The following is a 144,179-nucleotide window of genomic DNA, read 5'->3' on the forward strand; positions in this document are numbered from 1 at the left end:
CATGGTAATTAAGAACATGTAAACCAGAAACTAACATAATATAGTAAGTCACCTATACTTCAGTTGAAAAAAAAAAAAAACATAGACACTGAACCCATACTTCCTTGAGCTCACAACCCAACTCTACTGATTGTTAACTAGGTAAACTTGGACAAATTATCTTATACTGCTGCTCTGTGGTTTCTCCTTCTATAATATGGGGATAATAATGGCATCTGCTTCATAGTGTTGCTGTGAGGATTGAATGATTTAATCTGTAAAGCACTTAGAACAATGTCTGACATGTCATGCACACACTATAAATATTGATTTTTATTATTTTTTTAATTGAAGCATAGTTGATTTACAATGTTGTGTTTGTTTCTGGTGTATAGTAAAGTGATTCAGTTATATATATATATATATATATATATATATATATATATATATATATATATATATATATATACTTTTTCAGATTATTTTCCATTGTAGGTTATTATTATTATTATTATTATTTTGAAAGTGACTAAGGTCCTATGTGACACTGTGGTTCTAGTGTGGATGTAAGTGTCTGCATCTCTGTTTTTAGATAAGACTGCATGTGTCTATGTATATGCAAGTGTATGTATATGTGTGTTTATGTTATGTAGCCTGTGTTTCTGGGATTGACTGTAGCTGTGTATAGTATGACTGAGTACTTCATATCAGCCCCAAAAAGTCTAACTGCCTGGCTGATGTATCAGAATGAAAGGTTAGAAGCTTAGTTCTAACTCTGACTCAAGAGTGAACACATTAAATGGATTTGTGCATGGCAGAGAACCAGCAGAGTACATTTCTTCCGATAAATGTGCTAAGTTCACAGCTTAGTGTATTTTTACAAACTGAACGTACCCATGTAACCAGTAAGTAAATCAAGAAACAGAACATTTCCTAGAAACCTTCCTCCTCTGCCTTACTAGTCACTGATCCCTACCTTAAGAGAAAACATTATCCTGGCTTCTAACAGCATAGATTAGTTTTGCCTGATTTTGTACTTTATATAAATGAAATCATATGATGTGTACCCTTTGTGTCTGGTTTCTTTCTGCACCATTGTATTTGTGAGAGGCATCCATATTTTCATGTACAGTGTTACTTTGCTCATTACCATTGCTATATAGAATTCCATTATATGAATAAAATATCCTCTACTCATCCATTACAGTGTTCATGGACATATTGACTGTTTCCAGTTTGGGTCTATGAACATTCTAATAAATGCATTTTGGTGAATTCTCATTTGTTTTTAAACACAGTTCATAGAGGATGGAAAGTGGCAATGGTGAAAACAGAGACACAGGGAGAATTAGTGACCTGATTTGGGTACCGAGTGAGTCAGTGGCTCAATCGGGCTACTGATGCCTGTTTCCTAATTTTTGGGCCAGAGTATATTCTTCTTTCTACATTGCTGAAGAAAATGGATCCAGATTTCTCTTCTGAGGAAAGTGATACACAATTGTCAGTACAAATGATTTTTAACTTTGCCCTCCAAAGTCCAATGTGTAGAGATCCTTGAACATTTGTTGAAAGGAAACAGATAAGGCAGAGATTCTAGGCTAATCGGTTTTTGTTTTCTCAGTCACTCAGTCTGCCTCTTGCCTCTTTACTTTTCCAGACACATGCAAAGCCCCTTTGTTCTCTTTCTTCTATACCGGCAGCTATTCATTTGCCAGTTTCCCAGAATAATGTGGGCCATGGAGCCAGGCCATCTTCTATGGGCTCTGCTGTTCGTGCAACCCTTGTGGCCCCGACTGACTGATGGGGCCACTAGAGTCTACTATCTGGGCATCCAGGACGTGCAGTGGAACTATGCTCCTAAGGGAAGGAATGTCATCACGAACCAGCCTCTGGACAGTGACAGGTAGGTTTAATCTCTTGTGGAACTAGAGATGGAGTTAGGGAGGGGCACTCTTGAGGTCAATAGGTAGCTCTTGAAGACCTTTCCCCAGGGTGTGGTTGCAGCCAGCTCCTGATCTCTCTGGGCCATAAGCCCAGTGATACATTTCCTGAGAAGACAACTAGTTGACTCAGGAGCCAGTATCGCATATGGAGTTCAGTTTTCCACAGTGAGGTGCCTAAGTATTTTTAGGGTCCTAAAGGTCATTCCATATTGCCTTGATTCTAAGGTGATATCCACAATGCTGTTTTAATAATAGGTATTTAGCTTTTAAACAAGAAAAAAACATGATATATATACAGTGTTTGTAAGATGTGTGTAGTATATGTATGCTGCCATAGTTCAATGGAACTATACTGATTTAAGATATGTAAAAATGTGAAAAAAAATAAGATCAGCCTTAGAATCAAGGAAAGAACAGCAATAGCTATCACTTATGTAACACTTTGTGACAGGTACCATACTAGAAATTTATATACTTTGTCCCACCTAATTCTGACAGAAACTTTAGGAGGTGAGTATGAATATTCTCATCTTACAGATGAGAAAACTGAGGCTCAGGGAGATCAAGTGACTTGCCCAAGTCCAACAGCTAATAAACAGAGAGCTAGGATTTGAACCTGGGTAATGTGGATGCAAAGCTGGTACTCTTCTCACCATTCTGCCTCTCACAGATCCCACAGGATTAACCTTTCTTGATCTTAGAGCTTTGCAGGTGTTCCACAAATGCCCATTGAAAAAATCGAATTAATGTATTAAAAAATCTTTTGTGATCATGAATTGCTTTGTCTCTCCAAAGCCTCAGAGTTTTCCAAAGTTGACTGTAACATCTCAGAGCTCTCTAGGAAGAATTAGAATAAGAAAAACAGCTCTCTTTTTTAAAAAAACATTTTTCTACTCATCTAGTTTTGGAGTCACAGAGTCTGTATTAAAAGTATCTTTGAGGGATAACTTTGTTATCCCCTTCTCCAATACTTCGAAGTAATAGTTAACATTTATTAAATTTTTACTATTTTCCAGGCACTTTTCTAAACTCTTTATGTATTTTAATTATTTTAGTCACCAGTAATAAGTGGTACCATGGCTATCTCCATTTTACAGATGGGGAAATTATGCACAGAGAAGTTAAGTAACCTGCTCAAAGTCCTACAGATTTGGAAATGGCAATATTGGCATTTAATTGAAACTTCCTGGCTCCAGAGTTTGTGAACTTAACCACTATGCTATAAGACTTCCCATATACAGCAGGGCAACACTAAGTTAGGCCACCTGGATAGGGAGTTGATCATTTAAAAAGAGTCTGTCCATAGTTGGTTGCCTCCCCATTATTATATATTAGGCTTTACTGAGAGAAATTGTCTATTTTGTAGGAAAAAAATTGCTCAAATATCAGCAAATTCATATGGTTTAACTTAATACTTCTCATTGTCTAACAATTAAATTCTAACATAAAGCTTTCATGTTTTGATCAGTACAATCCCATTTCCTCTTGTTTTGCCCTAAAAAAAAGATGGACACTTTTTGGTCAGCCACCTCTGGAAAAAAAGGCAAAACTGTGGCTTTCTCTTTCCTTCCTTCCCAGAGTAGCTTCCAACTTCCTGAAGTCTGACAAGAACCGAATAGGGAGCAGATACAAGAAGACCATCTACAAGGAATACAGAGATGGTTCATACATGGATGAAATTGTTCAGCCAGCCTGGCTGGGCTTTCTGGGGCCAGTGTTGAAGGCTGAGGTGGGAGATATCATTCTTATCCACCTGAAGAATTTTGCCACTCGTCCCTACACAATCCATCCCCATGGCGTTTTCTATGAGAAAGACTCAGAAGGTAAATCAGCCCATCCTTTTTCTCCTACCTGCAACAAATATCTCTTTTTCTTTACTGCCATCTGAGAGAGAGGAGCTGGGAATGAAGATAGTGTTCCTTTTTGATCTGAGGTGGCAAGGACTCTCCTCAGAGAAAATATGGCTGGGTACTGTTATCAGTTCTGCTATTCACAGACTGTGTCACTTTGGGCAAGTCACTGTCCCTCTCTGAACCTCAAATTCTTCATTAAGAATGTAGAGATTCAATTTACCTTTTATCACAAAGAATTACTTGAATGGCTTTTCGATAAAATATTTGACTGTGTTTTGAAAAGAGAGGAGTGTTCTGTGAATGTAAGGGAGCGATATTCTTGTGCCACAGTCTTCCAAAAGGCCTATTGTTTTTCTTAAGAGGGAGATCGGTTTACTCATCTGTATCTCCTACTATCCCAGGCCCAATGGCCTATAGTACTGACACAACGGTGAGTGAGGGGAACAGAGAGCAAACTCAGAAGGTCTTGACTTGACCATTAACTCCCTGTGGGCAAGTTATTTTCCCTCTGTTTTCTCTTTCATAAAATGGGAATAGAGCAATTGATCATTAAGTTGCCTTTAGATGGAAATTCTGTGATTGTCTTCTTTCTGTTTATCAAAGTGAGTGCTTGAAGGAAGATAATTTTTTTCTTTTCTCTTGCCTCCAGGTTATTGGCTTTGCACTAGAGCCTTACTAGGTTAGGCTGTATAGCACTTTCTATGGTCATAGCTCCTTCCCCAAGGGCTGCTACCATTCTACCCACTGTTGATTTGAGGTTTAGCATTCTTGGCTAGATATTACCTGAATCTGTGCCTTCCTTAGGTTGTGAGGAACACTGTGCTGAACTTTAGAACTCTACCTTCCACAAGACTGGAACTAGGTATTCCATACGTCCCTCTCCCGGCTTCTACGTCTGCCAGGCTCCTTCTCACTCACCCTGGGACTAAACATATGCAATTTCATTTTCTAGGATCCTTATATCCAGATGGTTCCTCTGGTTGGCTGAAAGCTGATGACTCTGTTCCCCCGGGAGGCAGCCACATCTACAACTGGACCATTCCAGAAGGCCATGCACCCACTGATGCTGACCCAGCGTGCCTCACCTGGATCTACCATTCTCATGTAGATGCTCCACGAGACATTGCTACTGGCCTCATTGGACCTCTTATAACCTGTAAAAGAGGTATAAGCCCCAAATGTGAGCTGTGAGATACAGTTTGGGATATCTAGGGGAAGCAGTGATATTGCTGAGTCACCTACATATTAAGCAGCAGCCTGGGGAGTGTTAATTTAGCACCCTAGTTTATTAATAGGAATAAATCCTGCCAAACTCCCCTTTTCACTGTTTTTTTTCTATTTCACTACTTGTTTTTTCTAAAAACAAACAAAAAACAGAAACAAAATACTTAAAAAACACTTTGCTACTTTCTTTTTTTCTTATTTTACTTAAAAAAACTCAAATTAGTAATGATGGAAGTCAAGTTACATAAGAGTAAGTTTAACAGCCTGTTGGATAGGATTGGAAGTGTAGTCATCAGAATTTGGGGAGGATTGTGGGTTTGGTTTGAAATATGATATGTTTAAGGTGTAGTCAGGCCTGAAGACCTGTGTGTTACAGGAGTGTGGTAAGATCAAAGCCCTGAGTTGAAGACATAGGCAGCGATGGTGGGAAGGAATTATTCTAGATCCTATGTACCTCACCATCAAGTCATAGGCTCAACTGAATTGGTGGTTTCATGTGGGGAATTTAGAAATAGAAATTAGCAGCAGAAGTCTCTACCTACTTTTCTGTTGCTGATAGACTCTTAGGGCCCCTCTTTTTCTATTCATTAATTATGAGTACCCCTTACAGCTTACTATTGCTAAAGAAAGAAGGTTCTTTTTTTTTTAACATCTTTATTGGAGTATAATTGCTTTACAATAGTGTGTTAGCTTCTGCTTTATAACAAAGTGAATCAGTTATACATATACATATGTCCCCATATCTCTTCCCTCTTGCATCTCCCTCCTTTCCACCCTCCATATCCTACCCCTCTAGGTGGTCACAAACCCCCGAGCTAATCTCCTTGAGCTATGAGGCTGCTTCCCACTATCTATTTTATGTACAGTAGTGTACATATGTCCATGCCATTCTCTTACTTTGTCACAGCTTATGCTTCCCCCTCCCTATATCCTCAAGTCCATTCTTTAGTAGGCCTGTGTCTTTATTCCCAACTTACCCCTAAGTCCTTCATGACTTTCTTTTTTTTTTCTTAGATTCCTTATATGTGTGTTAGTATATGGTATTTGTTTTTCTCTTTCTGACTTACTTCACTCTGTATGACACACTCTAGGTCCATCCACCTCACTACAAAAAAACTCAATTTCGTTTATTTTTATGGCTGAGTAATATTCCATTGTATATATGTTCCACATCTTCTTTATCCATTCAACTGTTGATAGACACTTAGGTTGCTTCCATGTCCTGGCTATTGTAAATAGAGCTGCAATGAACATTATGGTACATGACTCTTACCGAACTATGGTTTTCGCTGAGTATATGCCCAGTAGTGGTATTGCTGTGTCATATGGTAGTTCTATTTTTAGTTTTTTAAGGAACCTCCATACTGTTCTCCATAGTGGCTGTATCAATTTACATTCTCACCAACAGTGCAAGAGTGTTCCCTTTTCTCCACACCCTCTCCAGCAATTATTGTTTCTAGATTTTTTGATGATGGCCATTCTGACCAGTGTGAGATGATATCTCATTGTAGTTTTGATTTGCATTTCTCTAATGATTAATGATGTTGAGCATTCCTTCATGTGTTTGTTGGCAATATATATATCCTCTTTGGAGAAATGTCTATTTAGGTCTTCTGCTCATTTTTGGATTGGGTTTTTTGTGATTTTTTTTTGTTATTGAGCTGCATGAGCTGCTTGTAAATTTTGGAGATTAATCCTTTGTCAGTTGCTTCATTTGCAAATATTTTCTCCAATTCTGAGGGTTGTATTTTGTTCTTGTTTATGGTTTCCTTTGCTGTGCAAAAGCTTTGAAGTTTCATTAGGTCCCATTTGTTTATTTTTTGTTTTTATTTCCATTTCCCTAGGAGGTGGGTCAAAAAGGATCTTGCTGTGATTTATGTCATAGAGTGTTCTGCCTATATTTTCCTCTAAGAGTTTGATAGGGTCTGCACTTACATTTAGGTCTTTAATCCACTTTGAGTTTATTTTTATGTATGGTGTTAGGTAGTGTTCTAATTTCATACTTTTACTTGTACCTGTCCAGTTTTCCCAGCACCACTTATTGAAGAGGCTGTCTTTTCTCCACTGTATATTCTTGCCTCCTTTATCAAAGATAAGGTGACCATATGGGCATGGGTTTATCTCTGGGTTTTCTATCCTGTTCCATTTATCTATATTTCTGTTTATGTGCTAGTACCATGTTGTCTTGATTACTATAGCTTTGTAGTATAGTCTGAAGTGAGGGAGCCTGATTCCTCCAGCTCCATTTCCCGTTGTCAAGACTGCTTTGGCTATTCAGGGTCTTTTGTGTTTCCATACAAATTGTGAAATTTTTTGTTCTAGTTCTGTGAAAAATGCCAGTGGTAGTTTGATAGGGATTGCATTGAATCTGTAGATTGCTTTGGGTAGTAGAGTCATTTTCACAATGTTGATTCTTCCAATCAAGAACATGGTATATCTCTCCATCTGTTTCTATCATCTTTAATTTCTTTAATCAGTGTGTTATAATTTTTTGCATACAAGTCTTTTGTCTCTTTAGGTAGGTTTATTCCTCGATATTTTATTCTTTTTGTTGCCGTGGTAAATAGGAGTATTTTCTTAAATTCAATTTCAGGTATTTCATCATTAGTGTATACGAATGCAAGAGTTTTCTGTGTATTAATTTTTTAGCCTGCTACTTTACAAAGTTAATTGATTAGCTCTAGTAGCTTTTTTTTTACTTTAATTTTTCCTCTTTTTATTAAAATCCTTCCCCTCACCCCCATCTGTCTTAATGTTAGAATTTCTTTTTTTATTAGTTTCTGCTTTATAGCAAAGTGAATCAGTTATACATATACATCTGTTCCCATATCCCTTCCCTCTTGCATCTCCCTCCCTCCCACCCTCCCTATCCCACCCTTCCAGGCGGTCACAAAGCACCGAGCTGATCTCCCTGTGCTATGCGGCTGCTTCCCACTATCTACCTACCTTACGTTTGGTAGTGTATATATGCCCATGCCTCTCTCTCACTTTGTCACAGCTTACCCTTCCCCCTCCCCATATCCTCATGTCCATTCTCAAGTAGGTCTGTGTCTTTATTCCTGTTTTACCCCTAGGTTCTTCATGACTTGTTTTCTGGTAGCATCTTTAGGATTCTCTATGTACAGCATCATGTCACCTGCAAACAGTGACAGCTTTACTTCTTTATTCCGATTTGGATTCCTCTTATTTCTTTTTATTCTTTGATTGCTGTGGCTAAAACTTCCAAATCTATGTTAAATAAGTGTGGTGAGAGTGGGCAGCCTTGTCTTGTTCTTGATTTTAGTGGATACATTTTCAGTTTTTCACCCTGAGGACAATGTTGGCTCTGGGTTTGTCATATATGGCCTTTATTATGTTGAGGAAAGTTCTCTCTATGCCTACTTTCTGCAGGGCTTTTATCATAAATGGGTGTTGAATTTTGTCGAAAGCTTTCTCTGCATCTACTGAGATGATCATATGTTTTTTCTCCTTCACTTTGTTAATACGTTGTATCACATTGATTGATTTGCGTATATTGAAGAATCCTTGCATTCCTGGAATAAACCCCACTTGATCATGGTGTATGATCCTTTTAATGTGCTGTTGGATTCTGTTTGCTAGTATTTTGTTGAGGATTTTTGCATCTAAGTTCATCAGTGATATTGGCCTGTAGTTTCTTTCTTTGTGACATCTTTGTCTGGTTTTGGTATCAGGGTGATGGTGGCTCGTAGAATGAGTTTGGGAGTATTCCTCCATCTGCTATATTTTGGAAGAGTTTGAGAATGTGTTAGCTCTTCTCTAAATGTTTGATATAATTCGCCTGTGAAACAATCTGGTCCTTGGCTTTTGTTTGTTTGAAAATTTTTAATCACAGTTTCAATTTCAGTGCTTGTGATTGGTCTGTTCATATTTTCTATTTCTTCCTGGTTCAGTCTCAGCAGCTTGTGGATTTCTAAGAATTTGTCCATTTCTTCCAGGTTGTCCATTTTATTGGCAGACAGTTGCTTGTAGTAATCTCTCATGATCCTTTGTATTTCTGCAGTATAATTTGTTACTTCTCCTTTTTCATTTCTGATTCTATTGATCTGAGTCTCCTCCTTTTTTTTCTTGATGAGTCTGGCTAATGGTTTATCAATTTTACTTATCTTCTCAAAGAACCAGGTTTTAGTTTCATTGACCTTTGGTATCATTTCCTTAATTTCTGTTTAATTTATTTCTGATATGATCTTTATGATTTCTTTCCTTCTGCTAACTTTGGGGTATTTTTGGTCTTCTTTTTCTAATTGCTTTAGGTGTAAGGTTAGGTTGTTTATTTGAGATGTTTGCTGTTTCTTAAGGTAGGATTGTATTGCTATAAACTTCCCTCTTAGAACTCCTTTTGCTGCATCACATAGGTTTTGGGTCTTTGTGTCTCCATTGTCATTATTTTTTATTCCCTCTTTGATTTCTTCATTGATCACTTGGTTATTAAGTAGTGTTCCATTTAACCTCCATGTGCTTGTATTTTTTACAAATGTTTTCCAGTAATTTATATCTAGTGTCATAGCGTTGGGGTTGGAAAAAATTCTTAATATTATTTCAATTTTCTTAAATTTACCAAGGCTTGATTCGTGACCCAAGATATGATCTATCCTGGAGAATGTTCCATGAGCACTTGAGAAAAATGTGTATTCTGTTGGTTTTTGATGGAATGTCCTATAAATATCGATTAAGTCCATCTTTTTAATGTATCATTTAAAGCTTGTGTTTCCCTATTTATTTTCATTTTGCATGATCTGTCTATTGGTGAAAGTGGGGTGTTGAAGTCCCCTACTATGATTGTGTAACTAACGATTTCCTCTTTTATGGCTGTTAGTATTTGCCTTATGTATTGAGGTGCTCCTATTTTGGGTGCATAAGTATTTACAATTGTTATATCTTCTTCTTGGATCGATCCCTTGATCCTTATGTAGTGTCTTTCTTTGTCTCTTGTAATAGCCTTAATTTTAAAGTCTATATTGTCTGATATGAGAATTGCTACTCCAGCTTTCCTTTGATTTCCATTTGCATGGAATATCTTTTTCCATCCCCTCACTTTCAGTCTGTATGTGTCCCTAGGTCTGAAGTGGGTCTCTTGTAGACAGCATATATATGGGTCTTGTTTTGTTTCCAGCCAGTCTGTGTCTTTTGGTGGGAGCATTTAATCCACTAACATTTAAGGTAATTATTGATATGTATGTTACTTTTCCCATTTTCTTAATTGTTTGGGGTTTGTTATTTTAGCTCTTTTCCTTCTCTTGTGTTTCTTGCCTTGAGAAGTTCCTTTAGCATTTGTTGTAAAGCTGATTTGGTGGTGCTGAACTCTCTCAGCTTTTGTTTGCCTATAAATATTTTAATTTCTCCATCAAATCTGAATGAGATCCTTGCTGGGTAGAGTAATTTTGGTTGTAGGTTTTTCTCCTTCATCACTTTATATATGTCCTGCCATTCCCTTGTGGCTTTCAGAGTTCCTGCTGAAAGATCAGCTCTTAACCTTATGGGGATTCCCTTGTGTATTATTTGCTGTTCTTTCCTTTCTGCTTTTAATATGTTTTCTCTGCATTTAATTTTTGATCGTTTTATTAATACGTGTCTTGGTGTGTTTCTCCTTGGATTTATCCTTTATGGGACTCTATGTGCTTCCTGGACTTGATTAACTATTTGCTTTCCCATATTAGGGAAATTTTCAACTATAAGCTCTTGAAATATTTTCTCAGTCCCTTTCTTTTTCTCTTCTTCTTCTTGGACCCCTATAATTCGTATGTTGGTGCATTTAATGTTGTCCCAGATGTCTCTGAGAGTGTCCTAACTTCTTTTCATTCTTTTTTTCTTTATTCTGCTCTGCAGTAGTTATTTCCACTATTTTATCATCCAGGTCACTTATCCGTTTTTCTGCCTCAGTTATTCTGCTATTGATCCCTTCTAGAGTATTTTAATTTCATTTATCTTGTTGTTCATCATTGCATGTCTCCTCTTTAGTTCTTCTAGGTCCTTGTTAAATGTTTCTTGCATTTTCTCTATTCTATTTCTAAGATTTTGGATCAACTTTACTATCATTATTCTGAATTCCTTTTCAGGTAGACCACTTATTTCATCTTCATTTGTTAGGTCTGGTGAGTTTTTACCTTGCTCCTTCATCTGCTGTGTGTTTTTCTGTCTTCTCATTTTGCTTATCTTACTGTGTTTGGGGTCTCCTTTTCACAGGCTGCAGGTTCGTAGTTCCTGTTGTTTTTGGTGTCTGTGCCCCATGGCTAAGTTTGGTTCAGTGGGTTGTGTAGGCTTCCTGGTGGAGGGGATTAGTGCTTGTGTTCTGGTGGATGAGGCTGGATCTTGTCTTTCTGTTGGGCAGGTCCATGTCTGGTGGTGTGGTTTGGGATGTCTGTGGCCTTATTATGATTTTCGATAGCCTCTCCACTAATGGATAGGGCAGTGTTCCTGTCTTGCTAGTTGTTTGGCATAGGGTGTCCAGCACTGTAGTTTGCTGGTCCTTGAGTGAAACTTTGTCTTGATGTTGAGATGGAGATCTCTGGGAGATTTTCGCCTTTTGATATTACATGGAGATGGGAGGTCTCTTGTGGACCAGTGTCCTGAAGTTGGCTCTCCCACCTCAGAGGCACAGCATTGCCTCCTGGCTGGAGCACCAAGAACCTTTCATACACACGGCTCAGAATAAAAGGAGAAAAAATAGAAAGAAAGTAGGAGGATAAAGTAAAATAAAGTAAGATAAAATAAAGTAAATTTATTAAATTAAAAAAATATTATTAAGGGAAAAAAACGTTTTTAAAGTAAAAAAAAATTATATGGACGGACAGAATCCTAGGACAAAGGGTGAAAGCAAAACTATAAAGACAAAGTCTCACACTGAAGCATACACATACACACTCACAAAAAGAGGAAAAGGGGAAAAAATGACATATCTTGCTCTGAAAGTTCACCTACTGAATTTGGGATGATTCATTGTCTATTCACGTATTCCTCAGATGCAGGGTACATCAAGTTGATTGTGGAGATTTAATCAACTGCTCCTGAGGCTGCTGGGAGGGATTTCCCTTTCTCTTCTTTTTTCGCACAGCTCCTGAGGTTCAGATTTGGATTTGGCCATGCATCTGCGTGTAAGTCGCCTGAGGTCGTCTGTTCTGCACTCAGACAGGACGGGGTTAAAGGAGTAGCTGACATGGGGACTCTGGCTCACGCAGGCCGGAGGGAGGGAGGGGTACGGATGTGGGACGAGCCTGAGGCGGCAGAGGCCAGCATGACATTGCAGCAGCCTGAGGCACACCGTGCATTCTCCCGGGGAACTTGTCCCTGGATCACCAGACCCTGGCAGTGGCGGGCTTCACAGGCTTCTGGGAGGGGAGGTGCAGGTAGTGACCTGTGCTTGCACACAGCCTTCTTGGTGGCGGCAGCAGCAGCCTTAGCATCTCATGCCCATCTGTGGGGATCCGTGGTGACAGCCGCAGCTTGTGCCCGTCTCTGGAGCTCCTTTAAGCAGTGCTCTTAATCCCCTCTCCTGGCGTACCAGGAAACAAAGAGGGAAGAGAAAGTCTCTTGCCTCTTGGGCAGGTCCAGACTTTTTCCCGGACTCCCTCCTGGCTAGCCATTGTGCACTAACTCCTTCAGGCTGTGTTCATGCCGCCAACCACTGTCCTGTCCCTGTGATCCGATGGAAGTCCGAGCCTCAGCTCCCAGCCTCTGCCCACCCCAGCGTGTGAGCAGACAAGCCTCTGGGGCTGGTGAGTGCTGGTGGGCACTGCTCCTCTGTGCGGGAATCTCTCTGCTTTGCCCTCTGCACCCCTGTTGCTGTGCTCTCCTCCGCAGTTCCGAAACTTCACTCTTCAGCCACCCGCAGTCTCTGCCCATGAAGGGGCTTCCTAGTATGTGGAAACCTTTCCTCCTTCACAGCTCCCTCCCACTGGTGCAGGTTCCATCCCTATTATTTTGTCTCTGTTTTTTCTCTTTTTTTTACCCACCTAGGTACATGGGGAGTCTCTTGTATTTTGGTAGGTCTGAGGTCTTCTGCCAGTGTTCAGTGGGTGTTCTATAGGAGCAGTTCCACGTGTAGATGTATTTCTGATGTATCTGTGGGGAGGAAGGTGATCTCCGTGTCTTACTCTTCTGCCATCTTCCTCTGCTTCCAAGAAAGAAGGTTCTTTAAGGCTCTTTTCTTACTTTCCCTAGGAACCCTGGATGGGAACTTCCCTCCTCAGAGGCAGGACGTGGACAATGATTTCTTCCTGCTCTTTAGTGTGATAGATGAGAACCTTAGCTGGCATATCAATGAGAACATTGCCACTTACTGCTCAGACCCTGCCTCAGTGGACTTAGAAGATGAGACCTTTCAGGAGAGCAATAGGATGCATGGTAAGCTGGGAGTATGTGGCCACACTATGACAGTGAACATTGATAGACGGTCTCCACTGGGCCTAGCATTTGGTCGATGTTTTCACATACCTTGTTCCTTTTAATTCTCACAAGGACCGTGAGTAGTAGGTGATTTTCCCCTGTTTTACTCATGAGGAAACCGAGGCTCTAAGATTACACAGAAAGTAAATGGCACAGCTAAAATTCCAACCCTGATATATCTGACTGCGTAGTCTATGCTCTTGCCATTAGGTACCCTGCTTTCTAAAGTGGAATAGCCCAGGCTGTGGACTCCAAAGTCATATACTATATGCTCAAGTCAATTTGGTGAGGATTGCCTACTGATATAATTAGTTAACATTTCTTCTAAAAAGGATGCAAACTGTGAAAATTACACATTTTGTAGAGAAAATAAATGACTTCCCATAAGGGAGTTAACATCTTAATTAAATTTAAAACAAACTAAAGGCATGAAAGCCTGAGGCATGGACAGAGAACTGATTTTAGAAATGAAAGTAAGTGATTTTGCTTTTGTTTATTTATGGGAGTGATTTACTTGGTGACAGAGGTGGGCTCAAAATGAGAGAGTCCCAAGGAGAGGTGAAAACTCAGAGGGAAGATGCAAAGAATGGCTTGGACAGCTCAAATTTCTCTTAGTTTTATACCAATTGCTTGTAATAACTATGATAATTAGTTAGCTAACTTGACAACTGTCCTGTGGAAATTTCAAAAGGAAATTGGCTTAGATGGAAAGAAAGTTTGTAAAATAAACTGCATTTCTTAGAAAGCTTCCTCAGATTTCTGGGTTGGAATACTGACTCTACCACATAATAAATTTGTGGTCTTGGGAGAGAAGTAACTTTAGCTCTCTGAGCCTTGATTTTCATATTTTTTTCCATAATAACAGTGAATTCTGCCTATTTCCCAGGGATGTTTGTGAGATTTATATAAGATAATACATATGGTCAGCACAGTGTGCTCTTTGAATCCTCATCTAACTGTTATCTATTATTATTGTCAGATGGTAAGGCCTCTCTCATTGGGCTGTCCTTTCCTAACTCTGATACTTTCTTTTACAGCAATCAATGGATTCGTCTTTGGAAACTTACCAGATCTGAGCATGTGTGCACAGAAGCGCGTGGCCTGGCACTTGTTTGGCATGGGCAATGAGGTAGATGTCCACACAGCTTTCTTCCATGGACAGATGCTGACCATCCGAGGCCACCGAACTGATGTGGCTCATATCTTTCCAGCCACTTTTGTGACTGCTGAGATGGTACCCCAGGAACCTGGCACCTGGTTAATTAGCTGTCAGGTGAATAGTCACTTGCAAGGTGAGATCCAACATCTCTGATCTTTCAGATACAGGACGTAGGTGGCAGTGATGTTTAACAGGAGACTGGTTTTCTGACCTGGAGACATAAGATTAGTCTTTCAGGTGAGATAGTTGGATATAAATGATGAAACATTAGATTAGAATTCTCGGATTCCAGGTTCTTTCCTGGCTCAGCCATTAAATTGCAAGGTGACCTGGGGCATTGCTCTCTGAGTTTCATCTTCCCCATCTCTAACATAAGGTGGTATAGGAATGGATGAGTGAAATTTTAAGCTGCTTTTTTTTTTTTTGCTCAGAATTCTAAGGAATTAAGACCTGATAATATTTGCTGCTGATTGAACAGCGAGTGAAGGAGTAATTAGTTAAAGAAGAGTAAGCCTTCTTCAGGAGATCATGTAGTATTGTGGACAAGTAGTGACACTCTAGTTAGAATTCAACAGCAATAGGTTTAGAAGGTTTGGTTTTTAGAAGGAGAATGGTTGAGGTAATGGCCCTGTGCAGTGAGTAAAATCAGAGGAGCAGAGGAACCTATGAGACAATGGAAAGAGCATTAGGTAGGTGATTAAAAGGTTCAACTTCTCTCAGCTCTGTGGAAAACTGAAGAAATCACTGTGTGACTTTGGAAAAACCCATTCCCACTTCTATGCTTCATTTGCCATATATATATATATATATATATATATATATATATATATATATATATATATATATATATATATATATATATTATATATATATATAATGGGGGATTGGGTTTAAATAGTTTCTAAGATCTTCAGCTCTCACTTTCTAGAATTATTTGAAGTATGGTAAATCAAGTGAGTGTCATGAAAGTGATATATGAGTATGTGAAAGTGGATTTGAGTAGGTGAGGAATTATAGACTGGTGGGATATTGATTCTGGAATGGTAAGTTTGACCCAATAGGAGCCAGGTATTCATGTTCCATTGTCCAGGGTCTGCCCTCAGTACCAAATGTACCTGGGTAAGAGAGTATGAATGTGGATGGAGGTTAGGGATGCAGTGCAATAGTGAAACAAACATAAGCCTTAGAGCCAGACAAGCCTGGATTCAAAACCTGGTTCCACCAGTTAGTTACCTTTGATAAGACGTATCACTTTTTTGAGTCTATGTTTCCTCATGAGGATTGCAATAATTATTCCTACCATATCAAGTTGTAATGAGGTTTCAGAGAGATAATGGGATTTTGAACCTTAGAGATGAGGGAATGATGAGACCAAGATCCTGGATACAAGAGAAGAAAACGAGTACTCAAATTTGCAGTTAAAATCTAGGTGCGGGCTTCCCTGGTGGCGCAGTGGTTGAGAGTCTGCCTGCCGATTCAGGGAACACGGGTTCGTGTCCCGGTCTGGGAGGATTCCACATGCCACGGAGTGGCTGGGCCCGTGAGCCATGGCCGCTGGGTCTGCGCGTCCAGAGCCTGTGCTCTGCAGTGGGAGAGGCCACAATAGTGAGAGGCCCACGTACCACAAAAATATATATATATATATATATATATATATATATATATATATATATATATATATATATATGGTTAAATCTCAACTCTACCTCTGACTAGTTATGTAATCTTGGGCAATTTACTTAACCTCTCTGATCCTTAATTTTCTTAATCTTCAAAAGGGGACATTAAAAGTCTGCTTCATAGGCTAGTTATGAGGACTGAAGGAGATAACATATGTAAATTACCTGACACAGGGTCTGGCATATAGTACACATTCAAAAATAAATAAATATCCTTATCTCCTCCTTCTTCATGCCTCTGATTTATGATTTCAAATTTCAAATATCCTTGGGATGTTGTGAGACTCAAATGAGATAATGTGCCTGAATGTCCTCTATAATTAGCCAAGCAAATATAACACAGTATCATCCATTACCATTATGCCTCAATGTAACATCTTCCGCATTTGGAAACGCTACTTAGAATCTAAATTTTCCTGACAGTCCCAAGTGTGAAGCTTCATCTTCATGTGTAGATGATGTTCCATTACTTTGGGAGCTTCCCACTTTACAAATAACTTACTCCTCTTTTTAAAATTTGATGCTCCCATGGACCTAGTGTGGTAGATTTCCCTATTCTTCCCATTTACAAATCAGGGGTTAATCTCAGGTCTAGGCAGTGACTTGCCTAAGGTCCTATAGATAAGGATAAGTTTAGGACATGAACTCAGGTATTTTTACTTCAAGCTCTGTGATGTTGCTAAAATGTAAGCATTTTGCAGAGGCAAGAGCAAGGGTCTGGTAAATGAGTCAGTGATGGTGAGCAGGTGGAGATATTTGAATTCCCACATAGGCTCCCTCTCTCCCAGCTAGGCTCTTTAGGAGTGAGAGAAAGTAGCCCATTTGGAGGCAGGGGTAAAGAGCCTAGTGGAAGGGGGAAGGGGGAAACATTAGGAGAAGGAGAAAGCTGAGTCACCTGGGTAGAAGATTTTTTGGGCAGAATGGAGCTAGCCATGATGTTCTTCCTGCAGATGGCATGCAAGCACTCTACAAGATCAAGTCTTGCTCCATGGCACCTCCCATGAACCTACTCACAGGCAAAGTCCGGCAGTACTTCATTGAGGCCCATGAGATTCAATGGGACTACGGCCCAATGGGGCATGATGGGAGTACGGGGAAGAATTTGAGGGAGCCAGGCAGGTAAGAGGTAGTGTATTCCCTCTCCCTACTCCTGGGCCCAACCACAAACACCTATTACTCCCTCTCAGAAGTCTCTCACTTCACTTGGAGATCACAAACATTGTTTGCCTGAAGTTACATGGCACACAACTGATAGCCAAATTCTTGTGGCCCCCAGAAGTGCTTGCTCTTAGGGAGCTATAAAGCTTTTTGTATGGTTATGTCATATTCCCAGCAAAGAGTCCAAGCAGAAAAGAAGGTCCAGGTGGGACCAGATCATTTAAAATGGCATTTCTCCAACTCTAATTTACTAATTATTTACCTCTTTGCTCCTTCCTTTCTTTACCATAGTCTGAAGGAGACATTTAAGCTGAAGTGTAAAATGCACTCTGAGAAGTGTAGGAAGAGGGGAAGCAACCTGCCTGTGGCCATTCCGTGCTCATCCTTTTGGAGGAATTTCTCCAAATTCTCATGCCTCATCCATGACTCAGATGTGGGCAAGATAGAGTAGAAGGTTAGTGCCCTAATCAGTTGCTAGGCCTTAAGTTATACTGACTCACTGGTCTATCAGTGATTCAAGGTTTTTCAAAAGAGGCACTTGATAGATGACTAAGAGAGTTTATGGAGAAATATCCTAGGACACCCAATCATGTTTATTCTTCCAGTAGGACATAATGGAATGAATCTACAGAAAATAAAGGAAAGTAGGCAGTTGGGTGTCAGCATGGCTTCTAAGAATCTGCAGCTGGTCTTGCTGAGTTAGTGGGTTTTCATTTTTGAAAAAAGATATTATTGATTAAGGGAAGAAAGGATCTTGAGTATCTGAGGATGATTAAGGACAGATGTAAGACTACTTAACTCTGGAGAACAAAACTGATCTCAGTGTTTAGAACTTACAAGCAAGAAGATTTCAGCCTATTTCTATACGACAGTAAAAGGAATTGCTTTCTCTGAAAATAAGTTCCCTGATCTTGGAAAGGCTCAAGCAGAAGCTGTGTATTGCTAATTTGTGTTGTCACCAGAGGAGATATCTTCAGTGGGTGGAATTTAACCTGGATGATCTCTGAGGTCCTTCCTAATCACAAAGATCCATAACTTGATGAGAAAAAGGGTGAGATGGAAACCTATTTGACACATGGCTAAATCATTTGAAATTTGCCTCCTTATATGCCAGTGGCTCAGATAAATTCTTCCAGAAAAGCTCCAGCCGAATCGGGGGTACTTACTGGAAAGTTCGATATGAAGCCTTCCAAGATGAGACATTCCAGGAAAAGGTGCAGCTGGAGGAAGATAAGCATCTTGGAATCCTGGGTGAGGAATCCTTAACTTGTGAATTTAATTGACTAGAGCCAGATAATTGGGAAGGGCTTAGAAACTGGAGGCTGATGACAGCTTAGAAACACACTTTAGACCAACATTTCCCAGAGCGAGTCCCAAGAGATGAGTGTTTTGTGAGAAAGTGTTATAGGTCTGAATTTGTCTGCAAAACACTAAGTTAAACAGTCAAATAGTGTTCTTTGATGCAGGGCTTCCCAGAGCCTTGGATTTATTTTTGTTCATCATGAATCTCCAAAATGGGAGTAGAGTCTATAGCATTTCTTATATTTACTTTACTACTGAAAGCTTTTTTTCATTGAACATCTTCTGATAGCAGTGTTGTACATATCACACTTTTAAACGTTATTCTCTAGGTGTATTTCTGAAGGGCTATATAAGGCAGTAAGACTGTTCATGTTCTTGGCAATACGGGACCAGGAGCAGATTGGCATGACATGCAGACATGCTTGCTATGGTTAGGGATGTGGAACAAAGCTTAGGCCCTGACCTTAGAGAAGGTATCTAGAAGGCCTAAAGCACAGTATAGCACTGAAATACTATAGGAAGGTTGGGTGTGGCTTAGTCACTTGGTAGAGCAGGAAATAAGATAGATCAGATGGGAGAAATCTTTGAAAATGAAATAATGTAATGAACCATATTCTGGGGATAGGTTTGTGCCAGTTGATTTTAGGAGACCTGAACATGGACAGCTGCTGTTTCATTAGCTGGATAGGGAGATATAAGGAGCAGAAACCCACCTGGGTTTGGGAAAGAGGGTGGGTGGCGAGTAGTAAGGAGCTATCATTAGCTGGTATTCAGTATTGGTCCCCAGTCCTTGTTTTTCTTCAATATTTTATTGTGGTAAAATATGCATAACATAAAATTTACCATCTTAACCATTTTAAAGTACACTGTTCAATGGTATTAAATGCATTCATAGCATTGCACAGCCATCACCACCACCCATCTCCATAACTCTTTTCATCTTGTAAAACTGAAGCACTATACTATTAAAAAATAACTACCCATTCTTCCCTCCCCTCAGTGCTTGGCAACCACCATTCTACTTTCTGTCTCTATGATTTTGACTAACTTAAGTACCTCATATAACTGGAATTTTACAATATTTGTCTTTTTGTGACTAACATTTCACTTAGAATAATGTCCTCAAGGTCCATCCATGTTGTAGTATATTGCAGAATTTCCATTGTAGTTTTGCTTATCCACTCATCTATCAATGGACACTTGGTTCTCTTCCACATTTTAGCTGTTTAGAATAATGTTGCTATGAATATGGGTGTACAAATGTCTCTTTGAGACATGCTTTCAATTACTTTGGGTATATACACAGAAGTGGAATTGCTGGGTCTTATGGTAATTGTAGTTTTAATTTTTTGAGTAACCACCATGCTGTTTTCCACAGTGACTGCACCATTTTACAATCCCACCAACAGTGCGTAAGTGTTCCAATTTCTACACATCCTTGGCAACATTTATTTTCTGATTTTTTTCATAGTATCCATCCTCATGGGTGGGAGGAGTTGGCTTATTGTACTTTTGATTTGCATTTCCCTGATGATTAGTGACATTGAGCATCTTTCCATGTGCCCATTGGCCGTTTGTATATCTTCTTCAGAAAAAAATGTATATTCAAGTCCGTTGTGCATCTTTAGTTGGATTATTTTGTTGCTGTTGAGTTTTAGGAGCTCGCTATATATTCTGGATATTAATCCCCTGTCAGATGTATGATTTGTAAATATTTTCTTCCATTCTGTGGGCTGCCTTTTCACTCTGCTGGTAGTGTCTTATGATGCACACAAATTTTTTTTCATGAAATACAATATGTTTATTTTTTTTTTTTAGTTACCTGTGTCTTTGGTGTCACATCCAAGAAATCATTGCCAAATCCAGTGTCCTGAATATTTTGCCCTATGTTTACTGACAAGAGTTTTATGGTTTTACGTACATTTAGATCTTTGATCTACTTTTATTTAATTTTTGCATATGGTGTTATGTAAGGGTTCAACTTCATTCTTTTGCATATCAAAATCCAGTTTTCCCAGCACCATGTGTTTAAAAGACTATCCTCATATCTGCAAGGGTTTATTTATTTCTGGGCTCTCTATACTATTCCATTGGTCTATATGTCTGTCTTTATGTCAATATCACACTGTTTTGATTACCATAGCTCTGTAGTAAGTTTTAAAATCAGGAAATGTGATGTCTTCTAGTTTGTTCTTTTTTCCCCAAGATTATTTTGCTATTTGGAGTCCCTTGAGATTACATATGAATTTTAGAAAGGGTTTTCCCACTTCTTCAAAATCATCATTGAGATTTTGATAGAGATTTCACTGAATCTATAGGTAGTATTGACACTTTAACAATATTAAGTCTTTCGACCTATGAACATGCAGTGTGTTTCCATTTTTTAATGTCTATTTTATTTCAGCAATGTTTTGTAGTTTTCATTCTACAAGTTTTTCACAACCTTGGTTAAATAAATTCTAAGTATTTTATTCTTTTTCATGGTATTATAAATGGAATTGCTTTTATAATGTCTTTTTCAGATTTTTCAATGTTAGTGCAACTGACTTTTGTGTGTTTATTTTGTATCCTACTACTTTGCCTAATTCATTGATTCTAACAGTTTTTTGTGGGCACTTTAGGATTTTCTAAATAAGTATGATAAAGATCTTATCATCTGCAAACAGAGATAATTTTACTTCTTCATTTCCAATTTGGATATCTTTTATTTCTTTTTCTTGACTAATTGATCTGGCTAGAAGTCCCAGTAATATGTTGAATATAAGTGGTAAAAGCAGGAATCCTTGCTCTTTCCTGATCTCAGAGGAAAACTTTTCAGTCTTTCAACATCGAGTATGATGTTTGCTGTGAGTTTTTCATATATGGCTTTTATTATATAGAAGTAGATTCCTATTCCTAGTTTCTGGATTTTTTAAATTATTAAAAGGTGTTGAAATTTGTCCAGTATTTTTTCTGCATCAATCAACATGATCATTATTTCCCTTCATTTTGTTAACATATTACACTGATTAATTTTTGTATGTTGAAACATTCCTGCATTCCAGGAATAAAACTGACTTAGTCATGGTGTGTAATGTTTTTGTTTTTGTTTTTTTGCTTTTTTAAGAATTGAATGTATTTTTAATTATTTTTTTAACATCTTTATTGGAGTATCATTGCTTTACAGTGTAATCTTTTTAATATGCAACTGAGTTTGTTTTGCTAGTATTTCATTGAGGATTTTAGCATCAGTGTTCATAAGTAATATTGATGTGTGGTTTTCTTGTAATATCTTTGCCTGGGTTTGATATCAGTGTAATGCCGACCTCATAGAATAATTTAGGAAGTATTCCCTCTTCTACAATTTTTTGGGGGAAATTTGAGAATTGGTATTACTTCTTTAAATGTTTAGTAGAATTCACAAATAAAGCCATCAGGTCCAGGGCTTTTCTTAGTTCCCAAATTTTTGATGACAGATTCAATCTCTTAATAGGTCTTTCAGATTTTCTATTACATTATGATTAAGGCTTGGTTGGTTTTCTGTTTTAGGAATTGTCTGTTTTATCTAGGTTTTCCAATTTGTTGGTTTACAACAAATTATAATCTTTTTAATAATATTTCTTATAATCTTTTTATATAATATCTTATAAACGTTTCTTCTTTACTTCTGTAGAATCAGTAGTAATGTCCCCAATTTCATTTCTGATTTTAGTAATTTGAATCTCCTATACTTTTTTCTTACTCCATCTAACTAAAGATTTTAAAATTTTGTTTACCATTTTGAAGAACCACTTTTGGTTTCATTGATTTTTTTAATATGTTTATTGGAGTATAATTGCTTTACAATGTTGTGTTAGTTGCTGCTGTATAACAAATTGAATCAGCTATATGTATACATATATCCTTATATCCACTCCCCCTCGCATCTCCCTCCCATCCTCCCGATCCAACCGCTCTAGGGTGACACAAAGCACCGAACTGATCTTCCTGTGTTATGCAGCTGCTTCCCACTAGCTATATATATTACATTTGGTAGTGTATATATGTCCATGCTACTCTCTCACTTCACACAGCTTACCCATCCACCTCCCCATGTCCTCAAGCCCATTATCTAGGTCTGTGTCTTTATTCCTCTCCTGCCTCTAAGTTGTTCAGAACCATTTTTGTTAATTACATATATATTTGTTAGCATACGGTATTTGTTTTTCTCTTTCTGACTTATTTCACACTGTATAACAGTCTTTATGTCCATCCACCTCACTGAAAATATCTCAATTTTGATTATTTGTATGGCTGAGTATTATTCTATTGTGTATATGTGCCACAACATCTTTATCTATTCATCTATCAATGGATATTTAGGTTGATACCATGTTCTGGCTTTTGTAAATAGTGCTGCAATGAACATTGTGGTATATGATAATTTTTGAATTATGTTTTTCTCAGGGTATATGCTTAGTAGTGAGATGGCTGGGTCATATGATAGTTCTAGTTTAAGTTTCCTTAAGGAACCTCCATACTGTTCTCCATAGTGGCTGTATCAATTTACATTCCCACCAACAGTGCAAGAGGGTTCACTTTTCTCCACACCATATCCAGCATTTATTGTTTGTAGATTTTTGATGATGGCCTTTCTGACTGTTGTGAGGTGATGCCTCACTGTAGTTTTGATTTGCATTTCTCTAATGATTAGTGATATTGAGCATCCTTTCATGTGTTTCTTGGCAATCTGTATATCTTCTTTGGAGAAATGTCTATTTAGGTCTTCTACACATTTTTAGATTGGGTTGTTTGTTTTTTGCTGTTGAGCTGCATGAGTTGCTTGTATATTTTGGAGATTCATCCTTTGTCAGTTGCTTCATTTGCAAATATTTTCTCCCATTCTGAAGGTTGTCTTTTCATCTTATTTATAGTTTTCTTTGCTTGCAAAAACTTTTAAGTTTCATTAGGTCTCATTTGTTTCTTTTTATTTTTATTTCCATTTCTCTAGGAAGTGGATCAAAAAGGATCTGCTGTGATGTATGTCACAGAGTATTATGCCTATGTTTTCCTCTGAGGCTTTTATAGTGTCTGGCCTTACATTTAGGTCTTTAATCCATTTTGACTTTATTTTTGTGTATGGTGATAAGGAGTTTTCTAATTTGATTCTTTTACATGTAGCTGTCCAGTTTTCCCAGCACCACTTATTGAAGAGGCTGTCTTTTCTCCATTGTGTATTCTTGCCTCCTTTGTCAAAGATAAGGTGACCATAGTCCGTGGGTTTATCTCTGGGCTTTCTATCCTCTTCCATTGATCTATATTTTTGCTTTTGTGCCCGTACCATACTGTCTTGATTACTGTAGCTTTGTAATATAGTCTGAAGTCAGGGAGCCTGATTCCTCCAGCTTCGTTTTTCTTTCTCACTATTGCTTTGGCTATTCAGGGTCTTGTGTGTTTCCATACAAATTGTGAAAAATTTTTTTTCTAGTTCTGTGAAAAATGCCATTGGTAGTTTGAAAGGTATTGTATTGAACCTGTAGATTGCTTTGGGTAGTAGAGTCATTTTCACAGTGTTGATTCTTCTAATCCAAGAATATGGTATATTTCTCCATTTTACATCCTGCTACTTTACCAAATCATTGATCAGCTCTAGTAGTTTTCTGGTGGCATTTTTAGGATGCTCTATGTACAGTATCATGTCATCTGCAAACAGTGACAGGTTTACCTCTTCTTTTCCGATTTGGATTCTTTTTATTTCTTTTTCCTCTCTGAATGCTGTGCCTAAAACTTCAAAAACTATGTTGAATAATAGTGGTGAGAGTGGGCAACATTGTCTCGTTCCTGATTTTAGTCATAATGGTTTCAGTTTTTCACCATTGCGAATGATGTTGGCTGTGCGTTTGTCATATATGGCCTTTATTTTGGTGAGGCAAGTTCCCTGTATGCCTACTTTCCAGAGGGTTTTTATCATAAATGGACGTTGATTTTAGTCAAAGATTTTTCTGCATCTATGGAGATGATCATATGATTTTTATCCTGGAGTTTGTTAATATGGTGTATCACATTGATTGATTTGCATATATTGAAGAATCCTGCATTCCCAGGATAAAATCCACTTGATCATGGTGTATGATCCCTTTAATGTGCTGTTTGATTCTGTTTGCTAGTATATTGTTGAGGATTCTTGCATCTATGTTCATCAGCGATATTGGCTTGTAGTTTGTGTGTGTGTGTGTGTGGCAGCTTTGTCAGGTTTTGTATCAGGGTGATGGTGGTCTCATAGTATCAGTTTGGGAGTGTTCCTCCCTCTGCTATATTTTGGAAGAATTTGAGAAGGATAGGTGTTAGTTCTTTTCTAAATATTTGATATAATTCGCCTTTGAAGCTATCTGGTCTTGGACTTTGTTGGAAGATTTTTAACCATGGTTTCAATTTCAGTGCTTGTGATTAGTTTGTTTATATTTTCTATTTCTTTCTGGTTCAGTCTTGGAAGGTTGTGCTTTTCTCAGAATTTCTCCATTTCTTCCAGTTTGTCCATTTTATTGGCATATAGTTGCTTGTCATAATCTCTCATGATCCTTTGTATTTCTGCAGTGTCATTTGTTTCTTGCCCTTTTTCATTTCGACTTCTATTGATTTGAGTCCTCTCCCTTTTTTTCTTGATGATTCTGGCTAATGGTTTATCAATTTTTTTATCTTCTCAAAGAACCAGCTTTTAGCTTTATTGATCTTTGCTATCATTTCCTTCACTACTTTTTCATTTATCTCTGATCTGATCTTTATGATTTCTTTCCTTCTGCTAATTTTGGCAGGTTTTTATTTGTTTGTTTTTTGTTGTTGTTGTTTCTTCTTCTTCTTTCTCTAATTGCTTTAGGTGTAAGTTTAGGTTGTTTATTTTTCTTGTTTCTTAAGTTAGGATTGTATTGCTATATACTTTCCTCTTAGAACTGCTTGTGCTGCATACCATAGGTTTTGGGTCAGTTTGCTTTCATTGTCATTTGCTTCTAGGTATTTTTTTATTTCCTCTTTGATTTTTTCAGTGATCTTTTTGTTATTAAGTAGTGTATTGTTTAACCTCCATGTGTTTGTAATTTTTACCCATTTTTTCCTGTAATTTATATCTAGCCTCATAGAGTTGTGGTCATAAAATATACTTAATATGAGTTCAGTTTTCTGAAATTTAACAAAGCTTGATTTGTGACCCAAGATATGATCCATCCTGGAGAACATTCAATGAACAGTTTAGAAGAAATTTTATTCTGTTGTTTTTGGATGGAATGTCCTATAAATACCAATGAAGTCCATCTTGTTAAATGTATCATTTAAAGCTTGTGATTCCTTATTTATTTTCATTTTGGTTGATCTGTCCATGGGTGAAAGTGGGGTCTTAAAGTCCCCTACTCTTATTGGGTTACTGTCGATTTCCCCTTTTATGGTTGTTAGCATTTGCCTTATGTATTGAGCTGCTCCTATGATGGGTGTATAAATATTTCCAATTGTTATATCTTCTTCTTGGACTGATCCCTTGATCATTATATAGCATCCTTCCTTGTCTCTTGTAGTAGTCTGTATTTTAGAGTGTATTTTGTCTGATATGACTATCGCTACTCCAACTTTCTTTTGATTTCAATTTTCATGTAATAACTTTTTCCATCCCCTCGCTTTTAGTCTGTATGTGTCCCTAGGTCTGAAGTGGGTTTCTTGTAGACAGCATGTATATGGGTCTTGTTTTTGTATTCATGTAGCCAGTCTATGTCTTTTGGTGGGAGCATTTAATCCATCTATATATAAGGTAATTATTGATACGTATGTCCGTATTACCATTTTCTAAATTGTTTTGGGTTTGTTTTTGTAAGTTTTTTTTCCTTTTCCTGTGTTTCCAGCATAGAGAAGTTTCTTTAGCATTTGTTGTAAAGCTGGTTGGTTGTGCTGAATTCTCTTAACTTTTGATTGCCTGTAAAGCTTTTAATTTCTCCATCGAACCTGAATGAGATCCTTGCTGGGTAGAGGAATCTTGGTTGTAGTTTTTTCCCTTTCATCACTTTAAATATATCCTGTCACTCCCTTCAGGCCTGCAGAGGTGCTGCTGAAAAATCAGTTGTTAACCTTATGGGAATTTTATTGTATGTTATTTGTTGCTTTTCCCTTGCTGCTCTTAATATTTTTTCTGTGTATTTAATTTTCGATAGTTTGATTAATATGTGTCTTGGCGTGTTTCTTCTTGGATTTATCCTGTATGGGCTCTCTGTACTTCCTGGACTTTATTGACTCTTTCCTTTCCCATATTAGTGGAGTTTTCAACTATAATTCTTCAAATATTTTCTCAGTACCTTTCTTTTTCTCTTGTTCTTCTGGGACCCCTATAATTTGAATGTTGATGCATTTAATGTTGTCCCAGAGGTCTCTGAGACTGTCCTTAATTATTTTTGTTGTTTTTTCTTTATTCTTCTCTGTGTAGTTATTTCCACTATTTTATCTTGCAAGCCACTTATCTATTCTTCTGTCTCAGTTATTCTGCTATTTATTACTTCTACAGAATTTTTAATTTCATTTATTGTGCTGTTCATCATTGTTTGTTTGCTCTTTAGTATTCTAGGTCCTTTTTAAACGTTTGTTGTATTTTATCCATTGTATTTCCAAGATTTTGGATCATCTACTATCATTACTGTGAGTTGTTTTTCAGGCAGAGTGCCTATTTCCTCTTCATTTGTTTGGTCTGGTGGGCTTTTACCTTGCTCTTTCATGTGCTGTGTATTTCTCTGTCTTCTCATTTTGCTTAACTTACTGTGTTTGGAGTCTCCATTTCACTGGCTGCAGGTTTGTAGTTCCCATTGTTTTAGTTGTCTGCCTTCAGTGGGTAAGGTTGTTTCAGTGGGTTGTGTAGGAATTCTGGTGGAGGACACTGGTGCCTATGTTCTGGTGAATGAGACAGGATCTTGTCTTTTTGCTGGGCAGGAACACGTCCAGCGGTGTGTTTTGGGGTGTCTGTGAACTTATTATGATTTTAGGTGACCTCTCTGCTAATGGGTGGGGTTGTGTTTCTGTCCTGTTAATTATTTGGTCTAGGGTGTCCAGCACTACAGCTTGCTATTTGTTGAGTGGAGCTGGGTCTTAACATTGAGATGGAGATCTATGTGAGAGCTTTCACCTTTTGATATTAGGTGGGGCCAGGAAGTCTCTGGTAGACTCATATCCTGAACTCAGCTCTTCCACCTCAGAGGCTCATACTGGAGCTCCAAGACCCTCTCAGTCATTCAGCACAAAAAAAGGGGGGGGGGAATAAAAGAAAGAAAAATAAAATAAAATATTTAAAAGAAAAAAATATTAAAAATAAAAAGTAAAAAATAATTTTAAAAAGAGGGAAAGAAGAGAGCAACCAAACCCAAAAACTAATCCACCAATGATAACAACTGCTAAAAACTATACAAAAAGAAAAACAAAAACAAAAAAAAACGGACAGAGAGAAGAACCCTAGGACAAATGGTAAAAACAAAGCTATACAGAAACGCACACAAAAAAGCGTACACATACACACTCACAAAAAGAGAAAAAGGAAAAAATATATATGTTATAAAAAAGGAAGAGAGCAACCAAATCAATAAACAAATCTACCAATGATAATAAGCTCTAAATACTAAACTAAAATAAACATAAAACCAGAAACAAATTAGATGCAGAAAGCAAACCCCACGTCTACAGTTGCTCCCAAAGTCCACCACCTCAGTTTTAGCATGACTCATTGTCTATTCAGGTATTCCGCTGATGCAGGGTACATTAAGGTGATTATGGAGATTTAATACGCTGCTCATGAGGCTGCTGGGAGAGATTATCCTTTCTCTTATTTGTTCACACAGCTCCTGGTGTTCAGCTTTCGTTTTGGCCTCGCCTCTGTATGTAGGTCTCCTGTGGCTGTCTGTTCCCCACCCAGACAGAATGGGGTTAAAGGAGTGGTTGATTAGGGGGCTCTGGCTCACTCAGGCCAGGGGGAGGGAGGGGTCCAGAATGCAGGGTGAGCCTGAGGTGGCAGAGGTTGGCGTGATGTTGCAACAGCCTGAGCCACACCGTTTGTTCTCCCAGGGAAGTTGTCCCTGGATCTCAGGACCCTGGTAGTGGCGGGCTGCACAGGCTCCTGGGGGGGCGGAGGTGTGTGTGTGTGTGGATAGTGACCTGTGCTTGCTCACAGGCTTCTTGATGGCTGCAGCAGCAACCTTAGCGTTTCATGCCTGCTTCTGCTGTCCACGCTGATAGCCGCAGCTCACGCCCATCTATGGAGTTCATCTAGGCAGTGCTCTGAATCTCCTCTCCTCTCATACCCCGCTCGCGCCCATCTATAGAGCTCATCTAGGCAGTGCTCTGAATCTCCTCTCCTCTCACACCCCGAATCAATTGTCTGTTGCCTCTTAGGCAGTTCCAGAGATTTTCCCAACTCCTTTCTGGCTAGCTGTGGTTCACTAGCCTCCTTCAGGCTGTGTTCATGCAGCCAACCCCAGTCCTCTCCCTGGGATCTGATCTCCGAAGCCAGAGCCTCAGATCCCAGCCCCCTCCTGCTCCAGTGGGTGAGCAGACAAGCCTCTCTGGCTGGTGAGTGCTGGTCAGCACTTATCCTTGTGTGGGAATTTCTCTGCTTTGCCCTCTGTGTCCCTGTTGCTGTGCTCTCCTCCATGGCTCGAAATCTTCCCCACTGTCCACCCGCCGTCTCTGTCAGTGAAGGGGCTCCCTAATGTGTGGAAACTTTTCCTCCTTCACGGCTCCCTCCCAGAGGTGCAGGTCCCATCCCTATTCTTTTGTCTTTTTTTTTTTCACTTTTCTCTTTTGCCCTACCCAGGCACATGGGGAGTTTCTTGCCTTTTGGGAAGTCTGAGGTCTTCTGCCAGCATTCAGTAAGTGTTCTGCAGGAGTTGTTCCACATGTAGATGTATTTTTGATGTTTTGTGGGAAGGAATGTGATCTTCACGTTTTACTCCTCCGCCATCTTGAAAGTTCTTGATATTCATTTTCATTGATTTTTAAAATTGTTTTTCTATTCTATATTTTATTTATTTCTGCTCTAATCTTTATAATTTCCTTTCTTCTGCTAGCTTTGGCTTTTGTTACCTTTTATTTTCCTAATTCCTTAAGTTGTAAAGTTGGGCTGTTGGTTTGTGAACTTTCTTGTTTTTTAAATGTGTTTATAGGTATAAGTTTCCCCCTTAGCACTGCTTTTACTACCTCTCATCTTTTGGTATGTTGTGTGGTCATTTTCATTTTCATTTTCCTCTACATATTTTGTAATTTCACTTATGATCTCTTTTCTGATATACTGGTTGTTTAAAAGTGTGTTGCTTAATTGCCACAATTTTGTGAATTTTCCAGTTTTCCTTCTGTTATTATTTTCTTACTTTATCCCATTGTGGATGGAGACAGTACTTTGTATGATATATTTTTAAGTCTATTGAGATTAATCTGTGGCGTTACTTATGGTTTATCTTGGAATGTGTTCTCTGTGCACTTGAGAAGAACGTGTATTCTGTTCTTGTTGGGTAGATTGTTCTGTATATATTATATCTAGTTGGTCTATTGTGTGGTTTGTCTTCATTTCTTTGTTTATCTTTTGTATAGTTGTTTTTTTTTTCCATTATTGTAAGTGGGGTATTGGTTCCTATTCTTTGAACAGAGGTGCAGCACTAGGAGTAGCAATTGAGTAAAAACTACACCAGAAACCCTGAACTAGGGTTAGAGCCACCAAAGTACTCAAGGTATTGTCTTGGTATTTCTTCTTGATCTCAAAGGTGTTCCAGGCTAGGTTAGATGTGGTAGGTAGTGGAAGAAAGGTAAGTGTAGAAGTCATGGCTAGATTACCTAGTCCAGGAACTGACTAGAAGTTATAATAATTTCATCTGTTTCAATTCAGTTTAGGATTGAGGCAAGCTCAGATTTTTAGTTGAGTTCTAGCAGGAAATGCAGTTGTGGGAACTGGGGAAATGGGATTGGACCTGACAGTGGAGTAGGAGAAAACCCTGGCTTCAGGACGTGGTTCTCTTCCTAATCAGTCATTTGAATTTGGGCAGATCAATTCCAACTCTCTGAGCTGCATCTGAAAAATGAAGATATCGTCTGCTTTTTATACCTTAGAATGGTGATTGAAGATCAAAATGAGATGGTGGACTTTAAAGTGCTTTTTATAACTGTAAATTGCAATATACTTGAAAAAGATTATTCTTATTATTGCAGAGGAAAAAGTTCTCTATATTTTTCACTTATTTTTTTTCTTTTCTTCCCTCTCCTACTTCCATCCTACCTGATCATCCTGTTTTCATTACCATTGTCTCTCCTTCCCATTTTCCAGGGCCAGTGATCCGGGCTGAGGTGGGTGACACCATCCAGGTGATCTTCTACAACCGTGCCTCCCAGCCATTCAGCATACAGCCTCATGGGGTCTTTTATGAGAAAGACTCCGAGGGAACTGTGTACAATGATGGTGAGCAGCCAGGGTTTCAAGTAATGTGGGCTGCAGATAATAACACGTACCTCTAGAGGACAAATAAATAAAGGAGTGAAAGAGAGAAAAGAAGGCAGAATTAACTGCCATGGATGGATGTTGTTGAATGAATGTATGATACTTTAGTGAGACAGAGCTGGGATCAATAAGAGACAACTACTTTTAAATATATTTAAATATATTCTGATTATAAAAATAACACATGTATTATGGAATTTTGATAAACATGGAAAATTATAAACTAAATAAACTTCATTCATAAGTAAATTGCCAATATATTTTATATACATTTTAACATTTTTCTGTGTTTATACAAATTTATATATTTATAGATTTGTGATGATATATTTTGTATAGTTTGGTATCATACTATTTTCACTTACCATTATATTGTGTCCATTTTCTATGTCATTATAATCTTACAAACATTTTAATGACTATATAATACTCTAACACATAGATTTTACCTTATTCTCTATTATTTGGACATGTAGGTTGCTTTCATTATTTTTTTAATATTTGTAAATCATGTTGCAATGAATGAATATATATATTTGGTTTGGACTACTACCTTAGGAAAAAATCCTATAAGTGGGATTATTGGGTAGTTAATTTCTTGTTTTCCCCGAGAATAATATTAACACCTGCTAACCTCAAGCCAAAAATACCAAAAAATACTGAAAGCATAAAGGGCAAACTTACAGACAAATCTGGAATAAAAGAACATTCTACAATGCAACTGGTCTAGTCTCTTCAAGAAATCAATACCATAGGGAAAAGAATTAGAGACAACACCAAGGGCAACGTGCAAAACTTGTCTGGATGTTAGATGATATTAGGGTATTTTCTTAGGTGTGGTAATGTTATTATGGTATTATAGCAGATGCTTACTGATGTATTTAGAAGTAAAATGTCATTATGCTTGCATTTCACTTCCAAATGATTTAGAAAAAGTAAGCATACACATAGATTTAGATAAATTAAAGATGGCCAAGTCTGTGATAAAATAGATAACCAACAAGGACCTACTGTAAAAATAAATAAATAAATAAATAAATAAAATTTAAAAGGTACAAAAAGAGAAAAAAGGTGGCCAAATGTTAACAATCAACTCCAAGTAGTAGGGTAATTATTGAACTATCCTTTAACGTTTTTTGTATGTTTGAAAATTTAAAGAGTTAGGAACAATGAATGAATAAGAAAAAATAAGTTAAAACCATTCTAAATTATACCACCATATGATTAGTTATACTACAAATATCCTTATGTATGCTTCTTTGCCTACTTTTATGATTATTTCATCAGAATATATATTTAAGATGTAGAATTATATCGGAGGATACACACATGAAAATTTCTGGTACCTATGTCCAAATTGCTCTCTGGAAAAGTTTGCAGTCACATCAATTTGGAGTTCCAACAACAGTTACCAAGAGGGAGGACACATTTTCTTACAACCTCACCAGCAGAGGGCAGCCATTTTAATCATTGTCAAAATGTCAGTCTTGTAAGCAAACAACATCAAAACTCACTGTTACTTCTATTTGCATTAGGTTGAACATTCTTTTCAGTATTTATTTTGTATCTTACTTTTTTTCTGTGGACATAAACTTTTTAAGGCTTTTGATACATTCGGTCAACATTTTTTCTAAAATGGTTATTTTCATTTACACTTACCCTTTTTATAGGTGAGTGAGAGGAGTAAGTGCCATTTGAACCACTTATCACCAGAACTGATTATTATAATTTGTAAAATTTTGTTAATTTGACAGGCAAAAAAATTTATGTTTTCACTTGTACTAATTTGATTACTAATAGGTTTGAACATATAAAATAAAATTTCTGTGCATTGCCTGACCATGACTTGTGTCTATTTAAGGAATTACATCTTTAGTATCATATATACACACACATGCACACACATACATACATAACATATACACATCCACACATACATGAATACACAAAGAGAGGAAAATATGTTCAACAATTAGAGCCATTCAAAGATGAAACAGGCTATGATGGTAGGTAGTGAATCTTCCATCTCTGGATATTTTTAAGCAGAGGTAGGACTACAAGAGGAGATGAATGTATGTTTTTAAGTGAGGGATATTCCAAATAAGTTTTAAAAGTTCTTTCAATCCTTGGGTCCTATGAGTATTGAAAACTGAAACCTAGGGAAATTTAAATTTCCCCAATTCATATCACAAGTAGTGGCAGAACCAGAACCCAAACTCTAGTCTCTTGACTCCTACTCACAATCTTTTTTTAATATTCTATATTCTATGTTGCTGCTTCTCCTACTGCTACTCCAAAATGCTTTGTAGATTATGATCTTTACTTCACTGTTTGGAGATGATGATACTCACTCTAGCCAATGTGAGTAATGAATTCTATGTCATTTCCTATAGGCTCATCCCACCCTGGCTTGGTGGCTAAGCCCTTTGAGAAAGTAACATACCGCTGGATAGTCCCTCCCAATGCTGGCCCCACTGCTCAGGATCCTGCCTGTCTCACCTGGATGTACTTCTCTGCTGCTGATCCTATAAGAGATACAAATTCTGGTCTGGTGGGTCCCCTGCTTGTGTGCAAGGCCGGTGCCTTGGGTGCAGATGGCAAGCAGGTATTGCCATGGTTTCTGGCTGGAAAGCTTGCTGGGAAGAGGATGAGGTTGGGTTGCTGAATAGGAGTTAAGCATGGAACTGGGTTCTAGAAGTGAAGGAATAAAAAAACAAGTTATTGAATCAGAAATTAATAGTTGGTGACTTCATGCTATCTTGCATGCTATTCTTTTGTTCACAAACACATATCTTCCTTAGTCTCTATTCCTTTCTATTTTATATTCTCCCAACATCTCCTCATTGTTTTAACCTCAGTGGCCCTTAAAACTTGCTCCTAATTCCTAACTCTGCCTTACTATTTTCTTGCCTTCTTTCATAACCAGCCCATAAATCTTAGCTGTTTAACCTTGAGCAAATTACTTAAACTCTCTTTGCCTCAGTTTCCTCATCTACAGTAAAGGGTTAACAATGGAAGAATGTATCTTGGGTTTCTGTGAACACTAATTAAAACAATCCATATAAAGTGCTTGACACAGTGTCTGATACCTAGTAAACACTCAGTAAATGTTAGCAGTAATAATAATAATATTACTAAAATTAATAATAAAATAATAGTAAGTTAGTAATTAGTATAATTATTTTTTCTTTTATTTTCTAGCTTCTCCCTCCCCATAGAATCCTCCACCACCCCCTCCCTGATCTCCCAGCTGTCTTTCCCCACTCTTCCCCTTAATTGATCCCAGGCTCTCTTCTATCACACTCTGTACCGCTTCATCAATCTTGTGCACAATCTTGTGCCTCTTCCCTGCCCTCTTTCATACATCCCTCCCCTCCAGTCTTATCACTTTATTCTAACCCCCTTCACCCACTTGCAATTTGAAGTTACCTGAGGAAAAACTTTACAGCAACAACTGCAGCTCTAGGTAGGAGATACGGGCTTGGATCTGTGTTTGGAAAAGGAAATGGAAAATAATCAGGGATCATTGGGTTCTGAAGCTGCACAGTCCACAACTGCTGAAACTGTGGTTATTCCCCACTCTGTTTTCTTCCACTGGGGCTACAGAAAGGAGTGGATAAAGAATTCTTTCTCCTTTTCACTGTGTTGGATGAGAACAAGAGCTGGTACAGCAATGCCAATCAAGCAGCTGCTATGTTGGATTCCCGACTGATCTCAGAGGATGTCAAGGGTTTTCAAGACTCTAATCGGATGCATGGTATGGGGAGTGCTTTTACCCTAAGCTACAACTGAGAGATTATAAGTAAAATCTAGCCTAGATTTAATCATGATCCATTCCTGAAAACATTGATCCTATCGGTCAGCTCTTCCCAAGAGACAAGCTACATCAAGGTATTAAACCTAAAACAACATATCTTATACTCAGCACCTTCTTGTGCTTTGTTCTGTGTTACACAGTATGGGAGACACTGGAAAAAGATACTGTAAAATGAGGATTGCACACAAAGAATCCGCTAGACAATGAGGAGAGTAAGCTGGGATGATACCTTTCCAGTCTTATCTCCTTCTTTCTTATCACCCACTATCCTTGCTTCCCAACCCCATACTCCAGCCAAAGAGGGATATTTTCTCTGTATAGACATGCCCTGTACTCTTCTGAGTCCATGCTTTTGTAATGCTTTGTCCTCCGCTTGAAATACCCCTCCTTACATTTTTGCTCTTAGCCAGTGGAAATTCTTCTCATTTTCTAAGGCCCTACTCAAAAGCTACCTCCTCCTCATTTCTTATTACCAAGTCCCAGGATGATGACACCCTCTTACTAACTACTATTGTATTTTTATCAGACTCTTTCAATAGCAAGTTCCATACACTCCAAAATATTGTAGTTATTTGTTACGTGCCTTTTGACTTCTGCTAGAGTGTAGTCTCCTTAAAGGTGAGTATTGTTTGCTGTTTATCTGTGTATCCTTTACATGGTCTAATATAGAGTAAGTAGTTATTGAACTAGTGAACTACTAAATTAATGAATAGGTGGGTGGGTGAGTGAATTAATGGGGAGTCATGGTCCAAGTTTGTAAGGAACTCTCAGCATTTTGCAATGAATTGAAACTAATGCCCATGAAACAATTATAGAATATCCAAGACAGATTATAATTAAGTGCTAAATTGTGTGGAACAGCTTTTAAGTGGCATAGCGTTCAGAAAAAGAGAACATTAATGAGGAACAATCCAGTTAAAGGATTCCTGGAAGAAGGAAGTGCTTGACTGAGCCTTGAAGTCTGAATAACTTTGCAATCAAACATTATAGGTAGGGGAAGCAGAATCAAGCAGTTAGCGATGTTTCCATCAGCATCCCAGGGGATGACCAAATAAAGTTACTCATTAAAGCTGGTCCCAGTGGATGTAGGAACATTGAAAAGGGATCAGCTTCAAGCAGGCGTCCCTGTATTTTTGAGCGGAGTATGTAGGGTGGGAGAGAGTCAAGAACGAGTGTGTTGTCTTTTGGCTCTATCTCCTGGTTCTCATTACCAGTCAGTTACATCAGTTGGAAAAAGTAATACAGTCTACAAACCAAGTTTATTCCAGTCTGAATTTATTTGACAACTGATAAGTACTAGGTAACATGCGAGGTGCTTGCAAAAAATGATGTGCTTCATGCTAGGTCAATCTAGTGTGGGAGATAAATTTGTAAGTAAACCACTGGAAGCTGTGGTAAGTGACATTTCAGAATTTTGTAGGGAGAAAAGATTCAAGGAAGCCAGAAAGAGTGTAAAAACTGCTTTACAGGGTAGATGATATTTGAGCTAGTGCATTATGGATATGTAGTAATTTGCTGTAGAGAGAAACCAGAGGGAAAGTTTATTCCAGGCAAAGACAACAGCATGTGAAAAATCAACAAGTATTTTCTACATGCCTACCATGTTTAAGGCCTTGTGGATACAGAGGCAAATAGAGCTCACAGGATAATGGTGTGTATGTGTGTGTGAAAGAGAGTGGGAGGATAGGTTATAGGTAGGAGTACCAGGGAGGAGGCTTTTGTGTAGGAGTTCAGGCCAGAGATGATGAGAGCCAGAAATAAGGCAGTGGGAGTGAAGATGAAAAGGAGGAAACAGATTGAAAGCTGAGGAAGGAACCTTGGGGAACTCCAAGGTTCTCTCCAACACTTTACAGAGGCATGGAGAATGAGTACAAGATGGAGGAGGAACATTCAGAAAAGTTATAAGAGAATCAAGGACACATGGTGCTACAGAAGCCAAGGGAGAAGAGTTTCAAGAAAGTGGAAATAGGAAAGATTAATACTCGTGTGTGTGTGTGTGTGTGTGTGTGTGAGTGTGTGAAAGAGTTGTGGGAGTGGAGAGTAGTTCAGTTTTGCCAGGATGTGAAGTATGGTGGAGGAGGGGCAGCAGGTAAGGCCAGAAAGGACAATAAGGCCCTCGTCCCAAAGAGGCAGCTCTTCATAAGTAGAACTAAAGTGGCTTAGGGAAGAAGGCAGAGGAGTGGAGAATGACTCCGAAGTTTCAAGTTGTGGGAAAACTTAGTACAGAGCTGATGCCATTCTGCTGGCTGGTGCCCAAGTAGTCTGGTCTCACCTCCCCATCTTGTCTTGTGTTTTTGTTTTCCAGCCATTAACGGGTTTCTGTTCTCTAACTTGCCCAGGCTGGACATGTGCAAGGGTGACACAGTGGCCTGGCATCTGGTTGGCCTGGGCACAGAGACTGATGTGCATGGGGTCACGTTCCAGGGCAACACTGTGCAGCTTCAGGGCATGAGAAAGAGTGCAGCCATGCTCTTTCCTCACACCTTTGTTATGGCCATCATGCAGCCTGACAACCCTGGTAAGTGCTTTAGCAGCTGGCCCTAGGCTGAGAAACTTTATTGGGCATTGGGCTGGGTGAGGTGGGGGGCTGGTGAAGAGAAAAGAAAAGTCATGTTGAGGGTACTTGTGAACTTTTCAAAACAGTTATGTCTTCTCCTTCCTCAATGTGTACTCCATGTTTTGGTTATTTGGATTCTCTTCTCAGTTGCAGGCAGAATAAAGAGCTGAGGAAGCTCTTTTCTGAAACAACAAGAGAGAAATAGAGATGCTGCCCAGTATCAGGGCAATTCTTGTATAGATAGAGGGTAGACTTGGTTGCATAGCCCCTTGGCCATGTAGATATTCTATAGATTTAACCCTTGCATTGGAAAAGAGGTCCATGAGATGTACCTATAAGTGCTTCCAACTCTGATATTATGTGAGGAGTTTTGTAAACTTCTGGTGGGAGTGGGGGGCGAAGTGTGCTGTAACAGTTGCAGCCTAGGAATCAGAACACAGGAACTTCTAGTCCAAGCTCTTTCATTAACTTGCTGTCCAATTTTTGTCTAATTACTTCCCCTCTCTGTGGCTAGATTTCTTCCTTCTTTTTTGTTCGTTCTTCCCCCTCTCTCCCTCTCTTCCTTTCTTCTCTTTCTTCCTCTGTCCCACCTTCCTTCCCTCTCCTCTTCCCATTCCCTCTCCCTATCCTTCTTTCATGATGAAATTTGACTAGAATGTTTCTTCAGATTCCATCTGTGACTGATATTTCATAATGCGGCAGTAATTTCTCTTTTTTGTGTAGTTTGATTATGTTTTTAGCATCTTTATTGGAGTATAATTGCGTTACAATATTCTGTTAGTTTCTTCTGTATAACAAAGTGAGTCAGCTATATGGATACATGTATCCCCCAAACCCCTCCCTCTTGATCCTCTCTCCCACGGCTCTACGTGGTCACAAAACACCGAGCTGATCTCCCTGTACTATGCAGCTGCTTCCCACTAGCTATCTGTTTTACATTCGGTAGTGTAGATATGTCAATGCTACTCTCTCACTTCGTCCCAGCTTAAACTTCCCCCTCCCCATGTCCTCAAGTCGATTCTCTATCTCTACGTCTTTATTTCTGTCCTGTCCCTAGGATAATCAGAACCTTTTTTTTTCTTTTTAGATTCCATATATATGCGTTAGCATGTGGTATTTTTCTTTCTCTTTATGACTTATTTCATTCTGTATGACAAAATCTAGGTCCATCCACCTCACTACAAATAACCCAAATTCGTTTCATTTTATGGCTGAGTAATATTCCATTGTATATATGTGCCACATATTCTTTATCCATTCACCTGTCGATGGACACTTAGGTTGCTTCCATGTCCTGGCTATTGTAAGTAGTGCTGCAGTGAACATTGTGGTACACGATTATTTTTGAATTACGGTTTTCACACGGTATATACCCAGTAGTGGGATTGCTGGGTCGTATGGTAATTCTATTTTTAGTTTTTTAAGGAACCTCCATACTGTTCTCCATAGTGGTAGTATCAATTTACATTCCCACCAACAGTGCAGGAGTGTTCCCTTTACTGCATACCCTCTCCAGCATTTATAGTTTGTAGATTTTTTTTTTTTTTTTTTTTTTTTTTTTTGCATTACGCGGGCCTCTCACTGCTGTGGCCTCTCCCGTTGAGGGGCACAGGCTCTGGACGTGCAGGCTCAGCGGCCATGGCTCACGGGCCCAGTCGCTCCGCAGCATGTGGGATCCTCCTGGACTGGGGCACGAACCCATGTCCCCTGCATCGGCAGGTGGACTCTCAACCACTGCGCCACCAGGGAAGCCCTGTTTGTAGATTTTTTGGTGATGGCCATTCTGACCAGTGTGAGGTGATACCTCATTGTAGTTTTGATTTGCATTTCTCTAATAATTAGTGATGTTGAGCATCTTTTCTTGTGTTTCTTGGCAATCTGTATATCTTTGGAGAAATGTCTATTTAGGTCTTCTGCTCATTTTTGGATTGGGTTGTTGTTCTTTTGCTATTGAGCTGCTTGTATATTTTGGAGATTAATCCTTGTCAGTTGCTTCATTTCCAAATATTTTCTCCCATTCTGAGGGTTGTCTTTTCATCTTGTTTATGGTTTCCTTTGCTGTGCAAAAGCTTTTAAGTTTCATTAGGTCCCATTTTTTTGTTTTGTTTTGTTTTTATTTCCATTTCTCTAGGAGGTGGGTCAAAAAGGATCTTGCTGTGATTTATGTCATAGAGTGTTCTGCCTGTTTTCTTCTAAGAGTTTTATAGTGTCTGGCCTTACATTTAGGTCTTTAACCCATTTTGAGTTTATTTTTGTGTATGGTGTTAGGAAGTGTTCTAATTTCATTATTTTACATGTAGCTGTCCAGTTTTCCCAGCACCACTTATTGAAGAGGTCCTCTTTTCTCCATTGTATATTCTTGCCTCCATTATCAAAGATAAGGTGACCATATGTGTGTGGGTTTACCTCTGGGCTTTCTATCCTGTTCCACTGATCTATACTAAAACAGAAATATCTTAATTTCTCTTTGCAGTGCCTAGGGTGTATTCTTTTCTCCAGGCAGTAGGTGACAATAGTGTTTTTAAGAAAAATTTGTCAGTTAAATGCAGTTCCCACTAAAGTTTTATTTTAGTTCTGTAAATTGCATTCATATTTGAGAAAAAAAAATCCTTAAACAAAGCAAGTTTCCTTGACAAGTTAATAATTTCAGCCTGGCACTGAATTTGACAAAAACTTGACATAAACAGGTCATTTGGGTCCTCATTTCTCTCCATCTACATAGGATATTTTCTTGGTCAAGAAGAGTTGTTGTTAGCAAATTAGAAATAACGATTAATGGGGCTGAAGGGGACAATAGAATTAAGTTCTTGTAGTGAGTGCTAGGGTGGGGAACTTCTGAAAAAAAAGACCCATCTCTCTAGCCTTGGTCCCAAAGTCAAACCCTAGGTTTAATATCCTTCCTATGAAATTAGCCAGGCTCCCCAGCCAGGTCTGTGGGACTCATTCTTACTCCGCATGAGTGAAATTATTTTTGTGCCACACTAAGGCCCAAGGAGAGTGACTGTAGAAGGCTTAAAGACATGGGAGGAGAGGCAGTGAATGGGTTTATAACAGTAAAGGCTTAAAAGGTTAATCTTGGTCAAGACTCCTGAGTTTTCTTATTAGAAATAGCCCAAACTCTTTTTACCTTTGCAGTTTCCAGTCCTTTCAAACTCTCCTCTTTGTGAACAATCCTCGAGTCATAGAATGTTGGAACTGGTACAGCCCCTTCGAGATCATCTTTCACTTATTTTGCTAATGGGTGGAAGAGACAGAGATCTGGGGGGGGGGGGAAATGATTTTCTCATGTTAGGAATGTCAGCTCTATTTTTTTTTCCCTCTTGCCCCTTCTCCATCAACCCCTGTTGATTCTTACTCCTAGGTAATCTCTTTAATCTGAAGTCTCCTTCATTCTACCTTTAGAGTTTAGTCTCTGATTAAGACTGAGAGAGACCATTGTGAGTAGCTCTCCAAAGACAGGACAAAATTACCAAGTTAATGGAAAAGCCAGAACCAGAATCTGGCTTTGGAATACTAGAAAAAGGGGTAGCAATGAAGATCGGCAAATATAAATATGCAATTAAGCAGCTTTGCAGATGACTTAAAGCATCACCATGGAGATTCAACATGTTGTTTGCTGGATGTTTACAATATGTTTAACAAAACAGAAGAATAAATTCCCAGAAAAAATGCAGCAAAATGTTAAGAGTGCGAGTGTTGTGGGTTTATTGGTGACTGTTTTTAATCCTGTTTTTGCTTTGCTTTAAATTCTAATAATATTTTAATTTCAAATATTAATTATATTTAATAGAAATGATGATTTTGCACTTAAAAATGTCCTGAATAATACACCTCAGCTTTTCCAAAAGAACCACTGACACTAGAGCTTTGATAGCCAGGGAAAGTGGCAGAAAAAGAAGCTAGAGCTTGTAATGTGCTATATTCCACCAACTTCATGTTAGATTTCTCAGCAGCAAAGAGAACATTTATTACTGCTCTGGTCCTTCAGAGTTTCTTTTCTCTCTTTCACCATTAAAACTCATTCTTTATTCATTTATTTTTCCCCCTTTCCCCACTCTTTTCTTTCCCCATTACTTTTTCTCCCTTCTCCCATTTTTTCCTCTTCCTCTTTCATCCTTTCTTTTTGTTTTGCTTCTCTCCTTTTTATATCTCTCTTCTCTTTTCCCTCTTCTTTCCTTCATTCTTCCCTTTTTTCATCTATTTTTCTCCTATCTTACCTTTTATCTTCCCTTCTTTTCATTTTCTCCTTGTATTCTTTTTATCTCTATTTCTTCCTTTCCTTCTTTTCCTTCCCTTCTCTCTCTTTTTTTTCACTTCTTTTATTTTTCTTCCTTTGATTTTTCCTACCTTTTTTGTTTCTTTTTTTGTATTTTTGTTTTTAATCTTCTTTTCTCCTTTTTCTTTTATCTTTATTTCTTTTCCTTTTCCCTTCTTCTTGTTTATTTTCTTCTTTTTCCTTTTCCTTTAATCTGTATCTTTTCCCTCTTCTTGTCTTCATGTTTCTCCTTTTTTCTACCTCACTTTTTATTTTACCTTTCTTTTACAATTAGATTTTCCCCAGACATAGTAAATATCTCTTTTCTTCCACTTTTTGGTCTAGATGCTAGGGATGTGAGGATGAATGAGGCAGTTCACAGTTAGTGTGAAAAGGAGAAATGCATGTAAACAATATTCACAATGTTATGATAATGTTATCAGCCAAGGGCTATAGTAACACATGGGAAGCTATAACAAATTCTGTCTGACTTGTGGAGTGAATCTTTCCTAGAAAAGCAGACATTCAAACTGAGCATTTAAAGAAGAGTAAACTGTCACCAGGCAAATAAAGTGGATAGGTGGTGAAGATGGTCTTATAGACAGTAGGAACCACATAGGCAGTGACTGGAAAGCAGCATATGCTTAGAGAAAGTTGCATAGATTGATTTTATTCAATGGTTCTCAACTAAGGCAATATGCTAAAAGGTGTTTGGAAATGTGTGGAGATAATTTTAGTTGTCACAATGACTGGATATATGGGAGTGTGATACTGTCATTTAGAGAGTGGGAGTCAGAGATTCTCAAGCTTTCTGCAATATGTAAGACAGTCTTAAACAATGAAAAATAATCCCACACAAACTGCTAATACCAGCCTTGTTGAGGAACACCAAGAAAAAAGGTTTAAGAGGAGGTAGAGCAGGAGGCCCTTGAAAGAGGTGATGAGAGCCTGACAGTGAGTGGGAGCAATAGGGATGGAGAGAAGGGGCAGAGTTAAGGGATATTTGAGAGAGAAATGACAGGACTTTGCTGAGGGGCTGAGCAAGAAGAAAGGATGTCTGAGGTTTTCCTTTGGCTTGTGCACTAGATGGATGGTGGTGTCATTAACCAAATGAGCAAACACAGAAGCAAGGAAAGGATAGTAAGGTTTGGGTAGAAGCACTCATTTGGGGGCATGTTGAATTTTAAATTTCTTGTGAAGTCCAAGTTGTGTGGACTTTACAGTAGATAGCTGTGGGTGGAAATATAAACATTGGAGGAAAAGTCCAGCCTAGAGAGAGAAATTTGGGTATTTTCATAGTTGAAGTCCTTTAGCATGTAAAGTTATAGGAAATAAAACTTAAAGCAAAAATCAACATTTAAGTGGTAGAAGGGAGAAGATAAACTAGGTTAAGGAGAAAGGAAAAAGATTGGTCACAGAGGTAGGAGGAGACTCAGATGCCAAAGGCAGAAAAGCCTTGAAAAAGAAGAAACTTGGGGACTTCCCTGGTGGTCCAGTGACTAAGACTCCACACTCTCAATACAAGGGGCCCGGGTTCAATCCGTGGTCAGGGAACTAGAACCCACATGGTACAACTAAAGATCCCGTGTGCTACAACTAAGACCTGGTGAAGCCAAATTAATAAATAAATATATTATTTTTTAAAAAGAATCACCTTGGACAACAATGTCCATAAAAGATGATGTGATAATCCCAGGTCACATGGTTCTCTCAAAAAGGCTTCTATTTTTTCCCATTCCCTCCAGTGATCATCAGACTTTCTTCTCCATACCAACCCCTAAGCTATGACGTTTGGCCAGTGTATACAGTCATTCATTTGCACAGAATTCATTCACTCAACACATATTTATTGCACACCTTCCATGTGCTAGGACTGGGATAAAGAGGTGAAAAGATAGACATGATACTTACTCCCAGGGGAGATCTACAACAAACACACAAACACACACACATAAAATAATAAGATAATTTCAGATCATGATATATGTCATGAAGGAAATAAAATACAATGGTGTGATAAACTGATTGGAGCTTTAGAGAAGGTATTTAGGGAAGACCACTCTGAGATTGTGACATTTAAGATCTAAGTAATGGGGAGGAAGGAGCTATATGAAGATCTCTGAGCAGAATATTCTGAGCAGAGGGACAAGCAAGTGTAAATGTCTCAAGGTGGGAATAAACGTGGTTTGTTCAAGGGTCAGAAAGAAGGCCAATATGATTGGAGTGTAGTGAGCAAGGAGAAGCCTGACATCATATGAAATCATAGAGGTTGGCAAGAGTCATATTATATAGGGCCTTATAGACCACAGTCAGGAACTTGAATTGTATTCTGAGTATGAATGGAGCATTTAAACAAGGGAGCAATGTGCTCTGGATCATATTTGTTAAAGAGGACCCTGTATCTTGTTTGGAGAATGTTTGAGGTGGGAGGGAGAAACAGAGGAGACAGTTGTGAGACCATTGAAGTTTTCCAGGTGAGAGATGATAGTGGCTTTGACTAAGGAAGTGAGAGTGGAAACAGAAGGATGACTGTGAGGGAAGAGATGATAAGATTTACTGATGGAATAGATTTGGGGTATAAGGGAAATAGAAAAGTCAGAAAGTAGATATGGAAAGAAAATACTAGATATTTTTCAAGAAGTCTATAAACTAGTGGAAAGGACTGGTTTTTAAAGAGAGGAGAACTTAGTCCTTAACCATGTGATTTAGATGTAAAGTGTTTTAAGAGTAGAGAGGCCAAGAACATAGAGTCCAATGTGGGCCAGAGTAGTCAGCGAGGACTTTCTGGAAGAGATGAAGCATGAATTGGGTCTTGGAGAATGAGTGAACTCTTATAGATATTTATGGGGAAGGGGATGGGCAGGTCTATTCCAGAAAAGTAAAAATAACATGAGTGAAAATTCCAAGATAAGAATGAGATATGTGAGAGGGGCAATCAGGGACAGATTTAGTTAAAGCACTGGTTGAGTTTGGGACAGAGTGCTAAGTGGGATTGCATCAATAGTTTGGAGCTAGCTCATAGAGGCCTTTAAAAGCTAGGAGGGGGCGTCCCTGTTGGCGCAGTGGTTGAGAGTCCGCCTGCTGATGCAGGGAACGCGGGTTCGTGTCCAGGTCCGGGAAGATCCCACATGCCACGGAGCGGCTAGGCCCGTGAGCCATGGCCGCTAAGCCTGCGCGTCCGGAGCCTGTGCTCTGCAACGGGAGAGGCCACAACAGTGAGAGGCCCGCGTAGCACAAAAAAAAAAAAAAAAAAAAGAAAGAAAGAAAGAAAGAAAGAAAAAAAAAAAAGAAAGAAAGAAAGAAAGAAAAAAAAAACAGAAAATCTAGGAGGAATTTGTAGTGGTATAGGCAGTCAGCAGTAAAGGAAGGAACACTGGGGAAAATGTAAAAAAGGTAGTTTCTCCTGATCAGTAGTCTATGAGCCTATGTGTCCTTGGCATAGAAACCTGAATCTTGAGATTAGATCCAGGCAGCTCTACAACTCAGATATTTAAGACTGATATCCAAACATTTCATTGTAAAAAACCTAGGGAAAGCCATTCCAAAGCTCTCTGATGTAAGAATTCTTGTGATCAAGAAATTCATATATATATATATATATATATTTATATTTCAGCCCACATTTATTTCTTTGAGACTTGGTAGGAAAGGAGAAAATTGGTCAATTCCTTCCTTCAAATAATAATTACAGCTTTATTTACTTACTTATAGTTTCACTTGAACATTTACTCTATAATGTGCCAAGCAATATCTACATATTATTGTGTTTAATTCTAAAAAATCCTATTAAGTAAAATGCCCCCCACTTTACCATGAGGAAACTGAAACATACAGAGGCTTAAAATTTTCCTGAAGGTTATATAGATAATAAGTGTCAGATCGGGTGACTGACCATCACGGTTTGCTCAGAACTGAGGAGTTTCCAGGGATGTGGGACTTTCAGTGCTAAAACTAGAGAAGCCCTTGGTAAACAGGGAGGAGCTGGTCATCCTAGTGGCAGGTTTAGTTTTAAACCCAGACTATGTAGCTTTGGCACCAGAGCTCTTAAACTCTGTTGCTCATTGCTCTCAATAAACTTGTAATAATCTTTTATCTAATGCATAGAAAAACCTTATCTAAAACTACCCACTCTCTGCAATATGCCTAGAGAGAAGTAGGAACTCCCTCAGGCACAATACAGGGGTATTTTGATTCAGGTTTTCTCTCTGTTCTTACCTCAGGGACATTTGAAATTTACTGCCAGGCAGGCAGCCATAGAGAAGCAGGGATGAAAGCAATCTATAATGTCTCCCAGTGTCCTGGCCGCCAAGCTAACCCTCGTCAACGTTACCAAGCTGCAAGGATCTACTACATCATGGCAGAAGAGATGGAGTGGGACTATTGCCCTGACAGGAGCTGGGAACTAGAATGGCACAACCAGTCTGAGAAGGATAGGTAAGGCTTCAGAAAATAAGCAATCACATTTTCAAAGGCTCTGGACCATTTTACTGAAATGGAGGAGGATACTGAAATTCTGAGCTGAGGAGGCACTTATCTAAAGTCAACTAATAAGATATCAGCAAATCTAGAGGAAGGACTAGAACACAGGTAAGCTGGCACTCAGTGCTTTGTCTATGTTGTTATACTGTAGAGTTGAAGTAAAACCTTGCCCACATCCTCATGCTCTCAGTCTTGGCATCCTTTCCTCTTGTTAGCCAGAAGCACTGATATTGGGACTTAAAATTTATAGGGAATTTACTCAAGGGACTGAATGTCCCCAAGCTCAGATGTCCCTTGACAAAATATCATTAAGATAGAGGCTAAGCTGTATAGAAGAAAAAGCCCAAAATAGAGTGGCTTAAATATGTTAGAATTTTATTTCTTGCTTAAGTACAAATATGAGCAGTTCAGGGCCAATAGGTTAACCAGTCACCCATAACACTTGCCTTCATCTCTGGAACTAAGACATCTCTTCCAGTTGTAGTCATTCCAGCTATCAAGAAATGGGAACTAAATCCATGGCAAGCAGCATTGTCTGTGAGGCAAGGACATGAAGTTGTATTACCTTACTTTATCTGAAACCCCGTTATCCTGAACTTATTCATATGGCTATACCTAGCTGCAAGAAAGTCCAGGAAGCGTAATCTCTGGTTAGGCAGCCATGTGCTCAGCTAAAACCTAGGTGATTCTGTTACTAAGAAGGAAGGAGGGGAGACTGGAAATTATGGTACAGTTTAGCAATTTCCACTATAGTTTATTTTTGGTGTTCTCATTACCCTTTGCCAATCTTTATGTTGGTTTTTGAAGGTTGAAGCCTTTTTGCTAACTTGTTCTGCAAGCTAGAAAAAATTAATTCCCTTTTCTGGACTCTGGTTTACTCATCTTTAAAGTGATGTGGTATAGTTGAAAGAACTTGACCAGCCTTTAATCCAAGCCCTGGCTCCCTTTCTGGCTGATAGTATCAATGAAGCTAAGCCCTGTCACCTCTAGATCACTGGATTCCACCTCTAGGACATACATACCTCATCAGCCTATTGGGACGATCAAATGATAAAATGAATAATAAAGCTCTCTGCAAACAGGAAAACATCCCATAATGAGAAATCTGTAAGATTTCATTTTCTTCCTACCTCTCCCTACCCCTTATCCACCAGCAACAGAAGCAGTTAGTATTCTCTTACCACCTGTACCTTGTTCTTTGTCAGACTAATTCCATCTAAGACATCATTAAGGCTGGAGCTAGAGTTCACGGCTTCTGATTCTTACCAGATTAATTTTACTATAAATTCCTAACTGGATGATAGAAAACAAGGAAATATGAATAAATATTTAAATATGCCATCTTTAACTGCAGATATGCAGCCAAAGTGTGTAATCTGATATTAGAAGGAATAGGCCTCACCTTCTTATACCTGTGACATGAGGTTGGGTCTGACATAGCTTTCCCATACTTGAAAATGAGGGGTTAAGGGCAAGGTGCTGATGCCACTCTTTGGATTCCTCTAGTTATGGTCACATTTTCCTGAGCAACAAAGATGGACTCCTGGGTTCCAGATACAAGAAAGCTGTATTCAGGGAATACACTGATGGTACATTCAGGGTCCGACGGCCAAGGACTGGATCAGAGGAACACTTGGGAATCTTAGGTAAGGGAATTCCACTTCCCTCCTAGTGTCTAGAAACCTGTGATGCTCCTAGGAAGGTCATGTCATATCAGAAAGGCCTCTCCATTCCCCATTATCAGTTTTCCTTATAGTGGAGCTATGGTCATATTTTATAAATCATCCATGAAAATAAGCCATCATATGGGGGTAATTCATGAATTCTGCTGCAACCTAAACCAGTTATTTCCAGGCCTCTATATCTAGGGATCTGTAAAGGTGATGATTTTCTTTTCAATGCTAAAAGCAAGGGAACTTAGGAACATCGAAGAGTAGGAAAAATGGTACAGAGAAGCATATTACCCTTACACCCTTGCAATTATTGCTGTAGTTTCTTCACTTTCATAGGAGCCAATGAGTTTCATCATTCTTATCTTCACACGGAAAGGACCCACTGGTCCTTGAAGGGAACACAGCAATTCTGTACTCTGTGTCAAACTCTCACTCCTTACCAACAATGATTCCACAGAGCCCTGAATATCTAGAAACTTGGGCTATTATACAAAGAGAGTTGGGGTGGGAAAAGTAGGGATAATTGGAGGCATAATCTTGTTGAAGTACCTTTATCCTGTGGGTAGCAGTATCAGCTCAAGGACTTCTGAATTTTAAAATGGAGTCAGTCATGACTTTCAGCTTTGGGACCCTTTCTCCAGGCAAACCCCTAATTCTAGGGAACTCCTATGTATATCCCTTTTTAAATGTCTTTAATGTCCCTGTTCCACTATTCTACTAATGAGACTTTTTCTTCTTTTGTGTATACTAGGCCCACTTATCAGAGGAGAGGTTGGTGATATTCTAACTGTGGTGTTCAAGAACAATGCCAGCCGGCCCTACTCTATGCATGCCCATGGAGTGCTAGAATCTAACACCGGCTGGCCACTGGCTGCTGAGCCTGGTGAGTGGGAACACTTAGTGAAGGAACATGTGAAGCATCTCTGTTTCACCCTTATGGCTTGTTCCTTTAAAAAAATATATATATACTCCCTTAGCAAACAGAAACAGGAATATTAACCAGAATGAAGCCTCAGTCTGAATTTGTCCCTATGAAATACTCATTTTTTTCAATCTCAGAACAGACTGCTCACCTTAGGTCTTTTTGTGTGTGTGTATGTGTGGTTTAAAACAATACAAATTTATTATCTTCTGGTTCTGTAGGTCAGAGGTCTGACATGGGTCTTTCTGGACTAGAATAAAGGTTTTGGCAGGGCCTGTGTTCTTTTCTAGAGGATCTAGGGGAGAATCAATTTCCTTGTCCTTTCCAGCTTCTAGAGGCCACCTACATTCCTTGGCTCACACCCGATGCCCCCAGCTTCAAAGCCAGCAACAGTGGGTTGAATCTTTTTCACATTGTGTCACTATAACACTGATTTTATGCCTGCTTTTTCCATTTAAAAAATTTGTGGCAAAACACACATAAAATTTGCCATCATAACCATTTTAAGTGTACAGTTCAGTGGCATTAAGTACATTCACATTGTTGTACAGCCATCACTGTCATCCAGCCATAGAACTGTTTTCATCTTGCAAAGCTAAAACTCTATACCCCTTAAATAGTAACTTGCCATTCACCCTTCTCCAGCCCCTGGTAACCACCATTCTACTTTCTTGTCTCTATGGATTTGACCTAGGTATCTCATGTAAGTAAAATCATACAGTACTTGACATTTTGTGACTAGATTATTTCACTTGGCATCATGTCCTCATGGTTCATCCATGTTGTAATGTGTGACAGGGTTTCCTTCCTTTTTAAGACTGAATAATATTACATTATATATATATATATATATATATATATATATATATATATATATATATATATCCCCAATTTTTTTTAAGGTACGTAAATTTTATTTTATTTTTTATTCTTTTTTTTTTTTTTTTTTTTTTTTGCGGTACACGGGCCTCTCACTGTTGTGGCCTCTCCCGTTGCGGAGCACAGGCTCCGGACGTGCAGGCTCAGCAGCCATGGCTCACGGGCCTAGCCGCTCCGTGGCATGTGGGATCTTCCTGGACCGGGGCACGAACCCGCGTCCCCTGCATTGGCAGGCGGACTCTCAACCACTGCGCCACCACGGAAGCCCTTTATTCTTTTTCTTTTAACATCTTTATTGGAGTATAATTACTTTACAATGGTGTGTTAGTTTCTGCTTTATAACAAAGTGAATCAGTTATACATATACATATGTTCCTATATCTCTACCTTCCTGCATGTCGCTCCCTCCCACCCTCCCTATCCCACAACTCTAGGTGGTCACAAACCACTGAGCTGATCTCCCTGTGCTATGCAGCTGCTTCCCACTGGCTAACTATTTTACGTTTGGTAGTGTATATAAGTCCATGCCACTCTCTCACTTTGTCACAGCTTACCCTCCACCTTCCCATATCCTCAAGTCCGTGCTGTAGTAGGTCTGTATTTTTATTCCTGTCTTACCCTTAGGTACTTCATGGCCTTTTTATTTATTTATTTTTCCTTACATTGCATATATATGTGTTAGCATATGGTATTTGTTTTTCTCTTTCTGAGTTACTTCACTCTGTATGACAGACTCTAGGTCCATCCACCTCATTACAAAAAACTCAATTTCACTTCTTTTTATGGTTGAGTAATATTCCATTGTATATATGTGCCAAAACTTCTTTATCCATTCATCTGTTGATGGACACTTAGGTTGATTCCATGTCCTGGCTATTGTAAATAGAGCTGCAATTAATATTTTGGTACATGACTCTATTTGAATTATGGTCTTCTCAGGGTATATGCCCAGCAGTGGGATTGCTGGGTCGTATGGTAATTCTATTTTTAGTTTTTTAAGGAACCTACCTACTGTTCACTATAGTGGCTGTATCAATTTACATTCCCAATAACAGTGCAAAAGTATTCCCTTTTCTCCACACCCTCTCCAGAATTCATTGTTTCTAGATTTTTTGATGATGGCCAATCTGACTGGTGTGAGATGATATCTCATTGTAGTTTTGCTTTGCATTTCTCTAATGATTAATGATGTTGAGCATTCTTTCATGTGTTTGTTGGCAGTCTGTATATCTTCTTTGGAGTAATGTCTATTTAGGTCTTCTGCCCTTTTTGGATTGGGTTGTTGTTTTTTTGTTATTGAGCTGTATGAGCTGCTTGTAAATTTTGGAGATCAATCCCTTGTTAGTTGCTTCATTTGCAAATATGTTCTCCCATTCTGAAGGTTGTATTTTGGTCTTGCTTATCGTTTCCTTTGCTGTGCAAAAGCTTTTAACTTTCATTAGGTCCCATTTGTTTAATTTGTTTTTCTTTCCATTTCTCTAGGAGGTGGGTCAAAAAGGATCTTCCTGTGATTTATGTCATAGAGCATTCTGCCTATGTTTTCCTCTAAGAGTTTGATAGTGTCTGCCTTACATTTAGGTCTTTAATCCATTTTGAGTTTATTTTTGTGTATGGTGTTAGGGAGTGTTCTAACTTCAGACCTTTACATGTACCTGTCCAGTTTTCCCAGCACCATTTATTGAAGGGGCTGTCTTTTCTCCACTGTATATTCTTGCCTCCTTTATCAAAGATAAGGTGACCAAATGTGTGTGGGCTTATCTCAGGGCTTTCTATCCTATTCCATTGATGTATATTTCTGTTTTGGTGTCAGTACCATACTGTCTTTATTACTGTAGCTTTGTAGTATAGTCTGAAGTCAGGGATCCTGATTCCTCCAGCTTATATTTCTTTCTCAAGATTGCTTTGGCTATTCAGGTTCTTTTGTGTTTCCATACAAATGAAATTATTGTTCTAGTTTTGTGAAAAATGCCAGTGGTATTTTGATAGGGATTTCATTGAATCTGTAGAATGCTTTGGGTAGTAGAGTCATTTTCAAAATGTTGATTCTTCCAATCTGAGCACATGGTATATCTCTCCATCTGTTTCTATCATCTTTAATTTCTTTCATCAGTGTGTTATCATTTTCTGCATACAGGTGTTTTGTCTCCATAGGTAGGTATATTCCTAGGTATTTTATTCTTGTTGCAATGGTAAATGGGATTGCTTTTTAAATTTCACTTTCAGATTTTTCATCATTAGGAATGCAAGAGATTTCTGTTCATAAATTTTGTATCCTGCTACTTTACCAAATTCATTCATTAGCTCTAGTAGTTTTCTCATAGCATCTTTAGGATTCTCTATGTATAGAATCATGTTATCTGCAAACAGTGACAGCTTTACTTCTTCTTTTCTGAATTGGATCCTTTTTATTTCTTTTTGTTCTCTGATTGCTGTGGCTAAAACTTCCAAATCTATGTTGAATTATAGTGGTGAGAGTGGGCAAACGTCTCCTCTTCCTGAACTTAGTGGAAATGGTTTCAATTTTTCACCAATGAGGATGAAGTTGGCTGTGGGTTTGTCATATATGGCCTTTATTATGTTGAGGAAAGTTCTGTCTATGCCTACTTTCGGCAGGGTTTTTATCATAAATGGGTGTTGAATTTTGTCAAAAGTTTTCTCTGCATCTATTGAGATGATCATATGGTTTTTCTACTTCTTTTAGTTAATATGGTGTATCACATTGATTGATTTGCCTATATAGAAGAATCCTTGCATTCCTGGAATGAACCCTACTTGATCATGGTGTATGATACTTGGAAAGTTCTGTTGGATTCTGTTGGCTAGTATTTTGTTGAGGAATTTTGCATCCATGTTCATCAGTGATATTGGCCTGTAGTTTTCTTTCTTTGTGACATCTTTGTCTGGTTTTGGTATCAGGGTGATTGTGGCTTCGTTGAATGAGTTTGAGAGTGTTTGCTCCCTCTGCTATAGTTTGGAAGATTTTGAGAAGGATAGGTGTTAGCTCTTGCCTAAATGTTTGATGGAATTCGCCTGTAAAGCCATCTGGTCCTGAGCTTCTGTTTGGTGGAAGATTTTTAATCACAGTTTCAATTTCAGTGCTTGTGATTGTTCTGCTGTATTTTCTATTTCTTCCTGGTTCAGTCACGGCAGGTTGTGCATTTCTAAGAATTTGTCCATTTCTTCCAGGTTGCCCATTTTATTGGCATAGAGTTGCTTGAAGTAATCTCTCATGATCCTTTGTATTTCTACAGTGTCAGTTCTTACTTCTCCTTTTTCATTTCCAATTCTATTGATTTGAGTCTTCTCCCTGTTTTTCTTGATGAGTCTGACCATTGGTTTATCACTTTTGTTAATCTTCTCAAAGAACCAGCTTTTAGTTTTACTGATCATTGCTATTGTTCCCTCCATTTCTTTTTCATTTATTTCTGATCTGATCTTTATGATTTCTTTCCTTCTGCTAACTTTGGGGTTTTTTTTTTTTTGTTGTTGTTGTTCTTCTTTCTCTAATTGCTGTAGGTGCAAGGTTAGGTTGTTTATTTGAGATGTTTGCTGTTTATTAAGGTAGGATTGTATTGCTAAAATCTTCACTCTTAGAACTGCTTTTGCTGCATCCCACAGATTTTGGGTCATCATGTTTCCATTGTTATTTATTTATATATTTTTACATCTTTATTGGAGTATAATTGCTTTACAATTGTGTGTTAGTTTCTACTTTATAACAAAGTGAATCAGTTTTACTTATACATATGTTCCCATATTTGTTCCCTCCTGTGTCTCCCTCCCTCGTACTCTCCCTATCCCACCCCTCCATGTGGTCACAAAGCACCAAACTGATCTCCATGTGCTATGTGGCTGCTTCCCACTAGCTATCTATTTTACGTTTGGTAGTGTATATATGTCTATGCCATTCTCTCGCGTTGCCACAGCTTACACTTCCCCCTTCCCATATCCTCAAGTCCATTCTCTAGTAAGTCTGAATCTTTATTCCTGTCTTACCACTAGGTTCTTCATGACATATTTTTTCCTAAATTCCATATAGATGTGTTAGCATATGGTATTTTTCTTTCTCTTTCTGACTGACTACACTCTGTATGACAGACTCTAGATCCATCCACCTCATTACAAATAGCTCAATTTCATTTCTTTTTATGGCTGAGTAATATTCCATTGTATATATGTGCCACATCTTCTTTATCGATTGATCCGATGATGGACACTTAGGTTGTTTCCATCTCCAGGCTATTTTAAATAGAGCTGCAATGAACATTTTGGTACATGACTCTATTTAAATTATGGTTTTCTCAGGGTATATGCCCAGTAGTGGGTTTGCTGGGTCATAAGGTAGTTCTATTTGTAGTTTTTTAAGGAACCTACATACTGTTCTACAGAGTGGCTGTACCAATTCACATTCCCAACAGCAGTGCAAGAGTGTTCCCTTTTCTCCACACCCTCTCCAGTATTTATTGTTTCTAGATTTTTTGATGATGGCCATTCTGCAGTCAGATGAGATGATATCTCAGTTTATTCTGATTTGCTTTTCTCTAATGATTAATGATGTTGAGCCTTCTTTCATGTGTTTGTTGGCAGCCTGTATATCTTCTTTGGAGAAATGTCTATTTACGTCTTCTGTCCATTTTTGGATTGGGTTGGTTTTTTTTTTTGTTTTTTTCTTTTTGAGCTGTATAAGCTGCTTATAAATTTTGGAGATTAATCCTTTGTCAGTTGCTTCATTTGCAAATACTTTCTCCCATTCTGAGGGGTGTCTTTTGGTCTTGTTTATGGTTTTCATTGCTGTGCAAAAGCTTTTAACTTTATTAGGTCTCATTTGTTTATTTATCTTTTTATTTCCATTTCGCTAGGAGGTGTGTCAAAAAGGATATTGCTGTGATTTATATCATGGAGCGTTCTGCCTATGGTTTCCTCTAAGCATTTGATAGTTTCTGGCCTTACACTTAGTTATTTAATCCATTTTAAGCTTATTTTTGTGTATGGTGTGAGGGAGTTATCTAACCTCATAGTTTAATGTGTACCTGTCCAGTTTTCCCAGCACCACTTATTTAAGAAGCTGTCCTTTCTCCACTGTACATTCCTGCCTCCTTTATCAAAGATAAGTTGACAACATACGCATGGGTCTATCTCTGTCCTTTCTATCCTGTTCCATTGATCTATCTTTCTGTTTTTGTGCCAGTACTATACTGTCTTGATTACTCTAGCTTTGTAGTATAGTCTGAAGTGAGGGAGCCTGATTCCTCCAGCTCCATTTTTCGTTCTCAAGATTGCTTTGGCTATTTGGGGTCTTTTGCATTTCCATACAAATTGTGAAATTTTTTCTTCTACTTCTGTGAAAAATGCCAGTGGTAGTTTGATAGAGATTTCATTGAAACTGTAGATTGCTTTGGGTAGTAGAGTCATTTTCACAATGTTGATTCTTCCAATCTAGGAACATGGTATTTCTCTCCATCTATTTATATCATCTTTAATTTATTTCATCAGTGTCATATAATTTTCTGAATACAGGTCGTTTGATTCCTTAGGTAGGTTTATTCCTAGATATTTTATTCTTTTTGTTGCAATGGTAAATGGGAGTGTTTTCTTGATTTCACTTTCAGATTATTCATCATTAGTGTATAGGAATGCCAGAGATTTCTGTGCATTAATTTTGTATCCTGCTACATTAGTAAATGCATTGATTAGTTCTAGTAATTTTCTGGTAGCATCTTTAGGATTCTCTATGTATACTATCATGTCATCTGCAAACAGTGACAACTTTATTCTTCTTTTCCGATTTGGATTCCTTTTATTTCCTTTTCTTCTCTGATTGCTGAGGTTAAACTTCCAAATCTATGTTGAATAAGAGTGGTGACAGTGGGCAGCCTTGTCTTGTTCCTGATAGTAGTGGAAATGCTTTCAGTTTTTCACCATTGAGGACGATGTTGGCTGTGGGTTTGTCATATATGGCTTCTCATGTTGAGGAAAGTTCCCTCTATGCCTACTTTCTGCAGGGTTTTTATCATACATGTGTGTTTAATTTTGTCAAAATCTTTCTCTGCATCAATTGGGATGATCATATTGTTTTTCTCCTTCAATTTGTTAATATGGTGTATCACGTTGATTGATTTGCATATATTGAAGAATCCTTGCATTCCTGGCATAAACCCTACTTGATCATGGTGTATGATCCTTTTAATGTGCTTTTAGATTCTGTTTGCTAGAATTTTGTTGAGGATTTTTGCATCTATATTCATCAGTGATATTGGCCTCTAATCTTCTTATTTGTGACTTCCTTGTCTGGTTTTGGTATCAAGGTCGTGGTGGCCTCGTAGATTGAGTTTGGGAGGGTTCCTTCCTCTGCTATATTTTGGAAGAGTTTGGGAAGGATTGGTGTTAGCTCTTGTTTAAATGTTTGATAGGATTCGCCTCTGAAGTCATCTTGTCTTGTGCTTTTGTTTGTTGGAAGATGTTTAATCACGGTTTCAATTTCAGTGATTGTGATTGGTCTGTTCCATTTTCTATTTTTTCCTGATACAATCTTGACAGGTTGTGCATTTCTAAGAATGTGTCCACTTCTTCCATGTTGTCCTTTGTATTGGCATAGAGTTGCTTGTGGTAATCTCTCATGAACTTTTGTATTTCTGTAGTGTCAGTTGTTACTTCTCCTTTTTCATTTCTAATTTTATTGACTTAAGTCTTCTCCCTTTTTTTCTTGATGAGTCAGGCTAATGGTCTATCAATTTTGTTTATCTTCTCAAAGAACTAGCTTTTAGCTTTTTTGATCTTTGCTATCGTTTCCTACATTTCTTTTTCATTTATTTCTGATTTGATTTTTATGACTTCTTTCCTTCTGCTAACTTTGGGGTTTTTGTTCTTCTTTCTCTAATTGCTTTAGGTGCAAGGTTAGTTTGTTTATTTGAGATGCTTCCTATTTCTTAAGGTACGATTGTATTGCCATAAACTTCCCTCTTAGAACTGCTTTTGCTGTATCCCATAGGTTTTGGGTCATCATGTTTCCATTGTCACTTGTTTCCGGGTATTTTTTTATTTCCTCTTTGATTTCTTCATTGATCACTTCGTTATTATGTAGTGTATTGTTTAGCCTCCATGTGTTTGTATTTTTTAAAGATCTTTTACTTTAATTGATATCTAGTCTCATGGCGTTGTTGTTGCAAATGATACTTGATACAATTTCAATTTTCTTAAATTTACCAAGGCTTGATTTGTTACCCAAGATATGATCTATCCTGGAGAATGTTCCATGAGCACTTGAGAAAAAGGTGTATTCTGTTGCTTTTGAATGGAATGTCCTATAAATACGAATTAATTCCATCTTTTTTATGTATCATTTAAAGCTTGTATTTCCTTATTTATTTTTATTTTGGATGATCTGTCCTTTGGGTAAAGTGGTGTGTTAAAGTCCCCTACTATGAATGTGTTACTGCATTTTCCCTTTTTATGGTTGTTAGTATTTGCCTTATGCATTGTGGGACTGCTATGTTGGGTTCCTAAATATTTACAATTGTTATATCTTCTTCTTGGATCAATCCCTTGTTCATTATGTAGTGTCCTTCTTTGTCTCTTTTAATAGTCTTTATTTTAAAGTCTATTTTGTCTGATATGAGAATTGCTACTCCAGCTTTCTTTTGGTTTCCATTTGCATGGAATATCTTTTTCCATCCCCCACTTTCTGACTGTATATGTCTCTAGGTCTGAAGTTCGTCTCTTGTAGACAGCATGTATATGGGTCTTGTTTTTGTATCCATTCAGCCAATCTGTGTCTTATGGTTGGAGCATTTAACCCATTTACAATTAAGGTAGTTTTTGATATGTATGCTCGTATTCTCATTTTCTTAACTGTTTTGTGTTTGTTATTGTAGGTCTTTTCCTTCTCTTGTGTTTCTTGCCTAGAGAAGTTCCTTTAGCATTTGTTGTAAAAGCTGGTTTGGTGGTGTTGAACTCTCTCAGCTTTTGCTTGTGTTTAAAGTTTTTAATTTCTCCATCAAATCTGAATGAGATCATTGCTGGCTAGAGTAATCTTGGCTGCAGGTTTTTCTCCTTCATCACTTTAAATATGTCCTGCCAGTCCCTTCTGGCTTGCAGAGTTTCTGCTTAAAAATCAGCGGGTAACTTTATGGGGATTCCCTTGTGTGTTGTTTGTTGTTTTTCCCTTGCTGCTTTTAATATGTTTTCTTGGTGTTTAATTTTTGACAGTCTGATTAATATGTGCCTTGGTGTATTTCTCCTTGGTTTTATCCTCTATGGGACTCTCTGTGCTTCCTGGACTTGGTTAACTATTTCCTTTCCCATATTAGGGAAGTTTTCAACTATAATCTCTTCAAATATTTTCTCAATCCCTTTCTTTTTCTCTTCTTCTTCTGGAACCCGTATAATTCAAATGTTGGTGTGTTTAATGTTGTCTCAGACGTCTCTGAGCCTGTCCTCAGTTCTTTTCTTTCTTTTTTCTTTATTCTGCTCTGCAGTAGTTATTTCCACTATTTTATCTTCCAGGTCACTTATCCGTTCTTCTGCCTCAGTTATTCTGTTACTGATCCTATCTAGAGTATTTTTAATTTCATTTATTGTGTTGTTCATTGTTGCTTGTTTCATCTTTAGTTCTTCTAGATCTTTGTTAAAAGTTTCTTACATTTTTTCTAATCTATTTCCAAAATTTTGAATCATCTTTACTATCATTTTTCTGAATTCTTTTTCTGGTAGACTGCTTATTTCCTCTTCATTTGTTAGGTCTGGTGGGTTTTTATCTTGCTTTTTCATCTGCTATGTGTTTTTCTGTCTTCTCATTTTGCTTATCTTACTGTGTTTGGGGTCTCCTTTTTGCAGGCTACGAGTTCGTAGTTCCCATTGTTTTTGGTGTCTGTCTCCAGTGGCTAAAGCTGGTTCAGTGCTTGTGCAGGCTTCCTGGTGGAGAGGACTAGTGCCTGTGTTCTGGTGGATGAGGCTGGATCTTGTCTTTCTGCTGGGCAGGTCCTCTTCTTGTGGTGTGTTTTGGGGTGTCTGTGGACTTATTATGATTTTAGGCAGCCTCTCTGTTAATGGGTGGGGTTGTGCTCCTGTCTTGCTAGTTGTTTGGCATAGGGTGTCCAACACTGTAGCTTGCTGCTCGTTGTGTGAAGCTGGGTGCTGTTTTTGAGATGGTGATCTTGGGAGATATTCACCATTTGATATTATGTGGAGCTGGGAGGTCTCTTGTGCACCAGTGTCCTGAAGTTGGCTCTCCTACCTCAGGGGCACAGCAGTGACTCCTGGCTGGAACACCAAGAGCCTTTCATCCACACGGCTCAGGATTAAAGTGAGAACATGTAGAAAGAAAGTAAGAAAGAAAGAAAGAAAGAAAGAAAGAAAGAAAGAAAGAAAGAAAGAAGAAAGAAAGAAAGGAGGGAAGGGGTAGCGAGGGAGGGAGGAAGGAAGGAAGGAGGGAAGGAAGCAATGAAAGAAATAAGATAAAATAAAATAAAATAAGATAGAATAAAGTTATTAAAATAAAAAATATTTATTAAGAAAAAATATTTTTTAATGAAAAAAAAAAAAAAAACCAAACCAAAAAAAAAAAAAAAGGTACAGATAGAACCCTAGGACAAATGGTGGAATCAAGGCTATACAGACAAAATATCACACAGAAACATACACATAGACAATCACAAAAATAGGAAAAGGGGAAAAATAACAAATCTTGCTCTCAAAGACCACCTCCTCAATTTGGCATGATTCTTGTCCATTCATGTATTCCACAGGGGCAGGGTGCATCAAGTTGATTGTGGAGCTTAAATCTGCTGCTTCTGAGGCTGCCGGGAGAGATATCCCTTTCTCTTCTTTGTTCTCACAGCTCCCGGGGCTCAGCTTTGGATTTGGCCCCGCCTCTGTGTGTACGTCGCCGGAGGGCTTCTACTCTTCTCTCAGACAGGACGGGGTTAAAGGAGCAGCCTCTTCCGGGACTCTGGCTCACTCAGGCCGGGGGGAGGGAGGTGTACGGAGTGTGGGGCGAGCCTGTGGTGGCAGAGGCCGGGGTGACGTTGCACCAGCCTGAGTTGTGCCGTGTGTTCTCCCGAGGAACTTGTTCCTGGATCCCGGGACTCTGGCAGTTGTGGCCTGCACAGGCTCCCATGAAGGGGGTTGTGGATAGTGACCTGTGTTCACACACAGGCTTCTTGGTGGCGGCAGCAGCATCCTTAGCGTCTCATGCCCGTCTCTGTGGTCCGCTCTTTTAGCCGCAGCTGGTGCCTGTTTCTGGAGCTCCTTTAAGCAGCACTCTTAATCCCCTCTCCTTGCGCACCAGGAAACAAAGAGGGAAGAAAATGTCTCTTGCCTCTTTGGCAGCTCCAGACTTTTCCCCGGACTCCCTCCCAGATATCCATGGTGCACTAACCCCCTGCTGGCTGTGATCACGCTGCCTACACAAGTCCTCTCCCTGCACTCCAACCAAAGGCCAAGCCTCAGCTCCCAGCCCCGCCCACCCCGTCGGGTGGACAGACAAACCTCTCGGGCTGGTGAGTGCCAGTTGGCACTGAACTTCTGTGGGGGAATCTCTCCACTTTGCCCTCTGCACCCCTGTTGCTCTGCTCTCCTCCACGGCCCTGAAGCTTTCCCCCTCCGCCACTGGCTCTCACCGCCTGCAAAGGGGCTTCCAAGTTTGTGGAAACATTTCCTCCTTCACCAGTCCCTCCTACTGGTGCAGGTCCCGTCCCTATCCTTTTGTCTCTGTTTATTCTTTTTTCTTTTGCCCTACCCAAGCACGTGGGTCCTTTCTTGCCTTTTGCGAGGTCTGAAGTCTTCTGCCACCATTCAGTAGGTGTTCTGTACGAGTTGTTCCACATGTAGATGCATTTCTGGTGCATCTGTTGGGAGGAAGGTGATCTCCGTGTCTTACTCTTCCTCCATCTTCCCATCGTCTCTCCATTGTAATTTGCTTCTAGGTATTTTTTGATTGTCTCTTTGATTTCTTCAGTGATCACTTGGTTATTAAGTAGTGTATTGTTTAGCCTCCATGTGTTTGTATTTTTTACAGATCTTTTCCTGTAATTGATATCTAGTCTTGTAGTGTTGTGGTCAGAAAAGATACTTGATACAATTTCAATTTTCTTAAATTTACCAAGGCTTGATTTGTGACCCAAGATATGATCTATCCTGGAGAATGTTTCATGAGCACTTGAGAGAAATGTGTATTCTGTTGTTTTTGGATGGAATGTCCTTTAAATATCAATTGTGTCCATATTTCTTAATGTATCATTTAAAGCTTCTGTTTCCTTATTTATTTTCATTTTGGATGATCTGTCCATTGGTGAAAGTGGGGTGTTAAAATCCCCTACTATGATTGTGTTACTCTCAATTTCCCCTTTTATGGCTGTCAGTATTTGCCTTATGTATTGAGGTGCTCCTATGTTGGGGGCATAAATATTTACAATTGTTATATCTTCTTCTTGGATTGATCCGTTAATCATTATGTAGTGTCCTTCTTTATCTCTTGCAATAGACTTTATTTTAAAGTCTATTTTGTCTGATATGAGAATTGCTACTCCCGCTTTCCTTTGATTTCCATTTGCATGGAATATCTTTTTTTCTATCCCCTCACTTTCTGTCTGAATGTGTCCCTAGGTCTGAAGTGGGTGTTTTGTAGACAGAATATATGTGGGTCTTGTTTTTGTATCCATTCAGCCAGTCTTTGGTTTTTGGTGGGAGCATTTAATCCATTTACATCTAAGGTAATTATTGATATGTATGTTGCCATTCCCATTTTATTAATTGTGTTGTGTTTGTTATTGTAGGTCTTTTCCTTCTCTTGTGTGTCTTGCCTAGAGAAGTTCCTTTAGCATTTGTTGTAAAGCTGATTTGGTGGTGCTGAACTCGCTCAGCTTTTGCTTGTCTGTAAAGGTTTAGTTTCTCCATCAAATCAGAATGAGATCCTTGCTGGGTAGAGTAATGTTGGTTGCACGTTTTTCTCCTTCATCACTTTAAATATGTCCTGCCACTCCCTTCTGGCTTGCAGAGTTTCTGCTGTAACATCAGCTTTTACACTTACGGGATTCCCTTGTGTGTTATTTGTTGTTTCCCCTTGCTGCTTTTAATATGTTTTATTTGTATTTAATTTTTGATAGTTTGATTAATATGTGTCTTGGTGTGTTTCTTCTTAGATTTATCCTTTATGGGACTGTCTGTGCTTCCTGGACTTGATTAAATATTTCCTTTCCCATATTAGGGAAGTTTCAACTATAATCTCTTCAAATATTTTCTCAATCCTTTTTTTTTTCTCTTTTTCTTCTGGGACCCCTATTCGAATGTTGGTGCATTTAATGTTTTCCCAGGTGTCTCTGAGACTGTCCTCAGTTCTTTTCATTCATTTTTCTTTATTCTCCTCTGCAGTATTTATTTCTACTATTTTGTCTTCCAGGTCACTTACCGTTCTTCTGCCTCAGTTATTCTGATATTGATCCCATCAAGAGTATTTTTAATTTCATTTACTCTGTTGTTCATCACTGCCTGTTTCCTCTTTAGTTCTTCTAGGGCCTTGTTAAATATTTCTTACATTTTCTCTATTCTGTTTCCAAGATTTTGGATCATCTTTACTATCATTATTCTGAATTCTTTTTCAGGTAGACTGCCTACTTCCTGTTCATTTGTTAGGTCTGGTGGGGTTTTAACTTAATCCTTCATCTGCTGTGTATTTTTCTGTCTTCTCATTTTGCTTATCTTACTGTGTTTGGGGTCTCCTCTTTTCAGGCTGCAGATTCGTAGTTCCCGTTGTTTTTGGTGTCTGTCCCCAGTAGCTAAGGTTGGTTCAATGGGTTTTGTAGGCTTCCTGGTGGAGGGGACTAGTGCCTGTGTTCTGGTGTATGAGGTTGGATCTTGTCTTTCTGGTGGGCAGTTCCACATCTGGTGGTATATTTTGGGGTATCTGTGGCCTTATTATGATTTTAGGCAGCCTCTCTACTAATGGCTGGTGTTGTGTTCCTGTCTTGCTAGTTGTTTGGCATAGGGTGTCCAGCACTGTAGCTTGCTGGTCGTTGAGTGAAGCTGCATCTTGGTGTTGAGACTGAGATCTCTGGGAGATTTTCACCTTTTGATATTACGTGGAGCTTGGAGGTCTCTTGTGGACCAGTGTCCTGAAGTTGGCTGTCCCACCTCAAAGATACAGCACTGATTCCTGGCTGGAGCACCAAGAGCCTTTCATCCACACGGCTCAGAAGAAAAGGGAGAAAATAAGAAAGAAAGAAAGAAAGAAAGAAAGAAAGAAAGAAAGAAAGAAAGAAAGAAAGAAAGAAAGGAAGGGTTTAAAATAGAATAAAATAAAGTTATTAAAATAAAAAATAATTAGTTAGATTTTTTTTAATGCAAAGAAAATGATAAAAATAAAACGGACAGAGAGAACCCTAGGACAAATGGTGAAAGCAAAGTTTTACAGGCAAAATCTCACAGAGAAGCATACACATACACCCTTACAAAAAGAGGAAAAGGGCAAAAATTAACATATCTTGTTCTCAAAGTCCACCTCCTCAATTTGGGATGATTCGTTGTCTATTCAGGTTTCCCACAGATGCAGGGTACATCAAGTTGATTGTGGAGATTTAAGCCACATCCTGAGCTGCTGGGAGAAATTTTCCTTCCTCTTCTTTGTTCGCACAGCTCTCGGGATTCAGCTTTGGATTTGGCCCTGCCTCTGCATGTTGGTCACCTGAGGGTGTCTGTTCTTTGCTCAGACAGTACAGTGTTAAACGAGCAGCTGATTCGGGGGCTCTGGCTCACTCAGGCTGGTGGGAGGGAGGGGTACTGATGCGGGGCGAGACTGTGATGGCAGAGGCTGGCATGACATTGCAACAGCCTGAGGCATGCCGTGTTTTCTCTCGTGGAAGTTGTCCCTGGATGACAGGACCCTGGCAGTAGCGGGCTGCCCTGGCTCCCGGGAGGGGCAGTGTGGATAGTGACCTATGCTCGCTCACAGGTTTCTTGGTGATGACAGCAGCAGCCTTAGCGTCTCATGCCCGTCTCTGAGGTCCACGCTGTTAGCCGTGGCTCGCAACCATCTCTGGAGCTCCTTTAAGCAGTGCACTTAATCCCCTCTCCTCGCGTACTGGGAAACAAAGAGGGAAGAAAATGTCTCTTGCCTCTTTGGCAGGTCCAGAATTTTTCCTGGACTCCCTCTCAGCTAGCTGTGGCACACTAACTTCTTTAGGCTGTGTTCACGCCACCAACCCCCATCCTCTCCCTATGATGCTACCAAAGCCCGAGCCTCAGCTCCCAGCCCCCACTCACCCCAGCGGGTGAGCAGACAAGCCTCTCTGGCTGGTGAGTGCTGGTTGGCACCGATACTCTGTGCGGGAATCTCTCCACTTTGCCCTCTGCAACCCTGTTGCTGCATTCTCCTCCATGTATCCGAAGCTTTCACCCTCTGCCACCCAAAGTCTCTGGCCATGAAGGGGATTCCTAGTGTGTGGAAACCTTTCCTCCTTCACAGTTCCCTCCCTCTGGTTCAGGTCCCATCCCTATTCTTTTGTCTCTGTTTTTTTTCTTTTTCCCTACCCAGGTACGTGGGGAGTTTCTTGCCTTTAGGGAGGTCTGACATCTTTTGCCAGTGTTCAGTGGGTGTTCTATAGGAGCAGTTCCATGTGTAGATGTATTTCTGATATATCTGTGGGGAGGAAGGTGATCTCCGCATCTTCCTCTTCCACCATATTCCACCACCTTAGGTCTTTTGTTTAATCAAAGACATACTCAACACTTGCCACACATGGAGCCTTATATTGTCTTTAGCACTGAATACAGATTGAGCTTCTAACCCTCTCTAGATCTGAAGTTGAACTTTGTTATTGACTGAGCTCCTAATCATGACCAGAGAGTGGCCTGTCCCAGACCACAAACTGTTTCGTAAAGTCAGCCATAGATAAAGTTCTTGTCCTCTTAGTACAGACTAAGTTCTAACTCCAGTCATATACTAAACTTCTAATACTAAATGTACGGTTACCATAATCTTGACCACATTGTCTTCCCTGCATTCATTCATTGAATAAACACTTACTGGAGGCTTACTGGGTGCAGGAGAAATATTAGAAATTATGGAAAGAGTGGGGAATAATACTTTTTCATACCCTAAAAAAACTTGGGCTATTATGATAGATAAGTAAACCAGTAATTATAATCCCATGTTTTAACTGTTAAATAGGGGCTTTAAAAATGTGCCATGGAAGTGTAGAATAGGGTACCTAATCTAAAGTTTGAATGGTCAAGGATTGTTTCCCAGAGTAGGTGATAGCTGAGATCTAAATCAGTAGTTCTCAAACTTTAGCATGCTTCAGAGTCACCTGGAAAGTTTGTTAAATCATAGATTTCTGGGAATAACCCCAGAGCCTCTGATTCAGTAGGTCTGGGATAGGGTTCAAGAATTTTCTTATTCAAACAAGTTCCTAGGTGATTCTGATGTTGCTGGATATGGAACTACAGCTTATGAACCACTAATCTAAAGAATGAGAAGTACGGATACAGGTAAATGATAGTGTGGAAGAAAAGTAGGGAAAATAGAGTTCCATATGTGGGGAATGCAATATGTAAAGATTCAGTAGTAAGAGAGATGAAATTTAACATTGAGGAAAGGGTTCTAAAAAGATCAAGTATGTAGAATCAACAAGATTTGATTAATTGGATATGGAAGATGAGAAGGAGAAGGATTCTTGAATGACAGCCAGATATTTGGAGAAAAATCCTGGAATGATTCCCACATTTTTGGCCTGGACAACTAGATATATGGTAATGTGATTCACCAATATAGGGAACATGGGCAGAAACTGATTTGGATGGGGAAGAATGGATGATGGTGAGTTCACATTTGAATTTCTTGAATTTGTGATGTGTGTAAGACAACCCAATAGAGATATCTAATAGACATAAAGGTCCAAAGCTCAAAAGAAAGGTAGGATCTGAGGGAATAAATGTGAAAGACATCAACATTTAAGTAGTAATTGAAGGCAAAGAAATAAACACAGTCACCCTGGAAGAGTATATTTAATGGGACAGTAGGAATCCCAGAATGATACCCTGAGGAAAACCAACTTTTAAGGGAGATACTAATTGAAAGGTAAGCGTGAGAAAAAGTGAGCAAGATGTTAGATGAAAAACCAGGATAAGATTGTATCAAAAATGTTTAAAAGATCATTTCAAAGATGAAGAGGTCAACAGTTTCAGCTTCCACAGAGAGATTAAATAAGATAACATAAAATTTCCCATTGGATATAGCAACAGAGGAATGGCTGGTGCTTTTCATAAATTGGTGGGAAAAGAAGCCAGATTATAATGGAATAAAGAGTAATTGTGAGATTTGGGAGTGGAAACAGTGAGTGTGGCTTAATTTTAAGACTTAAGAAGAGCAATTCCAGGTGACGAGATGGTCTGAGGTTTGACCAGGGGCTAAAGCAAAGTAGAAGTGAAAGTTACTGGAATTGAGATCAAGGGACTGAAAGGCTAGAGTGTTGGATGAGTCATCCATATAGACTTTAAAATTACTTAGAAGAGTGGTAGAGATTGGGTTAGAAAGGAAGATGGTGATCCAGGTACTAAAATCATCAATAAATGAGTAAAAGGAGAAAGGGGATACATTGGAAGCAGGGAAAACATTTAGAAGTTTGTTGTAGTAGTACATACAAGTGATGATAGTGACTTTAACAAAAGTGGTAGGAAACGAGGATTGAGAGAATTAGTTGGGTTTGAGGGATGTTAATGGATAATCAATAGGACATGATGATTGTACAGGTGTTAGAGGGTAAGAGAGAGTTAAGGATTACAAACTGATTTTTTGGATTAAACACCTAGATGGTGGTACCACTCACAAAAGAAGATAAAAAAGCATGAAATATGGGGTGTTTTTGTTTGTTTGTTTATTTAGAGGGGGAAGGTATTAAGTTTATTTTTGATTGTCTTGAATATAAGGTACCTGTAAGACATCAAGGTGGAAAAGAGAACACTGATAAGAATAGGAGGTTGGGCTTCCCTGGTGGTGCAGTGGTTGAGAGACCACCTGCCGATGCAGGGAACATGGGTTTGTGCCCCAGTCTGGGAAGATCCCACATGCCGCAGAGTGGCTGGGCCCGTGAGCCATGACCGCTGAGCCTGCGCGTCTGGAGCCTGTGCTCCTCAACGGAAGAGGCCACAACAGTGAGAGGACCACGTACTGAAAAAAAAAAAAAAAAAGAATAGGAGGCTGTACTCAATTTGAGTATGGGTTTGTAATTTGGAAGAAATATCTGTAAAAATGTTGAGCTTTAACAGTCACCAGTAACTACAATAAATGATAGTTGAAATCATGATCATATGTGAGATCACCTAGTGAGATAGTGTGTAAAGTGACAATAACATTGAGCTGAGAATGGAACTTTGAAAAATACCATTATTTAATAGGAGGTGATTTACCTTAAATAATTTATAGATTTGAAGCAGTTCTAATCAAAATCACAATTGGACATTTTTATACTTAAATGAAATGATTGTATGTAAAGTTCATTTGGAAGAATAAGGAATGCCTGGACAAGAAGATCCAAGAAGTATTTTAAAAGATGAATGAGATGAATGGACCTAGAGAATATAATACATAGTGAAGTCAGTCAGACAGAGAAAGACAAATACTATATGATAACACTTATATGTGGAAACTAAAAAATAATACAATAATATAAAATGAGTCTATATACAAAGCAGAATCAGACTCACAGACATAGAAAACAAACTTATGGTTACCAAAGAGGAGAGGAAAGGAGGAAGGGACAAATTAGGAGTATGGAATTAACAGATACAAACTACTATATATAAAATAGATAAACAACAAAGATGTACTGCATAACACAGGGATTTATATTCAATATCTTGTGATAACCTATAATGGAATATAATCAGAAAAAACCTGAATCATTATGCTGTACGCCTGAAACTAACATAATATTGTAAATCAACTACTCTTTAATAAAAAAGATTAATGAGAGTAGACTAACACAACCCAATATTACAGTGTATTATAAAGGTACAATAATTAAAGCAGCATGGTACTGTTAAAAATTAATTAATAGGACAAAAAAAAATCCCTGAAACCGACTCAAAGTTCTATTTTTGTCAACAGCTGTGGGAATACAATTATTCCACTACTAGCCCACATTTCTTCTTTCTACCTCCCTCCTTAGGTCTCCTCACTAAGGAAATGTTATTAAACTGATTAGTCAGAACCCAGGATATTTGTTGGACAATGCCTTACTAGTGGGCAGTGTTACTGTTTCTCTCATCTCAGCACTCTCTATTTCACTGCCTATTTCCATGTGGTAAGTTGATCTGTGCCTGCAAATGGGTAAACTGGTTATATGAGTTAAGACTCATATAACTGGTTTTCTGTGTTATGCCTGAACTGCAGATCGAGCTATCTTAGTTTCAAGGGGCTAGAATGAGGAAGCTTTGTTTAGGACTTTAAGTCAAAGTTTTTCAAAAGCCTCAAGGAGAGGAGTAACTAATAAAAGTCAGACATTCTTGTGGTCCTGTATTAATATCATCACAATAGCATAGAAATCTTTCCTCTTGCCTCTAATGCTGAGTGTATATACAAGTTTAATATTAGAAAAATCTAGCATTTCAATGGCAGGAAAGAAAAATTGATCAATACAGTCAGCCCTCCATATTCACTGGTTCAACCAACTACATCCATGGATTCAACCAACTACAGACTGAAAATATAGTTGATCCTTGAACAACATGGATTTGAAATGCACAGGTCCTCTTATATGCAGATTTTTTCCAATAAATATGTACTAAAGTACTACCCAATCCGTGATTGGTTGAATCCACAGATGAGGAAACACAAATATGGAGAGCCAACCATAAAGTTATATGTGGATTTTCATTTTTTATATCATTTTTAAAACATATTTATTTATTTATTTGGTTGCACCAGGTCTTAGCTGCAGCAGGCGGGATCCTTAGTTGTTGATTGCAGGCTCCTTAGGTGTGGCATGCATACTATTAGTTGCAGCATGCATGTGGGATCTAGTTCCTTGACAAGGTATCAAACCTGGGTCCCCTGCATTGGGAGCACGGAGCCTTAACCACTGCACCACCAGGGAAGTCCTTATATGTGGATTTTCAGTTGTGTGGAAGGTTGGCATCCTTAACCCTGTGTTGTTCATGGGTCAACTGTATTCAGAAAAAAATTACAGAAAGCTTCAAATACCAAAACTTTAATTTGCCATGGGCCAGGAACTATTTACATAGCATTTACATTTTATTTACAACTATTTACATAGTATTTACATTATATTAGATATTATAAGTAATCTAGAGATGATTTAAAGTATATGAGAGGATGTGTGTAGGTTATATGCAAATACTGTACCATTTATATGAGACTTAAGCATGGATTTTTGTATCTATGGTGGTTCCTGGAACCAAGCCCCCATGGATACCGAGAGAGGACTATATATGGCTTTAGGACAAGTTGTCTCTTGCCAAAAACAAAATTAGATCTCTGTTTATTACCATATGCTAAAATAAATTACAAACATATTAAAGGCAAAATAGCTTAAAAATAAAAGAAAATATAGGTGAAAATTTATCTGAATTCTGGGTGGAGATAGATTTTTCTAAGTTTGAGACCCTAAAAAGATGTTTAACACATAAGATATTGTTACTACATATAGGATACTTATTTTTTTTAAAGAGTAGCAAAAGAAAAATGAGTATATAGACAGGAAATTTATGAAGGAAGAAATACAAATGTCTAATGAAAAAAAATTGGGTGTTCACTAATAAATATTGTAGTGCAAATTGTTTAGTAAAACCAATGTGACCTCTGCCCTCATAAATTTTACAGTCTAGGCGAGAAAGCAGGTAATAAGCGAGAAACTAATAGATACATACATATTTACAAAATTAGGTAAGCTCTATGAAGGAAGCAGAAGAAGATAGTGTGACAGGGTGGAGGGAGAGGTGTATAAATCTTCCTGAGGCAGTGACATTTAATTTGAGACCTGATGGATATAAGGAGCTAGGGAGACAACTATGAGAAGTGTATTCGAGGAAGGGGAGAAAATTCCAAGAAAAATGAACAGCAAGGGTAAGGACCCTGAAGCAAGAGTGTATTCGTTCTGATCAAGAAGAGCAAGACTGCTAGTATTCTGGAATTGAGTAGGCCACAGGGAGAAGTGTAGGCGAAAAGGTCAGAAAGTTAAAAGTGGAAGAAGAGCAGGAAGCAGATTATGTTGGGTTTTACAGGCCATAATAGGAACTTTGAGTGGATTGGGAGGCCATTGGAAGATTTTAAGCAGAGGAGTGACATGATCTGACTTACATTTTAACACGATCAATCCGATTGCTGTGTTGAGGAGAGATTATAAGTAGGCAAGGAAGGAATTAGGGAGATGATCTAGGAAGCAATGCAGTAATTCTGTTTAGAGATGATGAGATGACGGTAGCTTGGAAGTGATGAGCAGTGGTCATATTTAGGATGGGTTTTTAAGGTAGATCCAATGAGATATTTTGATGGTCTAGATGTGAGATGGGAGGGGGAAAGAGCAGAAAAAGATAATTTCAAGGTTTTTGGTCTGGACCAACGGAAATAGTTGTCATTTAATGAAATGGAGAAGTTTGAAATAAAGTTTAAGATGTGGAAATATCAAGTAAGTATTTGGCTACACGTGTAGCCAAATTAGAGAAGAGGTGTGAACTCGAGATAGAAATTTAAGAGTCATCATCATGTAGATGATATTTAAAGATATAATATGCATGAGATCACTTAGGGAGTGAGTTAGACAATAAAGAGTGACCAAGATAATTAGATTAATCCAGGTATGAAATAATGGCAGCTCAGGCCAGACAAATACAGTGAAAGGAGTGAGAAGTGTTCTGATTCTGGGGTTTCTAGACAGACTGGGTTTTCTAGATAGATTTTTCTTTTTGATTTTCAAGAGTTCCTATATTTTAGTTATTAGTCCCTTATCTGTTTTATACATTGCAGGTATTCTTTCACAATTTGTCATTCATCTCTTCATTTTGTTCATGGTGTTGTTTGTTGAACAGAACATCATTTGTAATCAAATTTTGGCCTCATCATTTGTGCTTTATAAGTTTTGTTTATAAAGTCCTTTCCACCTCTGGTCACAAAGATATTGGGCTATATTATCTTCTATTTATACGTTTGTCACAGTCAGATCTTTAATAATGCCAGAATCTACCTTTCTATGTGCCATTAGCTGGTATCCATTTAATTTTTTTCTCCATATAGTGAGCCAGTTTTCTCAATACCATGTCTTAAACAATTCAGCTCTTCCCCATTTTACTTGTTTTTGCCACCTTTATAGTTTACTTTCTTTTTTTATGAATTTTTATTGGAGTATGGTTGCTTTACAACATTGTGTTAGCCTCCACTGCACAACAAAATGAATCAGCCATACACATAGAGATATCCCCTCCCTTTTAGCCTTCCCTCCCATTTAGGTTACTACAGTGCATTAGATAGAGTCCCCTGTGCTATATTGTATGTTTCCATCAGTTGTCTTTTTTATACATAATATCAATAATGTATATGTGTCAGTCCCAGTCTCCCAATTCCTCCCAACCCACCCCTTTCCCCATTGGTATCCATACGTTTGTTCTCTATGTCTGCGTCTCTATTTCTTCTTTGCAAATAAGATCATCTATACCATTTTTCTAGATTCCACATATATTCAAGCATATATCACATATTATTACATGATACTTGCTTTCCACATATATGCAAGCATATATCACATATTATTATATGATATTTGTTTTCCTCTTTATGACTTACTTCACTCTGTATGGCACTCCCTAGGTCCATCCACATCTTTACAAATGACCCAATTTCATTCCTTTCTATGGCTGAGTAATATTCCATTGTATATAGGTACCACATCTTTATCCATTCCTCTGTTGGTGGACATTCAGTGTTTACTTTCTTTAAATAAATAGATCTGACTCCAAGTTTTTACTCTGTTGTATTTGTATGTTATTATGTTATTGCAACAATATTATACTATTTTTATTAATATAAGTTTGAAATTTGTCTTAATATTTGGAGGATAGGTCTCCTTTGTTCAGGATTGACTGAAGTATGTGTTATTTTTTCATATAAATTTTAGAGTAAGTTTATCAAGTTCAACAACAAAATCCAACTACGATTTTGATTTGCATTGTGTTGAATTTATAGATTATTTTAGAGAAAATTGACACTTTTATATTATTCACTTGTTGGAATAACTTTCCATTTTTCAGATAGTCTTCTTTGTGAAGACACATAACACTTTTTTCATAGTGTTATGAAAATTTCCCCATTAAGGTTTTACATATGCCTAATTAAGTTAATATGTGGATGTTTTATTGCTTTTGTTGATAATTTTACATTATATTTCTAATTGATTATTGCTAATATAGTTAAATGCTATTGATTTTTATAATTTAATCTTTTATCTGGTAGGATTCCTGAATTTCCTTATTAATTCTGTAGTTTGTTGATTCTGCAAAAAACGAGTGTTTTATCCTTCTACTTATTATTTCCTTTTTGACATATGTGTTTGCCAGGATCTCTAATATTGATCGTGGTGGCAACCCTTAGCTTTTTCCTAATCTCAAGGGGGATACAGCTAACTTTTCTCACTCTTTGCTATGGATCTTTTATGAAGGAAGATGATAACTTTATTTAAATTTTAGTCAATGTAAATGACTAAAACCTTTAATAGAAGGATCATTTTAAAACTACTTTGAAGCCTACCTCTGTAGAGTGATTTTTCCAAGATGGTTATACCAGACATGCCCTAATCTCCAAACCATCTTAAATGGTATAGGTTCTGGTAAGCTTGGAATTTGTATACCTCCCCCTCTTCCCCAAAGAAATTTAAAGGTTTTATAATACATACTCCCACACGGCATACAAATTTTCCTGTATTCAATAAATTTCTTCTTAGTAAAGAGGAAAAACCCAACCCAATTATGAGGCCAATCACACCACTGTTGAAAAACTGTACTTACTACTTCAGAATATTGGCATGAGCAACTTGTATTTTAACCTAAAATCTTTATTAAATCCTAGTTTAGTGTCTGTATTATCAGTTAGAGTGTTGGTTAACTTGTGGTGAAATGAGGATTATGCAAGTAATAATGCAGCATAATATTTTACTACTATAAAAACAAGTATCGGGCTTCCCTGGTGGCGCAGTTGTTGAGAGTCCACCTGTCAATGCACGCGACACGGGTTCGTGCCCCAGTCCGGGAAGATCCCACATGCCACAGAGAGGCTGGGCCCGTGAGCCATGGCCGCTGAGCCTGTGCGTCTGGAGGCTGTGCTCCACAACGGGAGAGGCCACAACAGTGAGAGGCCCACATACCGCAAAAAACCAAAAAACAAAAAAACAAAAAAAACAAAAAAAAAGTATCATGTAGTTAGAGTCGTAACTGTACACCCACCTTAAAAATGTTTTCCCACATATCTATGTAAAACATGTAATTTAAAAATACTGACACCATAATATATAAATAGCTGTTATAAATGCACATAGCACATTCTATAGACACCATATTTATTTTTCTAAAGAGACTGTAAATTATACATGGAAAAATTACACCCTTGGAAAAGTTTATATTTTAATAGTGTTGTTAAACATCTAGATTAAATAATAAATTGTATTTCCGAAGCATGCTATATTACGTGTATATCAATTCTAGTACCTTAAGTGCTAACCAACAAATCATTAACATATAGAGACATTCATCACAAGAATCAAGAACTATCATCTATCTCTTCTGCATATTAACAGGTGGTCAACTCCAAATCAACAGTGCTCACATAATTATGTCTGTAAACAATTACCCTAAGTGAAAGATGGGCTAAGTTAAGTACAGCTACAACATATTATAAACAATTCATTACAAAAATATCACAAGTTAAAACTGGAACACTTTACACAGTTGATCACAAGACATCATAAAAACTGTCTTCAGTAAAACTATGTAACAGATTGGTCAACTGGATATATCTGGATATGATAAAGACTTCTTATTGAAGATGCACACAAGTTAGGATTTTGAGAAAAAAACAACCATCAGGTCTGCTTCACCAGACTCCTGAAAGGTACCCATCACTGCATTAAAGAACCTCAAGTCTGTTTTGAAGCCCCAGACAACAGATTTCCCAGAGACACTGTTCATCTATGGTAATGACAACAGCAATCTTGGATTTGTATGAGGAGGCTTCTTTTTTATTGAAGTATAATTGCCATTTGACATTATATTAGTTTCAGATGTACAATATAATAATTCAATAATTGTATACATTATGAAACGATCACCGTAATAAGTGTAGTTAACATCTGTCACCACGCATAGTTACAATTTTTTTTCATGTGATGAGAACTTTGAACATCTACTCTCATAACAACTTTCAAATATGCAATACAGTATTATAAACTATAGTCACCATGTTTTACATTGCATCCCCATGACATTTATTTTACAACTGGAAGTTTGTACCTTTTGACTGCCTTTACCCATTTTGCCCAACTCCTAACCCATGCCTCTGGCAACTACCAATCTGCTTTCTGTATCTATGCCCTTGGGTTTTTTGTTGTTTATTTTTGTTTGTTTATTTTTTTTAATTTAAGATATAAGTGAGAACATATGGTATTGGACTTTTTCTGACTTATTTCACTTAGCATAATAATGCCCTAAAGGTCCATTCATTTGTCACAAATGGAAGGATTTTATTTTTTTATGGTTGAATAGAATTCCACTGTGTGTGTGTGTATGTGTGTGTGTGTGTACACACACACACATATATATCACATCAACTTTATTCACTGAAGGACACTCAGGTTGTTCCCATGTCTTGGATATTGTAAATAATGCTGAAATAAACGTGGGAGTGCATATATCTTTTTAAATTAGGGGTTTTGTTTTCTTTGGATAAATACCCAGAAGTGGAATTACTTGATCATATGGTAGTTCTATTTTTAATTTTTTGAGGAACTGCCATACTATTTTCCATAGTGGCTGCACCAATTTACATTCCCATCAACAATGCACAAGGGTTCCCTTTTTCCCACATCCTTGCCAACACTTATTTCTTGCCTTTTTGATAATAGCCATTCTAATGGATATGAGTTGCTATCATGGTTTTGATTTGCGTTTCCCTAATAATTAATGATGTTGAGCATCTTTTTATGTACCTGTTGGCCACTCTGATGTCTTCTTTGGAAAAATGTCTATTCAGATCCTCTGCCCATTTTTTAATCAGGTTGTTTATTTTTCTGAATGTTGAATTGTATGAGTTCTTTGTATATGTTGTATATTAACCCCTTATTGGATATACTGTTTGCAAATATATTCTCCTACTCAGTAGGTGGCCTTTTCGTTTCTTTGAAAAAAAATTTTTTTTATTCAAAAGCTTTTTAGTTTTATGTAGTCCCATTTGCTTATTTTTTTGTTGTTGCTTTTGCCTGACGAAACGGATCCAAAGAAATGTTGTTAAGACCAACATCAAAGAGTGTAGTGCCTATGTTTTATTCTAGGATTTTTACGGTTTCAGGTCTTATATTTAAATCTATATCAATTTTGAGTTTATTTTTGTATATGGTGTGAAAAGTAGTTTAGTTAGATTATTTTACATGTAGCTGTCCAGTTCTCCCAACACCATTTATTGAAGAGGTTGTCTTTTCACCATTGTATATTCTTGTCTCCTTTGTTGTAGATCAGTTGCCCATATAAGTGTGGGTTAATTCCTGGGCTGTCTATGCTATTTCATTGATCTATGTATCTGTTTTTATGCCAGTGCCATAATGCTTTGATTACTGTAGCTGTGTAATATAATTTGAAACCAGGGAGCATGATGCCTCCAGCTTTGTTTTTCGTTCTTAAAATTGCTTTGGCCATTCAGATTCTTTTGTGATTCTGAACAAATTTTAGAATTGTTCTATTTCTGTGAAAAATGCCATTGAAATTTTGATAGCAATTGCATTAAATCTGCATATTACTTTGGGTAGTATGAACATTATAACAATATTAATTCTTCCCAATCCATGAATAGCTTTCCATTTATTTGTGTATTCTTCAATTTCTTTCCTCACTGTCTTATAGTTTTTATTTTTCAGGTAGTTCACCTCCTTGGTTAATTTTATTCCTAAGTATTTTATTCTTATTGATGGAATTATAACTGGGAATTATTTTATTAATTTTTATTTCTGACAGTTTTTTATTAGTGTATGGAAACACAATGTGTCTCTGTATGTTGATTTTGTATCCTGCAACTTTACTGAGTTTGTTTATTAGTTCTAAAAGTTTTTTGGTGGAGTCTTTCGAGTATTCTATATATAAGATCATGTCATCCTCAAATAGTGACCGTTTTACTTTTTCCTTTCTAATTTGAGTACCTTTTATTTTTTCTTCTTGCCTAATTGCCCTGGGTAAGACTTCCAATGCTATGTTGAATAAAAATTGTGAGAGTGGGCATCCTTGTTTTGTTCCTGATCATAAAGGAAAACTTTCAGCTTTTCATCATTGAATATGATGTTATATGTGGGCTTGTCATATATGGCCTTTATTATGTTGATGTACATTCCATCTCTTCTCAGTTTGTTGAGTGTTTTTTTCAGGAATGGATGTTGAATTTTGCAAACGCTTTTTCTGCATTTATTGAGATGATTATATGTCTTTTATCTTTCATTGTGTTAATGTGGTGTATAATTATGTTGATTGATTTGTGGATACTGAACCATTCTTGCATCCCTGGAATAAATCTCACTTTATCATGGTGTATGATCCTTTTAATGTATTGTTGATGTTGGTTTGCTAATATTTTGTTGAGGATTTTTGCATCTATGTTCATGATAATCCTATGTTTATCATGTACTTATTACCATTTTGTTAATTATTTTCTAGCTGTTTTGTAGTTCCTCTGTTTCTTCTTCTCATGCTCACTTTTGTGGTTTGGTGACTTTCTTTAGTGATATGCTTGGACTCCTTTCTCATTATCTTTTGTGTATTTACTATAGGTCTTCCTTTGTAGTTACTACAACACATATAACAACCTCTATTTATAACCATCTATTTTAAGTTGATAACAACTTATGTTTGAATGTATTCTCAAACTCTATATTTTTACCCTTCCCCCCCAAATTGTATGCTTTTGATGTCACATTTTATATCTTTTTATTTTGTATATCCCTTAACTAATTATTGTATTTATAGTTATTTTAACTACTTTTGTCTTTTATCCACCATGCTAGTTTTCTTGTTTAGTACTGATGAACTTCTTAAGATTTTTGCTTGTCTGGAAAACTCTTTATCTTACCTGAAGACAGCCCTCGTCCCCCACACACAAAGTCAAAACTCCAGGACAAACAAATGGGCCTCTTTCAAGGAAAGACAGGGGGTTTGTTTCAGTCTGCTGTGTGTGCAGTACCCCAGGGATGGTAGCCTTCTGGGACCTGTCTCTCTGATTGTGATGATCCCATGTTACCCAGGAACACAGGCCCCCCTGGCCACCAGAGCCAGGCATTTAAGGGGAATCTCCTGGGCTGCAGCCACATAAACCAGGGCACCAGATATAAAAACTGGGGCACCAGACATGTATAAAAGCTTCCTTCTGGGAGATACTGGCATTCTGGACAGTAGCAGAGGGCAACAGTGAAGGTGGCACTTACTGAGGGAAAAAAAAGACTTAGTGCCTGCCAGCTTTATCAAGGCAGAGAGAGAGAGAGAGAGAGAGACAGAGCACAGAGATGGTGCCCACCAATTGGTGGGTAAAGATGGCACCCATTGAGAAAAAATAGCTCTTGTCAGCTTTAGCATTTTAGAGGGAGAGTGTGAAAATGGTGTCCACCAGCATCTTCATCCATGGAGATTATCCAAACATGTCCCTGCTCCTTAGGTCAGTGCTTTAAGATTAGCAATGAATTTCTTTGACATAAAGTCTGAGTGCTTTTCAAATGGTTACCCCTATGCTGGGCCCTGGGGCAAGTGAGTCTGCATGTGAGCCATTTAGAAGGTATTTCTTAGTTCACTACGTTGCTTTGGATCTCATGAACATGAGCCCCATTGGTTTAAAATGCCAGGTATTTTACAGCTTCATATTTCAGGTTCAGGTATTAAAGGGGGAGGGCGCTGATATGAGGTATGAACACTTTGCTCCTCAGGGAGAAGCTTCGGTTTTGTGAGTTCCCTCCTAATTCTGGATTGTTGAACTGGGGCGGGATTTATGGTAAGACCATGTCTCAGCCTCTCCTACTGCCTCGATATGATCCTTTTCTCATTTGCCAATGTGAAGGAACCACTCAGCTAGTTTTCAGGACGTTTTCAGAGGAAATTCTCCCATAAGTAGCTTTAGATTTGGTGTTTTCCTGAAAGGAAGTGTGTTCACAATATTCCTACATTGTGTCTTAGACTGCCTCCTGAGAACCCTGTGATGATGAGGCTTCTTTACCCTCTGGTAAAGAGGGTTGCTTTTTGTGTCTGCTTTAATAGCCAGATGCTTGCAAGCAGCTTTCCAACAGCAGATATAAGTGATCTGGTTGTTGAGAATTCTTTTTGGGCAATCCATTTTCTTTTGGCTAATGTTCAACTCTTAGGCTACTTCTGTATCCTTCACTGTCACTCCCATCAGCATTAAAAAAGCTTCAGTAGCTCAGGGAAATAATTGGTTCTTCAACAGTGACTGAAGTGATCTGTGTTAGTGCTATAAGAATTTTTTTAGCCTTTTTCAAGGAAGTATATATTATACATTAATGAATATATTTTACAGTAAAATTAAATTGAAATCAGACTCTTTTAAAAAGCCTAAAATGGAAATCAAGGCATTTTTCAAATTTCCATTATGCACCAAAATCCTGACTTTCAGAATTCAGCAATCATGATTGTGGATGAGGGTCATTGATCCATGTTTTTAAATAACTAAGGATCTTGTCCATACTTGGATCAGAATTCTGTGTATAAGTGACAATCATTTCAAATATAAATATTTTAGGGGCCCCAGATATTTTAATTGTTCAGCCATACATGTGTTGTACTTCATCATCTGATGACTTGCATGGCTCCCAGCCAAAGAAAAATATGTTACCCAGCAGAGTTTAAGACCTGACCACACAGATCATGGCCTAGTCAAGACCCATGGTTCTAACAGAGGGAAGGACTAATACTTCTGTTTTAGAATTTTTTAAATTAAAAATAACTTTATATTTAGTAAAATTCACTCATACTGTAGAATTTCATGGATTTTGAATATGCATGTAATTGTGTATTCACCACCATAACCGAGATACAGAACAGTTACATTACCCCCAAAAAACTTCTTCAGGCTGCCTCTTTGTAGTCAAACCTTTCCCCCAATCCTGCCACTTTTGTCAACCACTTTCCTTATGTTCTACATCCCTATGGTTTTCCAATGTACAATGTCATAAAAATTGAATCATACAGTTTAGCCTTTGACTTCTAGATTCTTTTCACTTAAAAAAAAGAATTTGGAAGATAGCAAAATTTGCATATTAGGGAACACCAGATTCCTATTCCTCAACAGCCCATACTTCTAAGAAACAAACAAACAAAAACAACAAACCAAATTCAGGTATAACATAGATGTTGGAACTGCCTGACAGGAATTTTAAAATAACTACAATTAATATGTTAAAGGCCTTAATGGAAAAGGTGACAAACATGCAAAATGGGATGGTAATTTCAGTGGAGAAATTAAAAACTATAAGAGAGAATCAAATGAAAATGCTAGAAATGAAAAATAGAGAGAGAGAGAGAGAGAGAGAGAGAGAGAGAGAGAGAGAGAGGCTTTTCAATGGTCTCTTCAGTAGACTTCACACAACTGAGAAAATGACTACTGACCTTGAAGATAGGTCAGTAAAAAATACCAAAACTGAAACACTAGGAGACAAAAAAGAGGAAAAAGAAACAGAATGAAGCATGTAAGTTCTGCATGATAATATCAGACACTCTAACATAAATGAAATTGAAATCATAAGAGAAGAAAGAGAGATAGGAAAAGCAAAAGATTTAAAGAAATAATAGCTGAAACTTTTCCAAAATCAACAGTAGACACAGAACTACAGAATCACGAAGCTCTGAGAAGACCAATGGGGATAATTACCAAAAGCAAACAAATAAATACACACACATGCACACACACACTTACAAACACCCTTAGTCATGCCATGTAAAGTCTACTAAAACCAAAGACAAACAGAAAATCTTGAAAACAGCCAGGAAAATAACACCAAAGCACATTACATACAAAGGAACAAAGATAAAACTTATGGCAAATTTCTCATCAGAAACTATAAAAGCAAGAAAGCAGTAATGAAACATTTTTAAAGTGCTGAAATAAAAATACTGTCAGTGAAGAATTATATATGCTGTGAAAATAAGGAAAAATAAAAACATTCTCAGAAAAAAAAGGCTATAAGAATTCATTGCTAGTATATCTATATTACAATAAATTTTAAAGAAAGCACTTCAGGAAGAACTGACATGTCACCAGAAAGCAAGTGATAACTATACAATGAAATAAAGAGTGCTGGAAATAGAATAAATAAAGATAAAATTTTTTTTCATTTTAGTGCTCAAAAGACTGTCTAAAAGAAAACTTTATTAATGTAGTGTATTTTTCTATATGCAAATATAAAATATATGACAAAAAATACCACAATGATTGGAAGTGGTGTATTGGGAATATACAGTTGGAAAGATCTCTTGCTACATAGTAACCAATATAATATTATTTGAAGATAGATTCCCATATATGTTGTAAATTCTAGAGCAATAAGTAAAATCATTTTTAAAGGGGTAGAGTGAATTAATAATAGAGAAAAAATGGAATCACATAAAATGCTCAATTAATGCAAAAGAAAGCAAGAAAGAAGGAAAAATACAAAAGATAGAAAAATAGAAAAAAGCTACCAATATGATAGAGTTTATTTCAATGATAACAATAATAATTTTAAATTTAAACAAATATAAACACACCAATAAAAACAGATGTATATTGTGATACTGGATTTTAGAAGATTACCCAACTATATGTTATATAAAATAAATTCACTGTAAACATAAAGGCAAAAATAGGATAAAAGTGAAAGAATGGACAAAGACATACCATGTAAACACTAACATTGCTAATAGTACTGTCAGGGAAAGTACACTTTAGACTAAGGAACCTACCAGGAATAAGAAATATAATACAGTATAGTAAAGAGATCAATTCTCAAAAATAAAACAAAAACTGTCCTAAATATGCACACATTGAACAACAGAACTCCAACATACATGAAATCAAAAACTGATAGTATTGATAGGTAATTTGTATATTTCTAGGGATTTGTGTATTTCATCTAGGTTATATAATTTGTGGATATATAATTGTTTTGGTGTTTTCTTATAATCCTTTTTATTTCTGTGAGGTTGGTAAAATATCCCTACACTCACTTGTGATTTTAGTTTTTTTTGTTTCCGATTTTTTTATTGAAGTATAATTGATTTACAATATTGTACAGCAAAGTGATTCAGTTATATATATATAGATAGATATAGATATATTTCCCTGTGCTATACAGTAAACCCTTGTTCCTAATCTATTTTATGTACAGTAGCTTGCATCTGTTAATACCATACTCCAAATTTATCACTTCCCCTCTCCCTTTCCCCTTTGGTAACCATAAGTTTGCTTTCTATATCTGTGAGTCTATTTCTATTTTGTATATAGATTCATTTGTATTATATTTTAGATTCCACGTATAAATAACATCATATAGTATTTGTCTTCTTCTGTTTGACTTACTTCACTGAGTGTAATATTCTCTAGTCCATCCATGTTTTTCCAAATGACAATATTTCATTATTTTTTTATGGCTGAGTAATATTCCATTGTATATCTATACCACATCTTTTTTTTTTTTTTTTTTGCGGTATGCGGGCCTCTCACTCTTGTGGCCTCTCCTGTTGCAGAGCACAGGCTCCGGATGCGCAGGCCCAGCAGCCATGGCTCACGGGCCCAGCCGCTCCATGGCATGTGGGATCTTCCCGGACTGGGGCACGAACCCGTGTCCCCTTCTTCGGCAGGCGGACTCTCAACAACTGTGCCACCAGGGAAGCCCAATATACCACATCTTCTTAAACCAATCATCTGTGATGGGCAATTTGGTGTTTTCCATATCTTGGCTACTATAAATAGTGCTACTATGAACATTGGGGTGAACATATCTTTAGAATTAGAATTTTCATCTTTTCTGAATATATGTCCAGCATCACGTTGTAGTTTCATTTTTAATTTTCTAAGGAAACTCTTTACTGTTTTCCATAGAGGCAGAACCAATTTACATTGCCACCAACAGTGTACAAAGGTTCCTTTCACTCTGCACCCTCTCCGGCATTGGTTGTTTGTAGATTTTTTGATGGTAGCCATTCTGACCAGTGTGTGGTGATACCTCATTGTGATTTTGATTTGCAATTCAGTAATGATTAGCGATGTTGAGCATCTTTTCATGTGACTGTTGGCCATCTGTATGTCTACTTTGGAGAAATGTCTATTTGGGTCTTCTGCCCATTTTTTGATTGTGTTCTTTATTTTTTTAATATTGCATTGTATGAACTGTTTATATATTTTGGATATTAATCTCTTGTTTGTTCCATTGTTTGCAAATATTTCCTCCCATTCCACAGGTTGTCTTATTGTTTTATTGATGATTTCCTTTGCTGTGCAAAAGCTTTTAGATTTTATTAGGTCCCATTTGTTTACTTTTGCTTTTATTACTTTTACCTTGGGAGAGCAAACTAAGAAAATATTGCTATGATTTATGTCAGAGAATGTTTTGCCTCTGTTTTCTTCTAGGAGTTTTATGCTTTCATGTCTTAGATCTAAGTCTTTAAACCAGTTTGAATAATTTTTGAATATGGTATGAGGGAGTGTTCGAGTGTTCTATTTTCATTGATTTACATGTGGCCATCTGGCTTTCTTAACACCACTAGTTGAAGAGACTGCTTTCTTTCCATTGTACAGTTTTGATTCATTTGTTAAAGATTAATTGACTGTAGGTGTGTGGGTTTATTTCTTGACTCTCTATTCTGTTCCATCGATCCAAATGTCTGTTTTTGTGCCAATACCATGCTGTTTTGATCACTGTAGCTTTATAGTGTTGTCTGAAGTCTGGAAGTATAGCTTTGTTCTTTTTTATTAGGATTGCTTTGGCAATTTTGGGTCTTTTTTCATTCCATATAAATTTTAAGATTATTTGTTCTAGTTCTGTGAAAAATATCATGGGTATTTTGAAGGCATTGTATTAAATCTGTAGATTGATTTGGGTAGTATGGCCATTTTAACAATATTAATTCTTCCAATCTAAAAGCATGGGATATTTTTCAATTTCCTTGAATTATCTCCAATTACTGTTTTCAATGTTTTATAGCTTTTAGTTTATAGGTCTTTCATTTCCTTGGTTAAGTTTATTCCTAGGTATTTTTTGACACCATTTTAAACAGGATTACTTTTTACTTTCACTTTCTGATATTTCATTGTTAGTGTAAAGAAATGCAACAGATTTCTGTATATTAACCTTGTACCATGCAACCTTGCTGAATTTCTTTATTAGTTCTAATAGTTTTTGTGTGGAGACTATAGAGTTCTCTATATAGAGTATTATGCCAACTAGAAATAGTGAGAATTTTACCTCTTCTCTTCTAACTTGGATACATTTTGTTTCTTTTTCTTACCTGATTTCTGTGGCTAGGACTTCCAATACTGTGCTGAACAGAAATGGTGAGAGTGGGTATCCTTGTCTTGTTCTGTGCCTCCATTCTATTTCTGAGATTTTGGATCATCTTTACTATCATTACTCTGAATTCTTTTTCAGGTAGGTTGCCTATTTCCTCTTCATTTATTTAGTCTTGTAGGTTTTTACCTTGCTCCTTCATCTGTAACATATTTCTCTGTCATATCATTTTTGTTGATGTGTGGAGCTGTTTTCCTCTCTTGCTGGTTGTTTGGCCTAAGGAGTCCAGCACTGGAGCTTGCAGGCAGTTGGGTGGAGCCAGATCTTGGTGCTGAGAGGAGGACTTCTTCGAGACCTCACAGTGATTAATATTTCGTGAGACCCGTAGTTCTCTGATAGTCCAGCTGTTTGAATTTGGTGCTCCCACCACAGGGGCTCAGGCCTAACCCCTGGCCTGGGAACCAAGACCCTGCAAGCTGTGTGATGTGACAAAAGCAAGCAAACAAACAAAAAACAGACAAATTCCAAGGCAAATAATAAAAACAAAACCGAACCAACAAAAATAAGAAGTAACAATCACACAAACAAAAGAAAACAAACAGACAAATAAAACCAAAGACAATAAAACAAATCCAAATAAACAAAAAACAAAACAACAAACAAACAACTACAACAAAAACCCGAAGGAAAGCAAAAAACAAGAAGACACCAAAATGAACAAGAGAGCCCCAAAACCAAAACCAATAATATAAACAAAACTAACCCAAGCAGAAAACTGAAAACAAAATCAAAAAACAAACTAAAAGAAAAGCTAAGTGAAGAAAAGGCAAACACACAAAAATGACACACACAAAAAATCAAAACTAGAAAAAAAGGATAAAAACAAAAGAAAATAATAAACAAAGCAAAACAAAACTAAACAAAAATATCAAAATAGCAATCCAATAGGAAGAAAAGGACAACAAATAACAAAGAGCAGGACAATAACAAAGAATAAAAAAGAAAAATAAAATTAGAAAGATAAAAAATATATTAGAAAAAATAAAAATGAAATAACAAAGCAAAATAGAACAACAGCAAAAAGGTAAAATAAAATAATTTTAAAAGTTTAAAAAATAAAGTTAAAGATAAAAATATAAAAAAATTAAAAAAATGGAAAATTCTGTGATGCCTCCACTATCAATGTCCCTGCACCCATGGTGAGCTACAGCCAACCCCCACCTACCCAGGAGTTCCTCCAAGACCTCTTGGTAGGTCTCTGGACCAGCTGTGTCATCCCCACCTCTGTCTGTGTTCCTCTCACCAGCATCTGCTCCTGAAGCTGGCCTGGAGCACACATGCTTGCATAGGCCAGCTGGAGTGCAGACTTCCATGGGCATGGCTTCAGGGGCTGGCACAGATGGAGGAGGCTTTGGAGAAGGGTGGTGCTCAGCCTGCCAGGACCTGCGTGGACAAAAGAAGATTTGTCAGGGGTGGTAGCAGACTGCCAAGACCCACACAGCCCATGGATGCTTTGGGGGAGTTTTGCTCAGGTCCACCTGGACCCATGTGGCCGGAGGAGGCTTTGGCAGGGATGTGGCTCAGGCCTGGGGCCCTAGCAGGTTTGCCAAGGCCTGAGCAGGTGAGGGGAACCCTGGTTTTCAGGGTGGGCGAGCCTGCTCAGGCATGCACAACTGACGTTACCAAAGGAGGCCAGCCCAACGAGTGGGAAAGGGCATTCCAATGGCAGCCCTGCCCTTTGCACACCACTCAACAATTGCATCTCACCTCCATGGTGGCCTGGGCTTCCTCTGCAAACCTTTCTGGCTGTGGAGCCCTTCCCTCCTGCTGCCGCAGGCTGTCTCCTCACAACCAACAGCTACCCCTTCCCTGGGTTCACTCTCCAAACCTCACTCTCCAGCACCCAGCCCTCCTATACACAACTCAGGCTGGGGTGTGCAGGGCTGTGGCACAGACTATGTGAATAGGTATTACTCTGTCCTGCCTTCCACAGACTGGTTGCTGCACTCCCCTCCAATCTCCCAATCCCCTGAAAGTCCCTCTCTGTCACCACTCTTCCCCTTGTTGTAAGTGAGCTTTTCTGAGTGTGGGAACCTCTGCTCTCCTTTAGCTCCTCCTCAGGGGCACTGGTCCCATCCTGTTTCCACTTTTCTTCCCCCTTTCCTTCTTTCCTTTATCCTACCTGCTTGCTCGGGGATTTTTTTGTCCCCTTAGGTGTCCGAGGTCCTCCACTAGTGTTCGGTAGGTGCTCTCTGAGAATTGTTCCAATGTATTCTTGATGTATTTGTGAGGAGATGCAAACTCCACATCCTCCTATTCTGCCATCTTGACTCTGTCCCCAATGTTCAGTCTTTGATTTACAATATTATGTTAACTTTAGTTATACAACATCATGATTCAATATTTTTGCAGATTATACTCCATTATAAGATATTTTAAGATAATTGCTATAATTCCCTGTACTATACAGTGTATCCTCTTTGCATATCTATTTTATATATAGTAGTTTGTTTCTGTTAATCCCATCAAACAAACAAACAAACAAAGAAACAAATAAATAAATAAATAGTCTGAAGACAGGGAGTCTGATTCCTCCAGCTCCATATTTTTCCCTCAAGACTGCTTTGGCTATTCGAGGTCTTTTGTGTCTCAATACAAATTTTAAGATTGTTTGTTCTAGTTCTGTAAAAAATGCCATTGGTAATTTGATAGGGATTGCATTGAATTTTTAGATTGCTTTGGGTAGTAGAGTCATTTTCACAATATTGATTCTTCCAAAAAACCAACATGGTATATCTCTCCATCTGTTGTTATCATCTTAAATTTCTTTCATCAGTGTCTTATAGTTTTCTGAATACAGGTCTTTTGTGTCCCTAGGTAGGTTTATTCCTAGGTATTTTATTATTTTTGTTGCAATGGTAAATGGGAGTGTTTCCTTGATTTCTCTTTCAGATTTTTCATCACTAGTGTATAGGAATACAAGAGATTTCTGTGCATTAAGTTTGTATCCTGCAACTTTACCAAATTCATTGATTAGCTCTAATAGTTTTCTGGTGGCATTTTTAGGATTCTCTATGTACAGTATCATGTCATCGGCAAACAGTGACAGTTTTACTTCTTTTCCAATTTGTATTCCTTTTATTTATTTTTCTTCTCTGATTGCCGTGACTAGGACTTCCAAAACTATGATGAATAATAGTGGTGAGAGTGGACATCTTTGTCTTGTTCCTGATCTTAGAGGAAATGCTTTAGTTTTTCACCATTGAGTATGATGCCTGCTGTGGATTTGTCATATATAGCCTTTATTATGTTGAGGTACGTTCTCTCTATGCCCATTTTTGATTGGAGCTTAATGACAAGGAAAGTCTGTCTAAGTATTTGAGACATCAATACACGCAGATCATAATTGACGTCAGAAAGATGGCTGAAAGCTTCCATGGAGACAGTATGGAAAAAGAGGAGAAGAGGATTAGAGCCAGAGCCTTGAAGAAACATCTGCATTTAGGAGGCAGCAGCAGGATAAGGAGACCAAAACAGAGCCAAAGAAGGAAGGTCATTATAAGCAGGGAGAATAGTAGCAGAACTACCTTACTAGAGTATTGGACCTGAATATTTAAAGATAGGGACAGTAGAAGAGCTGTTGAGGGTGTTCCAGGAGGGAGAAGAATAAAGTCACAAAAATAAAATGAAGACTGATATGGAAATGATGGAGAAATATCTTAAAGGTCCTGGGACTCACCTGCCACAACCTCTTAGGGATACCCCGGAACTGGGAGAAATTTCTAATCTGGTCCAACTGGAGACTCCTGTTACCACTTCTAGGTGAGGTTCTCACTTACCAATGGAACATTCCAGAGAGATCTGGCCCTGGGCCCAATGATTCTACTTGTGTTTCCTGGATCTATTATTCTGCAGTGGATCCCATCAAGGTAAAGACAATATTGGCTTCCTGGAGTTGTCTCAGAAGTGGGCAGGCTGCCTAGCAAAAATAAGTTATTAAACAGATGTAATAAGAAGCCTAGCACTAAAGTCCAGGGTTCAGGTGAAATTCCTCAAATGCTGGGCTTATTCTAGTAGGTAGGAGGAGGGATGAGGGGAATAGGTAACACCACATGTTAGTTCTGAGGATTTTCTTCCTTGTTTCTTCTTCTTGGATAATATAAGGCAGTATGTTATCATTTAAGAAACCTAGGATTGGTTGTCAAGAGATTGGGTTTCTAACCCAAATTTTGTTCTGTCTTGCTTTTGAAGTGACTTTAGGCAAGTCATTTTGCCTCTGTTTCCTGGAAAATGGGCTTATTTATGTAGCCACCCATCCACAGGCAGATGTCAGCTATCATTTATTGAGAGCCTACTACATTTTACCTGGTGCTTTGGATGATACAAATGTAAGATACAGTTCCCATTTTCAAAGAGTGTGATCTAGTTGTGGGAGACAGATGAATATAAACATAATGTTAACATTAAATATATATATTATATATATACATATACATATATATATATATATATATATAAAATAAATTTTAAATATAGCATAGTATAAGCAGCTCTTTAAAACCATTTAATAGAAACTGCTGTGGGGGTCCATGAGAGAGTGATTACTTTTGCTTGGAGGAGAGGATGAATGAGGGGGAAACTGGAGAAGGCAACATAATGGTAGGTAGATAAACATTGAGCCTTGAAAGCTGAATAGCATTATGATAAAAGATAGGGATATGGTGGGGGGTGGGCATTACAGGAAGAAGAAACAGCCTGAGAAAAGGCATTGTGTTGTGAAAATGATTGGTGAGTTTGGAGATCAACGAATGGTCCAGCAGAGATAAATCATTAGTGAGATAGCATATCTTACCTGTGTCCCAAGATGGTAGTGAAGATGAATTCAGATAATATAGTTGAGGTGTTTATAAATACAAGACATTATGATGAATTGCTGAGGGCACAATGGGCTTGGATGTTAGCTTGTCTCTCTGCAGAGCACTACCACCCAGAAACAACTCCATATAGTTCACTCTCTCCCTCTTCCTCCTATCCTTAGGACATGTACAGTGGCCTGGTGGGACCCTTGGCCATCTGCCGAAAGGGCATCCTAGAGCCCAATGGAGGACGACGTGACATGGACCGAGAATTTGCCTTGTTATTCTTGATTTTTGATGAGAACCAGTCTTGGTATCTGGAAGAGAATGTGGAAACTTATGGGCCCCAGGATCCAGGCCATATTAACCTACAGGATGAGACTTTCTTGGAGAGCAATAAAATGCATGGTCTGTAGAAAAGAACCTAACCCTCTTCCAAAGAAGTCCCTACTGGCTGCATGGGGGTATCTGATAGGCCCATCACAACCCAAGGGAGCATAATTTCTGAAAGGATAGGAAAGTGGAATGGGCACAAATTAGAAAAAAAGTCTCCTACTACAGTATTATATATTTCATACATAAAATAGGTAATGTGGTCTACATTAGTTCAAGTGCCCAGAAAGCAGGAAGTTGACTCTGTAAAGTTGCTCTGGTGACACTAGCACATTTTAACATATTAGAGAAGGCAAGATGGACATTTATGACCCTCAATGTAACTGGTGCACTGGCTGATTAGGGCCTCTCTACTTAAAAATTCTGAGTTTAGTTTCTCAATATTATCTTATTTCCTTACCACTCTGGATCTGAGATCTGTTTTCTCAATATATTCTAATATAGACAAATGAAGGACAGCTTATCTTTTAATCTATTTTTAAAACAAAGGTTCAATTTACAGATGGAAGGATTGGAGAGAGAGCCTCAGAGAGCAGCATACTGGGTTATATTACATACAAATAAGAGCTTCTTGATGCTCAAATGGATTTTGGAGGTAAATTGTGCACTCAAGCCTGCCTTCATTCTAGAGATTTGTGTATCTTTAAAAAAAGAGAAAATCTCAAAGAAGAGGGAGAATTTAAGTATGAAGTGATTTCTCACTATCTCTTCTAGTATAGTATTTCTTTGATTTGAGGATAAGTTGCAGTTTTGATGGTGACTCTACTGGAACTCAGAAGTAGTATCTCATTGTCACACAGATTCTAGCTATTTCCCCTTGATGGAAATATGAGTGATTCACATGGAATCCAGTGATTCATAAACTTTACAAAATGAATTTTTTAGCTCCTTTCAAATCAGAGAAATAAATTGCCCAAAACAAAAATGGAAAGAGGACACAGATCTTGCTAGTACAGGGGTTTAGCTAATGCTCATTTCCATTTGTTTGTTTATGTTTATTCATCCAAACTCTTCAGCTATCAATCTATCTACCTATCAAGCATTTGTTGAAAACTCTCTGAGTGCTGGCACTAGAGAAAAAAAAATAATGTTGGTGTCTGAGGGCTAACCAATAATACCCTTTCCCTCACTTCCAGATTCCTGAACCAATTGAGAAAGAGGCAGAGACGCTTAAGATCCAATGTGAACTTACTGAGAAAGCTAATTGGCAAACTGAATTTAGTTCTGCAACAAAATAGGCTTACTAATACTCCCCCAACAGTGGATAGATTTTTCATTCTGTCATTGACGTAGAGGGACAACAATACCCTCCTCCTTCACAGGGACAAAATCTTCTCCATGATGGAATAACAAATCCATCTGCACCACTTTCTATGGTCAGACTGAGTTGAGCATATTTAGTCCCTTCTCTCAAATACAAAATTTGGCCAGAGTAAATAGGCTATAAATGTTCCTTCCATTATTTCCTCTCTTGGGATGTAGGGTATAAATCATCTTCCCTCTGTGATAACATGAAAAGTGGGGGAGTGTATCCTGGGCATAATCTTGACAGTGTGAATTAACATGGTGATGAGTGGTTTGTTGTTTTTAAAGCATAGGATGTGGCCTGGGAAGAGGCAGATGATGAGTCCCATGTGTTAATGTCATTATAAATTCCAAGAATATGACAGGTTTTTTTTTTTACATTTATTGTAGGCTCAGGTGTCTGCTAGGTGTTCTGAAGAATACAAGGAATATAGTATATACATTTATTCCCTGCCTAATAGAAACCTACAACCTAGTTGGGGATATAAAATTCCACAAATTAAAAGATAGGTAAATGTAGAAGGCAGTTTCTAGTGAGTTCCAAAGGGTAGTATAGACAGTACTAGAGGAGTTCAGATGTGGAAAGTAATGCAGGCAATGAGAGGTGCTGAGAGGTGCTAGATCAGGGAAGTATTATTAGAAGATGTGAAGGTATGACTGGACTTTGAAAAGATGGATAAAAGAAGGGAAAATTTCTGGGAGGGAAGATCAGAAACATGAGCAAGAACACAGAGAACATGAATATGGGGCCATATGGGGGGATGGTGAAAAAATCACCTTAACTGAAATAAATATGTTAGACAGTGGTAGATGAGTTTTGGAAGGTAGTTTGGGGCTCTATTTTGAAGGACCTTGTTGGCTGAGCTAAGGAGGCATGGACTTGATATTTTTGGCAGGAGGGAGCTATTAAAGTATTTTAAGCAGCAGAATAGCATGATCATATTAGTTATTTAGAAAGACCAGTCTTATAACACCAATGTGGAAGATAGACTGGAGAGGGACAAATGGAATAAAAATGAGAGAATTTAGGAGGGTGTTGCTATCATCAGAGATGATAGGGATTAGCTCTAGGGTAGTGGCAGTGGTAAGTCAAAATGAGAGATATAAAATAGTTTTTCTTCTCTTACAGCCATTAATGGAAAGCTCTATGCCAATCTCAGGGGCCTTACCATGTACAAAGGAGAACGAGTGGCTTGGTACATGTTGGCCATGGGACAAGATATCGACCTACACACTGTCCATTTCCATGCAGAAAGCTTTCTCTATCGGGTGAGCTGGAAAGAAGGCTGAGTCCCTCAGAGTGCTTTGATATCCATTAAGAAAGAAGAGAATAAAAAGAAACATGATAATAATCAGTTAAAAGAAGAAAAGTCTTGTACGTGGAGTATTGATCAGGGAATTCTAGTTTGGCTTTGTATCCCAAGGTCAGTCATTGCCCTCCAGGCCTTAGTTTTCTCCTATGATATAGAGGAAATGAATGGCTCATTTATGGGATACAGAGATTGAAGGAATAAATGTAATTGGGTCTCAGTCAGGGACTTGAGGTCCAGTAAGCAGTCAGACTGAGTAAGAAATTTCAGAGTAGTGTCTCACAATCTCTGAAAGTCCTTAATCCATTCCAGAACTTCAATTTAGGACGTATATGGGACTACATGTGGGTTTTGAAGAAGAAGATTTTGCCTTAGGAAAAGGGGTCAGAGTTGTAGGCATTAATGTGGACTTAAAGACTTAGAAGTCCTGATAAAGGTGGTGGCATAGAGGAGAAACTAAATTGAGTTTCATTTCTAAAGTAAATATGTGGATCCTTCCTAGGGGTCAAGGCTTAAGCCTGCTAAAAATTATGGATATACTAGTTTTTAGCCCCCTAATGAAAGACTAAATGAACTTTACTTTGGGAGACTTTAAGAAAAATTAGGAGGAGAGAGTCTCCTCTGTTGAGTCAGTTTGTATGGGTGGGTTCACAGAGGAGATGGATAAGATGGAATCTTTAAGCTGTTCTCTGGTCTGTGAATCTTAAGGTTCTATGTCCCTGGTGTGGATACCCAAGCCTTTTAAGTCCTATAAGTTCTGAGACTATCTCTACCCTTCACTTTCTCTCTCTCACCCACAATCTCTCTTGCAGAGTGGAGAGAGCTACCGGGCAGACGTGGTGGATCTGTTCCCAGGGACCTTTGAAGTTGTGGAGATGGTGACCAGCAACCCTGGGACATGGCTGCTTCACTGTCATGTTACAGACCATGTCCATGCTGGCATGGAGACTATCTTTATGGTTTTGTCCCAAAGAGGTAAAGCCTAATTAAGCTATCTTCTAGCACTGTATCTAGCCTGTAAGAACCAGATAATCCAAGAAGTGACTTACATCCATCTTCTGATCCCAAGAAGACAGAACAGACCCCTTCTCATGTTCTCCCAACCAACATTTCTCATTCCCTGTTGCTCCCCTGCCCATGCCCCCTCCTAATTTCTTTGATACTTGTTGAGCTCACATGAATTGACTCAGCCTGGCTGGGCTGTATGCATTGATGTTTAGTGTAGATTTGCTTCCTTTGAATACATTTAATTTGTATGTAAATTTATTATTTTAGAGTTTATTAGAGGTATTAATTATTTCAAAGGAATCTTATTAATGTTATTTTTTATATAAAGGAAAAATATAATTCTAACAGTCACCCCTTAATTGGTTTGTTTTGTGGGGATTGTCTAAGGCTGGAAAGAGATATTAGCCTTCAATTACAACTAATCCCAGACAGATGCTAACAAGGATGGAAAAAACTTTTTCCTTGTATTTGTTATATGGAGAAGTAATAGCCAGGGTATTTTCTTTACCAATAAATCTTTGTTCACCACCAATAACATAGAAGAATAGGCTGTGTTGAATTTTGTGTCTTTGGGCCATTAAAGGGTTGAGTCTCACTTCTTAAGCCTCTTAACCTGAATCCAGTACTCATCATTATCCCCCTTGCAAGAGGCTCAATAGAAACTCCTGGGACCCACATGAATCAAGAGAGGTTATTTTTTCTCCTGTTCTTTTTTTTTTTTTTTTTTTAAGTCATGCTGTTTTGAAAACTGGTTATATTGAGGTAGGTATTCTGGGATTCCCAGCCATTGACATTCTGTCAGCAGGAATAGAAAGTGGGAATATGTCTTTAGACATTTAAACAGGGCTAGCAAACCAGGGTAGAAAATACAACTCTGCTATTTACCCCCAGGGAGGGAGACGAATAATTTATACATTATGATTTCTTATATCTTTGGAAAACTTTGTTCTCTGGTAACACATACTGCTAGAATGTGTCTTCCAGTTACTACTGTAGTACTATTCCCTACCACCCAGACAGGCACACATAATTCTTTGTTGTATCCTGTCAGTCCTTAGAATCAAAGTCAAGTGGTGAATTGATGTATCATCAAGATGTTATAGATCCAAAGCAATAGATTGTCTCCATGTGTAGTAACGGGTCATGTCAAATATGGACCATCTAATGGATAAGAGACTGCATCAATACATATCATCAAGGAAATTCCATGAATAATAATAGCTTACCTCTCTCTATAATAATGACCCAGTCCATAAATTTTACCTATTTACCTTTTGTTTGTTTGACAGACTATGGTCTAATTTGATATTGTTCCAATCACATATAAGCTAACAGGCCAACCAGAGGGAAGAGTTGAAGACAGATAGGGAATAAAAGACTAATTGTTGGAAAGGGCTTCCTGGTGAAGAAGCAGGGGTTGAAAGCCAGAGCTACAAAAAATATTAGAGTGGGGTAAGGTCATCTTTTTCTACTAAAAGAAGAGGGAAAACAGAAAAAGACCAATGTGTAGGTTTGGGTGAGCAGCTTGACAAAAAGGTAGATATTTCTGTCTGATGGTCTGTGTTTCATCTGTGATGGAGAGACAGAGTCATCTACTGAGAATGAAAGATAGATGATAGTGTAAGGGGCTTGAGAAGAGTGGGTAAAGTGGTTATGAAATAACCACTCTGGGTAGTAGGGAAAAAGTTACTCTGAGTGATGGAAAATAAATTAAGTATTGCCAAGCAGCACTGAGGACTTAGTTGAAGTTGGACCCAAAGAATACTGATCTTTATAATTGTGTGACGTTTCTCCACCAGCATTCATCATACCAGAAAAAAAATGCAATGAAAGTATAGTTACTGGGGCTTCAGCAAATGATTATAACTTTCCTGGTAAGTTAGTAGTTGAAGTGATAGAAAATGGAGTCCAGCCTGGCCAGGAATGGAAGAAAAAAACAGGATGAAGCTGGTGAGGTTAGAAAAATGGAGGTGTCCAGGAGCTAGAGGTCTTCATGAGAGGAGAAAATAACAGGTGAAATAGAATAAATAGCATTAGAACATGGAGAGAATAGGAGGATGTTGTTAGATTTTAGACTTATGAGATGGAGCAATTCTGCATAATTAGTCCAATGTGACCATAAGAGTGGTTGATAGAATTGGAGTATATTTGAAATTTGTTAGAGTTAAGAGGTTTAAAAACTGTGCAGCTTAAGTGTTGGATAGGTCAACACTCATGATGGGAATTGAAGACAAGAAAGACTGAGCCACGTACCAAAGACTTCCATGAATGAAGAGAACTGTTAGGTAACAGTGACAAGAAGTGGTTGTGAATTTTTAGCCAAATAATATAAGCCTCAAAAGAGAGGGATCTTTGCAAAAAGGGGAGGAATAATAAATAATCTCAAAGCAGTATTGAGAAGATAAAAAGGAAGTATAGTTCTCAGAAAAGAGCTCAGCCTCATTAAAGCAAGAAGAGGAAGAAGTATTCTAAAAAGGTTGAATATGTAGGGATGCAGCTTTGACAAAGAGCAGGGGCTTCCTGAAAGAAGGATGGGGAAAGGTGGCAAAAATAGCAATAATGAGGATAAAGTGCCAATAAATATGTAAATTTTGGCAGAGGGGTGACTTACCTTTTGGACTCCTAAGCCTATGCTCTTGCTTATATTTTGTGTCACTGCTCAAAATCAAATCCATATACCAATACTGACTTTGATCACAAGACAGTTAATTCCAGTCACCTCCGTTTTGCTTACTATATCACAGAGAGTTTCCTCCAACCAATGCTAACCTCCTACAACAAGCCTGTGGATAGGTAGGAAACAAGAATAGGACTAACCTCTTTTCTCTTTTTCCTCCAGAACACTTAAGCACTACCACCATCATCTCTGAAGAGACTGGAAAAGGTAGGGAGAATGATACACAGATTGGGTAGTTATATATGTTGTGCATTTGGGGAAAAGTTCAGTGCCTCTAGAAGATGGGTTTCACATGGCTGAAAGGTGACCTCAATACTAACAGAAAACATCCTGAGATTTATTTAAGACTTCAGAAGTCAGGAATCTAAGGTTAAGCTTCCAGTTAAGCTTCCCTCAGCAGGTTTATTCTCTCTGACCCCCCAGGCCCAACATCCTGAGTTGAGGAAAATTACCTCATGCTCAGTTGAAGGCTGCTATCTTATCCTCTTACTAATGTGTGAGGGGAAATAAAATTCAAGGTCATGCCGAGTTGTGAATGAAGGTGCTATAGAACAGACATGAATTCCCCACAAGGACAGTGTGAAACTAGGACAAATGCCATTCAGTCCGCACCAGGTATAGAATACTATAGAATACTAAAGAGTTGATGCTTTAGAACCATCCATTTCTGTCCTTCCAGAAAATAGAGATTCTTGTTCTATCCAGGCTGGGTTCAAATAATGCTTTCACTCTCTACCTCATTTGTACCTGAACTGAGAAAGATTCAGAAAGTTGTGAGAGGCTAGAATGGATGTTAGAGATCTTCAGTTTAGTCTGGAGGTTTTTCAGCTCTGTTTGGAAAGGTCCTAATGATCTAAGTATCTTATAAACAGTCAACCAGGGGACTAGGTTATGTCATGGAGGGTTAGGGAGAGGTAAGGTGAAGCAGAGAGAGCAGTGACATACATATATGTATATGTATTTGTATATATATACACACATATATTTTTATATATACATATTTTGTGCATACATTTGTATATGAATTTGTACATATCAGTGTGTACATACATACATACATCCTCATAAGCTCTTGTTTGTTAAAAAGGTTCAACAGTGGGGAAAACCCCTCAAAACTGGTGGTCTACTAAAGCCCAATATTTTCTGCATGAGAAACTGAGAGATGGAAAGTGATTTTTCCAAGGTCACAAGAGAAGTAAGTGGTAGAATGTAAACTCAAAACCAGAATGTTTCCCAGCTCCCATTTGAACTCATTATATTTCATCTTCTCTCAGTTCTGTAAGAATATTGATTCATCCAGTTATACATTCATCAAACACATACTAACTGCCAGAGACACCACAAAAGTAAGACATCGTCACTATTTTCCAAGAGATTCATGTCTAAAAGTGGAATGAGACACAGAGACAATAATTGCAGTGCTGGATACTATATGTTATTTTTTTTAAGTGGGGAAAAAATAATAATAACTGATCAATTATTGTGCATTTGCTGTCTTCCAGGAGCTATGTTAAATATTTTATGAATATCAACTCACTCAAGTCTCACAATAAACCACTGAATTAAGTATGGTTATTCTCCACATTTTATAAAAGAGGAGACTGAAATCCAGAGGTGAGGGTGAATTAGGTCACTTGGCCCAAGCAAGTAAATTGTGGGAGTACAAACAGTACAGGTACTTTGGGCACACAAAAGAAAGACCATTGTTAGTTATACAGCTGAATTGAAGAAAGCTTTGCTTAGACCTATAATGTTTAAGCTAGGGATAGAATGATGAGGAAGAAGAAGGGTGTTCAGGCAACGGGAGCAGCATGAGAAAGTCTTGGAGACCTGAAAGAGGCTCACCCATTCTGCAGAACAAAGAATGAGTTGCTATCCCTGAAGACAGTAAATAAGTGTAGGCTAAGTTAGAAACTGATAGTGAGAGTTGAAATGTCTGACTTGAGTCTGAGCTTTATTCCATAGGCTAATTGGAGATCATCAAAAGTTTGTATGCCAGGAACTAAGAAAATTAGATATTTCACCTAGAAAGATCAATGTGACGTCAATGTTATAATGACCCAAAGATGTGAGAGACCAGACAGCACAGAGGCAGGCTCTTGTCATGGTCCAATGGTCAAAGTGAGTATTGATAAGCTAGATAATTGAGTCAAACTGCTTCTCAGGAGTTTCTACTTACTGTTCCCAGTTCTACCCTCTGGAACCACACAAACCAAATTCAATTCTTTTTTTTTTTCTACATCACAGGCTTTTATATATTTAAAGAAATATGTCAAGGCCCTTCTCACTCTTAGTGTTAGCTCTTTCCATGGGGTTATTGGTGCCTCAATGTTCCTAATAATTTTCTAAGCTATGGCATTTTGTTACGCTGGTTCTCTGTAACCTCCGAATCTGTCATCACTGGCTGATCTTTTGAGGGATTAGGATAGTTCCTCTGTCCTATTTGGATGATCTTATTTCTCCTCTCCCAGAGTTGACTATAAAAGAAGATATTTTAGAGTATTCTCCATCCCAGGATTCCCACTTGCCTCTTGTTCCATTTCAGTAGAAATCCCAAGAGACACTGGAGAAAGCAATGTGAGGATGCTGGGCATGCAAATCCCTGTAAAGGATATCAAGATACTGACTTCTGTCTTGATGGCCATGGGTGTCACCCTCCTGCTCATTGCTCTGGCTCTTGGTGGTGTGGTGTGGTACCAGCATCGACAGAGAAAGCTACGGCGCAACAGGAGATCCATCCTGGATGACAGCTTCAAGCTTCTGTCTCTCAAGCAATAACAGCTGGATCCTGGAACTGAACATCTGGGACACACTCCCAGCAGGCCATGGGCTAGCAGCTGACCTCACTGTCACTCTCAAAGGGGCATGGGTTTTAGAGAGACAGAGGAGGGAATCAAAATCAAGAGAGTATTTCTTCACTAATTTATTTACATGGAAATGATATGCTTTCTTTTTCTTTAGTTTCTTTACTCCACTTGGGCACCTGGGGTTAAGTGAGTCCCCTAGTATCTAATATCACAAATTTCAACAGCTATATTATATCACCCACTGACACTTGGAAGGTCTGGAAATTTCTAAAAACAGACTCTTCTCACAAAGTAGATACCAAGAGTAAGGGTCACTGATTAGGTTTCTACTGCTTTCCAGGACCTACGCAAGTTCAGTTTGAACTGAGGCTAAGTGAGCTGTGATGATAATCCAAATCTAAACTAAGGACTAAGAACATAGGCATGATGGGGAATGGGTGGGTTGGGATTTTAAGATCCAAATTGTATTTTGATTCTTCTTGGCAGTGGACTATTTTGGTTAAGTGGGTAGATGGAATATTGTTGTCATGAGCAACTACAGCCTTTGGAGGCAAAAGCTCCTCAGGAAGCCAGTACTCCAAGTTCTTGGCACAGTTGCACTGAAGGGAATGTTGAGTGTCCTCTTCATGTTTTAGTCAGAAAATCCTACACATTAAAATGCTTGTTAGAACACCGTAAGAGTGAACTTGGTGAATTTGATTGTCTCTGTGGTCTCTGGGAGGTTGTGACTGTTATTGAAAAAGAGAGCACTGAGCGAGACTGGTGGGGGTGACTAGTTTTGGGCATAGAATGGGTCTGCCTACCCTTTGTGGACCCTGCAGGTTTGTGTTTTGGAAGTGAAGAAGCTGCCCAAGAGGAAGCCTCAGAATCAGAGTGATAGGTGCCATCTTTTGACCCATAAGTGCCAAAAGTATTCTGAATGCAAAGAAAAGTTGCCAGAGGGAAATAGAGGGCTGAAACTAGGCTCAAACCTTTACACTGGGCAAGGAGAGGTGGGCACAGATCTAATGGGCTCTTTTGGTAGTTGGGGGTATGAGAGGTCTACTTGCAATTTTGGGGGCCTCTTTATAGGGTAGAATCCTTCCTCTGGTAATTTAAAGCAATATTCCTTTGTCACTTACAAGTTCAATCCTCTCTAAAACCTTGGTCAGAGAGCACAGACAAGACACAGAGTAGGGATGGGATAAGATGGCCCATTCTTACTATAGTATCCATAATACCATTTTACATGGCAAGTGGAGAATGGAAGAGGCATCAGGGACAGTTAAAATAATAGCTGAAATGCATAGTGCTTTACACTTTACAAAGCATCTAATACCTGATTGCATTTTACTTCCCTTAGTTCTATCAGGGTGATACTTTGTGTTCCCTTTTAGTAAACAAATGATTATAGAGAGTAAGTGATTTTACCCCAGGCCATTCAGCTAAAAATTGAGTGGGAATTCAAGCCTTCATCTGTTCGACTCCAAATACCTGCTTCATCCTTCTATATCAGGGAAACTCCACTAATCTCCATCATTTGTTACCCATATTGAATCCAACTTCCCTTTTCCTGTCTTTCCAAACTGTCTGCCTAGTTAGCAACACTTTGCAGATTAACTGTAGAAACCCACAAAGCTGATGTTCAGGTGTTAAATAATGTTGAAAGTTAGAGGGTAAAACACAGGCCAGAGCCCATCATTCATCTTGGTTTACTGTGGTCAATGGCTCTGTGGAGAGCTTTACTGGAAGTCTCAGAAACATATCAGGGCATGGAGTAGGGAGAAGATTTGGATTGTTAGTGATAAAATCAAATGAGAGTATTTAAACCATTGCATAATCAATGCACTTAACAGCAGAACTCTGTTGGTGTATTGTTAACATGAAGGTTATTGAAAACTCAGTGCACTCTGGGGACTCTACTCAATTATTGTAATTTGTATGTAAATGGAAGGTGGTCTCAGTCACGAATCTGAGACAAGGAGAAGTAGGTGGGATGGGGATAAGTTTCTTCTGAATGTGTAACCCTGCTCCTGATTGGGGAATGTAAGCTCAAGCCCATGTATTACAGAAAAGTATGCATTTTTGTAGTGGGTGTTCTCCCTGTGGGGATGTAGGAGGTATTTTTGACAATTAATTGGTACTTCCATCCATTCAATTGCTCAAGTCAGAAATCCCCAAAGTAAGCCTTGTTTGTTTTTTCTCCAAAATATCTTTAATTTATTCAGCTGTTTCTATCTTCATTGCTACCACCCCAGACAAAAACATAACCATCTGTTACCAGGATTTGTGTGGAAGCCTCCTGCTTATATCCTTACATTCACTCCAGCCTCCTACAATTGATTCTCCATGCAGAAAAGTGATGCTTGAAAAACACAAATTGGACTTACATTTTAGATGAGCTGCCATATGTTCACCTGTCTCTGGAGATAAATAAACCTTGGAAATAATTTTTAAAAAAAGACAACAATAGAAGGGCTCAAAAAGATAGAGAAGAGGAAGGCAGCCTGAAGAAGAAAGAGAAACATAGCAACAAAGCATCTTGCTAACACCTAACCTAGAAGAATGCAGTCCAAAGTCAAAAAGGAGTCCTACTGACAACCCCAGGTGGGCCTGGGTCTCTGGAACGAGGGACTGGGGAGGAGCCTTGCTTACATCAAGTAACCATGGAAGATGCTCTTCATCCCTGCTGACCAGAGACTCTCCTCCCCCAGTTAGACATTAGGAAGCAACTGCAAGGAGAATCCCAACATAGCAAGCTGCAGCCCAGGAAGCACTCTTTGTGCCTGTAAGCTGGAGAATCCCTTTTCCTACCCAGAGACAATAATGGCTCTGGAAGAGGTCAACAGGAACCTCAGTGACACCAGAGAAACCAAGCAAAACTGAAAAGCACAGCAAAGTCTCTGAAAGTTACATTGCCATTGGAACACAAAATTATGCCAGACTTATGCTAAACATAAACAGGGTTACTGCCTCCTAAAATAGATCGTTTTAATATGATTCAGAGTTCCATCATACCAAGAATCAGTAAAATCACAACTTGAATGAGAAAAGACAGCATACTTTCTGGGTGCCCTCTATGTGGGCTGTGTGGGTACTTCTGTTGTGGTGGGCTGATTACTGTGGGGACACTGGTAGGTGGGACTGTTCCCCTATCCAGTTGGTTGCCAGACACTGCCTTTTGCAGAGGCTGTGAGCCACAGGTGATCAAGGCCATGTCCTGGTACGGCTGCTTTCACAGTCAGGGGACTCCAGATCCTGTTGTCAAGCCGCAGATGGTTGTGGCCATGTCATAGGTTGACTGGCTACTGAGCTCAGGGGGATCTCAGGGCTAGTGCTGGCCCACCAGTGCATATAGCCAGGTCCCATGGTGGCTGGCTCTGGTGCCAGGGATCTCAGATCAAGTGTTGACCTGCTGTTGGGTGGGGCCCCAGGACATCCTGCGGTGGTGTTGGCCTACTAGAGGATGGGCTGGTTCTTGCCACAGCTGGATGCAAGGCTGCCGTGGTCAAAAGGCTGGTGCTCACACACAAGCAGCTGAAGCTCGGTCCTGGGTGTCAACTGACTTGCAGAGCTAGGTCCTGGGGTCCCTAGCTGTGGGGCAGGGGTTCCCAGAGCTGGTGTTGGCCCACTGGTGTCGAGCTCCAGGGCCCAGGATGACCCAGGGCTAATGCCAACACACTTGTGGGTCTCTACAGGACCCTGGATACCCTAGAGTTGGTATAGGTAGGTGGATAGGGCAAGGGACAAGGGAATCCTGGGGCTGGTGCCAGGCTGCTGGTGTTTGCACTGTGTGTTGACACAGCTGCCTACAGGGCCTTGGTGATCCTGGGGCTGGTGCCAGGCTGCTGGTGGGTGAGGGCTGGTGCCAGGGCTAGTGCCAGCTCACAGGACGGCAAAGCCAGGTCTTAGGGTCTCTGGCTATGGGACCCAGAGTTTCTGGAGCTGAAGTTGTCCTACTTCTGGGTGGTGCCAGGGCCCAGGAAGTCCTGGGGCTAATGACAGCACACTGATGGGTGGAGCTGGGTCCCAGCATCGCTGGCTGCATGACCCTGGTGGTCTCAGAGATGTTGTCAGTACAAGGGTGGGTAGGAACAAGGCTCAGGGGATGCTGGGGCTGTTGCCCATGCCCTGGTGGGTGATGCTGGGTTCCAGGGTTAGTAACGGTCCACTAGTTTGTGGGGTTGGTTCCTGGGCCCTCTAGTGGGCGGGTCCAATCCCGAGAGGGCTTGGGTCTTGGGGTGGGGGTCCTACAGAAGCTGGCCTGCTGGTGAGTATGGCTATATTCCTGCTCTGCTAGCTGCCTGACATGGAGCATCCCAGAACTGGTGCCACATGGCTGATGGGTGGGGCCAGGTTCCAGCACTAATAAGCAACAATGGTGCTTACCAACACCAGTGTACTCTTGGTGGGATGAGCTCCCACAAATGGCTAATGCCAGTGTCTGTGTCCCCAGGGTGAGTTTCAATTGCCTCCTGCCTCTCCAGGAGGCTCTCCAAAATCAGTAAGCAGATCTGACCCAGGCTTCTTTAAAATTACTGATTCTGCTCTGAGTCTCAGAGCATGTGAAATTTTGTGTGTGCCTTTTAAGGGTGGAGTCTCTGTTTCCCACAGTCTTCTGTCTCTCCAAAAAGCCCCACTGGCCTTCAAAGTCAAATGTTCTGGGGGCTCATCTTACTGGTGCAGGACCGCATGGTTGGAGAGCCCAATGTGGGAAGAATGAGTGCAATTGGGATTATTCTCCTTTCGTGGTTATATACCAGGGAATATGGGTCTCAACTATACGGAAGCTCTGTCTCTCCTACTCATCTTGTGATTCCTTATTTATATCTTTAGCTGTAGCATATCTTTTCTGCTAGTCTTCAGGTTGCTCTCATGGATAGTTGCTCTTTGAATAGTTGCAGTTTCATTGTGTCCATGGGAGGAGGTGAGTTCAGCGTCTACCTAGTCAGCCATCTTGTCCATACCTCCATCCAGTCTCATGTTACAATTAAAAAAAAATTCAGACACTATGTTAGACACTAAAGGATACAGGGATAAACTGTTCAAGCTCATTTTCCAGTACAGAAGACAGCTATAAGTAAAGCGCTCTGAAAGTAGATGGAAGAACCAGATAACTGGGAGGGATCAGGAGGAATAGCAAAGAGAGTATACTTCAGTTGAACCTTGAAGGATGAGGAGAAACTTGGTAGATAGGTGAAAAAGCATTCTATGCCAGGCTAGCAACATATATGACAGCAGGAAGCTTAAGATTGTATTGTGTCTTTAGGATGTAGAAAAGGAAATTCATATTTTAATGTCTAATGGAGAAATATTGCTTTTACCCACTATATGTGCTCCTCCTCCATTCTGTCCCATTTCAGCAAATGGTATCACCATCTCTTAAGCTATTCAAGATGGAAATGTAAGAGTCATCCTTCAGCCCTCCCTTTCCCTCACCCCTAACTTCCAATATAACCATAATTTCTACCAGTAATATATACAAAATGTATCCAAAATCAATCTGTTTTTAACATTTCTACAACCCCAGCTAAGTCCAGGCCACTATCAACTTTCAACTCAACAAAAGCAATAACCTCCTCTCTGTTCATACTTTTACCCTTGCCTTCCCACTACCCATCCTTTCCACTGCAAATTGTGAGAACTTTAAAAAACATAGATTGCGAGAGGAGCTTCAAGACGGCAGAATAGTAAGATGTGGAGATCACCTTCCTCCCCAAAAATACATCAGAAATACATCTACATGTGGAACAACTCTTACAGAATACATACTGAACGCTGGCAGAAGACCTCAGACCTCCCAAAAGGCAAGAAACTCCCATGTACCTGGGTAGGGCAAAAGAGAAAAAAGAAAAAAAGAGAGACAAAGGAATAGGGACAGGACCTGCACCAGTGGGAGGGAGCTGTGAAAGAGGAAAGGTTTCCACACATGAGAAGCTCCTTTGTGAGCGCAGACTGTGGCTGGTGGAGGGGGAAAGCTTCAGAGCCATGGAGGAGAGTGCAGCAACAGGGGTGTGGAGGGCAAAGCAGAGAGATTCCTGCACAGAGCATCAGTGCAGACCAGCACTCACCAGCCTTAGAGGCTTGTTTGCTCACCCGCCGGGGTGGGCGGGGGCTGGGAGCTCAGGCTCGGGCTTTGGAGGTTGGATCCCAGGGAGAAGACTGGGGTTGGCTGCCTGAACACAGCCTGAAGGGGGCTAGTGTGCCATGGCTAGCTGGGAGGGAGTCCGGGCAAAAGTCTGGAGCTGCCAAAGAGGCAAGAGACTTTTTCTTGCCTCTTTGTTTCCTGGTGCACGAAGGGAGGGGATTAAGAGCGCCACTTAAAGGAGGTCCAGGGATGGATGTGAGCCACGGCTATCAGCGTGGACCCCAGAGAAGGGAACGAGATGCTAAGGCTGCTGCTGCAGCTACCAACAAGCCTGTGTGAAAGCACAGGTCACTATCCACACCTCTGCTCCCAAGAGCCTGTGCAGCCCCCCAGAGCCAGGGTCCCGTTATCCAGGTACAAATTCCCAGGGAGAACACACGGCATGCCTCAGGCTGGTGCAACGTCACACGGGCATCTGCCACCGCAGGCTCGCCCCGCATTCTGTGCAACTCCCTCACCCCCAGCCTGAGTGAGCAAGAGCCCCTGAATCAGCTGATTCGTTAACCCCGTCCTGTCTGAGTGAAGAAAAGATGCCCTCAGGGGACCTACATGCAGAGGAGGGTTGAAATCCAATGCTGAACACCAGGAGCTGTGCAAACAAAGAAAAGAAAGTGAAATCCCTCCCAGCAACCTCAGGAGCAGCGGATAAAATCTCCACAATCAACTTGATGTATCCTACATCTGTGGAATACCTGAATAGACAACAAATCATCCCAAATTGAGAGGGTGGACTATGAGAGCAACTATATATTTTTTTTTTTGCTTTTTTCCCCCTTTTTCTCTTTTTGTGAGTGTGTATGTGTATCCTTCTGTGTGTGAATTTGTCTGTATAGCTTTGCTTTTACCATTTGTCATAGGGTTCTGTCTCTCCGTTTTTTTTTTTCTTTTTTTTTGGTGTAGTTTATTGCATTTGTTATCATCGCTGAATATGTTTTTATTTTTTTTGGTTTTGTTGCTCTCTTCTTTCTTTGTTTTTTTATTACTTAAAAATATAATTGTTAATTTTTATTTTAATAACATTATTTTATATTGTTTTATCATCTTCTTCTTTTCTTTCTTCTTCTTGTCCCATTTACTCTGAGCTGTGTGGATGACAGGCTCTTGGTGCCCAAACCAGGCATCAGGACTGTGCCTCTGAGGTGGGAAAGCCAAGTTCAGGACACTGGTCCACAAGAGATGTCCAAGCTGCACGGATTTTCAAATGACAAAAATCTCCCAGAGATCTCTATCTCAAGACCCAGTTCAACTCAAAGAACAGCAAGCTACAGTGCTGGACACCCTAGGCCAAACAACTGGCAAGACAGGAACACAACACAATCCATTAGAAGAGAGAATGCCTAAAATAATAATAAGGCAACAGACACCACAAAACACACCACCAGATGTGGACCTGCCCAAAAGAAAGACAAGATGCAGGCTCAACCACCAGAAAACAGGCACTAGTCCCCTCCACCAGGGATCCTGCAGAATCCACTGAACCAACATTAGCCACTGGGAACAGACATCAAAAACAACGGGAACTACGAACCAGCAGCCTGTGAAAAGGAGACCCCAAACACAGTAGGTTAAGCAAAATGAGAAGAGAGAGAAACACAGAGCAGTTGAAGGAGTAAGTTAAAAACCCTCCAGACCTAACAAATGAAGAGGAAGTAGGCAGTCTACCTGAAAAGGAATTCAGAATAATGATAGTAAAGATGACCATAATCTCGGAAATAGAATGGAGAAAATACAAGAAACGTTTAACATGGACCTAGAAGAAATAAAGAGCAAACAAACAGTGAGGAACAGCACAATAAATGAAATTAAAAATTCTCTACAAAGAAAGGGTAAATAGTAGAATAATTAAGGCAGAAGAATGGAAAAGTGATGTGGAAGATAAAATAGTGGAAATAACTACTGCAGGGCACAATAAAGAAAAAAGAATGAAAAGAATTGAGGACAGGGCTTCCCTGGTGGCGCAGTGGTTGGGGGTCCGCCTGCCGATGCGAGGGACACGGGTTCGTGCCCTGGTCTGAGGGATCCCACATGCCGCAGAGTGGCTGGGCCCATGAGCCGTGGCCGCTGAGCCTGCGCGTCTGGAGCCTGTGTTCCACAACGGGAGAGGCCACAGCAGTGAGAGGCCAGCGTACGGCAAAAAAAAAAAAAAAAAAAAAAAAAAAAAAGAATTGAGGACAGTCTCAGAGACTTCTGGGACAACATTAAATGCACAAACATTTGAACTATAAGGGTCCCAGAAGAAGAAGAGAAAAAGAAATGGACTGAGAAATATTTGAAGAGATTATAGTTGAAAACTTCCCTAATATGGGAAAGGAAATAGGTAATAAAGTCCAGGAAACACAGAGAGTCCCATACAAGATAAATACAATGAGAAAAATGCCAAGACACGTTTTACTCAAACTTTCAAAAATTAAATATAAAGAACAAATATTAAAATCAGAAGAGAAAAACAATAAATAACATACAAGGGAATCCCCATAAGTTTAAGAGCTGATCTTTCAGCAGAAACTCGGCAAGCCAGAAGGAAGGGGCAGGACATATTTAAAGTGATGAAAGGGAAAAACCTACAATGAAGATTACTCTACCCAGCAAGGATTTCATTCAGATTCGATGGAGAAATTACAGACTTTACAGACAAGCAAAAGCTAAGAGAATTCAGCACCACCAAACCAAAGGAACTTCTCCAGGCTGGAAACACAAGAGAAGGAAAAGACCTACAATAAAAAACACAGAACAATTAAGAAAATGGTAATAGGAACATACATATCAATAATTACCTTAAATGTAAATGGAGTAAATGCTCCAACCAAAAGACATAAACTGGGTGAATGGATACAAAAAGGACACCAGTATATGTGCTGTATACAAGAGACCACTTCAGACGTAGGGACACATACAGACTGAAAGTGAGGAGATGGAAAAAAAAATTCCATGTAAATGGAAATCAAAAGAAAGCTGGAGTTCCAATTCTCATATCAGAAAAAATAGACTTTAAAACAAAAACAATTACAAGAGGCAAAGAAGGACACTACATAATGATCAAGGGATCAATCCAAGAAGAAGATATAACAATTGTATGTATTTGTGCACCCAACATAGGAGCACCTCAATACATAAGGCAAATACTAACAGACATAAAATGGGAAATCAACAGTAAAACAATCATAGTAGGGGACTTTAATACCCAACTTACACCACTGGACAGATCATCCAAAATGAAAATAAATAAGGAAACAGAAGCTTTAAATGATACATTAAGAAATATGGACATAATTGATATTTATAGGACATTCCATCCAAAATCAACAGAATACACATTCTTCTTAAGAACTCATGGAACATTCTCCAGGACAGATCATATCTTGTGTCTTAAATCAGGCTTGGTAAATTTAAGAAAACTGAAATGGTATCAAGTATCTTTTTGAACCACAAGGCTATGAGACTAGATAGCAATTACAGGAAAATACCTGAAAAAATACAAACAAATGGAGGCTAAACAAGGGACAACTTAATAACCAAGAGAACACTGAAGAAATCAAAGAGGAAATAAAAAATAATGCCTAGAAACAAATGACAATAATAACACGATGACCTAAAACCTATAAAATGCAGCAAAAGCCGTTCTAAGAGGGAAGTTTGTAGAAATACAATCCTACCATAAGAAGCGAGAAATATCTCAAATAAACAAACTAACCTTACACCTAAAGCAATTATACAAAAGGAACAAAAAAAAAAACCCAAAGTTAAGAGAAGGAAAGAAATCATAAAGATCAGATCAGAAATGAAGGAACAATAGCAAAGATCGACAAAACTAAAAGCTGGTTCTTTGAGAAGATATAAAGAAAATTGTTAAAACATTAGCAAGACTTATCAAGAAAAAAAGGGAATAAAAGGGAGAAGACTCAAATCAATAGAATTAGAAATGAAAAAGGAGAAGTAACAACTGACACTGCAGAAATACAAAGGATCATGAGAGATTACTACAAGCAACTCTATGCCAATAAAATGGACAACCTGGAAGAAATGGACAAATTCTTAGAAATGCACAACCTTCCAAGACTGAACCAGGAAGAAGTAAAAAATATGAACAGACCAATCCCAAGCACTGAAATTGAAACTGTGATTAAAAATTTTCCAACAAACAAAAGCCAAGGACCAGATGGCTTCGCAGGTGAATTCTATCAAACATTTAGAGAAGAGCTAACACCTATCCTTCTGAAATTTTTCCAAAATATAGCAGAGGGAGAAATACACCTAACCTCATTCAATGAGGTCGCCATCACCCTGATACCAAAATCAGACAAAGATGTCACAAAGAAAGAAAATTACAGGCCAGTATCACTGATGAACATAGATGTAAAAATCCTCCACAAAATGCTAGCAAACAGAATCCAACAGCCCACTAAAAGGATCACACACCATAATCAAGTGGGGTTTATCCCAGGAATGCAAGGATTCTTCAATATACGCAAATCAATCAATGTGATACCCCATAATAACAAATTGAAGGAGAAAAACCATATGATCATCTCAACAGATGCAGAGAAAGCTTTTGACTAAATTCAATACCGAGTTATGAAAAAAACCCTCCAGAAAATTGGCATACAGGGAAATTTCCACAACATTGTAAAGGGCATATATGACAAATCTACAACCAACATCATCCTCAGTGGTGAAAAACTGAAACCATTTCCACCAAGATCAGGAACAAGACAAGATTGCCCACTCTCACCACTATTATTCAGCATAGTTTTCAAAGTTTTAGGCACAGCAACCAGAGAAGAAAAGCAAATAAAAGCAATCCAAATCAGAAAAGAAAAATAAAGCTGTCACTGTTTGCAGATGACATGACATTATACATAGAGAGTCCTAAAGATGCTACAAGAAAACTACTAGAGCTAATCAATGAATCTGGTAAAGTAGCAGGATACAAAATTAATGCACAGAAATACCTTGCATTCTTATACACTAATGATGAAAATTTGAAAGTGAAATTAAATAAACACTCTCATTTACCATTGCAACAAAAATAATAAAATACCTAGGAATAAACCTATCTAGGGACACAAAAGACCTGTATGCAGATAAGACACTGATGAAAGAAATATAAGATGATAACAACAGATGGAGAGATATACTGTGTTGTTGGATTGGAAGAATCAATATTGTGAAAATGACTCTACTACCCAAAGCAATCTACAGATTCAATGCAATCCCTATCAAACTACCACTGGCATTTTTCACAGAACTAAAACAAAAAATTTCACAATTTGTATGGAAAAACAAAAGACCCTGAATAGTCAAAGCAATGTTGATAAAGAAAAACGGAGCTGGAGGAATCAGGTTCCTGACTTCAGACAATACTACAAAGCTACAGTAATCAAGACAGTATGGTAATGGCACAAAAACAGAAATATAGATCAATGGAACAGAATAGAAAGCACAGAGATAACCCACGCAAATATGGTCACGTCATCTTTGGTAAAGGAGGCACGAATATACAGTAGAGAAAAGACAGCCTCTTCAGTTAGTGGTGCTGGTAAAACTGGACAGCTACATGTAAAATCATACAATTAGAACACTCCCTAACACCATACACAAAAATAAACTGAAAATGTATTATATACCTAAATGTAAGGGCAGACACTATCAAACTCTTAGAGGAAAACATAGACAGAACACTCTATGACATAAATCACAGCAAGATCCTTTTGGACCCAGCCCCTAGGGAAATGGAAATAAAGACAAAGTAAACAAATGGGACCTAATGAAACATAAAAGCCTTTGCACACCAAAGGAAACCATGAACAAGACAAAAAGACAGCACTGAGAATGGGAGAAATTATTTGCCAATGAAGCAACCGACAAAGGATTAATCTCTTAAATTTACAATCAGCTCATGTAGCTCAATAACAAAAAACAAACAACCCAATCCAAAAATTGGCAGAAGATCTAAATAGACATTCTCCAAAGAAGATATACAGATTGCCAACAAACACATGAAAGAATCCTTAACATCATTAATCATTAGAGAAATGCAAATCAAAACTACAATGAGATATCTTCTCACACTGGTCAGTATGGTCATCATCAAAAAATCTACAAAAAATAAATGCTGGAGAGGGTGTGGGGAAAAGGGAAACCTCTTGCACTGTTGGTGGGAATGTGAACTCATACAGCCACTATGAAGAACAGCATGGAGTTTCCTTAAATAACTAAAAATAGAACTACCATACCACCCATCAATCCCACTACTGGACATATACCCTGAGAAAAGCATAATTCAAAAAGAGTCATGTATCACAATGTTCATTGCAGCTCTATATACAATAGCCAGGACATGGAAGCAACCTAAGTGTCCATCGACTGATGAATGGATAAAGAAAATGTGGCACATATATACAATGGAATATTACTCAGCCATAAAAAGAAATGAAATTGAGTTATTTGTAGTGAGGTGGATGGACCTAGAGTGTGTCATACAGAGTGAGGTAAGTCAGAAATATAAAAAGAAATACCGTATGCTAACACATATGTATGGAATCTAAGGAAAAAAACAAAACAAAACAAGCCACCCCAAAAAAACAAGAAAACGTCATGAAGAACCAAGGGACAAGACGAGAATAAAGACACAGACCTACTAGAGAATGGACTTGAGGATATGGGGAGGGGGAAGGGTAAGCTGTGACAACGTGAGAGAGTGGCATGGACATATATACACTACCAAACGGAAAATAGATAGCTAGTGGGAAGCAGCCACGTAGCACTGGGAGATCAGCTTGGTGCTTTGTGACCACCTAGAGGGGTGGGATAAGGAGGGTGGGAGGGAGGGAGATGCATGAGGGAAGAGATATGGGAACATATATATATGTATAACTGATTCACTTTGTTATAAAGCAGAAACTAACACACCATTGTAAAGCAATTATACTCCAATAAAGATGTTTAAAAAAAAGAAACGAATTTGAGTTATTTGTAATGAGGTGGATGGACCTAGAATCTGTCATACAGAGTGAAGTAAGTCAGAAAGAGAAAAACAAATACTGTATGCTAACACATATATATGGAATCGACAAAAAAAAAAAAAAAAAGTCACGAAGAGCCTAGGGGCAAGATGGGAAAAAAGACTCAGACCTACTAGAGAATGGACTTGATGACACGGGGGAGGCTAAGTGTAAGCTGGGACAAAGTGAGAGAGTGGCATGTACATATATACACTACCAAACATAAAATAACTAGCGGGGAGCAGCCACACGGCACAGGGTGATCAGCTCGGTCGGTGCTTTGCGGCCGCCTAGAGTGGTGGGAAAAGGAGGATGGGAAGGAGGGAGATGCAAGAGGGAAGAGATATGGAGACATATGTATATGTATAACTGATTCACTTTGTTATAAGCAGAAACTAACACACCATTTTTCAAGCAATTATACTCCAATAATGATGTTAAAATATATATAGATATAGATAGATAGATAGATAGATAGATAGATAGATAGATAGATAGATAGACAGATTGGGTAATATCACTCCCATTCTTAAAACTCCTTATCATAATTATAATAAAATTGAAGCTTCTTACACTGTCCTCTAAGACTCTATATCAACTGGCTCCTGCCTATCACATTGACTTATTTCCCAACAGTCCTACAACCCCACTGACCTTCTTTCCATTCTTTACACTTGGTAAGCTTATTTTCTTCTAAAGGTCTTTGTAGGTGATGTTTGCTCTGCCTGAAACACCCTTTTTCCAGATATTGGCATAGCTGGCATAATTTCCTGTTACTCAAACTCAAACTAAAATGTTTTATTCTAAGAGAAGTATTGTCTAGCAAGGCTACCTACGTATTCACCCATCCCCAATGAAATTACTATCCCTATACCTTCTCTTAATTTATTCATAGCACATAAAACTATCTGAAATACTATTTTTATGTACTTGTTTATATATTTATTCTTCTCTTCCCCATTAAGATGTTTTATTCATGAAAGCAGAAACTATACCAGTCCCCAGTATCTAACAGTTTGTGTAGTAGAAAGTAAATAATAAATGTTTTTGAATTAGTAAATTAATACATGAATTAAAAATAACTGCAGAGATTTCCAGTTCTGCCTTGATGCAAGAGCCTCATTCCCCTCAGGTTTACTCCTTACAAGTAAAATACCCTGGATATAATCCAAAAATCAAGCATAGAAAATCTCTTAGAGGTGGAAAGATAAAGACTGGCTGCCTAGAGAATTTGAGATTTGAAGAACAACATGTTAGTGAGTTCCCTGGGTTACCTTGTTGTCTCTTATATATGCCAGACATAGTTCTGCAGAAAAATCCAACCTGGAACTGCTAGCAGTCACAGACAGAAAACTCCAAGAAGAGATTATTTCTCCTAGAAAGGACAGGGGAATAGGTGGCCTAACAACAGAAACTGTTTTGGGCAATACTCATCCTACTCCAGCCAAACACCTATGGAAAATTACATGCCCACAACCTCCACGTTTCAGTAGAGACAAGTGAGAAATTGATCTTCTCAACCCCTCACCTGCAGAAGTCAGTAGTACACTGAGTCCCTCATTGGGTGGTTTTGGGGATGGAGCAGGCAATTGATTTTCTATCCCCTGCCCACCAGAATTAGACAGTGCTCCGATTCTTGAACCAAGGTAGTGTCAGTGAAGCTGAGTGGGGAGCTGATCTACCCTCACCCAGCAAAATAAGGTGATGTTCTGTTTCCCTTGCCAAGGTAGAGTCAGTTGGATCCAGCAGAAACCTGGATCTGTATCCCCATCCAACAGTAATATGAATTAATGAGGTAATATGAGACAAAGCTAATTACCACTAGACTTCATGCCCATCTCCATGTCAGTGGGGCCCAGTGGGGAGTTGAGTATGGAGCCCAGCTGAAAGCTATATGACTAAACCTGGAGGTGTATGGTGAGGCATTCTTGCCTAGTCTTATATCATCAGAGTCCAGTAAGGAGCTGAGTTTCCACATCTGTCCTGTAGCAACAAAGCAGTATGAATCAGTCCTCAACTTCCCTCTTCCCTGCTGGCAGTGTTGCCTAACAAGGAGCTGATCTTACACCTCCACATGGAGGCAATGAGAAATTGTTAGTTGTTGCCCCACTTTCAGCAAGAAGATGTCATCAAATTTACAGGAGTAACTGAGCATCCACTCTACCCATCTGCAAAGACGTAGTGTAAATCAGCACCCCACGTTTTCTGGGTTGGTGTCAGTAAGGTAAAGCAGGAAGCTAACCATACAAACCAACCCAGATCTCATGCTACCTCAAAAAAAGGGTGTATTACTAAAAAACCGATTGAAGTAGGTTTCTAAGTGTAATAATACAATATCCAAAATATGCAGGATACAACAGAAAATCACTCATCATACCAGGAACCAGGAAAATCACAACATGAATGAGAAAAGACAACAGATGCTAATACTGAGGAGAATCAGAACTGGGATTGTCTGACACATATTTTACAGCAGCCATCACAAAAATGCTTCAACAAACCACTTCAAAATATCTGAATCAAATTTTCAAAATAGAGAATATGGCAAATAAATAATCATTATTAAAAATGTCCACATGGCAAATAAATAACTGAAAAATAAAATAACAAATAATAATAACAATAAAACCCTCAATGGATGGGCTTAATATCAGACTGGAGATGAAGGAAGATAAATTCAGTGAACTAAAAAATAGAACAATAAGAAAAATACACATTTTAAACAACTGTTAGAAAATAAGGGAGAAACACAAAGAGAGACTCAGGGATCTGTGGTACTATAACAAAAATAACTAAGATTTGTGTCATCAGAGTCCTGGAAGGAGAGCAGAAAGGAGAAATGCTGAAAAGGTATTAGAAGAAATAATAGCAGAAACCTCCCAAATTTGTTGAAATTCATTAACCTACAGATTCAAGAAGCTTAGTAAACTCCAAGTAGGATAAACCCAAAGAAATCCATGACAAAGCACAGAATTAAACTTATGAAAACAAAACAAAATGAAATCTTGAAAGCAGTCAGAGATAAATGAGACATTATTTATAAGGGAACACTGATATGCATGATAGCAGGTTTAGCATATGAAACCAAGTGGATATTATTTTTTGTGACAATATCATGGATCTCAAGTCTGTGAAAACTGGAAATTGGGTTGAGTCCAGTGTAGGTGCATAACCCAGCAGAAGTCACAGTGTTTCTCTTGGTGGTCTTATTTGTTGTGAATTTAAATATGGCATAATACATAGGATCATGTATTTAATGTAATCAAAACAATGGGCAGTACATTAGAAAAAGATGAATTCCTGCCATTTATGACACATGGATGGACCTTGAGAGTATTATGCTAAATGAAATAAGTTAGGCAGAGAAAGACAAATATTGTATGATTTCACTCATATGTGGAATATAAAAACAAACATAAAACAATTATACTCCAATAAAGATGTTAAAAACGAATAAGTAAACAAACAAACAAACAAACCAAATAAATGACCAAACCCAACCAAACCAAATAAAAACAAATACCTAGATACAGAGAACAGAGTAGTGGTTGTCAGAGCAGAGCGAAAGTGGGTGGAGAGCAAAATGTGTAAAGGGGATCAATTGTATGGTGATGGATGGAAACTAAATTTTTGGTAGTGAGAAGGATGTATAGAAGGAGAAATATAATGTTGTACACATAAAACTTATATACTGTTATAAAGCAATGTTACCTCAATAAAAACTAAATTTAAAAATAAATAAATAAATAAAATTCACTTTTATTTTGAAAAAACAAAACAAAACAAAACAAAACATGAGTAGTATTTTCCCCAGCGTTATTGAGGTATAAGTGACAAAATAAAATTGAATATATTTAATGTGCACAACATGATAATTTGCCCTTTCCACCACTTGGGGAATCATTGTCCTTCAAGTTCTCTCAATAGCTCTTTTTTATTAAAAAAAGAGACTTTTAAATTGTGGTAAAATACACATTCCTTAAAGTTTACCATCTTAGCCTAAAATGTGTACATTTAGTGACTTTAAGTAGGTTCACATAGTTGTGAATTTATCATTCATCTACAGAATGTCTTTTATCTTGTAAAATGGAAATGCTATGATCACTAAGTAATGGTTTCTCAATTAGTCTCTCTCCCCAGCCCTGTCTCTATGAACTGGACTACTCTAAGTACCTCATATAAATGAATCATATATTTATATTTTATGACTAATTTATTTTACGTATCATAATGTCCTCAAGGATCATCCATGTGGTAGCATGTGTCAGAATTTCCCTCCTTTATAGGACTGAATACTATTCCATTGTAAGTATAGACCACATTTTGTTATCCATTCACATGTTGATGGACGCTTGAGTGTTTTACACTATTTGACTATTGAGTATAAGGCTGAAGTTAACATTGACATACAAGTATCAGTTCAAGTGCTTATTTTCAGTTCCTCTGGGTATATATCTAGAAGTGGAATTTCTGAATCATATGATAATTCTATTTTTAATTTTTGAGGAACTTCTATACTGCTTTACATATTGGCTACACAATTGCACATTCCCTTCAGTACTCAACGTGGATTCGTATCTCTCCATGTGAGAAAACTCCTTGCCAACAGGTTCTTTTCTTTTCTTTTCTTTTCTTTCTTTTTTTTTTTTACAGTCGCTATCCTAATATCTGTGTTGTATCTCATTGTGGATTTTGTTTACATTTCCCTAGAATTATTAGTGATGTTGAGCATCTTTTTTCTTTTTATTGGCCATTTCTATATATGTTTTGGAGAAATGGCCATTCAACTTCTTTACCATTATTTTTTTTCTTTCCCACTATAGTTTATTACAGGATATTGAATATAATTCCATGTACTCTACAGTAGGACGTTGCTTATCTATTTTATATAGGGTAGTTTGTATTTACTAATCTCAAACTCCTAATTTATCCTTCCTCCACCCCTTCCCCCTTTGGAAACTAAAAATTTCTTTTCTAAGTCTGTGTATCTATTTCTGTATATAAATAAGTTCATTTATATCATATTATAGATATCACATGTAAGTGATATCATAAGGTATTTGTCTTTCTCTTTCTGATTTACTTCAGTTAGTATGATAATCTCTGGGTCCATCATTGCTGTAAAATGGTATCATTTAATTCTTTTTTATGGCTGAAAAGTATTCCATTGTGTATATATACAACATCAGTCTCCATTCATCTGTTGATGGACATTTAGGTTGCTTCCATGTCTTGGCTATGATAAATGGTGTTGCATTGAACATTGTGGTACATGACACTTTTTGAATTATGGTTTTCTCAGGGTATACGCCCAGCAGTGGCATTGCTGGGTCATATGGTAGTTCTATTTTTAGTGTTTAAGGAACCACCATACTGTTCTGCATGTACCTGTCCAGTTTTCTCAGCACCATTTATTGAACAGGCTCTCTTTCTCCATTGTATGTTCTTGCCACCTTTATCAAAAATAAGGTAACCATATGTGTGTGGGTTTACCTCTGGGATTTCTATCCTGTTCCACTAATCTACATGTCTGTTTTTGTGCCAGTACCATACTGTCTTGATTACTGTAGCTTTGTAGTATAGTCTGAAATCAGGGAAGCTGATTCTTCCAGCTCCATTTTTCTTTCTCAAGACTGCTTTGGCTATTTGGGGTATTTTGTGTTTCCATGCAAATTGTGATTTTTTTGGTAAAAAATGCCATTGGTAGTTTGATAGGGATTGCATTGAATCTGTAGATTGCTTTGGGTAGTAGAGTCATTTTCACAATGTTCATTCTTCCAGTCCAAGAACACTGTATATCTCTTCATCTATTTGTATCATCTATAATTTCTTTCATCATTGTCTTATAGTTTTCTGCATACAGGTCTTTGTCGCCCTATGTAGGTTTATTCCTAGGTATTTTATTCTTCTGTTGCAATGGTAAATGGGAGTGTTTCCTTAATTTCTCTTTCAGATTTTTCATCATTAGTGTATAGGAATGCAATAGAATTCTGTACATTAATTTTGTATCCTGCTACTTTACAAAATTCATTGATTAGCTCTAGTAGTTTTCTGGTAGCATCTTTAGGATACAATATGTATAGTATCATGTCATCTGCAAACAGTGACAGCTTTATTTCTTCTTTTCTGATTTGGATTTGTTTTATTTCTTTTCCTTGTCTGATTGCTGTGGCTAAAACTTCCCAAACTATGTTGAATAATATTGGTGAGAGTGGGCAGCCTTGTCTTGTTCCTGGTCTTAGAGGAAATGGTTTCAGTGTATCACCATTGAAAATGATGTTGGCTGTGCATTTGTCATATATGGCCTTTATTATGTTGAGGTAAGTTCCCTCTGCCTACTTTCTGTAAAATTTTTGTCATAAATGGGTGTTGAATTTTGTTGAAAGCTTTTCCTGCATCTATTGAGATGATCATATGGTTTATTTCCTTCAATTTGTTAATATGGTGCATCACATTGATTGATTTGCATATATTAAAGGATCCTTGCATTCCTGAAACAAACCTCACTTGATCATGGTGTATGATCCTTTTAATGTGCTGTTGGATTCTGTTTGCTAGTATTTTGTTGAGGATTTTTGCATCTATGTTCATCAGTGATATTGGCCTGTAGTTTTCCCTTTTTTGTGACATCTTTGGTTTGGTGTGAGGGTGATGGTGGCCTCATAGAATGAGTTTGGAAGTGTTCCTCGCTCTGCTATAGCTTGGAAGAGTTTGAGAAAGATACGTGATAGCTCTTCTCTAAATGATTTTAGAAATCGCCTGTGAAACCATCTGATCCCGAGCTATTTTTGTTGGAAGATTTTTAATCACAGCTTCAATTTCAGTGCTGCTGATTGTTCTGTTTATATTTTCTATTTCTTCCTGGTTAAGTCTCGGAAGGTTGTGCTTTTCTAAGAATTTGTCAATTTCTTCAAGGTTGTCCATTCTATGGGCATATAGTTGCTTGTAGTAATCTCTCATGATCCTTTGTATTTCTGCAGTGTCAGTTGTTGCTTCTCCTTTTGCCTTTCTAATTCTACTGATTTGAGTCTTCTCCCTTTTTTTCTTGATGAGTGTGGCTAATGGTTTATCAATTTTGTTCATCTTCTCCAATAACGAGCTTTTAGTTTTATTGATCTTAGCTACTGTTTCCTTCTTTTTCATTTATTTCTGATCTGAATTTTATGATTTGTTCCTTCTGCTTTTTTGGGGGAGTTTTTTGTTCTTCTTTCTCTATTTGCTTTAGGTGTAAGCTTAGTTTGTTTATTTGAGATTTTTCTTATTTCTTGAGGTAGGATTGTATTGCTATAAAGTGCCCTCTTAGAACTGCCTTTGCCCCATCCCATAGGTTTTGGGCCGTTGTGTTTTCACTGTCATTTTTTATAGGTAATTTTTAATTTCCTCTTTGATTTCTTCAGTGCTCTCTTCATCATTAAGTAGAGTATTATTTAGCATCCATGTATTTGTATTTTTTTTACAAATTCTTTCTTGTAATTGATATCTAGTTTCATAGCATTGTCGTCAGAAAAGATACTTGATACAATTTCAATATTCTTAAATTTACCAAGGCTTGATTTGTGACCCAAGATGTGATCTATCCTGGAGAATGTTCCATGAGCACTTGAGAAGAAAGTGTGTTCTGTTGTTTTTGGACGGAATGTCCTTTAAATATCAATTAAGTACATCTTTTTTAATGTATCATTTAAAGCTTGTGTTTCCTTATTTATTTTCATGTTGGATGATCTGTCCAGTGGTGAAAGTGGGGTGTTAAATTCCCCTACTATGATTGTGTTACTGTCCATTTTCCTTTTCATGGCTGCTGACATTTCCCTTATGTATTGAGGTGCTCCTATGTTGGGTTCATCAATATTTACAATTGTTATATCTTCTTCTTGAATTGATACCTTGATCATTATATAGTGTCCTTCTTTGTCTCTTGTAATAGTCTTTATTTTAAAGTCTATATTTTGTGATATGAGAATTGATACTCCAGCTCTCTTTGATTTCCATTTGCATGGAATATCTTTTTCCATCCCTTCCCTTTCAGTCTCTGTGTGTCCCTATGTCCAAACTAGGTCTCTTTTTTTACAGCATATATACGGATCTTGTTTTTGTTTCCATTTAGCAATGGCTAAATATCTTTTGGATGGAGCATTTAATCCATTTACTTTTAAGGTAATTCTCAATATGTCTGTTCCTATTATCATTTTCTTAATTGTTTTGGGTTTGTTTTTGTAGATCTTTTCCTCCTCTTGTGTTTCCTGCCTAGAGAAGTGCCCTTAGCATTTGTTGTAAAGCTGGTTTGGTGGTGCTAAGTTATCCTAAATTTTCCTTGTCTGTAAAGGTTTAAATTTCCCTGGCAAATCTGAACGAGATCGGGGCTGGGTAAGTAATCTTGGTTGTAGGTTTTTCCCTTTCATCACTTTGAATATGTGCTGCTGCTGCCTTCTGGCTTTCAGAGTTTCTGCTGAATCATCAGCTGTTAACCTCATGGGGATTCTCTTGTATGTTATTTGTTGCTTTTCCCTTGTTGCTTTTAATATTTTTTCTTCGTATTTAATTTTCGATATTTTGATTAATATGTGTCTGCACTTCTTTCTCCTTGGATATTTCCTGTGTGGGATTCTCTTTGCTTCCTGGAGTTGATTTACTCTTTCCTTTCCCATGTTAGGGAAATTTTCAACTATACTCTTTTCAAATATTTTCTCAGACCCTTTGTTTTTCTCTTCTTCTTCTGGGACTCCTATAATTCGAATGCTGGTGCCTTTAATGTTGTCCCAGAGGTCTCTGACACAGTCCTCAGTTCTTTTCATTCATTTTTTTTAAAAAATTCTGCTCTGTGGTAGTTATTTCCACTATTTTATCTTCCAGGTCATTTATCCGTTCTTCTGCCTCAGTTATTCTGCTACTGATTCCTTCTAGAGAATTTTTAGTTTCATTTATTTGTGTTGTTCATCATTGTTTGTTTGCTGTTTAGTTCTTCTAGGCCCTTGTTAAACGTTTCTTTTATTTTCTCAATTCTATTACCACAGTTTTGGATCATCTTTACTATCATTACTCTTAATTCTTTTTCAGGTAGACTGCTTATTTCCTCTTCATTTGTTTGGTCTTGTGCGTTTTTACCTTGCTCCTTCATTGCTGTGTGGTTCTCTGTGTTCTCATTTTGCTTAACTTACTGTGTTTGGGGTCTCCTTTTCACAGGCTGCAGTTTTGTAGTTCCCATTGTTTTTGGTGTTTGGCCCCCATGGGTAAAGTTGGTTCAGTGGGTTTTGTAGGCTTCCTGCTGGCGGGGACTGGTGCCTGTGCTCTCGTGGATGGGGCTGGATCTTGTCTTTTGGTGGGAAGGGCTGCACCCAGTGTTGTATTTTGGGGTATCTGTGAACTTAATATGATTTTAGGCAGCCTCTCAGCTAATGGGTGTGGTTTTGTTCCTGTCTTGCTAGTTGTTTGGCATGGGGCATCCAGAATTGGAACTTGCCAGCCATTAGATGGAGCTGCGTCTTAGCGTTGAGACAGAAATCTCTCGGGGAGCTCCCACCGATTGATATTATGTGGGACCAGGAGTTCTCTGGTGAGCCAATGTCCTGAACTCGGCTCTCCCACCTCAGGGGCTTAAGTCTGCCACCAGGCTGGAGCACCAAGACCCTGTCAGCCACATGGCTCAGAAGAAAAGTGAGTAAAAAAGAAAGAAAATTTAAGTAAGTTAAGAAAATTAAATAAAATAATATAAAATAATTAAAATAAAGAATAAAAATATATTAAAATCAATTAATAAAAATTAATTTAAAAAAGAGAGTATCCAAACCAATAAACAAATCCACCAGTGAAAACAAGCACTAAATACTATACAAAGATAAACATAAAAATCAGAAACAAGTCAGTCACAGACAGCAAACGCCAAGACTACAGTTGCTACCAAAGTACACTGCCTCAAATTTGGGTTGACTCATTGTGTATTCAGGTATTCCATAGATGCAGGGTATCTCAAGTTGACTGAGGGAATTTAATTCACTGTTCTTGAGGGTGCACGGAGAAATTTCCCTTTCTCTTCTTTGTTTGCACAGCTCCTGTGGTTCAGCTTTGTTTTTGGCCCCACCTCTGCATGTAGGTCACCCTCAGGCTTCTGTTGCCATCCAGACAGGACGGGTTTAAAGCTGCAGTTGTTTGGGACACTCTGGCTCACTCATGCCAGGAGGAGAGAGGGGTACAGTATTTATAATGGAATTCAGGGTGAGCCTGTGGTGGCAGATGCTGGCGTGATGTTGCAACAGCCTGAGGCCCACCGTGAGTTCTCCTGAGGAAGTTGTCCCTGGATCAGAGGACCCTGGCAGTGGTGGGCTGCACAGGCTCCTGGGTGTGGGGTATGTGTGGATAGTGACCTGTGCTTCCACAAACACATGGAGACTAAACAATACATTACTAAATAACCAAGAGATCACTAAAGAAATCAAAGAGGAAATCAAAAAATACCTAGAGACAAATGGCAACAAAATCACAAAGACTCAAAACCTATGGGATGCAGCAAAAGCAGTTCTAAGAGGGAAGTTTAAAGCACTACAATCCTACCTCAAGAAACAAGAAAAAATCCCCCCCCCAAAAAAACAATCTAAACTTACACCTAAAGGAACTAGAGAAAGAAGAATAAACAAAACCCAAAGTTAGTAGAGGAAAGAACTCAGATCAAAACAGAAATAAATGAAATAGAAACAAAGAAAACACTAGCAAACATCAATAAAACTAAGCTAATTCTTTGAGAAGATAAACAAATTTGATAAACCATTAGCCAGACTCATCAAGAAAAAGAGGGAGAGGACTCAAATCAATAAAATTAGAAATGGAAAAGGACATATTACAACTGACAATGCAGAAAAACAAAGCATCGTAAGAGACTACTACAAGCAACACTATGCCAATAAAATGGACAACCTGGAAGAAATTAACAAAATTTTAGAAAGGTATAACATTCCCAGACTGAACAAGGAAGAAATAGAAAATATGAACAGATGAATCACAAGGACTGAAATTGAACCTGTGAATAAAAATCTTCCAACAAACAAAAGTCCACGACCAAATGACTTTGCAAGTGAATTCTATCAAACATTTAGAGAGGAGTTAACACCCATCATTCTCAAACTCTTCAAAAAAACTGCAGCTGGAGGAACACTCCCAATCTCATTCTATGAGATGACCATCACCCTGATACCGAAATCAGACAAAGATACTACAAAAAAATAAAATTACAGACCATTATCACTGATGAATACATGTGCAAAAATCCTGAACAAACTACTAGCAAACAGGATCCACCAATACATTAAAAGGATCATACACCATGAGCAACTGGGATTTATCCCAGGGATGCAGGGAGTCTTCAATATATGCAAATCAATCAATTTGATACACAATATTAACAAATTGAAGAATAAAAACCATATGAAAATCTCAATAAATGCAGAAAAACCTTGGATAAAATTCAACACCTATTTATGATAAAAACTCTCCAGAAAGTGGGCATAGAGGAAACCTACCTCAATATAATAAAGGCTGTATATGAAAAACCCACAGCCTACATCATTCCTAATGGTTAAAAACTGAGAGAATTTCCTCTAAGATCCGGAACAAAAGAAGGATGTCCACTCTTGCCACTATTATTCAACATGGTTTTTGAAGTCCTAGACATGGCAATAATAGAAGAAAAACAAATAAAAGGCATACAAACTGGGAAAGGAGTAGTAAACATGTCACTGTTTGCAAATGACATGATACTATACATAGAAAATCCTAAAGATGCCACCAGAAAACTGCTAAAGCTAGTCAATGAATTTGGTAAAGTTACAGGATACAAAATTAATACAGAGAATTCACCTGCATTCCTATACAATAACAACAAAAGATCAGAAATTGAAATAAAGGAAACTATCCCATTCACCATTGCAAAAAAAATAAAAAATAAAAAACCCAAGAATAAACCTACCTAAGGAGGTAAAATACCTGTACTTAGAAAACTATAAGACACTTATGAAAGAAATCAAAGATGATACAAACAGACAGAGAGGCATACCGTGTTCTTGGATTGAAAGAATCAATATTGTGAAAATGACTAAACTACCCAAATCCATCTACAGATTCAATGCAATCCCTATAAAATTACCAGTGGCATTTTTTTACAGAACTAGAACAAAGAAATCTTAAAATTTGTATGGAGACACAAACGACCCTGAATAGCCAAAATAATCTCAGAGTAAAAAATGGAACAGGAGCAATTCGACTCCCTGACTTCAGACTATACTACAAAGCTACAGTAATCAAGGCACTGTGGTATTGGCACAAAAACAGACATATAGATCAATGGAACAGGATAGAAAGCCCAGAGGTAAACCCATGCATCTATGGTCAACTAATCCATGACAAAGGAGGCAAGGATCTAAATCTACAATGGAGAAAAGACTGTCTCTTTATGAAGTGCTGCTGGGAAAACTGGACAGCTACATGTAGAAGAATGAAAATAGAACACTCCCTGACACCATACACAAAAATAAACTCAAAATGAATTAAAGACCTAAATGTAAGACTGGACACTATAAAACTCTTAGAGGAAAACAGGAATAACACACTTTGAAATAAATTACATCAAGGTCTTTTCCGACCCACCTCCTAGAGTAAGGGAATTAAAAACAAAAATAAATACATGGGGCCTAATGAAACTTCAAAGCTTTTGCACAGCAAAGGAAACCATAGACAAGATGAAAAGACAACCCTCTGAATGGGAGAAAATATTTGCAAATGAGTCAATGGAGAAAGGATTAATCTCGAAATTACATTAGCAGCTCATGCAGTCCAAAATTAAAAAAAAAACAAACAAACAAACAACCGAATGAAAAAATGGACAGAACACCTAAATAGACATTTCTCCAAAGAAGACATACAGATGACCAACAGACTCATGAAAGCTAATCAACATCACTAATCATTAGAGAAATGTAAATCAAAACTACAATGAGGTACAACCTCACACAGGTTAGAATGGGCATCATCAGAAAATCTACAAACAACAATTGTTGAAGAGGGTGTGGAGAAAAGGAAAACTTCTTGCACTGTTGATGGGAATGTGAATAGATACAGCCACTATGGAGAACAGTAAGGAGGTTCCTTAAGAAACGAAAAATAGAATTACCACATAACCCAGCAATCGCACTACTGGTCATTTCCCCAGTGAAAACCACAATTCAAAAAGACACATGCAAGGGGACCTTCAAGATGGCAGAAGAGTGAACACGTGGAGATTACCTTCCTCCTCACAAATACATCAGAAATATATCTACATGTGGAACAACTCCCACAGAAGACCTAATGAACGCTGCCAGAAGGCCTCAGACTTCCCAAAAGGCAAGAAATTATCTACGTATCTGGGTAAGGCAGAAAAAAAAAAAGAAAACTCAGAAACAAAAGTATAGGTATGGGACCTGCACCACTGCGAGGGACCGGTGAAAGAGGAATAGTTTCAACACACTAGGAAGCCCCTCCACTGGTGGAGGTGTGGAGTGGAGGGTGTGAAGCTTCGGAACCATGGAGGAAACCACAGCAACAGAGGTGCAGAGGACAAAGTTGATAGATTTCCACAGAGAGGATCAGTGCAGACCAGCACTCACTAGCCTGAGAGGTGTGTGTGCTTACCCATTGGGGTGGGGAATTGGGAGCTGAGGCTTGAGTTTAGCAGGTTAGATCCCAGGGAGAGGACTAGGGTTGGCTGTGTGAACAAAGCCTGAAGGAGGCTAGTGGGCCACAGCTAGCTTGGAGGGAATCCAGGAAAATGTTTGGACCTGCCTAAGAGGCAAGAGACCATTGTTTCGGGGTGCATGAGGAGAGGGAATTCAGAGCACCGCCTAAACGAGCTCCAGAGATGGGCACAAGCCGCAGATATCAGCGTGGACAAAAGAGATGGGCATGAAATGCTAAGGCTGCTGCTGCAGCTACCAAGAAACCTATGTGCAAGCACAGGTCACTATCCACACCTCACCTCCCAGAAGCCTGTGCAGCCTACTAGTGCCAGGGTCCCATGATCCAGGGACAACTTCCTGGGGAGAAAAACCAGTGCATCTCAGGCTGTTGAAACATCATGCCGGCCTCTGCCACTTCAGGCTCGACCCACATTCTGTACCATGCCCTCCCCCGCACCCCAGCCTGAGCGAGCCAGAGCCCCCTAATCAGCTGCTACTTTAACATTGTCCAGTCTGAGCAAAGAAGTGATGCCCTCAGGAAACCTACACGCTTTGGGGGTGGGGGTGAAATCCAAAGCTGAAGCCCAGGACCTGTGCAAACAAAGAGAAAGAGAAATCTCTCACAGCAACCTCAAGAGCAGCGAATTAAATCTCCACAATCAACTGGATGTACCCTGTATCTGGGGAATACCTGTATAGACAAGAAGTCATAACAAAATTGAGTGGGTGGACTTTGGGAGCAATAATTTATATATATTTTTTCTTTTTCTCTTTTTGTGAGGGTGTATGTGTCTGCTTCTTTGTGTGACTTTGTCTGTATAGCTTTGCATTTACCATTTGTCATAGGGTTCTGTCAGTCTGCTTTTTTTTTTTTTTGCTTGCTCTTTCCAGTATAGTTTTTAATGCTTGTTATCATTGGTAGATTTGTTTTTTTTCATTTGATTGCTCTCTTTCTTCTTTCTTTTTTATTACTTTTTAAACTTTTTTTTTACATTTTTATTGGAGTATAATTGCTTCACAATGGTGTCTTAGTTTCTGCTTTATAACAAAGTGAATCAGTTGTACATATACATATGTTCCCATATCTCTTCCCTCTTGCATCTCCCTCCATCACACCCTCCCTATCCCACCCCTCCAGGTGGTCACAAAGCACCGAGCTGATCTTCCTGTGCTATGTGGCTGCTTCCCACTAGCTATCTACCCTACGTTTGGTAGTGTATATATGTCCAGGCCTCTCTCTCACTTTGTCACAGCTTACCCTTACCCCTCCCCGTATCCTCAAGTCCATTCTCAAGTAGGTCTGTGTCTTTATTCCTGTTTTACCCCTAGGTTCTTCATGACATTTTTTTTCTTAAATTCCATATATATGTGTTAGCATACGGTATTTGTCTTTCTCTTTCTGACTTACTTCACTCTGTATGACAGACTCTAGGTCTATCCAGCTCATTACAAATAGCTCAATTTCGTTTCTTTTTATGGCTGAGTAATATTCCATTGTATATATGTGCCAATTCTTCCTTATCCATTCATCCAATGATGGACACTTAGGTTGTTTCCATCTCCGGGCTCTTGTAAATAGAGCTGCAATGAACATTTTGGTACATGACTATTTTTGCATTATGGTTTTCTCAGGGTATATGCCCAGTAGTGGGATTGCTCGGTCATATGGTAGTTCTATTTGTAGTTTTTGATTGTTTGTTTGTTTTTGTGGTATGCGGACCTATCACTGTTGTGGCCTCTCCCATTGCGGAGCACAGGCTCCGGACGCGCAGGTTCAGCGGCCATGGCTCACGGGCCTAGCCACTCCACGGCATGTTGGATCCTCCCAGATTGGGGCACGAACCCGTGTCCCCTGCATTGGCAGGCAGACTCTCAACCACTGTGCCACCAGGGAAGCCCTATTTGTAGTTTTTTAAGGAACCTAACTTTTAATAATCATTTTTTTATTTTACTATCTTTATTTTATTTTATTTTTCTTTCTTTCTTTTTTTCTCCCTTTTCTTCTGAGCCATGTGGTTGACAGGGCCTTTGTGCTCTGACCGGGTGTCAGGACTGTGCTTCTGAGATGGAGAGTCAAGTTCAGTATATTGCACCACCAGACATATCCCAGGCCCATGTAATATCAAACGGTGAAAGTTTACCCAGATATCTACATCTCAATGTTAAGACGCAGCTCAACTCAATGACCAGCAAGATACAGTGCTGGAAACCCTATGCCAAACAACTAGCAACACAGGAACACAACTGCACCCATTAGCAGAGAGGCTTCCGAAAAGCAAAATAAGGTCACAGACACCCCAAAACACACCACTGGATGCGGTCCTGCCCACCAGAAAGACAAGACCAAGCCTCATCCTCCAGAACATAGGCACTAGTCCCCACCACCAGGAAACCTACAAAGCACACTAAACCAAGCTTAACAACTGGGGGCAGAGACGAAAAATAATGGGAACTATGAAACAGCAGCCTGCAAAAATGAGACACCAAACACAGTAAGTGAAACAAAATGAGAAGACAGAGAAAAACGCAGCAGGTGAAACAGCAAGGATAAAACCCACCAGACCTAACAAATGAATAGGAAATAGACAGTCTACCTGACAAAGAATTCAGAGTAATGATAGTAAAGATGACTGAAAACCTTGGAAATAGAATGCAGAAAATACAAGAAACATTTAACAAGTATGTAGAAGAACTAAAGAGCAAACAAACAATGATGAACAACACAATAAATGACATTAAAAATTCTGTAGAATGAATCAATAGCAAAATAACAGAGGCAGAAGAACAGATAGGTGACTTGAAAGACAAAATAATGGAAACAACGATGGCAGTGCAGAATAAAGAAAAAAATGAAAAGAATTTAGGACAGTCTCAGAGACCTCTGGGGCAACATTAAATGCAAAACATTCGAATTATAGATGTCCCAGAAGAAGAAGACAAAATGAAAGGGTCTGATAAAATATATGAAAAGATTATAGATAAAAACTTACCTAATAAGGGCAAGGCAATAGTCAGTCAAGTCCAGGAAGCACAGAGAGAACCATACAGGATAAATCTAAAGGGAAACACACCAAGACACATATCAATCAAAGTATCAAAAATTAAAAACAAAGAAAAAATATTAAAAGCAGCAAGGGAAAAACAACAAAAAACATACAGGGGAATCCCCATAGGGTTAACAGCTGATCTTTCAGCAGAAACTCTGCAAGCCAGGGGGAGTGGCAGGACATATTCAAAGTGATGAAAGGGAAAAAACTACAACCAGGAATACTCTAACCAGAAAGTAGCTTATTCAGATTCAACAGAGAAACTAAAACCTTTACAGACAAACAAAACCTAAGAAAATTCAGCACCACCAAACCAGCTTTACAACAAATGTTAAAGGAACTTCTCTAGGCAGGAAACACAAGAGAAGGAAAAGATCTACAGTAACAAACCAAAAACAATTAAGAAAATGGTAATAGGCAGACATATTGATAATTACCTTAAGTGTAAATTGATTAAATGCTCCCACCAAAAGACTTAGACTGGATGAATGGATTCAAAGACAAGATCCATATATATCGTGTGTACAAAAGAACAATTTCAGACTAAAGGACACATACAGATTGAAAGTGAGAGCATGGATAAAGATATTCCATGCAAATGAAAATCAAAAGTAAGCTGTAATTAAAATACTCATATCAGAAAAAATATACTTTAAAATAAAGACTATTACAAGAGATGAAGAAAGACACTACATAATGTTCAAGGGATCAATCCAAGAAGATAAATCAATTGTAAATATTGACGCGCCCAAACACAGGAGCACCTCAATGCATAAGGCAAATGCTAACAGCCATAGAAGGGGAAATCGACAATAACAGAATCATAGAGGGGATTTCAACACCTCACTTTCACCAATGGGCAGATCATCTAAAATGAAAATAAATAAGGAAACACAAGCTTTAAATGATACATTAAACAAGATGGACTTAATTGATACTTAGAGGTCATTCCATCCAAAAACAACAGAATACACTTTCTTCTCACGTGCTCATGGAAAATTCTCCAAGATAGATCATATATTGGGTCACAATCAAGCCTTGGCTAATTTAAGAAAATTGAAATCCTATCGAGTATCTTTTCTGATAAACACATCATGAAACTATATAGCAATTTCAGGAAAAAAAACGTGGAAAAATAAACAGATGGAGGCTGAAAAATACACTAATTTAAAAACCAAGTGATCACTGAAGAAATCAAAGAGGAAATCACAAAATACCTAAAAACAAATGGCAATGAAAACACGATGACCCCAAAACTATGGGATGAAGCAAAAGCAGTTATAAGAGGAAAGTTTATACCAATAAAATCCTACCTCAAGAAATAAGAGGAGGGGATTAAGAGTTCTGCTTGAAGGAGCACCAGAGACGGGTGCGAGCTACGGCTAAAAGTGTGGACCACGGAGACGGGCATGAAACGCTAAGGCTGCTGCTGCCACCAAGAAGCCTGTGTGTGAACACGAGTCATTGTCCACACCTCCCCTCCCGGGAGCATGTGCAGCACACCACTGCCAGGGTCCCAGGATCTAGGGACAACTTCCCCAGGAGAATGCATGGCCAACCTCAGGCTGGTGCAATGTCACGACAGCCTCTGCCACCACAGGCTCGCCCCGCATCATGCCCTTCTCTCCCCCGACTTGAATGAGCCAGAGCCCCCAAGACAGTGGCTCCTTTGGCCCCATCCAGTCTGAGCAAAGAACAGGTGTCCTCTGGCGACCTACAGGCAGAGGCAGGGCCAGAACCAAAAGTGAGCCCCGGGAGCTGTGTGAACAAAGAAGAGGAAAGGAAATCTCTTCCAGCAGGCTCAGGAGCAGCGGATTAAACCTCCACAATCAACGTGATGTACCCTGCATCGGTGGAATACCTGAATAGACAACGAATCATCCCAAATTGAGGAGGTGGACTGTGAGAGCAAGATTTATTATTTTTCCCCTTTTCCTCTTTTTATGAGTGTTTCTGTGTATGCTTCTGTGTGAGATTTTGTCTGTATAGCTTTGCTTTCACCATTTGTCCTAGGGTTCTGACCGTCCATACTTTTTTTGTTGTTTCTTTTTTCTTTTTCTATACTTAAAAACAATTATTTTCTTAATAATTATTTTTAATAACATTATTTTATCTTATTTTGTTTTATTTTATCCTCTTTCTTTCTTTCCTTCTTTCTTTCTCTTTCTTTCTTTCTTTCTTTCTTTCTTTCTACTTTTTCTCCCTTTTATTCTGAGCTGTGTAGATGAACGGCACTTGGTGCTGTAGCGAGGAGTCGGTGCTGTGCCTCTGAGGTAGGAGACCCAACTTCAGGACACTGGTCCACAAGAGACCTCCCAGCTCCATGTAATATCAAATGGTGAAAATCTCACAGAGATCTCCATCTCAACACAAACACCCAGCTTCACTCAATGACCAACAAGCTACAGTGCGGGACAACCTTATGCCAAACAACTAGCAAGACAGGAACACAAACCCACCATTAGCAGAGTGCCTGCCTAAAATCATTATATGTCCACAGACACATCAAAACACACCAACAGACATGGACATGCCCACCAGAAAGACAAGATCCAGCCTCATCCACCAGAACACAGGCACTATTCCCCTCTACTAGGAAGCGTACACAACCCACTGAACCAACTTTAGCCACTGGGGACAGACACCAAAAACAATGGGAATTATGAACTGGCAGCCTGCAAAAAGGAGACTGCAAACACAGTAAGATAAGCAAAATGAGAAGACAGAAAATCACACAGCAGATGAAGGAGCAAGGTAAAAACCCACCAGACCTAACAAATGAAGAGGAAATAGGCAGCCTACCTGAACAATAATTCAGAATAATGATAGTAAAGAAGATCCAAAATTTTGGAAATAGAATAGACAAAATGCAAGAAACAGTTAACAAGGACCTAGAAGAACTAAAGATGAATCAAGCATCGATTAAAAACACAATAAATGAAATGAAAAATACTCTAGATGGGATCAATATTAGGAAAACTGAGGCAGAAGAACGGATAAGTGATGTGGAAGAGAAAATAGTGGAAATAACTGCTGCAGAGCAGAATAAAGAAAGAAAATAAATAAGGACAGTCTCAGAGATCTCGGGGACAACATTCAACACACCAACATTCAAATTATAGGGGGTCCAGAAGAAAAAAAGTAAAGAAAGGGACTTAGAAAATATTTGAAGAGATTATAGTAGAAAATTTCCCTATTATGGGAAATAAAATAGTTAATCAAGTCCAGGAAGCAGAGAGTCCTATACAGGATAAATCCAAGGAGTGCCACGCCAAGACACATATTAATCGAACTGTCAAAAATTAAATACAGAGAAAACATATTAAAAGCAGCAAGGGAAAAACAACAAAAAACACACAAGGGAATCCCCATATGGTTAACAGCTGATCTTTCAGCAGAAACCCTGGAAGCCAGAAGGGACTGGCAGGACATATTTAAAGTGATGAAGAAGAAAAACCGACAACCAAGATTATGCTACACAGCAAGGAATTCATTCAGATGTGATGGAGAAATTAAAATCTTTAAAGACAAGCAACACCTGAGAGTGTTCAGCAACACAAAACCAGCTTTACAAAAAATGCTAAAGGATCTTCTGTAGGCAAGAAACACAAGAGGAGGAAGAGACTTACAATAACAAACCCAAAACAATTAAGAAAATGGGAATAGGAATATACATATCAATAATAACCTTAAATGTAAAGGGATTAAATGCTCCCACCAAAAGACACAGACTGGCTGAATGGATACAAAAACAAGACCCATATATATGCTGTTTACAAGAGACACACTTCAGACCTAGAGACACATACAGACTGGAAGTGAGGGGATCGAAAAAGATATTCAAAGCAAAAGGAAATCAAAAGAAAGCTGGAGTAGTAATTCTCATATCTGACAAAATAGACTTTAAAATAAAGACTATTACAAGAGACACAGAAGGACACTACATAATGATAAAGGGATCGATACAACAAGAAGATATAACAATTGTAAATATTTATGCACCCAACATAGGAGCACATCAATACGTAAGGCAAATGCTAACAGCCATAAAAGGGGAAATCAACAGTAACACATTCATAGTAGGGGACTTTAAAACCCCACTTTCACCAGTGGACATATCATCCAAAATGAAAATAAATAAGGAAACACAAGCTTTAAATAATACATTAAACAAGATGGACTTAATTGATATTTATTGGACATTCCATCCAAAAACAACAGATTACACATTTTTCTCAAGTGCTCATGCAACATACTCCAGGACAGATCATATCTTGGGTAACAAATCAAGCCTTGGTAAATTTAAGAAAACTGAAATGGTATCAAGTATCTTTTCTGACCACAATGCTATGAGACTAGATATCAATTACAGGAAAAGATCTGTAAAAAATAAAAATGCATGGAGGCTAAAGAATACACTACTTAATAACCAAGTGATCACTGAAGAACTCAAAGAGGAAATTTAAAAAAATACCTAGAAACAAATGACAATGGAGACACGACAACCCAAAACCTATAGGATGCAGCAAAAGCAGGTCTAAAATGGAAGTTTATAGCAATACAATCCTACCTTAAAAATAGAAACATTTCGAATAAACAAGGTAACCTTGTACCAAAAGCAATTAGAGAAAGAAGAACAACAAAAACCCAAAGTTAACTGAAGGAAAAAAATCAAAAAGATCTGATCAGAAATAAATGAAACAGAAATGAAGGAAATGATAGGAAAGATCAATAAGTCTTAAAGGTGGTTCTTTAAGAAGATATACAAAACTGATAAACCATTAGCCACACTCATCAAGAATAAAAGGGAGAAGACTCAAATCAATAGAATTAGAAATGAAAAAGGAGAAGTAACAACTGACACTGCAGAAATACAAAAGATCATGAGATATTACTACAAGCAACTCTATGCCAATAAAAAGGACAACCTGGAAGCAATGGGCAAATTCTTAGAAATGCACAACCTGCCAAGACAGAATCAGGGAGAAATATAAAATGTGAACAGATCAATCACAAGCACTGAAATTGAAACTGTGATTAAAAATCTTCCAACAAACAAAAGTGCAGGAGAAGATGGCTTATCAGGTGAATTCTATCACACATTTAGAGAAGAGCTAAAACCTATCCTTCTCAAACTCTTTGAAAATATAGCAGAGGTAGGAACACTCCCAAACTCATTCTATGAGGCCATCATAACCCTGATACCAAAACCAGACAAGGATGTCACAAAGAAAGAAAACTACAGGCCAATATCACTGATGAATATAGATGGAAAAATCCTCAATAAAACACTAGCAAACAGAATCCAGCAGCACATTAAAAGGATCATACACCATGATCAAGTGGGGTTTATTCCAGGAATGTAAGGATTCTTCCATATGTGCAAATCAATCAATGTGATACAAAATATTAACAAAATGAAGGAGAAAAACCATATGGTCATCTGAATGGATGCAGAGAAAACTTTTGACAAAATTCAACCCCCTTTTATGATAAAACCCCCCAGAAAGTAGGCATAGAGGGAAATTTCCTCAACATAATAAAGGCCATATATGAGAAACCCACAGCCAACATCATCCTCAATGGTGAAAAACTGAAAGCATTTCCACTAAGGTAAGGAACAAGACAAGGTTGCCCACTCGCACCAATCTTACTCAACATAGTTTTGGAAGTTTTAGCCCAAGCAATGAGAGAAGAATAGGAAATAAAATGAATCCAAATGGAAAAGAATAAGTAAAGCTGTCGCTGTTTACAGATGACATGGTACTATAGATAGAGAATACTAAAGGTGCTACCAGAAAAGAACTAGAGCTAATCAGTGAATTTGGTAAAATTGCCAGATACAAAGTTAATGAACAGATATCTATTCCTCTACACTAATGATGAAAAATCTGAAAGTGAAATCAAGAAATCACACCCATTATCACTGCAACAAGAAGAATAAAATATCTAGGAATAAACCTACCTAAGGAGACAAAAGACCTCTATGCAGAAAATTATAAGACACTGATGAAAGAAATTAAAGATGATACAAATAGATGGAGAGATATATGATGTTCTTGGATTGGAAGAATCAACATTGTGAAAATGACTCTACTACCCAAAGCAATCTACAGATTCAGTGCAATCCCTATCAAACTACCACTGGAAATTTTCACAGAACTAGAACAAAAAATTTTACAATTTGCATGGAAACAGAAAAGCCCACGAATAGCCAAAGCAGTCTTGAGAATGAAAAGTGGAGCTGGAAGAATCAGGCTCCCTGACTTCAGCCTATACTACAAAGCTACAGTAATCAAGACAATATGGTACTGGCACAAAAACAGAAAGATATATCAATGGAACAGGATAGAAAGCCCAGAGATAAACCCACGCCCATATGGTCACCTTATATTTGATAAAGGAGGGTGGAATATTCAGTGGAGAAAGGACAGCCTCTTCAATAAGTGGTGCTGGGCAAACTGGACAGGTACATGTAAAACAATGAGATTAGATCACTCTCTAATACCATATACAAAAATAAGCTCAGAATGGATTAAAGACGTACTTGTAAGGCCAGAAACGATCAAACTCTTAGAGGAAAACATAGGCAGAACACTCTATGATATAAACCACAGCAAGATCCTTTTTGACCCACCTCCTAGAGAAATGGAAATAAAAACAAAAATAAACAAATGGGATCTAATGTAACTTAAAAGCTTTTGCACAGCAAGAGAAACCATAAACAAGATAGAAAGACAGCCCTCTGAATGGGAGAAAATATTTGCAAATGAAACAACTGAAAAAGGATTAGTCTCCCACTATCTATCTACCTTACCTTTGGTAGTGTATATATGTCCATGCCTCTCTCTCAAGCAGTTGCATAGCACCGGGAGATCATCTCGGTGCTTTGTGACTGCCTGGAGGGGTGGGATAGGGAGGGTGGGAGGGAGGGAGACACAAGAGGGAAGGGATATGGGAACAGATGTATATGTATAACTGATTCACTTTGTTATAAAGCAGAAACTCAAAAAAAAAGGATATCTCCAAAATACACAAGCAGCTCATGCAGCTCCATATATATATATAAAAAAAAAAGGACAGAAGACCTAAATAGACTTTTCTCCAAAGAAGATATATACATTGCTAACAAACACATGAAAGGATGCTCAACATCACTATTCTTTAGAGAAATGCAAATCAAAACTACAATGAGGTATCACCTCACACTGGTCAGAATGGCCATCATCAAAATATCTACAAACAGCAAATGCTGGAGAGGGTGTGGAGAAAAGGAAATCCTCTTGCACTGTTGGTGGGAATGTAAATTGATACAGACTCTATGGAGATCAGTATGGAGGTTGCTTTAAAAATGTACAAATAGGACTACCATATGACCCAGCAATCCATCTACTGGGCATATACCCTGAGGAAACCATAATTCAAAAAGAGTCATGTACCACAATGTTGATTTCAGCACTATTTACAATAGCCAGGATATGGAAGCAACCTATGTGTCCATTGACTGATGAATGGATAAAGAAGATGTGGCACATATATACAATGGAATATTACTCAGCCATAAAAAGTGACGAAATTGAACTCTTTGTAGTGAGGTGGATGGACTTAGAGTCTGTCATACAGAGTGAAGTAAGTCAGAAAGAGAAAAAGAAATACTGTAGGCTAACACATATATATGGAATCTAAATAAATACAAAAGGTTCTGAAGAACCTAAGGGCAGGACAGGAATAAAGACACAGACAGATAATGGACCTGAGGACATGGAGAGGGGGAAGGGTAAGCTGGGACGAAGTGAGAGAGTGGCTAACATGACTTACATATACTACCAAATATAAAATAAATAGATAATGAGAAGCAACTGCATAGCACAGGGAGATCAGCTCAGTGCTTTTTGACCACCTAGAGGTGTAGGATAGGGAGGGTGGGAGGGAGATGCAAGAACGAGAAGATATGGTGATATATTTATATGTATAGCTGATTCACTTTGTTTTAAAGCAGAAAATAACACACTATTGTAAAGCAATTATACACCAATAAAGAGGTAAGATAAAAAAGACACATGCACCCTGCTATTCATTGTAAGACTATTTACAGTAGTCAGGTCATGGAAGCAACCTAAATGCTCATTGATAGACAAACAAGTAAAGAAGATGTGGTACATATAAAGAATGGAATATTACTCAGCCATAAAAAAGAATGAAATTGGGTCATTTGTAGAGACGTGGATGGACCTAGAGACTGTCCTACAGAGTGAAGTAAGTCAGCAAGGGAAAAACAAATATCGTATATTAACGCATATATATGGAATCTAGAAAAATGTTACAAATGAACCCGTTTGCAAGGCTGAAATTGAGACACAGATGTATAAAATGATCGTATGGAAATGAAGGTGTGAAAGTTGGGGGGTGATGGTGGTGGGATGCATTGGTAGATTGGGATTGATGTAATACAGTAAGATGTATAAAATAGATAACTAATATGAACCTGCTGTATAAAAAATAAAATTCAAAAAGAAAAAAGAAAAAACTGACAAGCATGAAAGAATTAAAAAAAATAAACCTCACAATCATAGTTGCGACTTCACCAAATCAGTCTCAGCACCTAATAGGACAATTAACAGAACATTCTACCCAAATAATAGTAGATTATATCTTTTCTTAAAGTGCCTATGGAAATTTATCAAGATGGACTATATTCTGGCCCATAATAAATCATCAAAATTTTCCAAAAAAAAAAAAAAAAATCTACAGATGACCTACTTCAGCTGTAGCTTTAGGTGGTACCTTTGGGAAAATGAGCTAAGTCCTCAGTGTCCACTCAAGGGTTTTGGAAATTCATGTTATGGTATATGATATTTTCCCTGAAGGCAGTGAGAAGGAATGGATTAAGTTTAAGCAGGAAAATCTAATGGAACACAAGTGTTAGGGTATGAGAAGAAATATTTTGTAGGTTTTTGGAAGATTAGATATGTCTTGGTAGTTTATCAGGTAATGAGGATATGAAGTCATTATACCTAAAGATTGCTGATATGGTTCATGAGTGGGTGGCCTGATTTCCTGGATCTCCTATTCAAAGTATTGTGGTTTTTTTGCTGAAGCTTTTCTAACTTAACTGCTTCATGTGGAAATTAAAAGTAACATCACCAGGAGCACCCCTTTGGACTTGAAGTCTTGAGCAGGGAACTGAACGACCTAGGAGAACAAGTAGCATTTTCATTTTTGTTTAATTTATGGTAACTGTGGAAATAAGCAGTCTCTGAGAAAAGAAGAGTTGGTCTAATGGAAGATTTTAAAGGGTAGGTGTTAGTTTTTAAGCCTGTAGTGTGGGTACAAGCAGGATGTGCTCCAGGCAAGAGAGAGTTCACATCCCTAAAAGAGCTGTGGAGATGAAAGTTGACTGGAGACTCACTGAAATATTCAGGAGGATTCTAAATTGAAAACATAAAGGACAAAACCACCTGTACCAAACTTAGGAATGTACACTGAGAGAATATCAACGAGAGGGTTAGCAATTTTCAAGAGCATATCAACAAGAAGAAACTCAGAAATGATTCCTGCGTACACAGGTGTGTGATCACCATCAACCAGAGCACAAAAGTGACCTAGAAAATTCAGGAAGTAGACTCAGCTCAGACACAACACTTAGGCTTGACAGGCTGAGACTCCTGGCGGGGAGAGCCAGGAGGGATTAGGAAAGATATGTAGGTACGTAAGCCTCTAAATAGATTTAGTGGAAGGGTAGGCATTATCTGCAGCACAAGAGACATGTGCCTGGCATAGAGATCTGCTAATATAAGGATGAGAACAGAGGGAGAGTGTGACAACGTATGGTTATTTGGGTGTATGTGAGAGTCTATAGGCTAGACAGAGGGAGTGGGTGATGCTTTCTTGATGTATAATATTCAATGGAAATATAGCAGAGTGAAGAGATTAATTACAGAAGAAAAATATTTTAAGAAATAAATGTAACATAATGAATTCTCCAATGAGTTGGAATTTAGTCTTCTGGGCACTTATTGTGTGCCTAGCTCTATGCTGGGTACTGGGGATATAGAGATGAGTCAGAGACAGTCCCTCTCCTCAAGGATCTCTGAGTCTAGTAGGAGAACCTGACAGGTACACAAACAAAATGTAATAATGAAGGGCTGCTTCTGCCATCCAGATATATGCTGGGAGTCTTAGCTAAAAGTAGAGTGTGCAACAGATACATCCTTACCATGCTGACAATTTTATTGCCTAGAAAGTAAAATAAATGATTCATTCATTCATTTATTTAAGAAATAGTAATTGAACATATTATATGCACTTGGCATTAGGGCTACAATGGTGAACAAAATAGAGTTTTGACATTGTCCTCATGGATTATATTCTAAAGAAAGAAGAGAAACAGTAAAAAAATAAATACATGAGTCATATAATTTTGGATTGTGATAAGTGCTCTAAAGGAAAATAGAGCAGGGTAAAGGAATAGAAAATTATGGAGGGTGGGAGAGAGATAGATATACATGAGTGTGGTATCAGTGTCTCTAAGGAGATATTTAGGCCAAATTACAAAGGAGAAAGAGAGAGAGGGAGGAAGGGAGGAGGGAGGAGAAGAGACACTAGTAATTTTCCTCAAAAGGAAAAAAAGCCAATAGTATGCATAAGGAAAAAGAGTGATTACTGATTAGGTTCAAAAAGAAACCAGTGTCCAGATTATGTAGGTCTTTGTATTTTATTCTTAGTAAAATGAGAAGCCATTAAAATGCTCTGAATAGGGAAGATAGATTGTCAGCATTATGTTTTTAAGAGCTCACTCTGACTTATGTTTGGAAATTGGATGTTAGGGAAGCAAAGGTGGAGACAAAGTTCCAGCAAGTTGGTTACTGTAGTGGTTCAGGTGAAAGATTATGGTGGTATCTGTGTAGGAGAGAAGGGAATTGATTCAGAATATGTTTTGAAAGCAAAATCCACAAAACGTGCTTCTGGATTGGATGTGTAGCTGTAAAGAAAAGATAATGCTAATGATTCTTGCTTGAGCAATGAAGGAACTTTCTGCTCTAGGTTTAATCTGAACAGGATGGAGGGACTGACTCATGGTCTGTAAAAGGCAGAAAAAAAGGGAAAATCTGACTGTCTTAGTTCATGAAACCTAGGGAACAGAATAGTGGTGGTGGTGGTAGTGGTGGTGATAGGGTAGCATGCCCTTTGACCACACAAGCCTCAAGCTCACTTCTCAGTCCTAAGCTGGCTTCTTATATATCTTTCCTTCCTTCATTCATTCTCTCCCCCTCTCTTTTTTTTCTTCCTTCCATACTTCCAGCTTCCAGGACTGTCTATTTTACCCACCTTCTTCTTAGATCTTTATCATACTAAGATAGACTACAAGGTAGAAAATAGTCTGAAACTCAATCCTTTCCTGTTTCTTTCATCCTACATAAATGTAGGAAAATATTGCCAGGCCCTGAGTATTGGACTTCAGGTAGCAACTACAAACTCAAACTTGGAACTGTGATACAACTACCTTCTTATCCCATCTACACCTCTACACCTAGGAGATGGAAAGCTATTCCAAAGATTACTCAGCAAATGTCCAAAAGACCTGGAGACAAACCTGACACTTAAAATATATATATATAAACTCAGAAAACAAAATAATGAGTGACTCTTTGAAACATGAAAAGTTATTTGCATCCCTGCTTTCCATCGTGACATTGTATAAGAGGCACAGATGGAAGCCCAATGAGTGAGGAAAAACAAAATAATATAGAGGGGATGCATCTATTTTCCTTCATTTAAAGGAAAAACAGCATCCACATACTACATCCAGCTGTTCTGAGATCAGACTAGGGCATCATGGATTCCTTTGCCATATATTTTCATTGAGCAAGAGGTAGAAACACATTAAGCAATGTATTATGTAAACTTCCATTTAACTCCATATAGCAAAGCTGAGTTCTGGACCTTGAAGTACTCTCAAGTGGTCCCAACCTGCTTCTACAGCTGCATCTGCTGCTCCTCTCCCCATACAGCCTGTGATCCTCTACTCCATAAGCCTTCTTGGTGCTCCACGGATGCACACTTTTAATAAAGGCCAGCATTTTGATTGCTCACTGTTCACTCAGTACTCTTCTAAGCACTTGGCCTGCATTATGTGATTTAACCCTCCCAACAACTTATGAGGAAGATGTTATTTATTCCCTTCATTGTATAGATGAGGAACTAGAGCTCAGTGTAATGAAGTGATCTATTCAAGAAAATTATATGTAAATCAGATTAAGGTCCATCTGTTTCCAGAGCCCACTATTGACATCTTTATTTCATGATTTCTCACACAAACCCCATTATTTTACCTCTTTGCTTTTGCACATGCTTTTTCTTTTACCTGGACTGTGCTTTGATCCCATTTTATTTTATTTATATACTCATTTTTATAAATTTATTTATTTATATTTTTTATTTATTTTTGGCTGTGTTGGATCTTTGTTGCTGAGCATGGGCTTTCTCTAGTAGTGGAGAGCGGGGGCTACTCTTTGTTGTGGTGTGCAGGCTTCTCAATGCGGTGGCTTCTCTTCTTGCAGAGGACGGGCTCTAGGCATGCGGGCTTCAGTAGTTGTGGCTCATGAGCTCTAGAGAACAGGCTCAGTATTTGTGGGGCCTGGCCTTAGTTGTTCCGTGCTATGTGGGATCTTCCCGGACCAGGGCTCGAACCCATGTCCCCTGCATTGGCAGTTGGATTCTTAACCACTGTGCCACCAGGGAAGCCCTGATCCCATTTTATAATGGAAACTTTCTATTCATTCTTTATAACTGAACATGATCATTTTCTACTCTATGAAACCTTCTGTACCTTCCCCAGGCAGAGACAGTTGTTCTCCATGCTGTGCTTATATATTGATTACATCACTTATCCGGAAGTATTGCAACTTGGCTGTTCGCATACTTGGTTAGCTTCTTGACTAGCATGGGAGCCCTTGGGAGGGAGGAATTGAGCACAGGTGCTCAAGAAATGACTTCTGAATAAATAAATAAATGGGTTAATAAATAAATGCTTGATTGATTCCTAGCCTAATATGATGCTAAATCCATAAAGACAAACATGGATCTGGGCCTTCTTGAGAAGGGGAGGGCTTCATGCTCTTATTCAGAAATGCTCAATTTCCCCAAACCAGACCCCAGAGTTGTTTGTCATGTTAGCCAGGCAGCCTAGTAGGGTTGAGACAGAGTAGCACACACAAAAAAAATCTCAGATGATCCTGGGATCTAATTCTGCTTTAACAGGGGAGAGATGGGCTCTACTTTGTCAGGAAAGAGGAAGGCTGAATTGGTGTGGGTCAAGAAAGTGAGAGTAGATAGACAATGGGAATCAACTATATCTGATGAATAACATAGAAGTAGAGCCATAGATTTATTTATTTATTTTTATTCTGTTACTCTAAAGAGAGGCTCCTAGAGGTTAAGAAACATAGATTGTGGATCAGTGAAAAGCCTCACTTCACCCAGACCAGAACACAAGATACAGAGAAAAATCAGAATGACTCTGTTGACCTGAAACAAATAGACTGCCAGAAATGTATCTAGCAAAGATGGATTTATTTGGGTTAAGCAGAGAATCTCAATTTTGGGTGTGCAACCTTGGTGAGCCATATGCAGGATTCTGCATGGCAAAGGAAGTAGAATGCTTTTATAGAGAGGAAAAGGAAGTTTGGAGGGCTATAGTAAAAAAAGAGTCCATGGCTTTTTATTGGCTGAGTCCTTGCCAAGATAAATGACAAGACTTTCTTCTTCCTGTCGGTCTCTGCTTTCATCACAGGGTGTCAGAACTCCCTATTCTGATCTTCCAACTCTATTTAATTGAGGTTTCTATTTATTAATTTATTTTTTACATTTCCCCCTTTTGATCACAGGTTTTCTCTGAAATCATCACTGATCAAGAATAAGGTTTACTAGTTTCAGTTGGTTTTTGTATCTTAATGTTAGGAAGGAATGTTACTGGGTGCTGTGCCTCACATTGTAGGTAAAGTGCAGAGATTGGAAACTTATTGAGGTCACATTTGAGTAATAAAAAAGGATAAGAGGAAGAACTCTCAGGCACTTTTTATCTAAAGTCCGTATGTTATTAAGATTATAAATACTGGAGATCGTCTGAAGTGTTATGTCAGCATCAAAGGTTTGGCAACAAACTTCCAACAGGCCTGGTACAAATGTCTTGGGGAAGCTCCCTCATCATGTTGTTTGCTTCAATTCCAGGAAATGTTTGCTTTCAGGTAGTCAGACAATGGGCAGGTCTAGTCAGAGTTCAGCACTTTATTTAGGTGTGTGATGTGAATTCCCAAGTCTATTCCTTGGAGTTTGGTGGCACAAGGATTGGTTAGCAGTACTTGGTAGGGCCCTTTTCTGTGAGGTTTATGATAGTTCTTCTGGAGGTGTCTTTTATAATGGATGAAATCTCCAGGTTGTAAGGTATGTTGCCTAGGGCCTTCATCTCCCAATGGCACACTATAAAAATTGCTCTATCAAAAATAGTTATTTTTAATAGAAGAAATTAAGCCTTTGAAGTATTGGAGTATCTCCCCTTTCAGCATTTGTGAGTCAAAATAAGCAGGAACCAAGTATATTGGGTATCCTGTGACTATCTCAAAGAGTGAGAGTTTTATGAGTTACAGATCTGAGATTTAGAAGAACGAAAGGCAATGCTTTTGGCCAAGTTATTTTGAAGACGTCTACAAATGTTGCCAATGGAGTCTTAATAATGCCATTAGTGCATTTGACTAAACCAGAAGATTGAGTGTGGAAAGAACTGTGGAAGTGTTGAAAACCAAGCCAAACAGCACAGACTTATCAAAGCACCAAATGGAATTAACTATAGATTATTACATGGAGTCAGGATGTGGTCCATCAGTGTTAAGCAGTCGTGAAGAACTTCATAGGTGACAAAAAAGAGAAGAGTAGCTAGGTTGAGATTATTACAGTGAAAAGAGTTACGTGACGAGCAGTTAACCAAAGGACTTCAAGGGAGGTTAGGCAGCTGGCTGAGAAATGTTGAGTGTGATGGGAATTCAGGAACGCTTCTGCTGTATGAGGTATAAAAAATGGTTAGGGCTTCCCTGGTGGCGCAGTGGTTGAGAGTCCGCCTGCCGATGCAGGGGACATGGGTTCGTGCCCCGATCCGGGAAGATCCCACATGCCGCGGAGCGGCTGGGCCCGTGAGCCATGGCCGCTGAGCCTGCGCGTCCAGAACCTGTGCTCCGCAACGGGAGAGGCCACAACAGTGAGAGGCCCGCATACCGCAAAAAAAAAAAAAAAAAAAAAAAAAAAAAAAAAATGGTTAAAGGGATACAACAATGATTTTCTCAGTGTCCTTAACTAAAAAAGGAGTGGCTATAATGATTCTAAGGCAAGGGGGGTATCCCTGTGACACAGAGTCCATTTGCTGGCTATAATACACTGTGGAATGATGGTGGTCCCCATGTTTTTGAGAGTACTTCAAGGATTCCCTTCCATTTCATATACAAAAATAAAAAGAAAATCTGATCATTAGGATTACAGTGGGGAGGTGGATTCATCAAACTCTCTTTTAAGGACTTAAAGGCTATGTCAGATCTACCCACCACCAGTTCCTCCCATTAAGCCACTTAGATAGCCTCATCCACCAGAGTGTAGACAGCAGAAGCATGAAGAACTACAATCCTGTAGCTTGTGGAACAAAAACCGCATTCACAGAAAGTCAGACAAGATGAAAAGGCAGAGGGCTATGTACCAGATGAAGGAATAAGATAAAACCCCAGGAAAACAGCTAAATGAGGTGGAGATAGGCAACCTTCCAGAATTCAGAATAATGATAGTGAAGATGATCCAGGACCTCGGAAAAATAATGGAGGCAAAGATCGAGAAAGTGCAAGAAATATTTAACAAAGACCTACACAATTTAACAAACAGAGATAAACAATACAATAACTGAAATGAAAACTACACTAGAAGGAATCAATAGAAGAAAAACTGAGGCAGAAGAACGGATAAGTGACTTGGAAGACAGAATGGTCGAATTCACTGCTGCAGAACAAACTAAAGAAAAAAATAATGAAAAGAAATGAACACAGATTAAAGACCACTGGGACAACATTAAACACAACAACATTCGCATTATAGGGGTCACAGAAGGAGAAGAGAGAGAGAAAGAACCAGAGAAAATATTTGAAGAAATTATAGTTGAAAACATTCCTAACATGGGAAAGGAAATAGCCACCCAAGTCCAGGAAGTGCAGCGAGGCCCATACAGGATAAACCCAAGGAGAAACATGCCGAGACACATAGTAATGAAATTGGCAAAAATTAAAGACAAAGAAAAATTATTGAAGCAGCAAGGGAAAAATGACAAATAATATACAAGGGAATTCCCATAAGGTTAACAGCTGATTTCTCAGCAGAAACTATACAAGCCAGAAGGTAGTGGCATGATATACTTAAAGTGATGAAAGGGAAGAACCTACAACCAAGATTACTCTACCTGG

General features: G+C 38.4%; 1 protein-coding gene across 2 annotated transcripts; it reads left to right on the plus strand.

Moving 5' to 3' along the window:
* Positions 1-1,685: 1,685 nt before the first annotated feature.
* HEPH (hephaestin) lies at positions 1,686-97,788 on the plus strand (the record flags this gene model as incomplete). 2 transcript variants are annotated; one of them, XM_079728266.1, is made up of 20 exons in its annotated part: positions 1,686-1,882; positions 3,501-3,745; positions 4,728-4,940; positions 13,175-13,357; positions 14,437-14,691; positions 17,188-17,356; positions 18,510-18,646; positions 30,981-31,112; positions 33,545-33,756; positions 34,758-34,908; positions 37,274-37,486; positions 46,001-46,214; positions 47,766-47,905; positions 48,684-48,815; positions 87,284-87,390; positions 88,500-88,725; positions 91,145-91,284; positions 92,138-92,300; positions 95,173-95,217; positions 97,559-97,788. In XM_079728266.1, the coding sequence occupies exons 1-20, from the start codon at positions 1,707-1,709 to the stop codon at positions 97,786-97,788; spliced, it is 3,483 nt and encodes a 1,160-aa protein (XP_079584392.1). In that variant the 5' UTR covers positions 1,686-1,706. The 2 variants fall into 2 exon arrangements, with proteins under 2 accessions (XP_079584392.1, XP_079584391.1); XM_079728265.1 differs by having other exon boundaries at positions 1,689-1,882; positions 97,556-97,788.
* Between the last annotated feature and the right edge of the window lie 46,391 nt (positions 97,789-144,179).

Source organism: Hyperoodon ampullatus, assembly GCF_949752795.1.
Source record: "Hyperoodon ampullatus genome assembly, chromosome: X".
NCBI classification, from domain to species: domain Eukaryota; kingdom Metazoa; phylum Chordata; class Mammalia; order Artiodactyla; family Ziphiidae; genus Hyperoodon; species Hyperoodon ampullatus.